Below are 106,244 nucleotides of genomic sequence, written 5' to 3' on the forward strand. Positions count from 1 at the left end.
AACCTGTGCTGTGACATTTTTGTACCTCTAATGAGCTTACCACCAAGCTGTGCTGCTTTTTGGTGTCAGCTGTGGCTCTGTGTGAGCTAAATATTCCTGTGATATTGTGAAAATGTGACAGTTTTCATCCTGCATTTGGAAGTATGTACAGTTTGCTTTAAATTTTCAAAATACATTCTCATATAAAATACAGCTGTATGCATTTTTCTTTTAGTGTTACGGGAGCTACACACCCACAATATATAGAATGTGCTTGCCATACATGCATGCCTAATATGCAGCTAAGGGGATAGACAGATATATACACACACAAACACCAGTTGTAGGCAATATAATTGAACCTATACACCAGTACAACCAATAAAGCAATAGGAGCTATACAATAATACAACCTTGACCAATAGAATCTGCATCACTGCATAGGTTTAGTGTTTCATCATGCAATACAGAAAAACAAATAGGATTTTTAGTTGTGCACTCAAAATATTTGCTACGGTTGAGTCCGCATTGAACAAGCCCAGCTCTTCACAACTTCCTTGACTTCCCCGATTTTCCCTTTGGTCTTGCTTTGGTGTCGATGGTGCTGGCACCTGTTACAGAAACAAAACCGGAAGCAAGTTTGCCAATCCCGAATATTGCTGTTGTTGCTCATATACGTTGTAAGGTTCTAACTTTGACTAGTTTTTTTTTTCTGAATCTTTAAATATTATCATGCTACCAGCACACAGGGCTGCACGCTAGTGCATGCAGTTCTTACCGCATTAATGCGAAATTAAGCCTCCTATGGTTCGAAGCAGTTCAAAAAGGGATGGCTAAATTCACATTAATATGGTAATTTCCAGGAGGCCCATGCGTCCGTGCACTGGGACACAAAACAAGTGGGATGCCTTCCACAGAATTCAACAAGACTCCTCGGGCCAGTCGGTTAATTCATTTCCAGTGCTGAGTTCGAAATACACAACAAAGAAGATGAAGAGTACAAGACAGCAAGCACACTGCGCTCATTCGTGTTGCACATAGTACCTTTCTTTTGCCCTCGTTTTCTCGTGCATTTCGAACTGAGCTCTCACTGAAAGACGCATTGGCAGTTGCCCAAACAAATGCTTCCGTTCATTAAATGCATCAGACAGCGTATTGCACTGGCCGATGCAGCTAGAAAGTGCACTTAAGTAATCAAGAAGTAATTGCCATCCCAAGAAAGACTGCACTTCCTGGATGTTCACAAGAACTATGCTGGCATTGAAATGGAATGAAAATTTGATGACATTCTATCAAATGCATCCACTCAATAATAGCACTTGCTATTCCATCATATTACCCAGAAATGGGCCAGCCGATGGGCTGGTGCAAGTAAGGGCTAGGATGTAAAGCGGGAGATGGGTTGCATGGGGTCGCCAGAGTTCGCACCCCTTATCATCGGCAGACACGAAAATCATGGGACTGCGCAGGGCTCCACCAACTTCAATGCACTGTGAGCCTTGTGTTTGCTCTTGAAATGGGTCGTTAACATTCACAATAAAAATATGCAATTCGACATGGACATGGCTACACTTTGTTGTTGTCCTCAAAATAATGGTGCGTATACCCACTGCGGGGGATGGGCCAAGACACAGGTGGCAAATGACAGGTGCTCAAAACGTTAAAAAGCAAAATAAAATAAAAAATTGCAAAGGCAATAATAAAAACAACAATAATATTAATAACAATGAGTAAATAAATAATTCAGATTTGTTGATTGAAATTAACTAATCAAACACTGCGATCGGTGACTGAAAGAGGGAATGGGGCTAAACTTGCCATATTTGGAATCTTTTGTTGCAGCTTAGTACTGCCTTTTGTCTTCTTCTTTTTTTTATTCTTGGTTTGGTTCTTGAACCACGGAAATTGTCGGCTTTTGGTCTTCCTGTTCCGTCGTGGTTGAAAGAATTGGGATAACCGGCTTCACGTCTACGTCCTCGTCTTGTTTTCCTTCTGCAGCTTGCAGGCGGCGCATTTCTACGCTGGTTTCTATGACTGTCAACATCCAAGACAGAATTCGGCTCTGTTCACGTATGGGCTCGATGCGTTCCTCAATTGCCATGGCAAACTCCGTAAAAAAATTTGCTTCCTCTTGTTCTGAAAGAGGAAAGAAAAGTTAAGTTTCCACGTTACCAACTATTCATCAAATGCAAACACAGATGCTTGCTCGCGCGCAGTCTGTGAGCCGTCAGCTGAGTTGCAGTGAACGACTACGGTCTACTGATTAGATGCTACACGGCAATAAACTGAAGTTTAATAGAACATTTATTTTGCGTGTTTCTTTTCTTTTTAACCTGTTGACATCTTTAGATTTCGTGAGTTCTTAAGCAATCTCAAATGACCAACCTGAGTGGTGTACCAGCGAGAACTGCATGATCTTAAGCCTAATCAAACAAATGAGGCTGAACAGGCCAACCACAAGCGACGTGCAGAAGGCAGCGTAGGACGACTGGCAGAAAAAGATGGCAGGACGAAAACCAACAGCTAGCCCTTCGTATGATCTGCGCGCGCGCGCGTACGCGCAATTTCTTTCGCCGGCGTGCTCGTTCAAAGGTCGCTGACTGGGCGATAGACCGACGTCCACGTGTTAGGCAGCATAGGCCTAGGCCCTTTGCGACGCAGTCACCTTATTGCTCGCTAAAAAGACCGCATTACGTCGGTTTCAAGCCAGACGCGCGAAATCGCCTGAACAGTCGATTCTTTTTTACATGCGCTATATCCATGTGTATGCGACGAAGTAGTGCTCCACATTTTCAAGAGCACTCAAGCGCTCAAGTTGCAAGCACTGGTTGCGGCCGGCGTTTGCGAGATTTTTGTCTGCCCCTGGGAACGAAATAGCTTTTCTAAGTCGGCATAAAGAGTTAACACAATGTGTAAGAAAGCGCATGATCAATAGGATACTGTGTCCGGCTCTGCGTCACACGCCAACAATGGCACACACGTCAACAATGGCACAATGCGTCGTGCACTGCAGCGGTACGCGCGTTCCTGACAAATACGTGGAAGACTGTACGAAGGAAGTGCCTTCGCAACAGAGAGCAAGTCAGCATGGCATAAAGCCAATAAAACGTGCACTTACCGGGATCACGCCGACTTTCAGCCATTCTCCTGTCTGCAACGAGAAAACGAGAAACGGCAGAGACACCGCTAACGTCATACAGTGGCAAAATTACCGCACGCCGTAGGAATAGTCAACAGCCACTCAGGGATCTTGTCATATCATTGGCTAAAAGGAGTCACATGGGCTTGAAACGATCTCATTTCGGGGACGGGGGGGGGGGGGACCTCCTGGGAGCTCTGTCGTTCCGAAGCATACAAACGGCACCTGGCACCCGCCGTGGTTTGGCGGCTACCCGCCGCGGTGGCTCAGTGGTAAGGCGCTCGTCTACCGAGCCGGAGTACCTGGGTTCGAACCCGACCGCGGCGGCCGCGTTTCGATGGAGGCGGAACGCAAGGTGGTGGTGGTAAAAACTTTTTAATAAACAAAAGGAGAGTTTGCAGACCAAAAATGGCCCTTTACATGGGTGGAGTCCTTAGTCCGGGACCCCGCTGGACGAGGGCGCTACTCGCGCCCGTTGGACTGGAGCCCTTTGAGACTCCAGCCCCGAGCAGTTGAGCAGGGCTGCCTCCCATGCCTCTCGGGAAGGGGAAGGATTGGGGGGAAGGGAAGGATCTTCTGACAGGCCCAAACGATGTGGAAGGTATCGGATACTTCCCCACAGTGAGGGCAGCGCCCATCAATTTTGGGGTCGAAATGTTTCGCTATTGCAGGGCACAACAGAGTGTTGGTCTGCAAGCACCTCAGAGTTCGCTCATCAGCTTTACTCAGGCCCTTAGCAGGGACCGGGAAAAGCCGATGGCGTTCGCAATAGTCGTCCAGAATTTCTCTGAACCGGAGAAGCGGTTGCACAATCTCTGAGCCGGAAGAGCCTGGATGAGGTGCCCGGGAGGTAAGCGCTCGGGCAGCCGCGTCCGCAGCCTCATTACCTCTAACGCCCTGATGGCCCGGAGTCCAAACTATGCGCCCGTATGCTGTGCGATGTCAGTGCGCGTTAAAGATCTTCAGGTGGTCGAAATTATTCCGGAGACCTCCACTACGGCACCTCTTTTTCTCTTTGTTCTTTCACTCTTACCTTCCTTCCTTCCTTCCTTCCCTTACGGCGCGGTTCAGGTGTGAGATATGTGAGACAGATACTGCGCCATTTCCTTTCCTGAAAAACCAATTATCATTATTATTATTGGTGGCTACAGCGTTCGGCTGCCGAAGCTGAAGGCGCGTCATTAAATCCCGGCCTCGGCGACCGCGTTTCGATGGAGACGAAACTCATAGGACGCCCGTGTGCTGTCCGATCTTTTTTTGGTCCTCTGTAATTGGTCGCAGTTTCCGCGGTTACGTAAGCCGTGAAAAACAAGGAAACGACATGAAAAAACCTGGAGGACGCTTTAGCTTCGCCTGTAAGAGTGGAACGCGGCAGCGTCTTGCAGCGCTGCCGCGGATTCAATGGAACGCAATCGCCCGTTCGGCGCGACACCTTGCCCGTTGTACAAATCTAAAATTTACTTTTTTTTTCAGGAAAGGAAATGACGCAGTAACAATCTCACTTGTCTTGGTGGACACCCGAACCGCGCATGAATTTTTTTCAGGCAACCCCGTATAGGTCGCTGGTTATCCCGATTATAGGTCACCGATTCGAATCCCTGCGTAAGCTAGGATCTAACTCACCGAGTAAGTTTATGCAGCACGAAACTCTGAATCGCATGACACCATCTGGAACATCCTGCGGCAAACGGTTGGCATAATACGATTTTTTCCGACGCGCGGTGCCGACAACTACGGCGCCGACGGCTTTTCGACCGAACGAGCTGTATACGCCATTACGCTGTCGCGTAAAACGAAACAAAACGTTACCTAGCACAGTCGCTACACAGTTTTCCATACCGATCGCAGCGCCGTAACAGGCAGCCTAGTGAGCGGAGGACAATTAAAGGGGCGCTGAAAGGGGCTCTAATAAGGTTGCTCTATGTCTGGGATGTTGAGGCAGGCTGCTCCACGAGTATTGTCCAGCAAAAATTTCTTTAATGCGCTTTGTAGAAGCTAAGTTATCTGTACTCAAAATAAGAATTTCAGCGTCTTCGCCCATTTTCCTCTCCTCTCGTCACTTTATGCACGCTGAAAGGTCGGCGCTCCTCCGCCGGCCCCACCGCCGCTGGCGGAGCATCGTGACTCGCCGGAGCTACGCGGCTTATTGGCCACGGCCATGGTAGCTGCCTGAAGTCCATGGGCGTCCGGAGGGGGGGGGGGGGGGGGCAAGGGGGGCAGTTGCCCCCCCCCCCCCCCCCCGGAATTACGGATATTATTTATGCACTAGTAGAAAACAACTACAAACCTACCGCCTCCCCCATCCCCGGAAATCGGGTGTCCCCCCCCCCCCCCCCCCCCCTGGAAAAAGTTCTGTGGACGCCCATGCTGAAGTCTGAATCTAACCAATAGCCATCTAGGGACGGAGGAGGGTGCGATCATCAAAAAGTCGCCGGAAATGGCTCGCAAACTGCGCGAGATTGTGGGTTCTCTGCTTCGTGTACAAGTATATTAATTGGACCGGGTGGTCATGACAACATTATGCAGTGGTTGAGCTTGTTGATGTGCTCTACTCGGAAGGTTTTTCAGAGCTCCTTTAAGGTTTGCAGAGCTACCACGATCGACATCGCTGCTCGAGCGTGTCTCGAGGTACGACACGCTTTATTAACTTTATTAGTCGAGTGGGAGGAGCGGAGCCGTTCATAACGCTGCAGGTCAACCCCGTAGCATGGCCAAGAGCTCAGTGCAATGGACGAGGCTCGGCTCCGAGCTGCGCAGCGCGGTCGCCCACTGCTCCTCGGTAGAGATAAGCGAATGGGTTGATAGGGCAGGCCCACATGATGTGGGATAGGGTAGCGTGCCCACCGCAGAATCTGAAGTTGGGAGAGTAGTCGGTGGGGTAGATAGGAGATAGAGCGGCGGGATTTGGGAAGGCGAGCGTCTGAAGCTGACGCCAGGAGATTTCGTGCGGGTTAGGGCCCTGTGCGCCGGTGGATAAAGGTGTCGGTCAAAACTGTACAGTGATTTCCTGATAAGTGGTAGACCGGTCCCTCGCTGACCTCACTCCGTGGTGGCACCGTGGGGGGGGGGGGGGGGGGGGGGTTGTTGTTATGCGCTGGGCACCGCCCGGGTAGTATATCGTCTCGGGTGTGTGAGTGGGCGGCCTCCTTCCCTGGGAGGGAGGAATGTGCGCGAATCCAAATGAGGTGGATGGTGTGGGTGGGAGGTTTAGATAGTAGGAGACGGAGGATGACGGGAGATATCCGCGGTCTTTACAGAAATTATTGATTGCGGCTTTGGAGTTGCTGATAATTTGGGGCTTGGGTTGGAGGAGATGATGGCTAGCGCGACGGCTGGCAATGTGAACTGAAGGGGGAGGGAGACTTTGGGGAAAAGAGGAACTCGTAGCGGATACCAACAGGGGCGCGATTACGAGTCGCTCAAAATCGTCTCAATCGGAAAGTGTCTCAAAAAGTGTCTCATTTGCCCGTTCCTATTGGTCGGCCGTGACCAGCGGCCATATTGGTTTTTTGCGTCACCGGCCGACGTCACAAACGTGCAGAAGTGTTGACGTTGCTTACCTAATTATGCGAGCCGGTTGAGACGGTTTTTCGGGATTGGAACGAGTGGTCTCAAACCGCTTGAGACAGAAAATGGCGGTTGTTTACATCGCCGGTGGCCGCGCGAGCAACGGTGCAAGAGGGTGCATGAAGACGGTTTTGACGTGCCGGACGAGTTGTTTTGACATAGGAAGGAGCATAATGGCTGTGCGACGAACTCGCCGTTGAACTTGGAGGTGTGCGGGTGAGTGCGCGGTCAGTGGAGCGGCAAGTGCCTGTGCGCGCCTTCGCCGCCGGTGGGTTTCAAGTCACCGTAGGAAATGAAGTAAACGTCGGCGTAGCCCAACCGACTGTGAACAAGTGTTTGCGGTGAGTTGCGGAGACCACTGTCAAAGTTAAGTCGCAGAAGGTGCGCGCTTTCCGGCGAGACCCCCAAGACAAGGCGGCGGCGAAGGAGGACTTCCTTCGCATAAACTTTCGCCACCGCAGTATCCCCGGCGGCGTCATCTGAGCATCATCCGAACGGAACGGCAAAAACACCAACACGAATATCAAGTGCTTAACCCGAAGCGGACGGCATGAGTTGGTTACGAGGCGGAAGAATGATTGTTGTCGCAGTGACCGGGCGTGCCGGCTCTTAATTCCCGCAGTGAGATTGCAAGCTCCCAGCAGCTGCACCGGTCTGCTTCCGTATGTCGGCCGTTGCTGCAGTGTGATTATTCATGGTCGCCGGGTATTTTCTGAACAAAAATAAATAGAATCACGAATCCCCTTGGAGCACATATTTGCCATCGATAGCAGGCTAGGTTGAGTTCACACTGGCGAGTCGCGGAGGTCGCGCGACAGGCTTAAATCGATTTGTTACGCTCCCTCCCCGCTTTACATGTGCTTCGCGAACCGTAACTAATTGACCGAAATCGGTCGCCTAGAATAGGCACCCTGCACCCGCCAGGCACCTCCACCGTAGAGGCTGCGTTCAGCTCCCCCACGCGGTCATTCTCTCGTCCCTGTCAGGAAGGCTCGCCCCGCGACTTCGAAGGGATGGCGTCTGCTAGCGGCTGCCGCTGTTCGTAGAGGCGGGATTTCGACCTATTCAATCATGAGGCTGAAAAATTCTTTCGAGGAGCGAACGTCAGGAAAGGCACGAAGCTTTTTGAAGCAGGCCATGTACACAATGTGAAAGAGGTGGTGTCGTGCGACGGGAGCGAAGTAGCAGCTCGGTGCATTGCGCAGACAAGCATCACTGCGCCACCGAAAACGATAAAATTAACGCTAAGAAATATTTATATCTAATGCCTGTCAGCGCTGCACTCTCACTCAGTTTTTTTTTATGTAGCTATCTTCCAGTAGACAGCTTGTTGCCGCGGGCTGCAGTTGCAAAGCAGGTATCGCAGGCAAATGTAAACACGCTGCTGCCGGTGCTGTGTTTTTGGAGCGGTGTGAAACGCTCTCAAAAACGAGCCGCCCGCAAACCTGGGGTGTTCCTGCATTTAAAAAGGCTTACCCTAAACTTTCAAAGACGGCCAGGCGGCATAACATTGGAGGTAACTAGAAAACTCCAGTTTTTGAGCGAACGACGCAAACCTGACTTCATTACATTCCCTTTTGCCGCACCTTCGGTGTGCGCACTGAAAGTCATGCGGAAAACATCAAACTGTTTGATTCGGATTCTGCAAAAAAGGAGTATCCCAGCTAATTCATGCAGGATTCTTGCCGAAAGCTTGTGCTCAAGAAGCGGAATTTCATTTCATGCTTTGTTTAATTTGTGCACATTTAGTACAAGTACCCTGAATCTTCGACATTTAGATATATGTTTATTGTAGCAAATTATCACCTAGTCCTTCAGATGTGGAGCAAAGATTTATCAGGAACATGTAGCCGCTGCTCCTTAAAACGTGCCTTTACGGTCGAAAAAGACGCTGGACGACAAGGCGCAGTGGAATTCAGCGAGCAAGGATTCCGCGCATAACTAGAACTAAGGTAAACGATTCTTTACTGCGCAAAATTTGGGCTTTTTCCTCGGGTGTGACCACGGGCGAGTTATGCGTGGCTTTTTAAGCCCACATATTGTTGACAGCCAAGTCAATGACCGGCAATCGTGGGTGCACGAAGAGGGAAGGGTTCCCAGAGAGCCATTGGCATTCCTCCGCGTCTGTTGAATGTGCCGTGGCTAAAAAACCTGTCTAGGAGGTAATGCATGAGTCAAGTAAGCGTCTTCCGCACGGGTATGACCATTGTTTGACCAGAAACCCCGCGCGCGCGTTGCCCGTAGCGAAGGGTAGGCCGTCAACCAATGTCGCCTTGGAAATCCATAAAACTTTGTCCGAGGCGAATTCATATATGTATTATTGCATCCTACAACACAGCAATGTGTCCCGCTGTTGTTATGCGCCATTTTATGCTCGGGAAGGACGCACACAGCTGCTTCGCAACGGCGCGCGCAACACAGCGGGAGCTGTCAGACTGCCCCCGCCTTCCTGACAGGGGCGCGCGCGTCGCACTGGAGTTTTACCCTCACACGCAGGCTGCTGGCGCGCCCCTACTCTCGACACCAGTCGCCATCTATCGGCGCGCGCGGCCCGATGGACTGCGGGTCGCGCCGGCGCCGCGCGTAGAATGCATGTTTACGTGTTCGCTTCTGTCGTTGTAGTGCTTCATCATAACGTATGAGGGTGTGTGCTGTGCGTCACTACTCACATTTTCCCTCTACCAGACAGTACTGCGGTTGGTTATCTTGCGCGATGTTAGTCGTTAACGTGACATCTCCGAGTTTTTTTCCGTCATTTGGATGTGAGTAAGTACGGCGAAGCAGTGCGCGTCTGTCTCGTTGTTTGTGCCCACCACGATGATATTGATATTGATGATTAGCGCTCGTGTCCTGTCTTCACCTTTTCAGTGTCTCGTTTTTCGCGCTACGCTTTTCAATGATGATATTCTGCTGGCTCAGGATTCTAAACGCTGGCACCGCAGCGGCGACGCTGCTCCACCGAGCCGCTGGTGCGGCGGCGCTGCTCAGGGAAATTCTGTAATAGTACTGCAAAGAGCAAGGATTTTTCCCGCGGAGCAGTCGGCCAGATAGCGTACGGACTGGAAACCGGTACTTCTAAGCAGAATTCTGCGCTGGCGTGTCGTTTGTTTCCGTCTTTTACGTGCGCTATCATCTATGATAATTTTAGGCACAGGAATGTGGATTTATTGATTTGATTCTGTGGTGTAGTAACTGGATAGGCGAGCTGCAGACTGAAGGTAGTCCCGACGAAGCGCGTGTTTTCGATCACCTCCTTGCGCTGAGCTTGCTCTAGTTTCCATTAAACATATTTCATGTACAGGATTGTAAGCACGACCGCTACCGATTTCAGTTGCTCTTTCCGCACTTATGTCATAGGGATCAATAGGGGGTAAAGGGTTTACCCTAGTGTCTTTCTGCTTTTGCTATCTACCTTAATCATAGGAAAATATGCGCGATTTTAATACATTCATTCACACTTAGCCAAACGCCTACGCAACGCTGTCACACGAGGCGAGAGCTACCGAATAAAATGAACGTGACTTCGGACCTCAGAATTCGTGAAAGCTGGATTCGCTGCTAATATCTATTCAAGCTTTGATAATTTGAGCAAAAGTACGTTTTTATGCACCAGGTTGCGTAAACCATGACAAATTTTGTTTTTTGTTGGCGCTGCGACTCAGTTAAGCTCACCGCGGTAATTTGTTGATAAACTGGCGCCCCACGCATGCGACAAGAAAGCCCTGTTTGTGGGTGGTACTTTATGGCCGAAGGATTAAGAGTGCATAGGAATTGGAACTGCATGCTAGCCGCACACATAATACTTGATATTGAACAAAAAAAGTTTTTTTTGTTTTTTGCAGTGGAGCACCAAGATGGTAGCGATATAAGCACGAGCGCGTTCTAAGCGTCAGCACAATTCACGTGAATGTCAAACTAAATGTCATTACAACGCATCAGTGGGCTCCCTTTGATAACGTGAATACTTCCTGCAATACAGCCACGCTGCGGAAGTATGCTCGGCAATGTTTTTTTAGCGCCCGACTTTTTCAGATGCGCGCGGCCATCTTTCGACAGCAGCGCCGTCTTGCGTCTGGCCGATTTCTCCGCCATGTTGGCTTGGGCGGCCGCCGCTGCGATACAGGCAGCGAGTACTCGCCGCGCTGTTCAGCCTTATCCGAGTGTTGATTTTTGCATGATTTTGGCCTGCAAAGTGTTGCACTGTATGCACTGAACAACTGTGAACAAAATGGCCCGTGTTTCGGCGAGCGGCGACGCGGATGTTTCCCTGCAAGTTGTGCCGAAAATCGGCATTGGAGGTGCGCTTCTACGCAAGTGTGCGCAATTTCTTTAACGGCTTTCTGGTATCTATAATGGAGACATTTATTAATGCGAGCACGGAGCTTGCTGAGCGCTTCTATGTGGTAGTTATAATTATAAAAGAAAAACCGCTCCCTTCCGAGCTAACAGCAGTGTTGCTGTCAAGTGCTCAAGCGGTCTGATCTGCGTTGCGCCGGTGACACGAACTGATTGAAATTGCGCTCGACCGCGTCTTTCACTACATTTTCCCTCCGCACTGTCCTAAAAAACGGTACTTTCTGTAGTGCTACATGGAGAAGGCAGCGCTGGAGTGCATAAGTGCACAGAATTCTGTTCCGGCTTTTGGCTTTGCATAAATTCCTTGATTACTTCGTACTAACGGTAAAATAACTGGTGAAGCGTGCACATGTAGGGTGGTCCACTCTTAGCGTGGACATGCGAGTGTGTGGCAGCGCTCTTCGGAGCACCAGTGCATCCGTCGGCGGCGTGCGTCGAAGCAAAGTGTCGCAGGAACAGAGGAAACTGGATTTGGAGCTTCGCGTCGTCTGACACTTCGCTAAACTCAGAAAAAGAAGTAGTAGAGAGTCGTGGCCTTTGAACGCGATGTAATTTATACACTTGAAACTGGTGCACCTGCTGTGACAGTTATTGAGGAGCATATCTGCATATCTGGTGCGGCCGCTGATTAATGCCGAAAGAGCGAGAAAGCGCGTGCGTGTGGTCGGGTGGGCACTGCGTGCCTGCTGATTGCACGTCCCTAATAGACATTTTTATTAAACAATCGGGACTTTGCATTATGGCGTCAGTTGAAAAAAGAATTTGGTCGAAGCATGAGGTGTCACGATGCAAGGTGGACACGCCAAAGCTGCGGCCTTCAGTTTTTTAAGTCCTGCTGGTTTATCGGGTATTTACTGCAAGCAAACAGCTGTGGCATTTGCGCAATGCATCATGGCTTTCAAGTACTGTCAAATAGCTATGTTTACAGTGCCGTTGACTTTATGTAATCAGTCGCCAGTATCGGCGGTTATAACAGAAATGTTTCACGTAACCCGCCGTGCTGCTGCATCATTTACCCAAGTTATTACTTATGTTTTGATTTTGCAAGGGTTACAGACAACACATATCTTAGCGACATCAGCAGTAGGTGCTCGCGTGTAAGGTATGTGTAGCTGAAAAAGCCCGCAACCGCACTGCCGCCGTGGCTCTCTGTGTTCTTCACACTGCTCCGCTTCAAGCCGCCTTCGCTTAATGTAGTTGTTTGAACAGCAGACGACTGCGCAGTGGTTTCCCGAAGACCTCGGTTCAGCTTTAATCGCACATACACCCAAATCGGGCTAGTACAGCTAAGCAACCGCATACAGTAAACACGGAGAACCGCAGAGAACGCACGGGACGCACGGACACCGCCTTTCCGAACCAGCCAGAGAGGAGGAAAGCAACATGGCGGTGTTCGGCGTGCTGGGAGCGAGGCTAAAACTGAAAAAGGTCTATATGCAGGCGCGACCGCGGAGCTGCCACAGCCCCGCAGTCCCCAAAGAAACTCCCGCACCGCGGCGCACCAGTCGGCGGAAAATGGCCGCGCCCAAGAGCGGCTCTGGATTCTGGTCTATACATGATTTTAGTTTCGATACCTGGACGCCGCCATGTTTGTTTTACTCGAGCGCCGCCTACCGCCGACGCCATCTTGGACTGATAATTTGCAGCCGGTGGGCTGCAGACGAAGCAGCCTGCGGTCTCTGAAAGTGTCATTCGCCCGTTTTATTCCTGCCAAGCCTAGAAATTTTGGATGGGCGTTCGCCTAGTGTCCATCCTCGTGTGTGCTATGCCATTAGCTCCTGCAATAACCAACTGGGAGCAAGCGACCATTCCTCGACGCAGCGAAGGATCAGCATCGGTGAGTGCCATGCTCGCAGTTCACGCGTGCTTTTTTGTCGCCGGTTGCCTCTAGGGCGAATGCGGCACGGTGTTGCATGTTAGAAAAACGAAAGCAAAATGTGTTGAAACACAATATCGCGGAGAGCAGTGAATATCCAGTTTTTCGTGGAGCGCAGTTTTTCATGAACGCTTTCGCTGCCTGCTTGGACATGGCGAGTGAGACAGTTTAGATGCTGAGCTTGCGACAGAGTACCCCGTTTACAAACTGAACATTTTGGAAACAGCGAGTACATGACCGAAACGAATCCACTTCAGATGATTAGAATGTTTGTTTGCGGAGATAAGCGCGATGAAATTGAAATTCGGCCCCTCCTGCCGCTTGCGTAGGGCTGTTCGTACTACGAGCGATACAAGCCAGTTGACTGAAAGCAATTCATATTCTCGCCTTCTCCGCTCCCGCCAGTACTCACTGGTGCACAAATACCAGAAAATGTGCAATTACACGATCTAATAGGTTGGTACGCTAATGGAACGCTATTACCACTTACTGACAGGCAGAATCGCCGCACCTGTGTTAAGAATTCCAATCTCAATCGGGTAGGGGCACTGCTCAAGTCGCTGCGTTTGTTGTATCTCTGGCACGGTTATGCATAGTGTGGACTTTTTTTTTACAGTGCATTCGATGCGATTTCAGTCGAATAATTTATTACAATGCGGGGAAGAGTTTACCGTCCTGCGCATGCCGTGTATTTTTCATCTTACGTTGCCATGGCTGCATTTTTCCTCACTTTGCAGTTTGGTAAAAGTTCATGTCGCCGCTTCTATTCATGCCATGCTGTGCAAATTAAATTAGTATTTTTGCACTAACGACATGTTTATTTTTTTCAGGTGGCGATCCCCACTCCCTCCCGATATTGACGATCATGTGGGGCGGCGAAACGAAGTTGTGGCCAAATTTGTGAAGTCCCCACATAGTGTACTGCTGAATTAAAAGAACTCTGCCAAGGCCGTCCAAATACTTGATCTTTTAAAATTCTGCACAGATTGTAGTTTGGTAACCCAGGCGCTGCGCTTCGTTCCGCGCCCGATATTAGGCACAGGCAGTGGGTTTGTTTCTGTCTGCATATCGTTCACAAAGTGCGCTAACGTTTAAGCTTTTTGTTGGCGCAAGTATTTTTTGTTCCACAACTACGCCCACTGCCAATGCAACTCGGGACCGGCGGAAAAGCGGTGAAGAAATGGACACTGCAGACGTGCTAAGACCTTCACATAACATGGTGCGCGTACATACTGGCGGCGTTTGTTTTTTTCTACTTTCGTCGACTATTTCCGCCACCGACAATAAAACAATGATACCTAGAAGACGTTGGTCTTTCGTACAACATTGCTGCTTTTGTTATACAGACGCAAACACGCGCGTGACCGGTAGCTAAGCAGCCGCGGACGTTGCTCCGCGCGCCGGATTATCAGCCCAGGGGAGGACGGCAACAGTGGGGTGTCCCGCAGCGCACGTGTTTGAGAGTATTTCTCCCTCTCCTGCCCACGTTTGCAACTCGCCAGTGTGAACTTGCCTTAAAGCTGCCTTCGCCGGTTTTCGAGCCAAGCGCTCCTTGCAAATTGATCTCGGCAGACCCGTAGCAATCACTGCCTTTAAATAGATTTTTCCGCGCACTTAAGACGTCAGCACAGTACCTTGATTCTATGCAGTGTGTAAAAAAAAAGGACAGCCGTCGAATCAGCTGCTTTTTTTTTCTGGCTGCCATGTTTACGATGGCTGAATATGTGCGTGGAGGGATAAGGCTGAATACATGGCTGAATCCTTTGAATCAGGCGGCAGCTCACGCCACCTAGCCGACGCTACCGACCATGGAGGAAGGAAAGAACCTACCGACGCTTTTCCAGCGTCAGCGCACCCTCGCGGCAGCAAAAGTGACTGAAGAGCAAACTTAATTACAAAATTGAGGACGCTTCTTTTGCTTTATGTCGTTGAGTTTGAAACATAGTTTGTTAGCGAAATAAAACATTCTTCAAATTATTAACGGCGTGTTTACAGCAAAACTTTAGCATACGGTCCCTTATTGCGCAACTAAATGCTTCCTGGGTGGAACCCTACTATTAGACACCACAACCTCGCTGCTAATTGGTTGATTCCGCGGTCAACGACTCGCGCTGTCGTCATTAATTCTTCGCCGTATCTTAATCTACAGAACACCAGACAAACCCGACACTCCCACCCCCTTTCTCTGACACTGTACTTTGCAAAGACTAACTTATTTCAGCACTCTTTCTTTCCACAAACCATCAGTGACTGGAACAGCTTACCAGCTTCGTGTGTAGGGTCTCTTGACCTGATAAGTGACCATTGTTAGTTTGTTTTTAGTTTGTTTTGTTAGTTTCTTTTTCTTTTCCATGTAATTTCGCGCTGCTCGTTTTCTGCTTGCACTTTGGTATTATTGCTCAATTTGTGTTCTGTTCTGTATCCACTCCTGCTTGGGCCTCACGGCCTGCAGTATGCCATAAATAAAATTTTGACGTCAGAGTCTCAAAGTTGAGACAAAAACTTGTAATACCGTCCCAGGACTCTTTTGCAGTACTTCGCGGTAAGCGAACGAAAGAGCTGGGAGGTATCTATCCCAATCAGTAGGTCTCTCCTGGCACATTTTCCTGATCATATTTTTGAGGGCGCGTTGAACCGCTCTGCAAGCCCATTACCCATGTGATGATTTGGCGTTTTTAGTAGTTGCCTACTGACAAAAGGCGGTTAACCTCCTTCATTAGTTACGACTTGAAGTTCGAGCCCCGGTCACTCAAAATTTTCCTCGGGAACCCATATAGCGAGAACATCTCCACAAGACCCCCTGCCACTTGGATACCTGTCAACAGTCTTCAATGGAATAGCGTCAGGATAAAGAGTGGCCACATCGACCAGCGTAAGCACATATATCTATTGCCTCTGGCAGATACTGGAGAGATTGGCCCCGCAATGTCAAAAGCCACTTTGAAACGATAGGTCGATGGCTGGCATCTTGCCCAGAGGTACGGGACCAACTCTTGCCTTTGGAACTGTGCGCTGGCACACGTCACACGAGCGAACAAAGCGTTTAACGTCACTTTGGACACCTGGCCAGAAGAACTCCTCGGTGACTGTAGACACCGTTCTGTGAACACCCTGGTGTCCGGCCATAATGGCGTCATGTCTCTCGCATATTTTTCGGCAACACCAGCTCTTGGAACCGCCTTCCCGAGCTGAACATCCATTCCCTTTTCGCCTTTTTCTGTTTTGACGCGGCCTGGCTAAGAGATACGATTCTTCGTTGATAGACGCAGGTTATTTGTTATTTATTTTAGGCAATAAGTCGGTTTTGTATCGATTTTCTTGTTTTCTTTTTTTTGCTGAGTAGAACTGTGGTGTGTGCTGTGAGCAAGCAACTACTGCCCGGAGAAATATAGGTTTATTGCTTGATCGTGCAACAGATGTACAGGGTCTTGAATATTTGGGGGCCGGGTTTTTAAAAATTCCTATGTAAAATCTACTACCCCGTTCGAGCTGAAATAACGTTCACAAAGTAGCAAAATATTATCTACGTTATCTGATAAGTGATTCAACATCGGTACTTGCCTAGATTTTCCGGAATGGCGGGAAAACTGCTCTCGGCGGCGTGCACAGTTTTCGCAAAAGCGAGTCGAGAAGCTGCGTTGACATGGCGCGCCATCTGTCGAGCGGCGAGGCAACCGCCATCTGCCCCTTCGAAGCAAGCGGAGATGGCGGTTGCCTCGCCGTTCGACAGATGGCGCACCATGTCAACGCAGCTTCTCGACTCGCTTTTGCGAAAATTGTGCACGCCGCCGAGAGCAGTTTTCCGGCCATTCCGGAAAATCTAGGCAAGTACCGATGTTGAATCACTTATCAGATAACGTAGACCATATTTTGCTGCTTTGTGAACGTTATTTCAGCTCGAACGGGGTAGTAGATTTTGCATAGGAATTTTTTAAATCCTGGCCCCCAAATATTCAAGACCCTGTACATGGGCAATGGTTGTGCCTGTAAAATGTGTCCCTTTGAAGCTAAATGAATCAGTTGGTAGTCTAGTCAGCGCCCGTCTTGTAAGTATTCCTTCACATCGCCCACGTCATCTTTGCGCTGGTTCTAAAAGATCAAGGAAAAAGCCGTTTTTTTATAATAACTGATTAGTTAGGCACGACGTGTTGCAAGAAGCATCCATAGATGGCGCCAGCTACACTAAGAACGAATACCGCGGAAAGCGCAACACATCAGATCGCCATTGCCACCTTCGTGCGCGGCTGAACTATAAATCGCAATCACATCATCACGGACACTTCGCCCCGGCAGCCTTATTTTTTGCAAAGAAGTAATTGATTACCGGTAATTCATTGCAAAAGAGCAATAACTTAATTACCCGCAACGTTACCGTCTGAAAAAAGTAATCAATTGGTTGGTTGGTTTGTGGGGTTTAACGTCCCAAAGCGACTAAGGCTATGAGAGACGCCGTAGTGGAGGGCTCCGGAAATTTCGACCACCTGGGGTTCTTTAACGTGCACTGACATCGCACAGCACACGGGCCCTAGAATTTCTCCTCCAAAGAAATTCCAGCCGTCGCGGCCGGGATCGAACCCGCGTCTTTCGGGACAGCAAGTAATCAATTGATTACAAACCACATAAAATGTAATTAAGTGCAAGTAATCGATTACAAGCAATCAGTTACGTAGAACTCTGGTCGCGAGCAGTAGGCAGACAACGATACATCCGCCCGCCTCCCCTAGCGGGCCCAATTTTGGACCATTCCGCGCGCGTGAAGCAGATGCCATGTGAACAACCCCCGCGCGTGCGTGTTTCGGTTGTCCGTTAACATGAAGAATGATGTCGTGACGATGAATTGAGGGTTACCTGGCAGCTGAACAGAAGACATGTTTTTCTGTTGTTGGAGGAGGAAAGGGGGGCACTGGCCGGGCGAGGTAAAATAGAAAAATCATGTTTGCAGGTTCCTGCAGCTTTCTGCACAATGTGAGGCAAATAACAAATGCTTGTGAAAAAAAGAGATGGGATCTTAGCATCGTCGTTGCTGTTTTGAACGCTTATTGTGTAATAGAGTACCGCTGAACAACTGCTTGGTAAACTGTCCGTAGTCTGTAGTCTAGGCCGACAGCTAGCCTTCAGACTGAGGAATCATGTTTCTGAGTCTTTTTGGGCTGAATCGGCATGTCACTCATGAGCCTAAAAACATTTTGCAAGCGCTTGAATTCTAGCCAAAGTCTGAGAGGTTTATTTCGTAATCATGTTCCTTCTTCTGATCCTAGCTACTTAATTACAGCTACTCTAATCGAGACCAGAGCTTAAGGCTATAGTCTCACAAGCGTAGCACTGTTTTGATCAGCTGTCCTTGGAGCCACATGGACAGAGGGCGCAGATGTTTCTTCAGAGAGAGAAAAGTCGCATATCACAGCAGAACATTACGAATATCAAATCATATATTGTATCCGGTCAAAGAAATTGGTACTTTTCTCCCTTCTGCAGTGTTCAGGGGGTGTTGCTTCTGCTGGAACAGGCTGAACCGGGAGGTGACTCCGCCACACCTTTCATCCACAGAAATTCAGGCATTGAGAGAATACCGCGCCCGCAGCAACCTTCGAAGACAGTGGCGACAAACTGCCCCAAAACTGATAGCGGTGGCCTTCCAGTTATCTGGGACCAACTGTCTCCTGGAACTAAGGCGCCCGCACAAGGGGTGGGAAAAGAAATACAGTCAAGAATTTTGTGTGATCTGCCTCATATCTGAAGGCCACTGGTGAGTTAAATCATTTTTCGCACTTAAGAAAGCAGAATATAACTCCGGTAATGTACCACCAAATGAAAAAGTGTAACCTTCCTGCAGTTGACAAAACCGCTAAAAAAAACCATTTCGCAATCGTAGCACGTCCCTTAGGCACTGCATACTTCCAGCCGCAGAGCGATTAGGTGACATTACCCTCACTGGTTTTCAGTAGGCGCGCCAGCATACAGCCTGTGACTGGGGTAGTCGGTGATGTAAAACATAACTTGAAAGCAGGGTGTGTCATGCCACCTCTTCTTATGACCCATGACTGCGCGTTTTTCTCTAATCAGATTTATCCTTCAGCCGGCAGCCAAAACGTCTTGACGCGGCTGGTGAGGACGTGGTTTTCTGCTGCCAATAAATGCAGCCTTCAATTCCCTATTGAGAATGAAAGATTACAGAGCGTCACTGATGGACCATTTTCACCGCTGATTCATATTTAGGTATTTTCTTCCCATTCTTAACGCAGCAACCCCCCCCCCCCCCCCTTCCTCGCTTTTTTTAAAACGAACTCATGAAGGCAGAAAAACGAAGGCAGCAAACGGTGCCCAATGGCGACCTGCGGAGTTAGCTACCAGTGGCGGGCGCCGTAGCAGACGACGCGGTGTTCTTCACCCTGCACGGCGAAGAGGGGGGGGGGGGCTATGCACGCGCATCGACCTTGCGCCTAGCGCCACCCTGCACCGGGTGTCCGAAGGGTGCACCCACCTCCATGTGTCTCATGCTAGTTCCCCCTTGTTCTTGCGCTGTCACGTTTGCTTATAGAATTCCACGCGAAGAGCGGCAGCTCCAGCCAGCTCTCACTCGTACCGCGGAAGTCAAGGGAGCCGCGCATCGTCTGATTAGAGATTTAGCATAGCGCGATCGGCTTCCACGGGGAGGCAGCATAGAGAAACACACTTACGTAAGTATGTTTCTCTATGTAGGCAGTGCGTACGCGCAGATCGCCTTGAGGGCGCCGGTCAGCTGTTTGCATGCCTGCCCTGTCGGGACCAATCAGTGTGTGCGTACTGGCGGCGCGTGGAAGCACGCAGCCGTGCCAGCTACAGGGCATGCGCACCGCTGGTAGCGCGGCCGCAGATACTTCAAAGGTAAAGATCTGGGCGCCGAGCTTCCGCTTGCTCGCGTCTGTTGCCGCGAACATGCGCATACGGGATCAAGCATACGCGCGGGAGCACAGGGACGTGGCGCGGAGTCGCGGCTTTGGTTGTGCGCGCGCCGCGGTGCCATCCCGGAGGAGTACGCTGTTCCGGAACAACACGCGGCAAGAGTTGCAGAAACTATATTCTCTCGAGACGTATACTTTGAGAGTTCGAATACCAAACTCTCGGATCGAATATCGAATGTTTTACTATACGTCAGATATTCGAAATTATCGAATATTCGCATAGCCCTAGATTTATCCGATCTCAATTCTTTAATCGGCTCCAAAATTTCAGTAAACTGGCAATTCTTTATTTCATGTTCACAAAAATGCGCCTACGCGGAGAAGCATGGGCTCTGCAGATAGAACTAGTCTCCGCGGATCGCGGAAACACACACTCACAAGCTGGCACGACGCTTACCCTACCCTTTCGGTTACGAGGCGATAGCGTTAGGGATCCCTCCCTTGCAGGTACTCCTTCTCTTTCATAGAAGCACAGATCACAGGGGGCACCACCGGAGCAGCAGCGGTGCAGCGATGTGCCACTGCACCGACAGGTGGCTGTTTCAAGCACAGCCATTGGTGGGGCTTGAGAGAGACAACTTGATTTTCCCGAGCTGCCGTCCGGCTCATTTTTCGCACAGATAGTTCTCTCGACCAACGAGCTGACGCGCTGTGCCACGGTGGGCAGTTGCAATTGCACTGAATTTATTTGAATTAATTTCACTGCTGCCTGCTATGGTGGGCAAGTTGCCACAACTCAGTGAGCAGGCTGCCACCTGCCGCCGTGGCAGGTGAGTCACCTGCTTCTTCCCGACACGGACGGATGGAAACCGAGTTTACTCGTGATATATGAATCACATTAAAATAAAATACGTTTTACGCGACTGTGAACACTTTCCAGAAAAACACACTTAATTTTGATCTCCATGCTTCAAGAAGGATGGACTTCACACCTACTCCAATTTTCATTCAGCGCGGGCTCTAGGCTGTTCTGTCATTGAGAGCGGTGATGCAGTTCACACAAGTGTCGTTCACGCACCCCGCATTGATACTCCTTCTCGCGGCAGTCAATATGGCAACAAAACACGATACCGGAAAGTTCTCGGCCATTGCCTTCTTAGCTATATCTTGCTGCTCCACGCTCCTTTTTGAACAGCACGGTATATTAGTGGCTGCTCTGCATTTTCGATAGACGTTTCTCGTGCTTCCAATCAGGCTGACGAAACAAATAATGCTGTCCAGTGCATGCAAGTCCGAAGGCTCTAGCAGCAGCCGCCGCTGACGTGAACCCCATTCACATGCGCGTCACACACTCACATCGTGTCCCGTTCGTGCCCGTGAACTCCGTAGCATCTGGCGGATTTAAGACCGCGAACATAGAATCATTCTGTCTGCCTGCCCTGTTCAGCTGTTCTTACCATCAGGCCTCTTCTTACCATTAAAGAAGGTAACTGTCTTTGCATGTTCGGCTCACGGCCACTGCCTTAGGCGCACAAACATGCTCTATCACGGACTTGGTGATTATCCACGAATCGCGGTGTTACCGCCCCTACAAAAGCTTTGGCCACAAGCTCAAGCATTGGCGGCCCTTCTGCCTCTGTTACTCCCGTGCAGAATTCACATGCCCATGCATGTTTGAAAACGGTACGCAGCTGAATAGGTGCTTGCGACTGTTTACCTCAGGCAGAAACCACTCCGATATGTACTCCTCGGGGCTTTCAAAGAGCTGGTGATTTCAATGCAGCCTGAAGACGTTGATCACGCAGAAGAAACCTTTCTGCAACTGGCGCCGCCTGAAAACAAATCGAAAATGGTTGCAGTGGACAGCTGTTCTAACCCTCCATGCAGTAGAAGCTTTACAATGACAGAAAACTTTGCCGGCCCCATTAATCTGAAAAGGTAGTGGTGGCGGTACTGACCTTGTTGAAAACGTTGGTTATCTTTCTTCTAGTGGGCTACGGTTTAGAGCTTGTATTCGCCTCAACGCAGACGCTACTTGCACCTACGAAAAACACAGTAAGCAGAGTGTGGCACATTGAACAATCACGGAGATGAAGCAGAGTATTCTGCCCAACAGGAAGGGACATTTGAGTCTTATGACGAAATTGGAAGAACAAAACTACGTACGCGGCAGGAATGCACAAGCTAGGATTTCCGGCAACGACATGAATACTCACAAATCTTGCTCAATCATTTTGCCACCCAGGCCATATAAATCTTTGATACGACAGTTTTCATGCTCCGCCCTCCCCCATCACAACTGTCACATCACAAAATTACCGTCAGAGGGACAGAGGAGTACAGCCGGCGTTGCCCTTGTGTAGAGTGGTCGAGCAATGCGCAACTGACCATAAAAGGAATTGTCCAAGAAACCACGGTTTTTGTGGAAAGTGCTCGTGCGCACTTGGCATGGGTCTCATGGTGAGCCCCAAGCTGGAGGCTCAAAGTCCGAGCCCGGCTCAGGCCTGAGTCTCTTAAGCAAAGGCAGTCCGGTGGTGGTTGAGTCTTGGATGCGCACGCTTGACTCTTTGCGATGGAGACTGAAGTCTTTTATACAGACATTTACAAGGCGTGTATACAGGTGTCGACAGATGCTACAAACCGCGGTCGGCCGCCTGAAGCTGCTGCCCGGGACGCCGCGTCCCAACTGCAAAGCCTGGTGCGCCATGCGCCAGCCCTCGGCAACAGAACAAGAACTTCCCTCGCTCGACCATTGCCGGGCGCGTTACAGTCAGAAGGGGAGCCCAGAGAGAGCTCCCCCGAAGGTGCGCAGCACCACTCTCTGGGAAGAGCAAAAAAAAAAAAACTGAAAACCCTTCACTTCCTGTGACCCTGCCTTAAATGGGCGTTGAGCCCCGCCGCGGTGGCTGAGTGGTTACGGCGCTCGACTGCTGGCCCGAAAGACGCGGGTTCGATCCCGGCCGCGGCGGTCGAATTTCGATGGAGGCGAAATTCTAGAGGCCCGTGTACTGTGCGATGTCAGTGCACGTTAAAGAACCCCAGGTGGTCGAAATTTCCGGAGACCTTCACTACGGCGTCCCTCATAGCCTAAGTTACTTTGGGACGTTAAACCCAAATAAACCAAACCTTAAATGGACGTTGAAGGGGGCTTAAATAAAGGAGGCTGAACAGAGGAGAGAGTGAGTATGAAAAGGTCACCGCCCTCAACTTTTGCGCGTGATTGTGGTTTCTCTATTGCGTGTTGAAGTGCATATCTGGATCAGGTGTTCATGACAACACAATGTAGTGATTGAGTGAGATTATGCACACCCTTCCAATTGACATGAACACGGGAGCGTCGACCGTCGAGTCGATAAGCACCGTATCGCGGAGCATAACGGCGAAATGTGCTATGATACGAGCGCGTGCGCGATCTACAGCCCGGTGGAACTGCCTTCTGCTAGGCTGTTCCGGATAAAGCACCCAAACCCATTTGCTTCTGAGCCAGTGATCGGCTTCTGTTCTGTTTTCTGCACGTCGCATAGAAGAGATTAGAAAAGACGACGTGGAACTGCCTTCCTTCCTATATAGCTAAGGAAAGTGTGAAGTATTAAGACAAATGCGATCAGGTGTCTTTCCTACCGCGCTACCATTTCGCCTGTTATTTGTAAGTTGATGACAATGTTCATCATAAATAGAAAGGGAAGACGATAACGTGCTCTAAAGAAACTAGGGTTGGGTCCGTATCCCGGAGACGCCTAGAAGAGGACACCCGCAACGGACTGTTCATTGCGGGCACTCGCCTGTTCTCGCACATTTCGCCGCTGTGCTGCGTGATACCACGCTTACCGACTTGGCGGTCGACGCTCGCGCATTCATGTTGAAAAACTGGAACGGTGTACTCTCCTCAGAAGTTGTTTCTAAAGCTTCTCAAACTTATGAAGTTCGAAGGGCTTTAGGCGTTTCAGCGCCCCTTTAACAGCTCCCAGTTTTTATCACAAAATGGGAGAAAAGGGATGGCGGGAAGGCGAGTGCGGGGTACCTGTCCCTTTTTGGTTGGTGCAACCCCTGGAAGTGACTAATGCCTCGCGTGTGCGAGCACGCAGGCGGATAGATTGCACCACGACAGGAACACGACACACTCGAACAAGTGCCGTGCTGCAGGGTGACGCTTTTCGATCTCCGCACTTGCAGTATGCGCGTGTTTCGACTGCTGGGGCGAGTTTATGGCGCCTACTCGTTCACTCTCACCGAGTGGTTGGGCCACAGTTGTCTGCTGTATCTGAGACGCAGGGCCATTGATGTAATACGTATTTTGACGTAATAAGCGAGCGTTCCTTATAACTGCGGTTCGTATAAGTAGCCACAGTTTATGGTCGAACCTACACACCCGATGTTTCAGCATACACATTCAAAAACTAATATAAATAGGAATTTTGAAATAGAAAAGCAATAAATATCAGAAACAAACGGTCAGTCGCGATGGACGTCATTTACAATAAAGGTTGTTTGTTGTTTTATGGCGCTTAACGTCCTAAAGCGACTCAGGCTATGAGGGACGCCATAGCGGAGGGCTCCGGAAATTGACCACCTGGGGTTCTTTAACGTGCACTGGCATCGCACAGTGCACGGGCCGCTAGCATTTCGCCTCTATCGAAATGCGACCGCTGCGGCCGGGATCGAACCCGCGTCTTTCGGGTCAGCAGCAGCACCATAACCACTGAGCTACCGCGGCGGCAGTTACAATAAAGGCATTCCTAATTAGGTAGCTAATTATCTAAAATTAACTGTCTAACTTTAATTGACCCAGCGTGGTGGTTAGTGCCAATAGTGAGTTCGAAGCCACGCACGAACAAGACGATGCCACATAGAAGTTTGTGGAACGAAAAAAAAAAGCGATTTCTTAAGCCCTTAACCTCGAACAAATCCAGTGCCTTTTTTTCCCCAGAACTAAAACAGCACCCAAGGAGCGCGGGGACCTCAGTGCAAGCGCAACCTCTGTTTATGACGTGTTGCACTGCGTATATGGCGCCGAAATCAAACGTCCTGCTCTGTAGCGAGTATGCACCGACGTGAAGTGACGGCTCTTTTGGGGTGCATGTAGCGCGAGGAAAGGCTGCAAAAATATCTAATCAGCTCATCGAAAGCTGCGCCGGTTTACAGGGCTGAAGCTCCATGCTGTACTATGAAATGGTTCCTGCGACGTCACATGAACATTCCGGATTATACCATGTCACGCTAATTTACACATGTCACGGAAAATGCTGGCCCCCGCCTACCATGTGGCGGTTGTTCTTTAGAGCGACGGACTACAAGAAAGTGCATCTAAGTGTACAAAGAAGTAGGCAGTTCGATTTGGGCGCCGTAGTCACTGCAAAACTCCACCAGTGGATTTTGGGAGACCGCAGTCGGCGAACAAGCTAATCAGCCTCCTTATCCACAACACATGCATAGTTCCCGTTTCGAAGGGGCTTTCTTGTCGTTGGCTCGACGGTTGTCACAATAGCCGGGTTAAAGAAATGCTGAAAGGTTTCCCAGAAAAATTTAATGAAGAGAAGCACTTCACGATTTTCCACTATCGGAATTCGAATTTCTCATCGAAATTAGGCAAAGGAAAGCGCAAATCTATTTTATTTTGGCGAAACGCGCAGCAGCAGCCTCGGGCCAGCTCGCGCGTCTCGTTGCCGCCTGTGATTGGTTGGGCGCCTCGTGACGTCAGAAATGATGTTTGCTCGGTCGGCCCGGCTCGGCCGCCGCCGCTGCACATGAAGCGCGGCGCACGGTGGCTCGAGGCTGTTGGTTTGCTTCTTATACGACGACGGAACACATCGAAGATTACCCGGAGGATCTTGGAGTCATCCCCTACATGTTCGAACCAATTGCAAAGAGCAAAAATCTTCAAGAAAGAAACTATGCTGGCGCAAGCGGTGCTTTTGACTCGGACGAAAGCCAAGTGTCAGCTGTTTGGAGGAGGAGCTCAATTCTGCAAATACAATTACATACCCCTGAAACGAAACTTGAAAAAAAATAATTAAGTATGCATTTGATTACCGAAATAATTGAAGCAATCTGACTGTCTCCTGATGTCTGCCGGAGCCACCAATATAGATAGCCCCAGGGTTAAAATAAATTTAAAGCAAGTTACCTTTCTCTTGAAATTTCGGACCTGCCAGAAAAACGCGGTACGCATATTCATATGCTCCGTATCTGTATTCAGTTATACACCAGTACAAGAATAGACTTATTGGCATAGCTAAAAAGCCCACCGCACCCCTCTGTGACATCTCTCTGGGAGGTTATGAAACGTTGAAGGGAGGCAGGCAAAGTAGACTATTCCCCATCTCGTGTTTATTAAGGTCTGCTGCACTGCGTTTTCTTGATTTCGATTTTTAATTGCGCCATGGATGCGACAAACTATGCTTTATTTGCGCGGATACCAGAAACATTCTCTGCAAAGAGTTTTCACGAAGTGCCGCGTACTGTTTCCTATGTTCTCGCCACTGAGGGCTACGCATGAATCCTAGAATATCTGAGCCCTAATATAATTAAGTAAAGAGTCTGCATATAACTTCTTTTCACGTGCTCGCTTACCAAACGAAGTTCTCTGCTGCAGTTTGCTGCCGTTCTCATTCCAGCGCCGTTCATCTCACTACTACACATAGAGTTAATATACTGACTCTAGAGGGAAAGCTGCACATTGAGCCCATACAAGCCAGCGGGAAACGCATGAACGCAACCATGATCCAACGGTTTGTGTGTGTTGCCAGCTGTTTAGACTCTTGCTAAATCTGGACAAAGAACGGAGTTGGAACCTGGCAACGTAGTCCGTGGTGAGATGGCGGTATTCAGAGTAGTGCACTGCAGGGGCTAGGGCCGGCCCGAAAGCCCGGGCCCGGCCCACGGGTCGGGCCGGGCCGGGACGTGATCTGTTTTGCCAAACCTGGGCCGGGCCCGGGCCTGAAGTTGCGGGCGCGGGCCGGGCTCGGGCTTAAAGCTGCGGACCCGAGCCGGGCTAGGGTCCGTACAGAAACGGCTGGTGTCCGACTATTCAGTCACTATTGCAGAGTGAAGAACACAACTGCGGCATTGGAGCAGCGACACGGATGAGCTATGGGTTATAGTACGCGCTGAGAAAAGATACTAAACTTTATTCGTTCACTTATTTATGTCCTTATTTCCATGCCGCGGTGGCTTAGTGGTCAAGACGCTTGATTACTGAGCCGGGGAACCAGGGTTTGCTCCTAGCCTCGGCGGCCGCATTTCTGTTTAGGCAGCAAGCATGACAGCCATGTCCAAGTCTTTGTCAAAATTAACCAGGCTCCATGGTTTGTTTCTCATTCGTATAACAGAGCCCTCAGGGCTTCCCTGAATATTGAAAAGTTATTTGAAGGTGAGTACAGAGGTTCTTCTTACCATACAGAGATTTAGAGCTTGAGGGCTGGCATAATAGCTGTAATATATGACTGAGAAGGAAAACGTGCAGCCTGGTTACTTTTGACAAAGACTGTACTTTGTAGTATCATTGCTCGTTGAAGAAACCCAGTTGGTCAAAATGATCCGGAGCCCTCTGCTTCAGTGTCTCTCACAGCCTGACTCCCCTTGGGCCTTTAAGCCCCAAAAACATAGCTTTTATTTTATAGTTACATTTTTCTCATGTGAGAAAATTCACTAACTAAAGCGCGTTTGGTTTTATTTTCGATACGCTGACCGGAACGCCTCGTAAATGTAATAGCCACAAACGCTCGCGAGAGCTTGTAAATCTCATCTCATAACCACATCTATTCCTCCTCGCTTCTTCAGCCTGGTTGTCATGACCAAGTGTTTTGCCCTGTAATATATGGTTCGCGCGTTATCTTGTGCTCCACCAGTAAGAGTAAAATTCAACCGGTCTTAATGGGCCATTGATCGTTCGTCATCCCAAAACATACCTATGCACTATTAGAAATGCATTCGGGAAGAACATATTAGTTTAGGACGCTTATAGTCTTCAAAACACTCACCGTGAAATACTCAAGCCCTTTAGCTTTTCGTTTCTACTGAAAGGCGACCAGTTCGGCTATGAGTTCAACCTGTGAGATCGCGTTCACTAAAAAAATGTCATCCTAGTGCTTTCTAGGCAGCTTTAATGTTTATACTTCGCGGGCGTCAAAACATAACTGATTAAAATCATGGGGGAATGCAAAGTAGCCTATTACGCACGTATGCGGCCCTTTTTATTTGCCTCTCAGAACTTCTGAGTTTGTCTTTGCGCACCTGCACGAGATCACTGTCCAAAAGGCGGGCCTGGCGAACACTACTCTTTATCACTTCCTTCTGGGTTCAAAAGAACCAACTTTCTGAAGCCAAACTGCGGTTTCAGAACCTTTATCGGCCAGTTCCTTATCGGTCTAGTAGCAGTCTACTTGCTCAGAGTGAGCAGTGTACCTCAAGCGTTACTGTGAAACGGGCCGAGCCAGGCCCGGGCTGTGCTTCACTCCGGGATTCACGGGCCGGGCCGGGCTCGCTAGAGCGATAATTTAGCGGGCCTGGGCCAGGCCCGGGCTTGAAGCCGCGAGCCTGGGCCGGGCTCGGGCTTCAGGTCTCGGGCCTTAGATTGAGGCCCGTGCAGTGCTCTAATGCAGAGTAGCTCTCGACTGCTGCAAACATGCTGTAAACAACGAGAAAATCGTCGCTTTTGGAGCATTTCTGATGGTATGCAGTGTCGCATACCGACTGCAACTTCATATGGGTGCTTTGTTTCTTCTGAATTGTTATTTGAAGGCAAGTACCGCGATTGTGAAGCGCTTGGAGTGTATTTCGTCCGTCGAGCGCGCGGGATTTTGCATGTCCTCTGTTGCAGAGTGCAAATACACGTCGGAAATTTGCTTTGACCCCGCAAGGACGACCACAATTCCGAAAGAAAACGAGTTCCCAACGTAAATGGAGCAACTGCTCTGCCTGGTTTATTTTGAATGTTCAGCGCTTTGTTATAGTAAATGTCGAAGGTTTGTTAAGCTACCGCCGGCCTCATGCATTTTTTTTCTTTCTCCTTCGCCGAGGAAGACGGTGCCGTGTCTTTCCTGGCGCGGGACGAGCTCATAATGGGATTTTTCGTACGCAGCAACGCTCAGAGCTTCAACACGAACGATTGAAACAAGGCGGACAAAGAAATGCACGAAACAGCATGCACCGCTCGAGATACCTTCGCTTTATGTCTAGCATTGTGCGCACTAAATTTTGGGTGCTTGGTTGTTTGTTGTGGCGGGTTTTTGTTCTTATTTGCATTTTATTTGGTTTTTAGGTCTCTGACTGCTTTTGCTTCTAATGTATGACACTGCTTTTGCAGGGGATTATAAGTGTGCCTCTTTTCCGTCTAATAAACACTTGGTAGAGTGCGCATGTGTTGTCCTTCTGGTGCCGTTGTCGTTGCGCGGCCGTTCAACTGTCACCTTTAATTATCGCATACATTAGTGCTGCAAAACGTAATAAACGCATTCAAGCAAGAACACCTACATCCTTTATAAGTAGCACCAATGCGTACTCTGTAAAGCAGATTGAGGCAATGGGTTTAAGAAATCCGAATGCCGTGAAAAAGTAAACGGCAGCAAGGTTTATTCGCTTGGTGTCATCCGCCTTTAAAGAGAGTTCCGAGAGCGGTACATTTTCGTTGACACGCTTTGCAGTACGCCGTTGTCGCGAAATGTGTAGATGCACCACTTCCCACGTTTACTCACAAATGATGTGACATGCTCGATCCTCTCGGAGTTTTTTCCACGCATACAACGCACGCAGGTGGCATCGCGGTGCACGAGAACGCGAGTGACCCCTTGTCGTATGTGGCTCCTTGCAATAAGTGCCTTGATCCCATAGCTTAAGCAACCTGAAATCAGGTTTGAATGCAGAAGTTTAAAACCGAAACTCCGAGAGCGTTTACTAATGGTGCTTCCGCTGACGGCACTCGTGGAGTTTTCTACGCACTCGTGCGGTGCCCCACATTCGGCTGGATGCCACTCGTGCAGTGCTGTACGTTCGGCTGGGACGAGCACGACATGCGTGCGCGCCACCGTGCCACCGTGGAGACCGACGTTGGAGCGCAGTGAAATCCCGTCGTGCAGCGCGCGCTAGGTTGACGCAGCATCAGCGAAGAGGAAAAACGGACGAAGCATTACGAGTGGGCATATTTTAAAGAAATGTTGAATATTGTAACGTACTTGCTGATGAAGGGGGGCTTTATTAGCAGGCACGAAAGGGAAGGCCAGGCAAGCTGGGGCAACAACAGCGACAGACTCCACACGGCGCGAGCCCTACTTCGTCGTCGTCGCCCTACTTCGTATGCGCCACCTGGCAATACTAGGTGGCATTATTCCCCCCTTATGAAAAAAAAAGAGCGCTGTCGCTGTCGACGTAAGGGTGAAACAAAAAATAAACAACAAAACAAGCAAACTGCCGCAACTGAAGCGCGCGAAAACATCGGCACGGTTGCGTCACCGTGTATAGTACGGCTTAAGCCGCACAACGTGCACAGTGTCAGAGTCGGGCTGTCGGCGTCGCGGTTGCGCAGCACCGTCCGGAACCACTTCATAGTTAACCTCACTCACACGCCGTACCACTCTGTAAGGGCCAAAATAGCGGGAGAGCAGTTTCTCACACAAGCCTTGGCGACGAACAGGAGTCCACACCCAGACTTGGTCACCGGGTTTGTAGTCAACCTGTCGGTGGCGAAGGTTGTAACGGCGCGCATCCGAGCTCTGCTGTTGCCCGATGTGCACGCGGGCCAGCTGACGGGCTTCTTCAGCACGTTGGGCAAACTGTTGGGCGTCTGGGGCGAGTTGGTCATCCTCTGGGCACGGGAGCATGGCATCAAGCATGCTCTGGACTTCGCGTCCGTACACAAGGCGAAACGGGGAGAAGCGCGTAGTTTCCTGCAGGGCGGTGTTGTAGGCAAAGGTGACATACGGCAGGACCTCATCCCAAGTTTTGTGTTGAACATCTACGTACATGAACAACATGTCCGCAAGGGTCCTGTTTAATCGTTCGGTCAAGCCATTGCTCTGCGGATGGTAGGCCGTGGTCTTGCGGTATGTTGTGCAGCTCAGCCGAAAGATGTGGTCGATTAGTTGCGCTGTAAACGCCGTCCCTCTGTCTGTAATCACGTGCGAAGGAGCGCCATGTCGCAGGACGATGTTGTGCATGAAAAACTCTGCGACTTCTGAAGCTGTGCCACGAGGGATCGCCTTGGTCTCGGCGTAGCGAGTCAAATAGTCGGTAGCAACTATGATCCACTTATTGCCGCCCTGCGACAAGGGGAAAGGGCCGAGGAGGTCCATGCCGATCTGGTCGAACGGAGCGCGAGGGGCAGTAACGGGCTTGAGAAAACCCGCCGGCTTAAGTGGTGGCGTTTTCCGGCGCTGGCATTCTCGGCAGCTTTTAACGTATCGTTTGACATCAGCAGAAAGTCCAGGCCAGTAATACATGTTCCGCACTCTGGCGAGCGTACGTGAAAAGCCCAAGTGGCCAGACGTGGGCTCATCGTGGCAGGCGAAAAGAACGTCAGATCGGAAGTCGGCTGGAATGACGAGAAGGTAAGGTCTATCGTTGCCTCTTGAGTTCTTCTTGTACAAGAGACCTTGCCGCAAACAGAAGGAGCCAAGACGTCGAGAGAAGTGGCGAGGTATAACCGTATCACTACCTTCAAGGGCGTCAATGAGAGGGCGAAGGTCCGAGTCCGCCCTCTGCCGAGTCAGTAGGTCGGAGGCGGTGAGAGTACCAAAGAAGCCGCTGTCGTCATCGGGCGCTGCGTCGGCAGGATCAACTGGTGCACGCGACAGTGTGTCGGCGTCTTCGTGTCTGCGGCCGGACTTGTAAACAATAGTAATGTAAAATTCCTGGAGCCGTAAGCTCCAGCGTGCCAGGCGTCCAGATGGGTCTCGCAAATTTGCCAGCCAGCATAGGCAGTGGTGATCGGTGACCACTTTGAATGGGCGGCCGTAAAGATAAGGGCGAAACTTCATGGTGGCCCACACGACCGCAAGACATTCTTTTTCAGACGTGGAGTAATTGCTCTCGGCGCGGGAGAGAGTACGGCTAGCATAGGCGATAACCCTCTCAAGGCCGTCTTGGTGTTGAACAAGGACCGCGCCAAGACCGATGTTACTGGCGTTGGCGTGGACCTCGGTATCGGCATCTTTGTCGAAGTGCGCAAGAACGGGAGGTGTTTGAAGGCGCTGGCGGAGCGTAGAGAAAGCGGTCTGTTGCTCAGTGGTCCAGACAAAGGAGGTGGTATTCCTGGCGAGGCGCGTCAACGGCTCAGCAATCGTGGAAAAGTCCGCAATAAAGCGCCGATAATACGCACAGAGACCCAGGAAGCGCTGGACAGCTTTCTTGTCGGTCGGAACGGGAAAACGTGCGACGGCGGCAGTCTTTTCGGGGTCCGGCCGCACTCCCTCAGCGCTCACAACGTGACCCAGAAATTTGAGCTCTTCGTAACCGAAATGACACTTATGGGGCTTCAGGGTAAGGTCTGCCGAGCGGAGGGCTTCGAGGACAGCCCGCAGGCGCTGAAGATGTTGGTCAAACGTTTCCGAAAAAACTACGACGTCGTCCAAGTAAACAAGACAGCTTTGCCACTTGAGGCCTGTGAGGACGGTGTCCATCATCCGTTGGAACGTAGCCGGGGCGGAGCACAAACCGAAAGGAAGCACTTTAAATTCATAGAGGCCATCTGGAGTCACAAAGGCGGTTTTTTCGCGGTCCCGTTCGTCTACTTCAATTTGCCAATAGCCGCTCTTTAAGTCAATGGATGAGAAGTACTTAGCTTGCCGTAATCTATCCAGCGAGTCGTCAATGCGCGGCAACGGGTAGACGTCCTTTTTGGTCACATGTTCAGTTTGCGATAGTCGACACAAAACCGGAGAGTGCCGTCCTTCTTCTTAACAAGGACTACAGGTGAAGACCACGGGCTTTGGGAAGGTTGAACAACGCCATCGTCAAGCATTTCCTGAACCTGAGTTTGGATAACCGCCCGTTCTTTAGCAGAAACACGATAAGGCTGCTGTCGTATAGGGCGAGCGTCGTCATAGGTGATGATGCGGTGCTGCGTGATGGGTGTTTGACGAACCTTCGAGGAGGAAGCGAAGCACGACTTGTATTCCTTCAGCAGCTGTTCCAAAGCCAGGCGTTGCTCCCGAGACAGGTGGCAGTTTATGTCGACGTTTTCAAGGGAAGGTTCGTCAGTGCCGGCTGCCGCGGACGCAAAACAAACGGGAATATCGGTAACAGGTTCGGCAGAAGCGATAGCCGTTCCTGCAAAAAGGTGCCGGTACTCATTAGAAAAATTAGTGACCAGGACCGCAGACCGGCCACCACGAAGCGTCAGTAGACTGCGAGCGGCGCAGATGCCTTGAGTAAGCAGGAGTGAACGGTTAGCCTCGGCGACTGCTTCTGCGTCATGCAAGTCGTTGCAAGTGACTTCAACCAAAACACTGCTCCGTGGCGGCAACGTGACACTGTCTGCAGAAACACGAAGGGCGGCACTGCGGTGGCAAGATTCGGCGAGGTGGGTCGCTTTACTGGTCGAAAAGGTGATGATTCGTCGGCGGAGGTCGATGACAGCACCATACTCCCGCAGAAAGTCAATGCCGATAATGAGATCGCGGGAGCAATTGCACAGAACTACACAACTGACGACGAACGTAGATCCCTGAATCTGAACGCGAGCCGTGCAAATACCCTTTGGAGTAACGAGATGACCACCGGCAGTACGGAGATGCACTACAGAACAAGGCGTAAGGACTTTTTTTAGAAGAGTCGCCAATTTATCACTCATAATTGAATAGTCGGCCCCGGTGTCCACTAATGCACTGACTCTGTGACCGTCGAGAAAAACAGGTATGTCCAAGGAAACGCAGCTGTCTTGGTCAGATGACGGTACTATCTGTTCACGGTCGGAGCGTAGCGGCGGCGGCGGGAGGTCTTCAGCGCAGCGACTCCCAGCGACCTCGCCCCCGAAGGTCGCTGGTCTCAGTTTTCCCGGCGAGGGCTCGGCGAGCGACCCTGTACTGCTCGCGGGGAGCTGTGCGGGTTCGGGGAAGAGCGCCGCGGAGAAGATGAGCGCGGCTGATGCGGCGCACGGGCTGAAAGTCGCTGTTCCGCGAGGAAGTCTTCAATGGCTGGAGGCCGGTGGCCAAACCGGGGTCTGGGCGAATCGGCTCGAAAGCCCTGCAGACAGAGGGGTCGATAAGAGCAATTGCGGTAGAGATGGCCTGGTTCTCCGCAGTGAAAGCAGAGTGGCCGGTTGTCAGGTGTGCGCCAGACATCGGCCTTCCGCAAGTGCACTCGGCGATCGTCGAAATACGGGACTGGTGGAACTGGGGACAGCGGTGCAGGAGGCGTTACTGGAATCGGCGGTGGCGAAGCTGCAGCCGGGCGTCTCGCAACTTCGGCATAGGTGGGGCGGCTGTAGTCTCCCGGCAGAGGTGGTGTTTCGACGGTAGGACCCCTGAACGCCTGTTGCACCTCCTCGCGAACAAGAGCGGAAATCGAACCAAGTGCAGACTGCAAAGGGCTGCAAAACTTGAGGACCTCTTCACGCACGATGGTGCGAATCAGTTCGCGCAAATCGTCAGGGTGGCTCCCGGCGGTGGCAAACGATTCGGTGACTGCAGCAGCATGCACGGGCCGGTTGTAAGTCGCAGAACGTTGTTGAAGAACCTTTTCCATCGTCGCGGCCTCGGCAAGGAATACAGCGACGGTCGATGGTGGGCTGCGCACGAGGCCTGCAAAGAGCTGTTCTTTGACGCCGCGCATGAGTTGGCGCACCTTTTTCTCTTCGGGCATGGCCGGGTCAGCTCGCCGGAAGAGCCGAGTCATATCCTCCACGTACATGGCTACAGACTCATTCGGCATTTGAATGCGAGACTGCAAAGCCCGTTCAGCCCGTTATCGGCGATCCGTGCTGGTGTAGGTCTCCAGCAGGCGTCGGCGGAACTCATGCCATGATGTTAGCGCATCTTCTCGGTTCTCGTACCACGTACGTGCCCCATCCTCCAGGCTAAAGAAAACGTTTCGAAGCTTGGCTGCATCGTCCCACTGGTTGAACAAGGCCACGCGTTCAAACTCGACCAGCCAGTCTTCGACGTCTTCGAGCTGGCTGCCATGGAATGGTTTGGGCAGTCGCGGATTCTGCAAGGTATAGTAGGCTGCAGCTGGCATAACAGGTCGATGGGTGGGTGCTCTTGCAGACTCCAAAAGCCCGTGTTCGGGAGGTAGGCCTTGGTTTCGCCGGCTAGCACGGTGCACAGGGGTGTCCACCAGCGAAGGACTGGAGCCCAGGGTATGCGGAGGAGTATTAGACATATACAGGGATCTTACCCCGCACCTCCACCAGACTGTAACGTACTTGCTGACGAAGGGGGGCTTTATTAGCAGGCACGAAAGGGAAGGCCAGGCAAGCTGGGGCAACAACAGCGACAGACTCCACACGGCGCGAGCCCTACTTCGTCGTCGTCGCCCTACTTCGTATGCGCCACCTGGCAATACTAGGTGGCAATATCATAGCAGCAGCAATGCATTTATTTGCTCTGTACTCACGCAGCCACCGGCCGGCAAGCCATGACTTCCCTTATGAGAAAATTAAAGGTTTGTAAATATTTTAGTTCTGTTAGCTCTGCCTTAGCTCATAGAGCGAACGGCATATGCTGTTCATTCGGCATGCCTGCACTTTATAACATCGTACTTTTTGCCAACGTGTGCACAGGTTAAAGAATATCATTAAAGCGACAATGTAGGGCGCTTAGTGGACTGAGAATCGCCTGCAGATATTTTCGGAAGTTACTCTAGCCGAAGCTCCAAAGGCGTATGCATCGAAACCGGCAAGCATAACGCCTTGGTACGGTGTCCGACAAACCTGCGCCACCATAATTAATGCAGTACCTCACGAGCAGGCTCGTGGGTCCCGTGCTTCCCGCCATTTCTATCAACGCCTTGTAATGTCTGAACTGTCTGCGAAGGCGCCGGTGCGTCTCATTGATGCCAAGTATACCGTGGAGCGCATTTAGGGGCGGATAGCAGCCATGGCCTGGCAACGAGCACGCGTCGACGAGGGTTGCCGTAGCGCGTGACCGTACACGTAGCTCAAGTTCGCATCGTTTCGAGTGTCCGGATGAGGCAGAAGCTGCACAAGGCTATCTGAGAACGGCGACCTCGCCCAGGTACGACGGCGTGGGCATGATGCAAGCAACGCGGGCTACGCGCGGGGGTCGGTTTACCGTAACCCGCCGGCGTGTTCGCCAAATGCAGCCGGTACAGCCAGCGATGAGAGCGCCGCCCACCGGCAGGTAGCAGCCACATTAAGGCTGGTTATAAATATTCATTCAGAACGACGGCTTGACATCGCCGCTATGGCGCAGTGGATTAGAGCCACGTGTTGCGTATGGAAGGTCGGCCGTTCGACTCCGCTCTCTGTACTGTAATTTTATTGTTTTTTTAATATCATTTTTTTCAAATTTTTTCCCTTTTAGGTCGCAAATCGTGATGCTTAGTGGCATATAACGCCGTTTAAGAGGATTTATTATCCCTTTTAGGTAAGCCGTTGTGACAATCTTCAGTCACCGTGATCAATTCACCGTGGTTTCAAGCCATGTGGCTGTACAGGCTGCAGTTGGCGAATACGCAACCCGCCGGTTGGAGAAATGTACACACCGCTGAGAATCAAGCCTACAGGACGAACGGACACACCGAGAACACGATCTTCCTAGTTCGCAGCGTGAGAAACAGCGGTTGCCTGCGGAAGGCTGGTGGTGTGTGTGCTCACGTGCTGTGGCTTACGTGCAGGAATTCGAGGGCGGGCCTTTATGGTGCCGTGTGAAAAGAAAGGCAATTTGTGCTCTACGATTGGTGCGTGCCCAAGGACAACAAATTCCCTGCCTAGGGACCTAGGGACATTATAAGGCTTAAAACCCGGTGTTTCCGCCTCGTAGGAGGAGAATTCCCTGAAATTTCTATCAGTAAAGATGTAAATAAATTCTAATTCGCCTACGAGAGCTCCTCGCCTCCGTAGTTCCTCGACGCCTCGCTGGTCTTCGCTACCCTCGACTCGGGCCCAACGTCCGGCGTCGCGACAACTGGTGGCAGCGTGGTGGGATCGAGCCTGGCTGACCGACGGAGGACAGCACACAGGGATCGCAGAGACTGGCAGTTGCAGAGTGGTGAGTGCTGGCATTGCTTTTGGTTGCCAGGCTGATAAAATAGAGGTGTTATCTTCTCCCTGGTGAGGCCAGCCGCAGAAGCGTGAATTAAAGTACTTCTGGGTGGAGGCGACGGCATTGTCGCACTGCTGTCAGTCATGGATTTGAAGAGTCTACTCAAGACTGAGCTCGTGAGTCTGAGTGAGGAGCTAGGCATTAAGGTCTGTCTGGAGATGACTAAGTCTGATATCATCGTGGCAATAGAAAGTTTTTATGCCGAGAGCGGGCAAGTAGAAGAAGCATGGAAAGAGATGCAGAGATGCCGAGCGGCAGAACAAAAGCAGTTAGAGCTGGAAGTAGAGAAACTTCGCCTAGAAGTTGATCTCAGAAAGACGATTAGTGTTCAAGGCGTTGAGGCAGTGGCCCGGACAGATCTATATGATCTATCGAAACTGTTGCAGCCCTTCAATACTGGGCAAGACATGGGCGTCTATCTCGTTAACTTCGAGAGAGCTTGCGAAAAAGCGCAGTTTGGTCGCAGCTCTTGGCCGCGATGGTTGTTGAGCTTGCTGCCTTGCGAAGCAGCGGATGTGATCGTAGACTCTCTGCTGAGGACTCGGACAGTTATGATAAAGTGAAAGAAAGCCTTCTGAAGAGATTTCGCTTATCGCCAGAGGCATTCAGGCATAGGCTTCGGAGCCTAACAAAGAAGCAGGGCGCTAGCTATGCAGAATTTGCCTATGAATTGAAGGCAAACCTAGTAGAATGGATGAAAGGCGCCAAAGCTAATGATGAGTTTAGTAACGCTCTAGAAATTATCGCCATCGAGCAGTTTCTTTCGAAAGTTCCAGAGTCGATGAAACTTTGGATTCAAGACAGGGCGACTGTCAGCTCGGTGCAGACAGCGGCTGAACTGGCGGGCGAGTATGTCTCCCGCCGAGGGGTACGAGAGGAGTTTTCTTCCTCCAGGCCGGCTGACAGGGGGAAGAGGAGGACAGAGCGCCAGTGGAGAGCAGCACCAAAGCCGAAGCATGAGACACCAGAGGCTACGATAAAGCCTACTAAAGTTGAGAACACACAAAGTGAGCGAGAGAAAAAGGGAGATGATGACCGCTGAAAGAAAAAAAATTTTGAGGCGCGCAGGCCGCTCACATGCTATAACTGTCAGGAAACTGGGCACATCGCAGCAGGATTTCGCAAACCAAAAGTAACGTTTGCTTACGCTTGCGATTCAGCCTCAAATGAGGAGTTGCTGAGCCCATACTTGTTTAATATTACTGTGAATGGAAAGACATGTCGGTTGCTCACAGACAGCGGAGCGACAGTTGACCTTGTACATACGGACTACGTTGAACAAACGCAATACAACGGCAAATGCGTCTGGATAAAACCTATACTGGAAGAAGCGAGCGTTTGCCTTCCAGTAGCAGAAGTGGTCATAAGCGGGCCGTTCGGTGAAGTTCATACTGAGGCGGCAGTTTCAAACAAACTACCCCCACAGTACCCGTACTTGTTTTCTAACCGAACTGACCGACTTCTGAAAGATGAAGCAATAACCTTGACAGAAGGAACTGTTCAGGCTCTGACAAGAGCTAAAGCGCGTGCTCTCGCTGCCAAGTTGAGACGACGGTGCCTAACTCGGATGAGAATGTGACAGAAACCCACGACACGTGTGCACAGCCTCTAACATTGCAGATGGGCGGCCACAAAGAGAGCGAAGGTGAGATGTCAGACACACAGAATGAAACTGAAGAGCAACCGTCCACACCGCCCTCGGATGAATCGGTGATGGAGGCGGAAGGAGACAATACGAACCGGCCAGGGCAATCAGAAAGCGCAGTACTGAATTGTGAGGGATTGTTTGTGCTTCCATTGTCAGATTCACTGGACCGAATTCTTGGAAGGGTGACCAGGGACAAGCTTATTAAAGAGCAGGCAGAAAATCCGACGCTCAAAGATATGAAGGAAACGGTTTAAAAAAGAATAGCTCGTAAGAATGTGCGCTTCCTAGTGAAAGATGGAATACTGTATCGACACTACAGCTGCGCCAAAGGCCGTATGTTGGACCAGCTGGTACTGCCGGCCAAGTATCGGGCCGACATTTTGTCCCTTTGTCACGGAGCAGGTTGGTCGGGACATTTAGGGGTCCGCAAGACGAAAAACCGTTTGCTGTCTGAATTTTATTGGCCAGGCTGCTTCAAGGACGTCGAAAATCATGTCAGGGCATGCGACACTTGCCAGAGAGTGGGGAAACCGCACGATAAGACGAAGGCTCCACTCAAACTCGTACCCCTGATTTCGGAGCCATTTCATCGGTTGGTAATAGATATCGTGGGACCGCTCCCAGTGACAAAATCAGGGCATCGATACTTGCTGACTGCTGTTTGTCCAGCCACAAAGTTTCCAGAGGCAATCCCCATTAAAGAACAGAGTTCCATGGAAGTAGTCAACGCACTACTGTCCATCTTCTCAAGAAATAAGATTACCTCAAGAGATTCAGTGCGAGCAGGGTACGATGCTCACGAGTGTCCTCACATCCGGTTTTCTGGAGAGGTGTGGGGTCAAACTAATTCATAGCTCTGTTTATCACCCGCAGTCGAACAGCGTTGAACGGTGCCACTCAGTAATGAAGCGCATACTGAGGGCACTTATCTTTTGAAAAGAAACGCCAGTGGGACGCATGTGTACCCGCTATGCTATTTGCTTTGCGGACAGTCACTCATGAGGCGACTGGATTCAGTCCGGCAGAGCTAGTGTACGGGCGGACCTTAGTTCACCGTTACGCCTACTAAGGGAATCTTGGGAGGCAAAAGACACAGACCCTACTGTGGTCGAATATATATTGGACTTGCTAGGTAGGCTTCACCTATGCCGAGAAATCGCAGAAGCAAACATGAAAGAGGCGCAGACTAGGGCGAAAAGTTATTACGACCGAAATGCGAAACTTCGGTCGTATCAAGAAGGAGACAGAGTGCTTATTCTGCGACCCTCGCGAATGAATAAGCTCGAGGTTCAATGGGAAGGACCGTTCAGAGTTGTGAAAAAGCTTTCCGATACGAACTACGCCATTGAACGGAAAGGAAGGCGCCGAGAGATCATGATTTATCATCACAACCTCATGAAACGATATGTCGCAGAGGTACAGAACGTCAACATGGCTCTTAACGTCAGTGAGGAATTAACCACGGAGATTCCTCAGCTGAAAGGCTCAAAGTATCGGGGCTGAGGAGGTTATGTGAGTAGCAGCGCCTGCTGAAGGCCTGACCGAAACGCAGTCGGCTGACTTGCACAGTTTAATCTCCGAGTACGACGGTCTCTTCTCCGAGAGACCAGGGCGGACAGCGCTCGTTGCTCACGATATCGAGCTTAAGTCTGATGTACCGATCAAGTTACGGCCTTACAGAATGGCTCCACGTCAGCAGAAAATACTGAAGGAGGAGGTGGAACGCATGCTTGAGCTAGGAGTTATTGAACCGTGCGAGAGTGCCTACGCGTCTCCTATGATACTTGTGGAAGTTCCGGGCAAAGACCCTCGTCCTTGCATAGATTATCGGAAGTTAAATGCAATAACCAAAGATCAGATCTACCCGATTCCCAACGTAGAAGAACGCGTAGAGAAAGTGAGTTTGGCAAACTACGTATAGACCCTGGATTTAGTCAGGGGCTACTGGCAGGTACCTATGACCGAACGAGCTAGCCAGTACGCTGCTTTTGTAACACCTACGGGCATCTTTAGACCTCTTGCCTTGAGTTTCGGTCTAAAGAATGCGCCATTTTACTTCTCGAGGCTCATGGACCGAGTATTGAAAGGCGCGGAGACTCACGCTCTCCCCTATTTGGATGACATAGCTATATTTTCGGCTACGTGGGAAGGGCACCTTTGTCACCTGCGAGACATATTCGGCCGTATGATGCACGCTGGTCTAACTGTGAGGCCCGCAAAGAGCCAAATGGCACGAGCAGAAGTTAGGTATTTGGGGCACGTCATGGGGCAAGGCAGAAGGAGACCAGATGATTTAAAAGTCGAGGCAGTGGTTGAATTTCCGCAACCACAAAACAAGTCCGGAATAAGAGCGTTTCTAGGGCTACGGGTTATTATCAAAGATACATACCCCGTTACTCTGAACTTGCCGCTCCATTGACAGACGCACTGAGGGATAAACTCGCCAGAGAGAGTAAGGTGGAGCAAAGAAATGGACAGTGCTTTTCAGGCGCTGAAAACAACCCTGTCCAGTTCTCCTGTACTGCGTGCACCGAGATATGATAGACCCTTTGTCGTTCAATGCGACGCAAGTAACCGTGGATCAGGGGTTATTCTCTGTCAAGAATACGAAAAGGGGAATGACATCCAGTGCTCTTCGCAAGCAGGAAGCTAAAAGCGAGAGAGGAGGCCTATAGTGCATGTGAGAAAGAGTGTGCATGATTAGTTTGGGCATCCCAAAAACTGGCACGCTACCTCTACAGAACCCCATTCGTCTTTGCGACCGATCACTGCCCGCTGAGATGGCTATCGCAAATGTCAGGCAAAAACCCCCGACTGTTGAGATGAAGCCTTGCGCTTCAATATTTGAGTTTTCTTGTGCGGTATAAAAGAGAAAAGGCGAACGCGAATGTCGATGACTTGAGCCGTGCCTATTGATCCTTTTAACCGCCTACAGGAACAAGGGAAATATTCATTGCTCTTTTAAAGGGCCACGGACCAGGGTCCGGACATTTTTGAAAAACAAGCCCACTGCATAGATGAGGCATCGAAGATAACCTCTGCAAAATATTAGAGCCATGCGCGCCCCGAAAAGCTGCGAAAATTCAAATCAAAGCCCGTTCGTTCTTTCCTTCCTTCAAAAACGGGCCCGGCCCACTACTCTGCACCCCGCTGACGTCAAGGGGGGCTACTTTCGCTAAAGGCACTCCATTGGTGCATCGTTCTGACTGACGGGAGAAGGTTGGGCGTAGCCTTGGCGTCGCGTCGCCTGCACAAGGCTTTCCGCAGCGCCTTCTGTTCTGGCTCATGCCTACAAACCCGCATGAAGGAACAAAAAAAAAAAACTGCGGAGGGAGCGTGCGGCGACAGCCTTGAACCCTAGCCATAAAAAGTAAAAAAATAGTAAAACTGAGGGAGTTGGTTCGCCCCCCCTCCCCCCCCCCCCTTCCGCCGTGATCACGTCACGAGACGCTCTGCGTGCGCGCTCCCTTCTCAGTTTCTTTTCTTCTATGCGAGCCCCCCAAAACAAGGTTTTAATTAGTAGTGCAGCAAAGCCTTTCCCTCGCTCGCCCACATGACCGCTCCGCACACACACCCGTTATATTTCGTGCATCTTGCGTACGCCTTGACTCCAATGAATGACATATGCTTTGGAGCGGAGAAAAGACACAAACACACAGAACACAAACACGCATGGAGAAAAGCAAACGGGCGGTTGCCGGGTCCGCGCTTCGCCGTGTGTTTCGAACACAACCGACTTCCACCCCTCCGCTCGTGAAACGGTGGGGAGGCCTAAAAGAAAATGAAAAGGTGGCTCGTTAACTGGGAATGACAAACAGATGTATGAAAGGATGCGCTCACTAACAAGTCTAGGTGGTCGAGCCGATCGCGCCTCTCGATCGTTCAGTGTGCGGAGAAAATGCAAAAACCAAGAAAAGAATTCTATTGAAGGCGGGGCCATGACGTCGCCCTGTGACGCACTCCACAGACACCACGCCTCCGGCTTACACCGGAGAACGAAGGGGTGATTTTGCCTAGCCGAGCCTACTCGACGAGGAGCGGGAGAGAAGAATTTCGAGGAGGGAATGGAAGGAGAGGAGGCTCGCTCAAAGAGAGGTAGAGAGTGTCTGCTGCGCTGGGGTGGGCACAGGCCCTTTAAGTGTTTATGCTAAGTATTGTTGCAGTGACTCTTTCTTTTAGCAGCTTATGTAACCTAGTGATTTTTTTCTTTCTTGTTCTGCTAAAGAAAAAGACCACAGTACAGTGTGACAATGACCGCGAAATACGATATTGGGCAGGACCTTTCTTATCCTGCAACAGCCTGGTTGCCAGGAAGCTTTTGCTGGCGCTTGCTTGCTCTGTGGCGCTAGTCTTTACACTTCAGGAGTGTCCATCAACCGGACGATGATGCAGATCTCTTACGTCGAGCAGCCGACACTCCTCGCCGTCCGAGATCATCCCGTCGGCGGAGGAGCTGTAATGTCTGAACTGTCTGCGAAGGCGCCAGTGCGTCTCATTGATGCCAAGCATACCGTGGAGCGATTTTAGGGGCGGATAGCAACCGTGGCCTGGCAACGAGCACGCGTCGACGAGGGTTGCTGTAGCGCGTGACCGTACACGGAGCTCAAGTTCGCATCGTTTCGAGTGTCCGGATGAGGCAGAAGCTACACAAGGCTACCCGAGAACGGCGACCTCGCCCAGGTGCGATGGCGTGGGCATGATGCAAGCAACGCTGGCTCCGCTCGGGGGTCGGTTTACCGTAACCCGCCGGTTGGAGAAACGTACACACCGCTGAGAATCAAGCGTACAGGACGAACGGACACGCCGAGAACACGATCTTCCTAGTTCGCAGCGTGAGAAACAGCGGTTGCCTGCGGAAGGCTGGTGGTGTGTGTGCTCACGTGCTGTGGCTTACGTGCAGGAATTCGATGGCGGGCCTTTATGGTGCCGTGTGAAAAGAAAGGCAATTTGTGCTCTTCGATTGGTGCGTGCCCAAGGACAACGAATTCCCTGCCTAGAGACCTAGGGACATTACAAGGCTTAAAACCCGGTGTTTCCGCCTCGTAGGAGGAGAATTATCTGAAATCGCTATCTGTAAAGATGTAGATAAGTTTTAATTCGCCTACGAGAGCTCCTCGCCTCCGTGGTTCCTGGACGCCTCGCTGGTCTTCGCTACCAGCCTGTTAAAACCGCGGTCCTGAGCGCTGTTCTCAAGAGGTTGTTGCTAATTGTACAAAATGCTGACTGCGCCCGTTGGCGTCGGCCGCTCGTAAGAATAGCCTCTGATATCATCGAGGGTCTCGGAGGCCTCGGTGAACACACGCCAGAAAGAGCCACGGCAGTCTGCGAGTGTTTCGAATGTTCGGCTGATGTGAAAGGGGACGCGCCACTGGTGTCATGGAGGAAGAAAAACTCAGGAGAGGTACTTGTTATTCCCAATGCACTGACAAAAGTGTGGCGGAAGTGACGTCAAAATTTAGGCTTAAAAAGTTGGGCCACTAGCAACGTTGTCGTTGTTGCTATGAAAACTCGGGCCACTAGCAACGGCATACGGCGTCGTTGTTGCTAGGGTCCCGAGTGTGTTTCTCGGTGGCGGTGAATGGGCTTTGGCATGGTGTGTTCGGCCTTACGAGTTGAAATCTACATGCCTCGCGTCGTGACGTTACGCACCCATCTAGGATTGCTTTTAAATGCGGCGAATAACCGCTCATTTCATATTTTGTTCGTCAAATTTGGTCCCGTTACGGGGAGCGATCGATGCATTAAAAGATGGCACATCCGAATCGCGCTTCGACACGCGAAGAAGCGTTGAATGTTTCGATAAGTGGACTTTTGCACCTCGCCAAACAGCACAGAAACATGAGGCCGCTCCCGGCGGCACTGAACCGCGTTTCGAAGGCCACGCGGTGTGCGTACGGTAGCCCCGAGGAGGACGGTGCGCTGCGCTAAGTGGCGCGCAATATCGTCTTTCTCGGCCTGGCGTCGGATAAGGATCACCGCACCGGTGCGCCGGTCTGTGTCTAGCAGTGTGTTTGCGGGGAGGGAGGTGAAGAGTACTGCGGCGGAGACGCTGTTTCGAGGTGTTTTCTTTTATGAATAGCTTGAACAACGTAGCGTCGGTCGGCGGGGTCCCTGACTTAGTGCACTGCATGGGCTTGGGCCAGCCCGAAAGCCTGGGCACGGCACGGCCCGGCCCGCGAGCCGGGCCGTTGGGCCGGGCCCGGGCCTGAAGTTGCGGGCCCGGGCCGGGCTCGGGCTTAAAGGCTTAAAGCTGCGGACCCGAGTCGGGCTTGGGTCCGTACAGAAACGGCTGGTGTCCGACTATTCATTCACTATTGCAGAGTGAAGTACACAACTGCGACATTGGAGCAGCGACACGGATGAGATATGGGTTATAGTACGCGCTGAGAAAAAAACTAAGCTTCATTCACTGACTAATTTATTTTCTTATTTCCACGCCGCGATGGCTTAGTGATAAAAGCGCTTGATTACTGAGCCGGGGAACCAGGGTTTGCTCCTAGCCTCGGCGGCCGCATTTCTATTTCGGCGACAAGCATGATAGCCATGTACAGAGGGCAAAACGCATGCCTAGAACAACGAAACTGTGCGTTCCGGAGCTCTCAAAGCCGCTGAGACCAAGAAAGCAAAAAATGATTATGAAATTCTATGAGTTTAACAGCAAATGTTTACATCCAGACCTTTTTTAACCAAATCTTATCGCTAGTTATCGCGTATTCCGTCCGAAACACGCTCAGAGCGTGTTCTAGACATGCGTTTTGCCCTCTGTACTTTGCAGTATAAATGTTCGTGGAAGAAACCCAGGTGGTCGAAATGATACGGAGCCCTCTGCTTCGGTGTCTCTCACAGCCTGACTCTCCTTGGGCCCTTAAGCCCCAAAAACGTAGCTTTTATTTTATACCTATATTTTTCTCATGTGAGAAAATTCAAACTAAAGCGCGTTCGGTTTTCTTTTTGATCAGCTGGCCGGAACGTCTCGTAAATCAAACAGCCACAAAAGCCCACGGGAGTTTTGTAAATCTCATCTCATAATCACATCTATCCCTCCTCGCTCTTCAGCCTGGTTATCATGACAAGTGTTTTCCCCTGTAAGTTATCACGTGGTTCGCGCGTTATCTTCTGCTCCACCAGTAAGAGTAAAATTCAACCGGTCTTAATTGGCCATTGATCGTTCGTCATCCCAAAACATACCTATACACTATTAGAAATGCATTCGGGAAGAACATATTAGTTTAGGACACACCGCGAAATACTCAAGCCTTTTAGCTTTTCGTTTCTGCTGAAAGCAGACCAGTTCGGCTATGAGTTCAACCTGTGAAATCGCGTTCATTAAAAAAAAAATGCCATCCCACTGCTTGCTAGGCAGCTTTAATGTTTATACTTCCGGGTGGCAAAATATAACTGATTAAAATCATGGGGGAATGCAAAGTAGTTTATTACGCGCGTATGCAGCCCTTTTTATTTGGCTCTCGGAACTTCCGAGTTTATCTTTGCGCACCTACACGAGATCACTGTCCAAAAGACGGGCCCGGCGAGCACTACTCTTAATCACTTCCTTCTGGGTTAAAAAGAACCAACTTTCTGCAAGCCAAACTGTGGTTCTAGAACCTTTGTCGGCCAGTTTCTTATCGGTCTAGTAGCAGTCTACTTGCTCAGAGTGAGCAGTATATCTCAAGCCTTACTGTGAAACAGGCCGGGCCGGGCCGGGCTTGCTAGAGCAATAATTTAGCGGGCCCGGGCTTGAAGGCGCTGGCCTGGGCCGGACTCGGGCTTCAGGTCTCGGGACCGGGCCGGGCTTGGGCCTCAGATTGAGGCCCATGCTCTAGTCCCTGTTCGTCGTGCGCTCTGTTTGCTCGCATCGGATCACAACGGCGCATTTCGTGCTAGTTGATCTTCCGCGGCCGATTTTAGCGCTGATATTTTACACTACTGACCTGTGTAACATCTGATTAAGAAAAAAAAGTCACAAATTGCTTCTTTTTCAATGCCGGTATGGTACGCGGAAGTTTTGGCTGACAAGGATAGATTTGCTCCCAATAGACGATATGCGAAATGCGCAGCGCCATCTCTCGGCGCTCCGAGAACTATGTCCTCCATGTTGGTACGGTACAGAAAACGAAACCGCTGCCCAGCGTTGGGTTAAAACGGCTGCGCTTCGTTTGAAAAGTAAAATGCCGATGCAGTGCTGCGCTACCCTCTCCACTGTGAAAAGACACTACGATGCGTGCCAGAACTAGGTGCGTTCCAGCTTTTCGCTTTTCTATTTTTTTTACTCCGTCCCAACGTTTTAGTAACACAAAACGCCATGCGAGGTATCATGTGTCAGCACGCGGATCAGTGCGCAGCTTTCGCTTTCTGCGCTGATTTTTGACAAATCTCTCGAGGTGATTTGCGTTTAAATTAAGATAAGGACCACAGCCTTTGTTGTCTCTGATCAAAATTAGAAGCCGATTTCGTGTACTTATCAACTCTCCGGTCGGGCGTGAATAATATACACGCATACTTGAACAACGTAATAGAGAAAGTAATTTTTTTGAGCGGGCCAATCGCTCGTGCCGTGGCGAAATAAGTTCACTCGAAGAACCATATGCCGATTACTGCTTAGTTTGCTACGTGTTCAGTTAAGTTTTTCCCGTGTTCGATTAGTTTTAGAAGGGCGAGCAAACTCTCTGGATCATACGCATATGTTATGCGCGTTATGCGCGTTTGTGAAGCAATACACCCTACGTATAAAAACTGAGGTGCGAATGCTTTATTTCTTGAGAATTCCTATACCTTCGATATCTGCGGCGACGAAAATCTAAAAAAAAAGAAGTGAATAATATAGCTACTTTATTGTGAAGGAGGGACGCATTTCTAAGCTAGAAAGTACGTGCAACAGTGTTCTGAAAACGCTTCAGGCCATCAGATTTTGTTATCGTTGTGGCAAGCTCCAACAGCTTGCTTCGCAACAAAGCCATTTGTTCAAGTTTGGGAGTAAGCTAATTAAGTTTCGGAAGCAACCGAACATGCTAATTTCGCCCCTGCACACACAGCTTGACCAGCGTATCGAGTCCGTGCATGCACCTACAGCTGTAGCATCTTTCTCTAATCAAGCCGCCGCGGTGGCTCAGTGCTTATCTGAAAAAGAAAAAGCTGCGTCTTTGCTTACAATATTTTGAATTATATGTGCATGCCTACTTTCCTCTTGTTAATGTCGACTGACTGCGTCTTAAGCAGGACGCGGTTTCAACGAATTGTGGCGAAAATCAACCGACGCCGGGCTCTGAAACGGTGACGTTGAAAACCGCGGATGCGCATTGCACATTACAGTAAAGGAATCGAATTACGCAGCTGGTCGAGGGTCTTGTGTGATTATACTGCAATGCACGAAGCTCCTGGCGTCGGCGCGAACGAAAGTTCGCACTGTCACAGAAGTTTGTCAACACACGTGCGCATTCACCGCAAAATAACCGCTCGGTACCCTACCAGATGAATTCGCGTCCACCTGGGAATAAAATAGCCATGATAATGCGTGATGCTTGAACTGGTGCTTTAATGCGAGCATTAAAACGACAACAGCACACGGTCACGGTTCGACTTTCCAACCCATTTTCGAGTGCCGATTAGTGCGATCATCAGCGCCAGACTTCAAGCGAAGCTGAGGACGCGGTAGGAGTAAGCTGGCGCTTATTGAAAGCACCTACATTTGGTCAAAGATCAGCTGTGAAAACAACGCAGCAGCTGAAGCTTGGCTGTTGAAATTCCACTCGCAAGAAGAAAGTACGCATGGCAAACGATGCACCAGCTCGACGAGCTCGACCGAGCCAAGATGGAAACCGGAAGTTGTGGGCGCGGTGTTGCCAGACCGCCAAGCAATTTCGCATATCGTCTATTGCAGATATGAAAACAATTAGTAAGCAACTCATGCACGTGCTAAACATATACGTTTCTAAATTGTGCGCTGAGTAGCACAGGTACACTGCAAAAGAATGTTTTTTTTCCTGTACCTAGGAACACCACCTGCTGCTCAGGACACCAACCCCTAAACCCCGTCCCATTTTGCGGAATAAAGTTTTATACTACCACCACTACTTTTTATTATGTGGGTCTTCTGCACCACACTTAAAAGAAGAGTGTCATGAAAACCCAACTTGAGGCCCTTCCACCCTTCCAACTCATCAAGTGCATTTGTTTGCATAAAAACTCTGAGCACGATGTGCACGTGCAACCTTTGCAGAACAAAGCATTACTCAAAGCCTTGTGTAACAAGTGACGTCTTGGGATAGCGCTGCTGCGCTCATATGGGCTATTTTGTTCATGCGTCTTCATCACATGCAGTGCACATCCAACGTAGATTATTTTCCCCCCTAGTTCCAAGCATGGTCACCTTTTTTCTGCTGGCTATAGTCTAACAAATGTGACGAACCTAATGTGGAAAGTCTTGGTCTTTGCAATGCATTGATTGTTTACTATCTTCAACGGTCAAAGTAATGCATTAACAGCACAAAAGCATTTTATTAAAAACATCTATTAAGGCTGCCTCAACCATCATAAACAGCCACTCAACACATATGGAGTGTATTGCTCCAATAGCAGTATGCCACTATAAGCACTGGTACTCCACACTGAAAGCAGAACAAATGTTTCGGGTAAAAAAAGTAAGCATTAATGTTACTTGTTGGCTGTCATCTGCAGATATTCTGGCCATGCAGCAAAGTGTGTCCGTAAGAGAGGCCTAAAGACATTTCATAATTTGAAGAATAAAAATTTCTACCACCTGCAAACACAGGGTGCCCTGCTGCTAACGCAGTTTAAAAATCTAGACCATGCATGTTTCATGCAGAGCGGACATAAATAAGCACTAAAGCTAAATATGCGGCGTACAATCATGCTATGAAACAAAATGATAGCGCAGAGTGAAAAATACGCGAAAAATAAAGTGCGTGGCCATGTACCTGCGGAGTGCCGTTGGATCTACCCTGGTCATGAATCGATGCGGAGTGGCGCACGAGAAGAGGGACCTCGACGTGGTGCTTCGTGTTATCTGTTAGAACGGACGGTGGTAGCCGCAGGGCATTACCCCCTTGCCTTGAGACCAGTGGGCGCCGAACGACGACCTCGGAGGGGATTATATGCCATTTCTGGGAAAGGGTCGGGACGGTCGCGGTGGGGACGGAGACGGGGTTTTCAGGCAGGCAATGTGTGTGTGTTGTGTCGTTGACTGGCCGTGGTCAGTGATGTAGTGGACCACCTTTTCTCCTCCATGGAATAAATGGTGGTTGTTGTGTTGCAGAAAAAAATTCAGGGGACACTTTGACTGTCTAAAGTGCGTAAAGGCGAAAGCGTTTACCGTACCACTTTGCCTATGTGACACTGGTGACGTCACACATAATTGATGACGAAGTAATGACAAATCACTAATTAATAACCAATTACTGATTAATCACTTAGCACTAATTGACTGCTAATTAATGGCGCTTAAGCTTCGCCTTTAGGAGTGGAACGCGACAGCGTGTTGTTGCTCTGCAAGGGAGTCTAGGGAATGCCTTGCCCTTTGAACGCAACGCTTTTTGAGAAAAGGAAATGGCGCAGTAATTCTCTGTCATATCGGTGGACACCCGAACCGCACCGTATAGGAAGGGAGGAAGTGGCAGTGAAAGAAGAAAGAGGGGTCGTAATGAAGAAACTGAAAATTGCATTTGAGGAAAGGAAATTACGCAGTAACTGTCACACATATCTCGGTGGACACCCGTCAAAACGCGGACACATCTGTCGACACGGCTGCCGACACGGCTGTCGACACGGACGCAGACACGGCTGTCGACACGGACGCAGACACGGCTGTCGACACGGACGCAGACACGGTTGCCGACACGGATTGCTAACTACAGGATGAGGCATTAAAGGCTTTCGGCTTAAAAGAATGTTTGTGGTGGCGAGTGGTTATAATAACGCCTAACGGATCACTCCGTAACTACATTATCTGCCTTTTGCATGGGTTTGCTACCGGCTTGGTTGCAGTGGTGCTCCGCGTGTGCGCAGCCATGCAGAGCCGTGTTCACGCTAAGTGTGATTGACCCTGTGCCGAAAAAAAAGGGCTTAGAAAGCGTGTACATAAATGCATTACTCTACATGAAAATAGGGGGGGGGGGGGAGGGGGGCACATCATCTACTTTGAAAGAATAAATCACTGCTGTCACCTGTAAACACAGGATTCCCTGCTGCTAATCCAAGAGACAGAAACCAAGCCCATGTATACACAGAAAGGGAACAAATTAGCACTGTGATGAAATATGTGCAAGTGTACAGACATAATCAAAGACATAAAGTGCACGTGTCTGGTTATTTTCACCTTAATTGCTCGATATGCTGCACAATTAGACTGCTAAAGAAAGCCAAATGCTTTTTTACTGCCTGTGATGGCGCAGAGGCTTGAGCATTCAGCTGCTTAGCATGAGTTGCAAGTGCTATCTCAGCTTTAGCATTCACATTTCATAGGCGACAAAAAGCAAAAATGACCATATGCTGAGTGACAGTGTTAAAGGCTCCGGATGGGTGACATCAATTGGTGACAGGTGTTCAGCGTGGCACCTCTTGTGTGAACGCCAGCTCTTCCACACGGGCGGAGATCCTTCGCCGGAGGGCGAGCAACCCGAACTTTGAGTCAGAGCAACCCGAGCCGCCCGCGTGAGGAGAGAGTGGTGTGAGGAGAGGATGAGGAGGACGAGCGCTAGCGCGGCGCGGGAAGACAACAGACTCAGGCAGGGTTGCCGTTGGTGGCTATTTTGCGCCAAAGTGGCTACTTTTCAACTTTGTCTGACGATGAAAATTTCAGGATGGCTCCGTGGCTACTTTCTGGCTACTTTGAACATTTATTTTGGCGCATTAACTACACATTTTTTTTTTCAAATCACGGCATCCCGCCGGCAGGGTCGGTGCGTATAGAGGCACCCCTACGCACAGCTAGGGTCCTAACGTGTGCGGCGCTACTCAAAAGAAGGTGACATTTCCTTGGAAAAGATTTATCTAGAGTGCGGAACCGTGCTAGAGCGCAGGTTCTGGTTGAGGAAATGGCGATACAACTGCAGCGGCTTCCAAATTCCTCGTGTGCACTTCGGAGGGTGCATGCCATCGATCCTGATGGCAAAGAAAGCGCGAAGAACCATGAAGCGGCTGCTCCATTTTCTTTTTTTTTGTGTTGTTCCAACGAGCTGGAATCAGAAATGCGTCAACGGCAAACAATCAACGTGAACACGATCGCACATCATGTTTGAGTTTATGGCACGCAGACGCTGGATCGCAAAATAACACTTGCAGCGAATGCCATTTTCCACCGTGACGCAATAAGGAATAAAATTTTGTCAGTTCGAGTTTTCTAACTAAAACAGCTTAAATGACGTCCCACTGGGTTGTTGGCCAAAACATGACAAATTTACTCTCGCAAGTCCACACTATCTATCCACACGGCCTGAACATTTAATAATTCATTGACTTATTTTCAACGTACCTGTGCCTTGAAAACCGAGAAGGGTTGAATTTTTTCGCTCCTTATTCTGTTTCTTGCGTCGATTCAAACTGATAACATTTATTGTTGTTTGAGAACAGTTCTATGTGGCTACAAGTACGGCACTAAGATTGAATGACATGGCTACTTTCAGCTCAAGCTTTGGCTCTTTTTATAATGTGCCCAGCGGCAACCCTGAACTCAGGTGTTGGACTCGAAAGAAGCAACACAGCCTCTTGTTAACCCAGCGCTCCTTTGTAACGGAAAGACGAATAAACGTCTCTGAATTATTGTTTTACTCCAACAATTCAGAAGTGGGATAGAGTCAACGTTCGGCCGGACTTATGAAGTTAACCGGCAAGCCCAACCATGCCTGTCACCCGCACCGGATATCTTCAACGGATACGGCAAACGAAGATGGCGGACGACCGAGCAGCGATGGCGGGAAAGACGACGCCGACGACTCAAGCCAAGGCGGATCCGACAACGCGCAGACAAGTGGAAACTTACCTCCGATAGCTCAGTCAACGATCAACGTGGCGGAAATCCTGTAGGCCAGCGTTCAGGCCGCAGTGAGAGAAGCCGTCAACGGAATTGCTTTGCTTCAGACGCAGCAAGCAGCGGCAGCATTCATCATCGGCGCGGGAGAGACAGCTCGGTTAGTGCCATCGTTTGATCCGGTCTCATCCAGCTCTCCAACAGTAGACGCGTGGATACGACGCGTGGACGACTTGGCACAAGTCTACCACTGGTCTCCATAAAATGATTGTAGCGCCGAAAGAGACAACACACAGAAAGCTAGACGGGACAGGCGCAACTTCCAACTGATTTATTCACCGCGAACTCGAATGACTATAAGACAAACAATCAAGAAGGATCGCAAGACCCACACATGCGCGGAAGGGTTGTACAACAATTGAAAAAAATGGAAAAAATTTTTGAAAAAGAAGATACCCGAGTCACACAGGTATCTCACACCCGTGTATCTAAAAAAGCAGTTTCATTCTTATATATTGCAAATGAGGGGGTACTAACACAGTCGCTACAGTTGCTTTTGATATAGAAAGCCTCTAACAGTTCACGGGCTGTCTGGTCCTGACTTCTGCTTAAAACCTTCGTTTCTTTCAGGCTTGCTGAACACTTAATCTTTCTTTATTCACTGCAGGCTTTACAGTGATGGGGCAGATGTGAGCCTGTGCCATTTTTTAAATCCCGATTGTGCTCTGCTAAGCGGTCGTTAATACAGCGGCCGGTTTGGCCGATGTACTTTTTTCCGCACGCCAGAGGAATCTGGTAGACGACTCCCACAGCACATTTAACAAACGGAGCTGCATGTCTTTTCTTACATTCGGTTTTCTTTGCCTTGTTGGGATCAGTTTTAACGCACAGGGCAGCCAGTTTCTTGGGGGTGGAAAAAAACCACAGGTACCTTGTATTTTGTTGCCACATGCTTCAAATTGTGCGCCACCTTATGGGTGTACGGGATGACAACCGGTCTACTTTTGGTTTTGGTGACCTCATGTTCATTACGTTCTTCACTACATTCTTTCTTAAGTTTTCTGAACAAAGTTTCTGCAACTGTGCTTACAATCGACGTTGGAAAGCCTGCTTGTTCCAACTTCCGAACCTGGGTTTGGAAGCTTTCGCTCGCTTTTTATGGCAACATGATTTCTTCAGCGATGCTTCCAGGCACATCTGGGCAATGGCGCGCTTTACAGTCTTTGAATGGGCAGAATCGTAGGGTATTAATTCCTTTCGTGCTCGAGGGCAATATATCCAGCAAAAGCTTTCGTCTTTAAGGGTGATGTTAATGTCTAAAAACTGCAACCTATTGCCTTGGGCAAGCCCATGGGTGAAGTCCGAACCTTTTCCAAGTAGTTTAAAAGCAGATAAAACTTCTTCCACTGTTTGGGAGTAAAATGAGGGAACCTGTTTTTAGCAAGAGTATCATTGCTAGATACTCTTGACGAAGAAAAAGTGCTGAAAACTTTTAGATACGTTGACGATTTTTTAATTATTTAAAAAAAAACAGGTTCCCACATTTTAGCAGAGTATCTTAGAATTTTAGCAGAGTATTTTAGCAGAGTATCTAGCAAGAGTATCATTGCTAGATACTCTTGACGAAGAAAAAGTGCTGAAAACTTTTAGATATGTTGACGATTTTTTAATTATTTAAAAAAAAAACAGGTTCCCTCATTTTATTTACAAAGAGTGGAAGAAGATTTATCTGCTTTTAAACTACTTGGAGAAGGTTTGGACTTCACCCATGAGCTTGCCCAAGGCAATAGGTTGCAGTTTTTAGACATTAACATCACCCTTAAAGACGAAAGCTTTTGCTGGATATATTGTCCTCGCGCACGAAAGGAATTAATACCCTACGATTCTGCCCATTCAAAGACTGTAAAGCGCGCCATTGCCCAGATGTGCCTGGAAGCATCGCTGAAGAAATCATGTTGCCATAAAGCGAGCAAAAGCTTCCAAATCCAGGTTCGGAAGTTGGAACAAGCAGGCTTTTCAACGTCGATTGTAAGCACAGTTGCAGAAACTTTGTTCAGAAAACTAAAGAAAGAATGTAGTAAAGAAGGCAATGAACATGAGGTCACCGAAACCAAAAGTATACCGGTTGTCATCCTGTACACCCATAAGGTGGCGCACAATTTGAAGCATGTGGGAACAAAATACAAGGTACCGTGGTTTCCCCCCCCCCCCCCCCCCCCCCCCCCAAGAAACTGGCTGCCCTGTGCGTTAAAACTGATCCCAACAAGGCAAAGAAAACCGAATGTAAGAAAAGACATGCAGCTCCGTTTGTTAAATGTGCAGTGGGAGTCGTCTACCAGATTCCTCTGACGTGCGGAAAAAAGTACATCGGCCAAACCGGCCGCTGTATTAACGACCGCCTAGCAGAGCCCAATCGGGATTTAAAAAATGGCACAGGCTCACATCTGCCCCTTCACTGTAAAGCCTGCAGTGAATAAAGAAAGATTAAGTGTTCAGCAAGCCTGAAAGAAACGAAGGTTTTAAGCAGAAGTCAGGACCAGACAGCCCGTGAACTGTTAGAGGCTTTCTATATCAAAAGCAACTGTAGCGACTGTGTTACTACCCCCTCAATTGCAATATATAAGAATGAAACTGCTTTTTAGATACACGGGGGTGAGACACCTGTGTGACTCGGCTATCTTCTTTTTCAAAACTTTTTCCAATTTTTTCAATTGTTGTACAACCCTCCCGCGCATGTGTGGTTCTTGCGATCCTTCTTGATTGTTTTGTCTTATATTCATTCGCGTTCGCGGTGAATAAATCAGTTGGAAGTTGCGCCTGTCCCGTCTAGCTTTCTGTGTGTTGTCTGTTTCGGCGCTACAATCATTTTCTGGAAACATGCAGTATTACTCAGCTACCATTGGTCCGATCGGCTGACATCTGGCAACGCACTCTCGAGGTTGGAAGGGCTTGCGAAGACGTGGTATGACTCTCTCTCGTCCGTCAACAAAACATGGCTGGAATGGAAAGAAGAAATTAAGCGCACCTTCCCCACGACAGCGGGATTCCAACGACTCCATAGAGAAATGGAGGAGCGGTTGACAAAAGCGCGGTGAGCCCATCGAGTGTTATTACTACGACAAGCTCTCGAAAGCTCACCGTTGCAACCCCATAGATGAAGCTTGCATTGAATACCTCATCACGGGGCTATACGACGACGAGGTAATTAGAGCAGTGAGCGTACGCACATACTAGTCGCCGGAAGACCTTCTTCACTGCCTCAAACGCCTTGAAGAGAGATTGGGAAACACTGTCGGCAAAATTTCCAAATCGAGTAGTCCCCCGATGTTCTCGTTTTCCCGCATATGCCAACACCCATGGCCAGTGGCGTAGCCAGAAATTTTGTTCGGGGGGGGGGGGGGGGGGGTCATGTTGCAGCGCGACCTCCTCATAGAATGTGTGGAAGAATCAAACGCAAGAATAATAACTGCATTGACACTGACAATGCGATTGTGTATTAGATAATGCTACGCACTGTCAAAACAAGTGAAATATGTACTTTTTAAAATAAAAGAATGTATTCGTATGTCTTAAAAATCGTGACAGACATAACAGATACCAATGCTTCTATGTTTTTGCGTATTTAATAAAAATCACATGAAGCCTAGAACTATGCTCGTATGAATCCGAAACCAGCAAAAAAGTGCAAGTCGCTGATATGAAAAACGTAAATGTCACGGAATGAGCAATTATAAGGCAAATATTTTAAGGAATCTTCGTCGTTTAAGAACCTTTACATTTTTGTACATATGCAACACCCAGGGAAAAACCTTAATGACGCTGTATTTCGTTCCAGTGTACTGCGCAGCAGCAGCTGTCACCGGCCATGCATTGCGAATAATTGCACCGAAATTTTAGTCGCAACATCGAGCACATGTATAAACGAGGAGTTCTGCGAAATGTACATTAGAAGTGCGAAGATAAAATAGAGCATTAGAAATTTATTTATTTATTCAAGTTACCCCTAAAGGCCCTCCAGAAGAGGGTATTACATAGAAATGCGAAGATACAACTTAATAAAGAACAAAACAGTGTCACTGGAAATAAAGTCACTGTATATATACACAAAACCTCGCAACAAGATATTTAAACACTCGTATGTCCCCTTTAAATCTACGTATCTAATCAAAAGTCACTCTATATAATGCGTCAGCAAGGCATATAAGCATCTTGCGCAAATCACACAGTAAACTTTACACACGGAAAGACAGATGATCCGGGCAAGGACAAAACTATGACAGCAGAAGTCGCGATATGTACTTGGGACATGCTGCGGTCGGTGACAGTTCGAAAAATTTTCAAAGGGGGGGGGGGGGGGGGGGGGGGGGCTGAAGCCCCATAAGCACCCCCCCCCCCCCCCCTGGCTACGCCCCTGCCCATGGCAACAAAAACGAACCAATGGCGTCGACCTTGAACACTACCGACCGCAAGAACCTTTCTCCGAAGGCGAGGAGGAAGCCGCCATGGAATGAAAAAGGAGAACCCCTCTGCTTCAACTGCAGCGAGTAGGGTCACGTGTCCCTCAATTGCCCGGCACCGCCACGAAAGGCGAGATGCAACGCTTGCGGACGAATGGGCCACGGATAAAAAGACTGCAGGGCAAAAACGGAGAGGAGCGCGCACCGCTCAAAACGTGGTGGGCTTTGACCTCCGAGCCGCTGAAGAGGCGAACGAAAAGTACTTTATGATGGCGAAAGCGAACGGCTGCGACATACGAGCATACGTCGATCTCGGTAGCCAATGCGTAACTCTGCGGAAGTAGGAAGCCAACCGAATCGGAATCGCTCACACGAAGTTGACCAAGCCGTTCTCTATCGGGGGATATGGGTACGGAAGTGTGACACCGTGTGGGGAAACGAGCATCACCCTCACGGTCGACCAAGCTACAGCGGACGTTTACGTGCTGGTCGTGCCAGACGCGTCACAGTCCATACTCCTACTTGTGGGCCAGCCTTTCACCGAGCAAGCACACGTCACGATTGTGAGGAGGAAGAACACAGTGCGGATTTTTGAGGAGCACAGGAACGAGGACAACAGAGACGACACGCTTCAGTCCATTGGAATTCCAGAGCTCCTAGAACGACCTGTGTGCCTTCGGGTGAAGGAAACAACGGTTGTGCCCGCAAAATACGTGGGTGTCATTAAGCTCTGCGCCACCGGTAGCGCACCACGCTCGGATGTCTTCGTGGACGTGCAGCTCAGGTGACAATAAGGTCGAGAGCATTGAATACCACGCTGTGTCCTCAGCGTTGACGGGACCGACGGAACAATCGTCCCTATAATGAACATTTCCAATCATGAACCAACCATCAAAGAGAACGAGCGGGTCGCACGAGCGGAAATTTGCTACCCAGACGACGCACCGCCACGAGAGGGTAAGTCGGACACCAGCATTGTCCAGCCCTTAATGATACCGATCGAAGAGATTCAAGCAGATCCTGGTGTTGCTCCTGAGGAAGCTGCAAAGCTCGAACAGCTTATTTTTGAGTATCGGGACTGCTTCGCAACCAACGTTTCAGAGATTGATGCACTAAGCCGCTCTGCATACGACCCCCCAGAAGAGACAGATATTGTTCCTGGCCTTCACGTCCTTGCGACTAGCATAGCGACAGCAGATGTGCTCACCGTTGCCCAGCTGAATGATCCGAAGGTTCAAGATTTGAAGGAAAGGCTTGAAAAAAAAAGGCCTACTCAAAACAGACGGACGCGTCAAAAACGAGTACCGGTTGCGTAACGGCATAGCATTCAAGAAGAACCAAGAAACCGACTCGAACGAAGGGCTGCTGAGGGTAGTTCCAAATCAGACTCGCTGGAGAATCGTCAGGACTTGTCATGATGACATTGGCCATTTTGGAGCGGAGAAAACCTTGAAGAAACTTAGGGAAAGGTATTGGTTTTCCAGCATGAAGCGTTACGTTAGAAGGTACATAGCTTCTTGCGTAGAATGCCTTTTCCACAAGACGCCACCTGGAAAGAGACCGGGCAAACTTCACAGCACTGACAAGGGCAACGAGCCATTTCAATCAATACACATCCATCACCTAGGCCCATTTGTAAGAAGCAAGTCCGGAAACGCCTACATAGTTGTAGTCGTCAACTCCTTCCCAAAGTCCGTATTGTTGCGTGCAGTCCGCAACACATCAGCTGCACCAGCGGCGCAGTTTCTACACGATGTGGCAGGAATCTTGGCCCACCGGCTATGGTGATCACGGACCGCGGAACTGCTCATAGAAGTGCCAAATTCAAAGCAGCGTGCGAAACTTACAACATCACGCACTTCAAAAACGCTACTGCCACACCGAGAGCTAACGGGCAAGTCGAAAGATATAATCGCATGATAACCCCGGCAGTGGCAAGCTTGACGAAAGATGCAAACAGCAAAGACTGGGATTCTGCGTTACCTCAGATGATGTGGGGCATAAACAATACGCTCCACAAAGCCACTAAAACTACTCCGTTTGGACTGCTCTTCAACTCCAGGCCACGGGGCATCAAAGGCGACACCGTGGAAGACGCCCTCGCCGAAGAATTTGACCATGAAGTTGAAACCGGGCGAGCCGCAGCGGCGGAGAATATCCGAGAAGACCAACGCAAGCAACAGGAGCGGTACAACAGGAAGGGGGTGGAAGCGGCGACATACAATCCCGGAGATGTTGTACTAGTTGAGCGAGAACCGGCAGCAAGTGGGGAGTCAAGGAAACTGAAAGAAATATACAAAGGACCGTACATCGTCCGAGAAAGGCTTCCCAACGACCGCTACCGCATCGAGAACGTGCCTCGGGCGCGGCAGAGTCGAAGAACATACAGCAGTATTGCACCGGTTTACAAGCATTGGGACCGGGAATTCAACGAGACAAGTTCTGAAGACTCGGTAAGCGAGGAAGATTCCGACCGGGACGGTCGGTGGCACAGGATGGCCGAATGTGAACGCCAGCTCTTCCCCACCGACGGAGATCCTTCCCCGGAGGGCGAGCAACCCGAACTTTGAGTCAGAGTATAGTCAGAGCAACCCGAGCCGCCCGCGTGAGGAGAGAGTGATGTGAGGAGAGGATGAGGACGACGAGCGCTCGCGCGGCGCGGGAAGACAACAGACTCAGGTGTTGGACACGAAAGAAGCAACACGGCCTCTTGTTAACCCAGCGCTTTGTAACAGAAAGACGAATAAAAGTCTCTGAATTATTGTTTTACCTTAACACTTTTAGCTACAACGCAGCTTTGGGACATGAACTCCACAAAAAAATACTAATCATTAATAATATAAGCTTACACATTTGCGTCATGCGTGATCACGATTAGTCGTGGTAGAGAGTGGGCAGGTAGATGGGCTTCTTGACAACACAAAGTGAACAAGAGAGGCTGTAGCCTCAGGGCTCTTGCCAATGCCAATGTTTACACAAGAGGACTTGTCTTCACGCACATGAACACAAGTCCTCTTGTCTAAACATTGGCATTGGCAAGAACCCTGAGGCTCTTTCCTCCTTTGTTCACTTTGTGATGATCACAATCATGCCATGCTAGCTCAAAATAATGTATGAGTGTTCTTCAAGCATTCTCCAGCACAACATGCGAAGCACACAAGCAAACATGCGAAGAAAACAGTATATCTGTAATGTAATAGCAATATGTGCAAATTACATAAGAGACCCTTCTTCATGTTTCAATGAAGAACATGAATAATTTGAAGACAGACTATGAAGAATTTATTTCAAAAACTTAGAACGGAGGCAGCCTGGAGATTTATGCAAAATACAAGGGTACAATTCCTTAACTGAAAAAGATTCATGAAAATTTTCGATAAACAATTGTTTTCTAGTTTTTACTATCGTGCAATGTACTCCTCTAGCGGCCACAATCGCTGCCTCTATTAATCATTGCTCAGTCAGTATCCAGAGCGAGGAAAGCAGGACATTATACGACGCATGATACACGTATGTGCATCGCGATGTTCCGTACTGCACTATCAGCACACAGATTTATTACTAATAGCCTTCTCAATGCTGCGCTTAATGACACACTCGGTGCATGCATTCTCCACTTCAAAACGGTGTCAAGCTTGTCTCTCACCAAAAGCGTAAGTATTGCACCAATCGTAAGTCGGACTAGATGCGACGACGCCAAGGGTGCACAGGGTCGGCCCACTTCTTTCGACAGAGCTTACTTTTTAAGAAAGCGCGCAAGTGAACGTTGCAATTCTCTTGGAGCAAGCAGATGAATCGGTGAAACTCACTTGAGAATCTGAAAAGTGGTCTACGCGACTTGCAGCGTGAAACACTAAAGCTGACTTCTGACACTCCACTGCCAAATCTCGGACGTTTCAAAACACGCTGACGACGCAGCGAACGCAACAACGCACCACACTCTTAGAAGTTTCTCTTTCGAGCAAGACGGGGTCACCCGAGCTGCGCTCGACCCGCGCCCCGAAGCTCGGCGGAGAAAAAAGAAAGCGAGGAGAGAGAGAAACGGAGGAGGAGAGACGAGCAAACTTCCGGTTACGAGGCGGCTTCACAAAAAAGTGATGTCAAGGCCTCTCCTTAGTTCTTTCCTTCCTCCATGCACACGTGTAGTATTTGACGTCAATTCTTGCGCACCGGCACAGAGGCGGTGCGTCTCAGCCGAAGACACCTTTGACGTCACTTCCTGCGCACCGGCACGGAGGCAGTGCGTCTAAGCCGAAGACACCATTATGGTGTCTTCATATGGTGTCTTCGGCTGAGACGCACTGCCTCCGTGCCGGAGCGCAGGAAGTGACATCAAATACTACACGAGTGGCAGTCCCCTTGCACATCGGCCGAACGTGCGAAACACTCGCAGAGTGCAAGGGCGTCCGCAGAACTTTTTCCAGGGGGGGCACCCGATGTCCGGGGATGGGGGCGGCGGTAGGTTAGTACCAAAAAGGAACTAGTGCATAAATAATATCCGTAATTCCAGGGGGGGGGGGCAATTGCCCCCCTTCCGGACGCCCATGGCAGAGAGCCGTTGCTCTTCCTGCCCTGTGTTCACCGAGGCCTCCGAGACACTCGATATCTTAGAGGCTTTTCTTACGAGCGGCCGACGCCAACGAGCGCAGTCAGCAATTTGTACAATTAGCGCCTTGAGAACAATTACAACTACAATTACAATTAGCCTCTTGAGAACAGCGCTCAGGACCGCGCTTGTAACAGGCGTTGATAGAAACGGCGGGAAACGCGGGCTCCACGAGCCTGCTCGTGAGATACTGCGATTAATTATGGGGGCGCAGGTTTCTCAGACACCACACCAAGGCGTTATGATTGCCGGTTTCGATGCATACGCCTTTAAAGCTTCAGCTAGAGTAACTTCCGAAAATATCTGCAGGTGATGCTCAGTCCACTAAGCGCCCTACATTGTCGCTTTATTGATATCCTTTAACCTATGCACACGTTCGCAAAAAGCATGATATTATAACATGCAGGCATGCCAGATGAACAGCATGTGCCGTTCGCTGCCTGCATGAGCTAAGGCAGAACTAGCAGCACTAAAAATAACGACAAACCTTTAATTTTCTCATAAGAGATATGGCTCGCCGGCCTGTGGCTGCTTGACTGCAGCGCGAATAAATGTATTGCTGCTATAATATTCAACATTTCTGTAAAATATGTCCACTTGTAATGCTTTTTCCTCTTCGTCGATGCTGCGTCAGCAAACGTTTGTAGCGTGAACAGCGTCGTCTGCTAGCGCATGCTGCACGACAGGATTGCACCGCGCTCCACCGTCGGTCTCCACGGTGGCGCGCACCTCGTCCCAGCCGAACATACGGCACTGCACGAGTAGCATCCAGCCAAACGTGGGGCACCGCACGAGTGCGCAGAAAACTCCACGAGTGCCGTCAGCCGAAGACACTATAAGATTTCATCCAAGATGGCGACTTACGTACGTCACACATGGACCGCTTTGCTGGCTCAGCTTTACCTCCCTGCCACTACCGAGAGCCTTGAATCCATGAAACGCGCCATTCTCTACACAGAACGCCGGTTCGCGCATGGTTCGCGCAGTCAAATTCTCATAGAGCTAATACACAGATTCTTACCTCAAGCTTCCTCCATTTCGCGAAAGCTGGCCTCGATGGCGGTGACGAGCTCCCACGGTGTGCGAGCTCCTGCGCGCAGAAAGACGGTATTCGCAAGTTCCGTATACGCTGCCGCCACCGCGCGGCCGACGAGCAAAACGGTCAAGTGGTGGTGGCTGCCGGCAGCGGGAGGCAGTGTACATTTTAACCATGCTGTTTGTGCTTCGCTTGGGATGGACAGAAAGTCTGGAAGCAAGCGAGTGTGCAGTGTGCCACAGTGCACAAATAGAGCTGTTAGTAATGAGATTAGTCTGCACTCATTTCCTATTGACGAACGATTGAAAAAGGACTGGGTTGTAAAACTCCGGATCGGAAAGGCTGTGACACGGGAAATGAAAGTCTGCAGCGTGCATTTCGTCGACGACGATTTCTTCTGGAGGCGTACAGGTGATATACTTTTTTGTTAATATCTTTCGTCCAATGCGAATATGTCTGTTTGCGAGATTAGATTTTTTTGCAAGTGGTGCACGTACGGTTTGTCACACACGAGGTGCCGGCAAGCGTGCAATGTTTATGCGCGGAAACGATCCAGCAGAGCTGTGTGTGCATGCTACTGACAACGCATAACTATTTCTGCTTATTCCTTGAAACAAATGGTACAGTTGGCAATTCTGGCGACAGCCGACTCACCAGGGTGATATTTTTCCTGCAGTTGCCTCCGATTAGCTCCGTATTACTTCAGGGAAATTTACCGATTTGGTTTTCTTTCATGGCTTGTAACTGCCCTACGTTTTATAGTACTCTAGAGGCAAGTTCAAAAGTGATGATTGTTCGAGTTCGGGTGCTGTGTAGAGCGTCTGGCTTTTATTTGTGACTTGCAGCTGAGCATCTGCTCAGTCTGCCATGAGAATAATTCCTGTATCACTTTCGTCACTTTTCTCGTCTATGAGGAAATTTGGAGTTCCGTCACGCATTTTGGCGCAACAGAAAGCGCAAGCAGTGCGCAGAGGGTCCGGAGCGGGCCGCGTGAAAGTCCAGTCTCCAACCGGAAAGCCGCGCTACTATCCTGCTTTCATACGAGGTTTCCTGGTATTAAGGGGATTCAGGAGAAGCGTAAGGAGTGAAAAACAAAACGGCTCATCACTTTACCAAAAGCAGCCAGTCTGAAGTGAATGCCGCAAGAATTACAGCCGACAGTTTAACGCCTGCCGGCAAAATGCACGCTGCCAGTAAAGCTCGCTATTTCTTTTTATGCTATTTTTGGTAGTCGACAGTTTTTGATACGTTTTGTGTAACGTAACAAAATCAATTATGTGAGACTGTTTGACAAGTTGCAGACTACTGACACATGTGGATAGTATCACATTTGAACAATGTATTCACCAAATGTGTAACTCGGATTTTGCAACACAGACCCAAAGGTATGGACATCCATTTTGTATTTCTCTGATTCCTTGTGTTGGCCAGAAGTGACAATGCTCTTTTGGGAGCTCGACATATGTAGAATAAAACTTTTCTTCATCTTCTGTGAGGTGACACCTTGCGAACCTGTAAATCTTGCACTTCGTGGCACCTTCGCAGGCTACATCAAAGAACTGCATCTCTGTGTACGGTTCCATTTTGCTCTCAATCACGTGCTTCACCAGAATACGGTCTTCTGAAGATGGAACACCATCTTGAATGCTGACGTGCCTGTTTTCATCTCTGCCACGATAATGAAGCGCCAGTGCACTCTGTGGAGGGGCAGCAATTAGGCGCTGCCTGATCTCACGCACAAATTTGCTCTTGGAGGCGTACCCTTGGCTGTGCCTGAATGTGACACAACTCACGTAGGGTTCTGCCTTCGTACACTGAGAATGCTTTGATTCGGCCCCATGCTTGCTTCATGTCTGGTGATGACAGGACTTCCAGGTTATCAATACCTGGACTGTTAATAAACCAAAAATTATTATTAAAATGGCACTTGTTTATTTTACACTCCCATAAATTTGTGTACGATCACATCTTACTAAAAAAGACTGAATAAAACTGACTTACCTGTTTACAAACAGCATCATTGCAATCATGTGTTTTAGCCTGCCTTGCATGAACAGTGGCCCTAAAAAGTATGAAGCAAACATCAGGTGCTGTTGCTTTTCACTGCAATGGTAAACGTAATAAATGCAAAATTGGAAATCTCGCTCCAAATGAATGCTGACACGAAAATTTTTACCTGGAATATTTGGTGTCTGATGCCACGAAAATGCAGCAAAGCCATAAAAAAGACTGCTGCTCAATGTTGAAGGATATGAACCTGCCCTTAAGAATGTCACCACTGCTGTTTCATCTTGTGCCGCGCGGAATGCGGTCGCCGCGAATGGACTGAACCTGGAACTGGTATTCTCTTCGAGACCTGCGGCATAAGTAAATACTTTTCATGTGCAAGCTAGAAGGCATGCGACTTCAGCCGTCGTAGCGCAAAAACTTGTTCTGGATGGCCGCGACAGCTCGAGCGGCCAGAACGAAAATGCTCAACAAGTTGGAAAATCTTCGCCGCGAGCGCGCCGTTTGTCGCATATATATAATTGGCACACTCGCTTCATTGAAATCTACAAATATTATTGAGAGAATGCGCGCACCGTAGGCGTGGACATCGCTGGAGTATATTCTTAAGTCTTGGTGGCGACACATGATAAACATGGCTGGCGCACACCACTGTACGCGAAGCGCACAACTGTGAAGTGCATACGCGTATATTGAAATGACTGCATAATAGAAAGAGCGATCTGCATTTTCTTCGAACATTTTGAGTTTTATCTGCAATACATAGTCCCTCGTAGAGTGCCTTCTATTTATTGTTGTTAAGGCAAATGGCAATTCGCACCTACGACGCTTATATCACGACGAAAACAAAGCTAAAAAACTGATGCACAAACGATGAGACGTTTCGTGGTGCCATTCTCGGAAAGACGCTTCGCAACGCACCGCAGCGGCGACTGTCTTATCCCTTGACCGTCTACCCGGCAGGAGCCTTTTGTTGCGGTTCCTGCCGGGGAGAGAGAAAATAGTCACCGGCTAGAGCCAGGGGGGGGGGGGGGGGGTTGTGTCCACCGTCCCAGGGTGGGGGGGGGGGGGCAGTTAGGCGCCTTTCCTTTTGCTTTCAAAGGTCAAGGTCATTTGAAGGTGACAACTAGGCGCCCTGCGATCGAAACACGAGATCGCGTAGGGAAGTTTTCGCTTCATATGACTGCAAGTGAAAGACGAATGTGCTGAATTTCAGGGCACAAACCATGCTACAACTGAAAAAATAATCCTCAATCATATATTGCAGCGCACAATGAACCATACCTGTATACCAAAGCAATGGGATATACGTGAAGCATTTCATTCATTTCATGAAAGCCCCGCCGCGGTGGCTCAGTGGCTACGGCGCTCGGCTGCTGACCCGAAAGACGCGGGTTCGATCCCGGCCGCGGCGGCTGAATTTCTTGAAGGCGAAATTTTTGAGCCCTTCACTACGGCGTCTCTCATAGCCTCAGTCGCTTTGGGACGTTAAACCCGAATAAACCAAACCAAACCAATCATTTCATGAAAGCAATGAATAATAAGGTTTGTTGAATAATAAAAAAGTGGCTTTGATCACAGCCAGCATGGTTCATTTGAAGTTATAGCTACAGATTACAATCACATGTGATGTATGACATGCATATGCTATGAAAACAAGATCATGTTTTTTTCTTCTTTTTTTATGAGAAATGCCGAGGCAGTTTCAAGTTGCTTCACTAATATAGTTTCTGACATATACACGCATGCCTTCAGCTGAAATGATTCGTGTGTTACACCAGAACCAACACTATAAGCTGGTAAAATATGTTCATTTCCAGTAATATTGTTGTGCAGCACCTGTGGAAGATTCAGTTTCGTTTCTCTTACTTTCACTTTCGCTTCTTCATAGTTTCAGTTTCACGTTGCTGACACGTGACGCAGGAAAAAAGAGGGGAGGCCGGAGGAAACAAGTCGTCAGCACAACATCGCTGCGGGTGCGTCACAACAACGTGGCAACGAGGTAAACTTTTACTGTGAGTTTCACAGGACTTACGTCGCCCTCGTTCATTCCTGGGAATCCCGGGCCAGCCACCAATACCGTGGAACCTGTTGAAGGCACTGTTTTCTACCTACTTACATGTAGAAGCATCTGGCGCCTCCGAGTTAGCTGCGTCCCGGCGCAAAGCTATATTTCTGCATTCGCTCGGCGTCGAACGTCAGCGTCGGTACCGCAGCGCGCCCGCTCCTGCCACGCCAGCGCAAGTTCAAAACGGAGGAGCAAGGACCTCAAGTGAAGTTACGGAAGGCGAAGATGCGTGAAACCGCTCTCAACACTTGCCCGTCTGTTCTTAGCCACGACGAACGTGCTCGTCGAACACCACCGATTCAAGAAACGTTACAAAGCTCCGGTGTGAGCCTGTCAGAAGTCTACATTGCTCATTCATGCAAACTTGCTAATAATTGCGATTTCGGAAATTCTGCGAACACTGCTGTTCGTGATCAGCTCGTTTCAGCCGTTGCGTCGGACAATTAAGGTCCTAGAACGCTTAACTGTTAATCGAAGGCGCAGGGCGGCAGGGCTGAATCAGGAAAAGGCGGCAGTTACTGCGTCATTTCTTTTCCTCAAAACCAATTTTAATTTTATTTTATTAAAGTCGCGTGCCACTACGAAGAGTCACTTAAAAGTTTGCATGAAATCGCCTCTTCTAACGGCTTGAAGCAAATACGTAAGGCAAGTTAGCGCCTCTCGGACATAGGACGTGCCCGCATGCATGCAGCTCTGAGTCACTCCGGACGCTGCTCACGTGCCCCATCTGCTCGGGCGCGTAATCAGTGAAGGTGGACGTTGCTGTTCCTGCTGCTACAGTCAACATTTGGCCAATTTCGCTAATTAAAAGGCCAGAAATAAGGTTTGTTCCAAATGCAAGGAAGTAGGTCATTTCCAAAAAGTATGCCAGCGTCTAGGAAGCACGAGAGGATGGAGATGAAGAAGAAAGAAGTGAGCGAAGTTCGTGGCTTTCCCATAAAAGAAGAGGAGGCAGAACACGCAGTAGAATTGCTCGTGCGCATGCATTCTGCTTATTATTATTATTATGTTTTGAGCATCTGTCAGTTGCCACCTGTGTCTTGGCCAATCCCCTGTAGTTTGCACGCGCCATTAGCTTGTTGAGGACAACAACAACTCTCTGGAGCTGAGCATGATGTCCGGCGCAAGGCATGCTTTTAGGCTCGAATCATCCCTGTTGGATTGTGGCTAAGTACCAGGCAGTGCTGCGTTTGCTATTCAATTTCTGCTTCGTTTCCTGCGTTCTTTTCCGGTTTTCCAGGGTGACTGAATGTGGGAACGTGGGCTGATATCCACAAGCTGTCCAGAGCATGGGAGCTCTCCTTGGTAAGTCTGTCTCTCCTGAGTTGCCGCTTTATTTCTTGTTCCGTGGCGTTGTAAGTAGCATCCCGGTTGCTTTCGTCCCCGCGGGTGGGGGCTCCATCAGACTTAATAACCCCAAGGCTATCCAGGCAGCTCTGAAATAAACAATCCTGCAAAACGTGTAGATCACTGATGTCCGGCAGTTTAGCCGTGGTGGAATCATTTGCAGATCGCCAGGCCAGGCATATGTGGCAGACCTACTCACATGCACTTCCTTCATCAATCACCCGGTGAGCGTGTTCATACCTCCCGATCTGGCGTGTTCTAAAGTGTTAGTCCACGGTGAAGACCCACGGCTGAGCGCGTCTGAGGCGCTAGAGAAACTAACTTCGGCTGGCATGATCGCCATTCACTGCTGCAGCCAAATAGTGGACGGGACGAAGGTACCAACCGAGATGTTTGCACGGCTGACTTGCCCCTCTGAAGTTAAGGTGTGGCCATTGATTTTTCGTATTTATCAGTTCACATCTAGGGCCCTACAGTGCCACAATTGCTGGAGGCTTAGCCATAGTGCCAAGGCCTGTAAAGCGAGTTTTCGTTGCTGTAAGTGCGGAGAAAGCCACGACCCCGCTGGGGTGTCCTTCTGAGCACGAGAAGTGCTGTTTGTGTGGTAGGGGCCACTCAGCAAGCCATTCTGAGTGTCCGGAGCGTGCTGAAGCAGTTCAAGTGCTGGAGTTAATTGACAAGCACAGGTGCACAAGCATTTGCAGCTTTAAAGGATAGGGCATCTGGCTATTCCAGTGTGGCAGCACGGCATACAACTGTTGTGGATTCCACCTAGTCGCAGGTGAAAGCGGTGGCGGGTGGAGAAAGCAATGGCGAGTGCCATGGATCGCATAGTAGAGAATCTATGTGCGTGCATTTCGAAGGTCATGGCAGCTCAGATGTCCTGTTAATCCCTTCAGCTTTGGGTGCTCTTTCCCAAACTTCCCGTGGCTACAAATCCACTATGTCAAACTCAGTCAGAGCTTTTGTCTATTCCTACAACCGGATATCCAAGTCACAGTGTGGCAGAAGTATCTGTATACAGTGCATTCACATGGAGGCTGAGATGCGAGCTCAAAAGCGCAATGGGTCTCTGCTAGGCGTTGCTGGTCCGTCTTGCCCTCTGACGAAGACGAAAAGGAATTGCCCCAACTCTGGACCCAAAGACAATATTTTGCAACAGGCGGTCGCCGCTGTGGCTCTTTCAGCAAAATAGGGTCGCTGAAAGTACTGCCGTGGATCTGTTAGTCAATTCTTTCCACTTCAACAGATTTAGTTTGTTTAACCAACAAATTAACTCCATATTCAATTGCTCTTCAGGAAACTTGGCACTAAAAACTTATTGCTCTTTCAGGATACATCAGCCGACAAGAGGTGGTGGCCTGCTGTTGTTCGTATGAAAATTTTGCCCCAGGGTGATTGTATCATTTCAATATATGGACAGTCAGTGTGAAATTCAGGCTGTTGAACTGAATCTTTCTGGATGCCAACCACTCACTCTAGCTGATGTATATTTTCCCACTGGTGTGCATGATATTCGGCCTCTAGACTCATATTTAGCTTGTTGCAGGACACAAGTTTTAATTGTTGGAGACTTCAACTCGCTTCATGTTTCGTGGGGGTCTAGAGCAGATCGCTGCGGTACACACTCGGCGTACTGAGCTTGTGAAAATAACCTCATCTATCTAAATTCGGGTCTCCCCACATTTGTCAGAGTCCAGTCTCGCTCAGCGTTAGACCTAACATTTCCTCCCCTGAAATTACTGTCTCCTCTTGGGCCAGTTGACTGCCTCTAATAATGATCACCTTCCGATCAGTTCCCAGGTTGCGTGCCAGTTGTCCGCTCCTACCAGCCGCCGGTGCACCTTCATCAGTTACAAAAGCTTTAAATATACCCTGAAAGCAGATCTTCAAGCATTATATATTTCTAACGGTGGGGACAGTGTCCTCCGCATTTGTTCAATTTTGGACGGAACTCGGAAAAAAACCTGTTGACTGCCTTTTCTTGCCACCCTTAGTGCTGTGTTAGTTTCTTGGTTTGGTTTGTGGAGCGTTAAACGTCCCAAAGCGACTCAGGCTATGAGGGACGCCGTTGTGAAGGGATCCGGAAATCCGAGTTTTTGGTTCAGGCGAATAAGGGAACATCGCCATGTTTTTGGTGGAACGTAGAGTGTGCTCGAGATTATAGGCGAAGTAAGGCTTCGTGGAAGAAACTTCTACATAATCAGCGCCCCAAAAACTGAATCGATTATAAGTTCATTGTGGCTACATTTAAGCGCTCCGGATCTCGTGCAAAAGATTTGTACGATACTCAACACTACGAATTTCTTTCTAAACCTGGTAATAGGCATGCTTTATTTAATTGCCTGAAGTCCAGGAAACTAATCCTCACTGCCATGAACACAGCTCTCCCTAGTTCAGACACCCGCGGAACTTGCTAAGTCTTTAGAAGAGATAGGCAGGGGCCTTTAGCATCGGTTTTTAGCTCTTGTTCCTTCTCCTCCAAGATTTGCCAGCGCATTGAACGATTTTGAGGAGGCGATCCTCAGTAAGCTCTCGCGAACGGTGTCCCACCTTACACCTGCCGCCTGTGGTCCTGCTAGTGTCACTTATGATTAAAATTTTGTTAGGGGAATGTCCCGACGACCTACTGGTGCTTTTAAATTACTCTCTTAAAGGGTCATGGATTCCAAATGAGTGGCATCTAGTGAAGGTTATCCCTGTATTTAAAAAACAAGGAGACTGTTACGTGTTAGACAATATAAAGCCAACCTCTCTAGCTTCGAATCTCAAAAAGTTAATTGAAAGTGTGTTGCATGGTCGAATAATGCCAGTCTCAGAAAATGGGCATTTTCCTTGCCAAATAGGTTTGCCCCAAGTAGGTTTCAGGCCAGGATGTTTTATATGGCGTGCTTATACTGACCTGAAGAACTGCATGCAATTAGCTCGTCGCCAAAAGCAATGTACGCCACGCGCCGTTTTTTACTCTAGATGTATCGAAGGCTTATGGCAATGTTGAGCACTGGACGCTGTTGCAAAGATTGCAGGCTGTATGACATCCAAGCTACTTTGTGGCATGGGTTTCTGAATTTCTGGCTGACAGGGAATTTTACTGCTTCCAGAACAGTGTTTCCTCTGGCAGATTTTGACAAGCAAAAGTAGTGCCCCAAGGTGCAGTCCTCTCCCCTGTTCTTTTCAGCATCTTACTTAGCACTAGTCCCTGCATTCGTAAGGTGTCAACCTATGTTTATACAGATGACATCGCCCTTATTGCTTCCGAGAATGACATATACTCTCTGTGCCAGTCCGTACAGTCTTGCCTCAGTGTCCTGGAGCAATGGTTAGGCAACATTAATTTGTGATTGTGCATTATTGGTTTTCCCGCTTTCTTATTCAGTTAATAGCTCTATTGTTTATCGACATCATGTAATTCCTCAAATGGAAACTATCAAATATCTCGGAGTAATTTATGATCTTTCATTTTCCCAGTGGGAGTCTAAGCGGTTGCCTTTCTGCGCAACCTCAGCAACATTCGTTCCAGCATGAGAAGAAGGCACTTGCTTCTGATGATTTATAGAATGTATGTCCATCCAGTATTAGAGTTTGGCTGTGTCTTGTTCTTCTTTCAGAGCGGGTGGCATGGCGTCTCTACCTGGGCCTTCCAAAATTTGTGGCTAATTTTGTTTTGCACCTGGAGGCGCGGATTCCATCACTGCTTCAAGATTTCGGCTCTTAACAGCCTGAACGTTTGTAAATATGTGCAATTCACCACATCATGCCTCAAATTTGATCTTTCTTCATCAGCCTAGGACATTTTTCAATGAAACCAGGTCTCGATTTCATACTCTACTATTTTTTTTTGTGCAGCCTCTCCTTCCCCTTGAAATGTCCACATTTCGGGCATCATTCCGGTGTGCGCCAATTCTGCATCTATTCATATTGTATTTGATGACATCTTTTGAAATCATGCATAATTTATGCCTTTCCATTTGTTTCTTTATTTATTTGCAGAACAGTTTATTGCAAGATTGCTTGATGTACTTTCACTCTTTTTCTTTCATTGCTACCGACACCTAACAGTGTGAAGAAAAGACTGGTGTGGGTATTTTCTCTCTTTCTCTCGATTGCTCATTCTCACTCTGCCTTTTCGACTTCACCCCTATTTATTTGGCTGGCCTTTTAGCAGTAGTCCTGGATTTGTGCAAGTTAAACAGCTCACTGCCTTCTGTCGTAATTATGATGGATTCACTATCCCTGTGTTGCTCTCTCACCGAGTCTACGGGATCACAGGCACTCCGCTTACTCAAGTGGTTCGTACCACCCCGCATGTTTATTACGGTTATGTTGCATGGAATTCATTTAAATGAGGTTGCTGATACCCTGGCAAAGGCACCTCTTCAAGGCCCAGTCATCTCTCTCCTTGCGCCCTGCGCATATATTACAGTGGCCAGGTTTCGCAGGTATCTGCTATTGAAAGAATTTGTAGTATCAGCACTTACTTTCTCTTCCTACTTCCATCACCTTCTCTCCCCGTGGTGCGGTAAAGGATGGTGATCGCGCAAGCTTGAGGTTTCTTTCACAAGTCTACGTTGTTGTGTGCCTCATTTAAACTTCTACCAACATAGGTCTGGTCTCGGTCTCCTCATTGTGCCTGCGCTGCATGGAACCCGAGACAATAGATGACTTCCTGTTGACCTGCCGCGGCTTTTCTTTACGGAGGCACCTGCTAGAGCACCCATTAAGTTACGACAGCTCTGTCTAATTCTGTCTGCTGGGGTTGTTCTGTCTCTTGGTGCTTCCACCCTTGGGTGCAACAACAGGAATGTGCTCTCTGCCATTCAAATTTTCCTTTCAGACATGAAACAGCTGCCATCCTAAAATCTTTCTGAATTCCATCTTCTGGCTACTCATGTTTAAAATTCACCTCAGGATTCACCAAAGCTGTCTCACGTACCTTGGTGGACATCTGAACTGCGCTGTAAGGAAAGGAAGGAAGGTGGGAGTGCCATGGTTAGCCCTGTTCTCATTTTCAGTTACCAACCTCACAGCGTTTGATTGTTAAATTGCAGTCATCAAATTTGCATTCTTATTTTTATTGTATTTTATTATTATTAATTTTAACGTTTTAAGCACCTGTCAGTCACAGCCTATGTCTTGGCCAATCCCGCGAAGTGGGTACTCGCCATTATCTTCTGGAGGATGACAACAACAGCAAGAGGGCTGGATTTTCAAAGTGCTGGTGTTGGAATTTTTTCTGTCTACCACTGTAGGAGGGAGGCTGGTGGCTCTCGGGTGCCCAGAGAATCAGTTATTGACCTTTGCGGGGTCCTCCTGTCCTTCAGAACTAAAAGTATGGCCGATAGTGTACCATGTGGATCCTATGCGGCCCCCGCCCTCTTCAGGGCAGCAAATGGTAGCGGATCGGTCACAGTGGCAGAGAGTATAAATCAGCAACCTGCTGCCATGTTTGTGGAGGAGGCGGCTGACAGCGGTGAGCGTCATTGTTGCCTCTGCAACTGCAACCGCTCAGCTGATGATGCTGACTGTTCAAAACCAGCTTATAAACGAAACCTGTTAGAAGTAGTCCAAGGAAAACGATGCTCAAGAGCAGATGCGTATGCCTTCCTTGACCGGAAGAATAATTCATACGCCAGCCGTGTGCGGTGATAATATTGTGTACAGTTTGACTGCTTCGACAGTGTGAACAGTAGAACAAGCTCTTTGTCTTTTGAGCATACTCTGCATAGTTGAATTTACCAAAGCTTTGTCTCAACTTACTGTGGGCCGATTTGTGCCTTCTCAGTAATCTGTTCTAGCAACGATGACTGCCTCTGTCCCAACTTGTGGAGTTAATACTAGCCATTCCATGTCAACTCCTGATGCATCCCTGGTGCCACCTGCCATCCGCACTCCTGGCTGTCTCTTGTGCTGATACCTGTACCACAGACATCTCAATTATGTGCCCTACCCAGAAGTGGCGAGCTTCCACTCCAACCTTAAAATTTGTTGTTCCGCAAGCTAAGGACCCCAAAGTGATCCCCCAGACTGATGTGCTTGAAAGAGGCTGTTGCTGCCTCTTTCATTTGCAAATGATTATGGCGAGCCTAAAATTTATTTAGTGCAGCTGCCGCTCCAAACTGTATTCCCTTTGAAATCTTGAACTTCTCCATAGGCATCATCCGGATATGGTGCTTTTGCAAGAAACGTGGCTATATATATACTCTTAAATCATTTTCTAATAAAAAAATTTGCATTTTCATAGGAGGTCACATTAATGACAGGGTTGGCACATTAGTAAATGATTTCTACACAAGTATGTTACCGGGCCTCTATCTCACAGAGGATTATACTTCCTGACTGTGAACTTTTGGTGGTTAATATTTCCCTTCCACACTGTGCCATAGTAATTATTGCAAAGGTTTACTTTCCTACAGGTGTGCAAAGGAGAGACTGTTTGGGCAGCTTACTGAGTGGCACAAACAGTGTAGTCCTCTCAGGGAACTTTTCACACCATGGTGTCTGGTGCAGCCGCTCAGACACCTGCAGCCAGCTCATCTGGTCATGGGTGCCTGTGAGTGCCATGCACTGCTGCAATGCCGGCGCCGTCACCTTTATGCATGGAGCTTCTCAATCAGTCATCCGATTTGATGTTAGCTGCTTGTCTGGTTGGGGTATCTGCATGGCAAACAGAGGACTCAGGCACATCTAGTGACCACTTTCCGATAACTTTTACGATCATTTCCTCTTTCCTCAGAAAAAGGGGCGCAAGCCGCAAATTTGTAAATCATATTTCTTAAAAAAATTGATCCCTGCCTTACTTGACGCTGCAGTTAGCTCAAGTTGAGCACATAGAGCTCAGTGGAGGATTTCTTTTCTGCAGGATACTACTGAGCGGTACCTATCACAGGTTGTCATCCTTGCAGATTAGATTGCCTCTCAGTTTTAGGCTCTGCAAACTTCAGGAGAAGTTCTTTTGAATTGTTTCCTTATTTTTTTGTCCCATGCACTTTGAGAGAGGTCCGATTTGTCTGGGTATCTGGTCCTACGGGTATCTATTTCAACGAGGTGGCGGATTTATTGGCTCGGTCGGCTCTCAGTGCCCCTGTAATATATCCCATCCCTCACTTCGTTCTGTTGCAGATTTCCCACTTCCAGCGGTTCCAACATGTCTCAGCCAGCTTCTATGGCCTGTTGTTCAACACTGCGAATTATTAGCACTTAAGTACTCATGGAATGTCCGGTCATGTAAATGGTGGCTGTGTGTGGTGTCAGTGACGCTTCTCCGATGCATAATTCCCCACCTAAATTGGTGTTTATGCAGATGCTGGTTCGCTATGACCAAACTTTGTGACACATGCGGGGAAGTTGAATCAACAGAACATTTGATTCTCTCTTGCCGGCAGTTCGCACTTGAGGGAAAGAGTTTTCTAGAGGTCCCTCTTTTGAGGTTAAGGCTTCCTTCGTCGCTCCCAGTTCTTCGTTCATTCGGTGTGAGCGCCAAGGGATTCACATTAAGTATGGTTTGCGGATACCTTCTCGACTACAGTATTGCTGCTCGTAGGTTACCATGTTACCAGTAATCAAAATTTTTCCTCTTCCTGGAACTTCAGAACGGTTTAATTTTTTCTCAAATTATGATTTTATTATTATTATTATTTTTTCTGTCTTCCTTCATTTCACTATTCTACTTCTCTGCCTGATGCCTTAGTTTTCCTAGCAGTTATCTATGCTATTCATCTTGGCATGCACCACCAAACGTTGCCCAATCCGCTCATCTGGGTATGTAAAATGTTTCCCACAATTATCAGCAGCAACAACGGCAATGATGAAGCGGTGATGCTAAGGTCACGTTGGCTCAGACGTTGCCATTTAAACTGTATTTTTTATATTCAAGGAACAATTTTCATGACTTCTGTTTTCCTTAGTAAGCTTTTGTTTGACTTATGCTTTCTGGCTTTTACATGTCACATCCCTTTTTGCCATACCACTTGTTCAACCTTCCTCTTTTATTAGCACACCACTTTATTTTGCAGCTTGCAATTCTGTTTCACCTTTGCTATTATTGACGTTACTATTTCTCTGTTAGACTTTTACTGCATCGCATAAATTCAGTTTCTTTGTACCTCTTATTTGTCCCATTTATTTCTGTTAACTGTGTGTTATATTTTAGTTATGTTTTTCTGCTCCAGCTATCCTCCCCCCCCCCCCCCCCCCCTCCTTGTAATATCCATTGCAATGAGGGCTTTGGGGGTACTTTGAATGAATAAATAATTAAATAAAAATGAGCAAAATGACCACTGTGTAAAGCTTCCTTTGTGTGCCATGGATTTTGCATTGTCAAAACTGGCAGAGCGCTTCCATGGCATAATTTTTAAATAAGAGTGGTTGATCAAATTGCAGTGCTAGATGCCAACAAACTAATCATGCCATGACATACAATGAAAACAGCAGAGCCACTGCACAACCTTCTTGCATAAAATGAAACACAGGCCAACTGAAAGCAAGTTGTATAATATATCGATATCATCTTGAACACTGAAAGTGTGCATCAGGAAAATCAGACATTATCAGGCAGAAAGCAGTGCCAGTAGCTGCTGAAACAGCATGCTCCAGTAAGCAGTATTGCGAGGGGGATAAGATTTTGATACACGCTTCTGTCTCACTGAAATGTTGGCTTTTTCTGGTGTACAGTAACCTGGCCTTTTAATTTTAAAGGAGTATAGACATGACATTCTTGGCTTCTGTTATGTCTTATTTCAGATAATGTGTTGAAGCAGTGATGTGTTGGACATTAGTATACATGAATCACCTAATAGTATTCCTCTTCGAACTCTGCATAATTTATTATTGATTTCTTCTTGATGCATTTTTGGTTTTGGTTTCAACTACTCGGTGATGGCCATGACATGTAAGGTGTGTTTAGGTTACGTCAGGAATGAAAAAAGTGCAGTATAGTCACAGACGTACAGTTTTACTGCGCTCCAGTGCTTCAGCCAGCCTGCATCAATAGCTGGAATTGCAACGAATGTACAAGCAATTACATTGCAGTTTTTTTTTCATGCTTTACGTGACCTAAACACGCCTTACATGCCGGAACCAAAACAGCGTCAAGAAGAATTTGTTACAAGTTATTTAGCGGTTGGAGGCAAATACCTTGCGATGACCAATCTATACTAATGTCTAATGAATCATTTCAAAGAAGATGCAAGCAAAACTGTTGTGTCTATGCTTCGTTAAGCTCGACTCTATGCGCATATAAGCAAATGAGCATTAAGGCTTTTTTATCCTTGTTGCCATTGTACAGTTTATTGTAATGCAAATAGTAAATATTTGTTTACTGCTGATGCAATACTAATTTTATAAAGAGAGGCAGCGACGGTTTCCTTGCAGGTCTTGAGGGTTTGCCTTGCAGCTGCTTTAATGACTGTCACTGTGAATGCAGGCTGAACCATCCTGCCTATCCACTCAGTGAAATGCTGTCTGGCTCTTTCTGCACATTCCACAAATAGTCATTCATCACTAATACTGCAGTAACATAGTGTTATGATCAGTGTTATGCATAATATTAGTCTGGTCCCTTTTTCTATTTTGTGTGCTCACATAGCCTTATCTAATTTCAGATCTTATCAGTTTAGTTGTCCCATCTGAGTGTATTTACTTTCATTTCTGTGGATGCTTTAGATCATGGGTAAGCAATATACAATGCATTGTCTTTATTCCAAAAAATAATTTACGATAGCTTGCGGTGACGTTAACTTGCATCTTCAATAAGTGCTGCAGCTTTGTTTATTTGTTCACTGGATGCCAGACAATGCTGGTGACCAATTCAAATCTCTGGAAGCACATAACTTGAAAAATATTGGACGACAACACAGTTCCATGAACAATATAAATGCAGCTTTATTTCAGTGATTTTCCTGGCAAACTGCAATATACTAGGACCTAAAGGAAATTTAAGGCACAGTATATGTTGCGATCTTCCAAGTATTTCAGTAACTGACACTAATGACATCTTGAGTGCAATCATGAAAGGCCACCAATGTTGTCTTCACATCCCTCTTTGGTGGTGTGTCCCCTGAAACACATCGCAACGGCACAAATGAGAACAGTCATCGCATTTAGCTCTGCACACACTTACCACTGAATTAACACTGCATAATAGTGCCATGTGTCACCCAGCAAAGTTGTTCAGAACATGTCTGCTCCAGGTTGCCTGAGGAAAAAGAAAACATGTGCAGGTGAGGAATGTGGTAAGGCAGTGAAGCACCCGTTGGTCCGCGGGTGCATGCACCACTCTTACCAAGCACCCTGTGCTTATACGACTCATTGTGCCTAAAGGTCCGATTATTGTGCCTTTTGCAAGCTGCACACCTCAGGTGCTTGGTTAGAGCCTCCCTATCCGCCACCTAGGAGACGCGCTGTCTAGCAGTCAGGTTCTGCCGAGAGAAAAAAATGGTCTGGCTCAGCCAGATACAGCAAAACCATTGTGCTGCAGTTGTTTCAGTATGCAAGACACTGAGCTGAAAGGAAAATATACTTACCGGCAACATATATGGCCAGTATGGAAGTGCCTCTCGCGCTCTAACGCACACACCATCCAACTGGTACCCCACAACTGCATACTTCATAGATGATGTCTATAAGTGCACAGATGAACTTGTAGACGGGATATGCTTACCAGAAGAGCGCCATAGGGTTCATTCCATCTTTCATAAGTAGTTATGTCCTGAAGATGTTATTATAACAGTAGCCTCAGCGCTGCTGTTAAGGATTTGCTTTTTTATGCTCTCCTTCTGAAGCTCGGTTGGCTTTTAAAAACCTGAACCTGTGCCGGACAGCCTAGACTTCTTCGTAGAATGAAACCTGACTGAATGAAACAGTTGTATTTTCTTGTTTGCTGGCTCCCTTGATGAGTGGGGAATTTCTTGCTTCTTAGTGCCTTCATAAATCTTCAGTACAAGGTCCAAAAGCTTGCTGGCCTTGTTGTGCACTTCTTGAGGAATTTCCTTCTCTGCGACATATTCTTTGAGCACTTCCATCTTGGCCAAGATCATTTCCGAGTTTTTCATGCTTGTGGAGGCTTCTGCTATTTGAACACTTTCCAAGATGTGGAAAGCCTTGCTTTTGCTTGTCTTTGAATTTGACGACACTTCTTCAGTAGTTTCCAGGATCTCCAGATCTCTTCCTTCAGGAGTGCTAGCGATGACCACACAGTGAATGTGTTTGCAGACTGTCAAGCACAGTCGGTGCTCTTCACAATCGCATGAGTAGCTATGCACACACTGCACTTCAGAGGGCAGCAGGCACTACCTTTCACTCTTGAGACCCTGTATGCGAGGCCTTTTGTGGACTGGGATTGCGCAGTCCATGATCCATCTTCATTCCTCTTGGCAGGCGCAGTAATTGCCATGGCAGATCTGTGGTTCTTCTCGATCCGGCTCATCTTGCTCGTTCTATTTCCTTTCACAGTGTGGTTTACCCTGTTCATGAGAGAAGTGTATGTCATGTCCACCAGTGTGGAGATGAGCCTGTCAACACGATGATTCTTCTTACCTTCCAGGAAACTGTGCTTTAAAGTCATGTGCATCCTTTCAAGATGCATGTTAGTGTTGATACCGAGCCCATTTCGAAAACTGTAGGTCCACATCTCCAGGCGGTGAGCATAGTTCCCTCAGAAGTAGTGAATAAACTCCTGAAGTCTGGGGTCTTCGCTGGCCAGAAATGACTCAAGAAGCTCAACCACCTCATTCTTTTTGGGGCACTCTAGCAGCGTACGAACAGCATGGTAAACATCTGCTGCGAGTTCTTTTTCTTTTATCTTCGCAGTAATTATTCGCTTCCAGTTTTTATCCACATGCCATGTGCAGAGCCGTCGATGTTGAGGTGTGCCCATGACTGTTGACCAGGCCTTGAAGTATTCGGATGCATCATCTGTCATGAAAGTTCTAGCTGACAGGGCTCCTGGGGAGGACTTCAGGGATTCAAAGAATGCTGTCAAGGTTCTCGCATTTATAGTGCTGCAGATGAAATAAGCCATAGGCAATCCTGCTCCGTATTCATCCAGCACCAGAAGAGTCATCGATTCAAATTGGTACCCTGCTGTTCCATACGTGGATCAACACACACTGTTCTTGCACCCAAAACCTTCAGCAGCCCTTCCTGTGGCTCAGTCATTAAGGCAAGAGCAAAGTCTTTGGTACTGAAGGTATTCGTTGGGTCAACAACTCCCTGCTCTTTGTACAAGCGAACAACGGGTCGCCCCTTATTTATCGTGCCTTGCACCCATATGCTTACACTCACAGCATCATTATCATGACATCTTTCAGGAACTGTGAGATTATATTGCCGCTTGATGTTGTGCAAGTCCATGCGATTTGTCAGATGCAGAGGAGTTAGCTTGCTTGTCACAGATTCCATTATTTTCTTCAATATTGTCTTCATGGGCACTCCTTTCAAAAGGTCATCCACAATGCTTGCCCTTTCCTGGGCAGTCATGCTCAGGTGTGCAATGTCTGCATCGTGCCCATAATGCGTCCTTTGGTACGAGACCTTGACAGTGCCCTCTTCTCTCGTGACGATCATAAAAGAAAGGCATGTCTTGCCACACTTGCAGCTTCCCTGACATTTCATTGCACGAGTCTTGTTCCCTCGACCTGGTCGTGCCTCTCCTGACCTGTTGCAAGCGTAGTAGGTTCTTGTATGTCCGTTGGCGAGCCTTTTTTCACCTGTAGATACTACGAACTTGCACACCTGGCTCGCTTCCTCCTGTTCTTTCCATTCATGGAACTCTGTAAATTGCATAAAAGTGTATTATAGGAAATATTTTTTGGAAAGGTGTTAAAATTGAAGGCACTCAGTATCAGCGACAAATGAGCAATGCTTCCTTGCTCATCAAGCATGTCTGTTTGAAAAACATTGTGGATTATGTGTACCATAATTCACTCTATGGAGTGCACGCTGTAGACGCCTAAAAGTTGAAACTTCACACCTTGCAGAATCTTAATGATTCACTGATAGCACTAAATGAACATTTCATCACTTGTGACAACTATGTCTGCAGTAATTACCTACATTCATTCTCTCTTCCCCCTCTAATTGCAAGTATGGTCAACTCGTTTGTACCGTCCCCCACCTCGCCTTTGAAGTAGGCAAAATAATTGATAAACTGAAAAATGATTCTGCCTCTGGATTGGACAACATTAAGGATTCTCCCATAAAACATGTAACAGACATTATTTCACCACTTTTAACTCATATTATTAATTGTACGCTTGAGAGAGGAATATCTCCTTAAAGGCCGAGTCACACTGCGGAAACAGTCGGCCAACCCGTCCGACAAAACAGTGTTTTCGTCCGGTTGGCGATCCTATCACACCGCGTCAACACAACAGTGGGTAAACGTGTCACTGTCTCCCACCAGCCTGTATTGGCCTCATGTGCGCCACTTGTTCAGAAACACTGTCACAACAGAAAAACCACTTCAATCGCGTTCCCCGGCGCTTCTCTGCTCTGGCTCGCGCGCCCTCCTCCGTGCGTGTGCACAACCGCGAAAACTGGAGCCACATTGCGCTGCCGTAGCTACTGGCGGTTTTGCAGAATATCGGAAGAACTATGACCGTACGCGGCGGCTGAGGTGCAGCCTTGCTCGATTCTGACTCGGACGGCGAGCCGCCACCGCAGAGAAACCGCGCTGGATGATCGACAGGCTGGGAAGGGCGCCTGAGCGTTTTCGAAAACTTAATGCGAGAGAATTAAACATGGGCTACACGCGTCTACTTTTTGTGCCCTGTGTCTACTTCTACGCATTTTGTATTTTGCGCTGCTGTTCCACAGTGCATTATCAACCCGGCCGGTCACTACAAATCACGCCACAATCTCGGCAGATTTATCGAGTTTGTTCCACGCTGTCAGAGTACTAAAAAAGGTATAATTATACGCATCATTCCTGCAATCAAATGGAAACTCACTGAAGTTATTCTGATTGCTATCTCAAAGAAAAAAAATGCAGCACTGCTTTCTTGTTCATCTCATGTTCAAAAAAAATTGGAGGCTTATCAAGGTTAAGTCCAGTGGATGCGAAGCATGTTAAGCAGCTGCCTCAGTGTGGATGGGGCTAAGTAACGGAGACGTGGTTTTAGGTTAATCGTCGTACTTTATTCTTTGCAGCCCGACAAACACACTCTTATGGTCCGTAAATGCATGACTCTTGGTTTGAACGTTTAACGTCCTTAGCGTTTGGAGGCATCTTGACCGCATACACGCCCGGCGCAAAGACGCTGGCGCGGTTGCGGGCATAGAGACTGACGCGACTAAAGCCCTAGACGCGACGGCGGGCGCGCGCCGCTTCATCCCTGGCGTGACGTCACATATCACGTGATGCAGCGATGGTGGCGCCGCCGCCGCGTCGCGCGCGACGGCGCGAACCGAAGCGTGGAGGCGCTCACCTGTGAAATACGGTCTCAACTAGCGATCTTTTGAAACACAGATTCCTTCAAATCACACCGTTGATATTTTGGGTCTATTATAATCCATGGAAAGCGCCTCTCTTCAATCATCGCGATCAGGTCACTTTCCTGGCAGCACGAGTACAACGGCGGCATGTTCACGCGAGCAACTGGCACGCTCGTATGCCGGCTCCTGCTCGGGTGGTTCTCGCGCACAAACCCGTCAAAAAAATGCTGGAGCTGGCGGCCGAGGCAGTCCCTGGAAGAAGACATTCCTTTTGGCTCCCTACAGAGCCGCGTTCGTCAGAAGCGTACGCTTGCTCACAAGAATGCGACGGGGATCGTACGCGGTTCTCCACGGCAGCCGCATCCGCCAGCCGACGGTGGCCACGGCAGCCTTCCCGTCTGTATGCGCCCGCCCGCAAGACCTCGTACCGCAGCAGAAAGCACTACCACGAAAGGAAACGCTCTTTTTTGCACTTTGCAAATGATGTATGAAAGGCACAAAAGCGGTGAATCACCGCAAAGTGCTTGGTTTGGTTGGTGCGGTGTCTTCAGGAAATTCGCCCGGCCGGCGAACAGCGGCAACCGGGTCCACGAACGCTGTTTGTTAATTGTTCCGGTTCCCAGAAGCTGTCATACCGAGGCAATACAGCAGTAACGTGTCTCGTTTCCCTGCCGTTCGTGCAGTGTGTGGGGATTGAGCCTCTTGGGCTACCCGAGTGTGCGCCCGCTTCTGCCGTTTCGTTCGTTAGAGAGACCCCCCGCCCGTGGGGTGTCCGCGAACGGAATGGGGGCAGCCGCGCTGCTTGTCCTCCCTTGCAAGGGAAGGTCTTTCGAGAACCGCAGTAAATCACCCTCCCTTCCGTTCTTCCCGCTTCGACCTCGCGTCCCCATTGGGTCACACCGAGTGACAGTTGGGCGGCGTTGTTTCGGCGAGAGGTCTCGAGCGGGAAATGAACGGGGAGATCGCCACCGACTCGGGCAGCAGAAAGGTGCGTAGAGTTTGGCTCCCGGGTGCCCCGGCCTTTGCCGGGGGCCCAAGAACGCGGGTGCTTTAACGTGCGCATCTAGTATGTATGCTTGAGTCCAGGTCCGAACCTCTGGAGTCGTGTAGCCCGCCTGTGCGGCGCCGACGCGCTCCGGATTCGGGAGGGCCTGATTTGGCGGGTTCTCCGTCATCGCCGGGCCATTGCCGGTGACGACGCGCGATGAGCCATCGATGTGCGACCTGCGTCGTCAAGATGTGCTCCGCGTAGACCCCATCCTCCCTCGTGTTGCGCTGCGCGCGATTTAACGGCATGCGATCGCCCTTAGCTGTGCTGTCCCGCGTGTATGTAGTCTTTGCTTTGCGCGCGCGGCTCCGCGGGCCCGCTTTCGGGTGCTGCGGCGGGGCTACGGGTTGCACCGAGGTCTTGGGATTAGTGCAGTGTTATGTAATGAAGCTTTCTGTGTAATAAACACTTGTGCTCTCAAATAACTGCGCCTTCCTTCCTTCGGAGCGAGAGCGCAGGCGCGCACCAAACACTGGCAGTGCCCTGAGCTTGCTCCGGCCCGAACCCGCGATATGTGGGCGAAGTGCTTCTTAATTAGCACACCGTCACTCTGGTGTTGACGAACCCACAAGTGTGACAAGAAGTTGTGGGACGAGTTGGTTAGGCGACTTGTTGACGGCTCGCTTACGAACGTGCTTGGTTCTTGTCGTTGTGTTTCCGTAGTGTGACACGGGCTTAAAATAGCTAGAGAGCGTCCTATTAATAACGGGGGAAATGATAATTCAGTAAATAACTACATACAGGCCTGGCCACATCTATGCTTCCATTTTTTCCAAAAGTGTTTGAAACTATCATAAATGTAAGATTAGTAAGCTTTATTCATAAATGTAGCATGATGAGCGATGCACAATATGGTTTCCAGAAGGAAAAATTGTGTGAACTTGCACTACTCAATATGAAGAAATAGTGAAAAACATTGAAAACCGTTTATACACAATACACTTAAATCTAGATTTGCATAAAGCATCGGACTGTGTTAATCACAACATTCTTTTATCTAAACTACATAGGTATGGAGTACGTGGGAATGTGCATAATCTCTTGAAGAGCTACCTAACAACGGCTCTAAGTATGTGTCTTTTAATAATCAGTCCTCGCCATGACCAATTAGTAAATGACGTTCTACAGGGTTCAATTTTGGGGCCATTGTTATTTAACCAGTATATAAACGATCTTTCCACAATACCCTCTTCACCCCAAATAGTCGTGTATGCAGATGACACAAACCTGTTCTTTTCAAATGCATCTCTACCTCATCTAGAGAAATCAGTTAATGATTACCTAAATAACCTTTCTTACTGGTTGCACATGAATACGTTAAAATTAAATGTCAGTAAAACAAAATATGTTATATTTAAACCCATAAACAGACCAATTAGTGCTAGTATTCTAATACTGTATTGAAGCACACGATTACATCTGGTCGCAGTTCAAAAATTCTTCAGGGTATTCCAAATTGATATGTCCTGGAACATGAATGTAAATAAAATAGCTGCAGAATTAGGAAAAACTGTGGGCTGTATATACAGGATAAGTAAACTCATTCTTCTATGGTTAAAAACAAACATTGTATTCGGGACTTTTCTTCTTCAAGTTATCATATTGTGGACGAGTGTGGGGAACTACTGTGCAAAACTACAAAAAATTACTCGTGTTGCAAAAAAAAAGATTTTAAGAATATTTGAAAACCATTAAAAGAAACTATGCAACCTTCCAACAGCTCTTTATTAAATGTGCGATGTTTCTTGCCACCTAAATATACTAGCTACTACAAGTTATTACAACATATTAATAAGAATAAATTGCACAACAGTACAACAGATCTTCTTAAATCAAAGTACATTATGCACAAACAAAGAAGAATACCCTTTACCAGAACAAACTATGGAAGACAGAGCCTCAACTTCCAAGTTCATGACTTTCTAAATGCCGTAGAGGGCGAGGTTCAATTTCGACAACCCACGTTTAAGAAATTTGTGAAAACTTATTTGCTAAGCAGACCCATTTCATTGTCATAATACCTGCTGTCCGTTATCTTTCCGGCAAGCCGAAATGTAAACACCTTATTATATTTTTCTTTATATTCTCTATGTATGTTTAGGTATGTCTGTATTGTATGTAGATGTGTAAAATTCATTGTAAATAGTTAGTAGTTTTGCATTTCTTGTATTCATTTGTAATATCATGCTTGTTAAGGCAGAGCCTACGGCGCCAATAGCTAATTTCCCCCTAGTGCGTCGCGCGCCTCGGACGCTGTGCAAGCCGCGGGAAACGGGGAGTAAGCGAACAGCCCTGTCGGGGCCGCAGGGGGCCGACGACCTTGTCCCATTGAAAAGAGGTGAGCTGTCAAGTGGGGGTGGGGGACAGTAAGGTCGGCGACTTCTGAAATAGCTAAGCAGTGGACTTACTGGCGCCTCTACAGTCGGGCTCTGGCGAGCACTGGGCTCCACCTACTTTATTATTAGTACCTCAAATGCCCCTTGGTGTGGGGTATTACATGAGGGATGGGTATAATGTTCAAGTGAAGAGCGGTTCGATGGCAGTCTTGAAGGAATGTGGGTCGGAGTGGTGCACAGCGTCGACAGGCAGTTTGTTCCAGTCCCGAGCGGTCTGAACAAAAAACGAACGAAGATGGGCTGTGGTCTGTGCTGGGGGCGGATAGACAGCTTTAGGATGGCTGGTGCGGCTTGACTGTCGATGAAGTGGTAAGATTGCTGAAACATTGAGTGGCGTATGGTAGAACTTGTGAAAAAGGCACAGCCTGAAGATGCAGCGTCGCTTTTCAAGATTTGTAAGATTAGCCCAGTGCCATTGCAGTTACAGTGCCATTGCAGCGGGATTGGTTGAAATTGGGCGAGAGCGGATTTAATAAAGCTCCGCCCAATTATTGAAGGGTTAAAACCCGCTGCGAACAAAGAGCAAGGACGAGCGCGCCGAGTCCCAGTCTCGGCCGCTTTCTTACGGCCCTTCTTTTTAAAGCCCTTTTTTAGCCCGCCTTTTTCTCCAAGTTATTGTATTCGGTCCCGTCTTCAATAAATCAGTTTTGTCTCAAGAAGTTTGGAGTTGCTGCCCCAACCGGCAACGTGTCGCCGGACGAGCGTACGAAGACGTGAAGTGCTTTCGATCAGACCAACCGGCCAACACCGACCTTTCGTTAACTGGTGCCGTGACTAGGATCGTCTGAGCGGCTTCCTGCTAAGCGGTTGGAGGCAGTACCTTCCGGAAGCCTGACGGGGCAACATCTTAGTGAGAAGCCCCGGAGACCAAGGTCCAATTGAGGCGAGATCTTTGTGAGTGGCCTTGGAGTGAAGACTCCACGACAGCGCCGAGGAGTGAGCGAAGCGCGACCGACGGAGCGAAGCGCCGCGACTTCGGCGGCACTGTGCAACTTCGTCTGCCGGGAGGAAGTGATGGGCGTGCTGCGAGCTCTGGATGCCGGCCACTCATCTGCGCCCAAGGACGCAACCTGCCGCTGCCCGACAACAGAGTGAGTTTCTCCATTTTCACTTCACTTACCTCGGGAGTGTTTGAGCCACAGGGTCAGAGTAAACCAAGGCACAATGTTGGCGGAGTGAATATGGCTATGAGCATCGTTATGGCCAGGAGCGAGCGCCAATGTCAGAGGCCGAGCGAGCCAGAGAAAAGCAGAGAAGCGACGCTGATGTCCGAGACCTCAAGCTCCAGTTAGCGATAGCCGAAGAAAAGCTACGGCAGGAGAGGAAAAGGATCGAAGAGGAGGAATGCTCAAGGAGAGCAGTGCGTATACTGCCGGAGACGGCACAGTCGAAGTCGTACCTTGATCGAACGCCGATCGAGGTAGCGAGCAAAGATGGTAGCAGCAGCGGAATTCAGTCCGTTCCTACTGAGAACAGACAAGAGCAATCGTAGGTTCCTGCAAACAGTGAAGCTATCATTAGCGTCGAGGAGCCGCACGTTGTGCAGTCAACCCCGATTGTTGACGCACACGAGCCGTCTTGTATTCCCAGTGTGGAGGTGAGCCCCACGGACGTGCCTGGGAAACATTCGACTAATGATGAGAAGGGGCAGGTCGAGCGCTGCGAGGCAGCCGAGCACGTTAGTAGCGAGGCTAAGGGCACTGATGAGCGCAACATGAACTGCTCGGCCGACCAGGTGTCCCAGTGCGACCTTTTGTTGCCATGTGAAGCGCCAGTATGCCAAACAGGGTTTGGTGAAAGCGCCAGGTGTGTTCAGACACCATGCGCAGCACTCACAGCGGTGTCGGAGAAGCCAGCAGCACAGCTGGGTAAGCGAGGCTGTTCTGATTCGGAAAAATCAGACACGTGTAACACCGCGGTAGCCTTCGGGGTAGATGAGTGGAACCTGAGTAGTGGCGACGGCGAATTCGCTCCAGGCCTTCAGAGGAGCGAAGTTACACTGCCGCTGATAGGGGCGTATCGCGATCCATGCTGCGATCTCATTGCGGGTCGGCGCAACAGGCGGATCGCAAGCTTAGACGCCGCTTATGACGGCGTGTTCGATCCTGGTGGATGGCGACGAGCGCCTAATTTCCACAGCCTTAAGGCCCATTCACACTTGCGAGTCGCAAAGGGCACGCGACCAGCAGTCGCTTGCGACCAAGCAGCAGCTCGACAACACCGTTGTTCACACTTGCAAGCGCGACCAGCGGGTCGCTTTCTCGTTAGATTCTCGTTTGAAGCGAAAACTCTCGGGAATGACGTTGTTCGCGTGCTTTCGAGAGTTTCGTCTGTTCCGCGAGCGGTGTCGTTGCCGGAAGCTTGGCTCGCTCGCTGATTGGTTCAGAGGTTTGCGACTCGCAGTCGCGAGGCTGAAAAATCAAGCAGCGAGCGACTGGCCCGCGACTGTCGCTTTTCGACCAGGGCGACCGTTTGCGACTGTCGCTTTTCGACCAAAACAGTCGCGCGACCTCTGCGACTCGCAAGTGTGAACGGGCCTTTAGCCCACTCTGCCACTGCCAGGTTGCGATACACGCAAAAATGCTCTGTGGCTCGAGCGCAATATGAGGCAGTGGGTGAGAGTGGGGAGACATGAACAGTGTACAGCTGAGGACATGAACAGTGTACAGCTGAGACTGAAAATGACTTGACAGGATCATGCGGGTGTGATAATTGTGTCCTTTGTGAGCTGTTCTTGTGCTGACATAATCCATGTCCGACGAAGAGTGCCATGTTAAAATGCCCTTTTTGTACGCGTTGGAATCGTGTTGACATGCCTTTGGCACTTCATGAGAACTCGGGAGTTAATGTTTACTTTCTTCATCTTGTATTTATTGGCATGTTGTTCATGTACGATTTTCTAATGTTTTTACTAGAGGGTTTCATTCGTGCGTGTCTGCCTCTCCTTGAAATGTGCAAGCTAAGGATTGTGCTTGTTCTGCATACCTGAAGGCAGCTTGCTGAGCATTTTTTTTTGCAATTGTTAGTAGGACGCAGAAGCGCTCCTCGTTCCTTTGTTGGTACAGCGCTCAGTTCAGATCCGGGTCCCTTGTGCTGTTGACGGCCAGGTCCTTTGTGCTTTTGTGCGTTTTGTATGTTGTGTGTACGGCGAGCGTCCACCCAACATTCTTGGTGGGGAGGTGTTAAGGCAGAAGCCTACGGCGCCAATAGCTAATTTCCCCCTACCGTGTCCGTCTGGAGGGGTTAGGAACGGCGACAGTGCGTCGCGCGCCTCGGACGCTGTGCAAGCCGCGGGAAACGGGGAGTAAGGGAACAGCCCTGTCGGGGCCACAGGGGGCCGACGACCTTGTCCCATTGAAAAGAGATGAGCTGTCAAGTGGGGATGGGGGACAGTAAGGTCGGCGAGTTCTGAAATAGCTAAGCAGTGGACTTACTGGCGCCTCTACAGTCGGGCTCTGGCGAGCACTGGGCACCACCTACTTGTACCTACAGTGCCATTGCAGCGGGATTGGTTGAAATTTGGCGAGAGCGGATTTAATAAAGCTCCGCCCAATTATTGAAGGGTTAAAACCCGCTGCGAACAAAGAGCAAGGACGAGCGCGCCGAGTCCCAGTCTCGGCCGCTTTCTTACGGCCCTTCTTTCTAAAAGCCCTTTTTTAGCCCGCCTTTTTCTCCAAGTTATTGTATTCGGTCCCGTCTTCAATAAATCAGTCTTGTCTCAAGAAGTTTGGAGTTGCTGCCCCAACCGGCAACGTGTCGCCGGACGAGCGTACGAAGACGTGAAGTGCTTTCGATCAGACCAACCGGCCAACACCGACCTTTCGTTATAACTATGCTGATTCTTGCTTCGACCACAAATATATGTCTATTTATGTGAGCATTGTACCCATTATTTTTGTGACCAGTGTACACTGAATGCCGAATTTTGCTATAATATATCTGGGGCAATAGCCTCTGTCAGGCCCTTTACTCCTGCTTCGTTTTCTCATTAGAGAAAAGAAAGTGAAATGTCTGCACACGTGTTTGCTAGGTGGCCCTAGTTCCTATCTAACACCCACTTTCGCGCAGAAGTGCGCTACTGGGTGTTGGAATCCTGCAATGTGATCCCTTGGCTTGCGGACGTATGCGCCCTATGTGCCTTCAGTATCTTTGTTGTAGAAAGTAACAACAAAGATACTGAAGGCAATGATGATTTAACATCGAAACAAGAGGTTTTTTTCTTTTACTTCTACAATCCAGATTATATATGATCGGCGCTTACACATAGGTTTTTTTTATGGGTGTAGCGTGCGCTAGGCGTTCACCGCGTAATCTTCGCGGAATATATGCGTGCAGACTATGTAAGAACTTATGGCAAGTAATGCGGCCAGAGCTGAGGTACATTTAGTGACGGAAGCGACAAGCCATATAAAAAATTTCAGGGTTTCGATTTTCAAAACCGGGACTCGCACCGCAGCGCGCCGGACAAGCAACAACGGACCATTTGCAGAAATCTAAGTCAGCTTCTGCGCAAGGCTTGTTTTCCAACCAAAAGGTTTCGTTCCCAGACTACAGTTTTGCATTCTTTGTGGAGACGAAAAAGAGAAAGAAGGAAATGGGCCTTTGTTCCTGTGCCCGCAGTAGCGAGCTACCTCATACTAAGCTTTCTAAAAATTTTCTGCTGAGCAGCAACGTCGCGCCGTACTGCCCCCCCCCCCCCCCACTCCCCCAAAACCATAAGGAACAAGCCACTACCCACACCGCTGTGTCAAAGGAGGACGGTCCTCCCTTCTTTTTCTGCCCAGATTCTGCTGCAGGCCGAGTGCGACCATCCGCAGTTTTCATTCGCTCGAGGAATGTGCATTTGTCGTCCGGGTTCGTGACCTTTGGGTTGGAAAACAAGTCTTGCAGAGAAGATGACTTACAGGTTTCGGCAAATGTTCCAACTCCCGATCGCGCTTTTGAGTTCATTCGGAACGGGATGTTCGCAGAAATATAACCACGTACACGTGCCTGCGCTCGGCGGCGCAACTATAAGCTTCGCGTGCAGCTGTCATGTATTATAAAAGCTTCTCGCAGTAAACAGCAATTATATAAGGAACCAAATTTTGCCAAAAAAATTCGCAAAAAAACGAAAATAGGACGACAGACGGCAGGATCGAGGCAGAAGCATCTATAAGAAGGTACATCACCGGCTTCAGTTATGCACCTGTATGCATTTAATATTCGCACTAAAACAGCTGCAGGTATTACGCTTGGAACGAGGCCGCGCGGCTTTCACTTGCGCGTGAGCACCTATATATACCCTCACTTTTACCACTAGCTGGGCTAGTGAATGTATCGTAAATAAATACACACTAAAATAATGCACCAATTAATGGGCTGTGGCGAATGATTGCACGCAGTACTTGTGCGCAAGTTAGTGAAGCGAACAGTCTTGTTTTATTTAAAGCACGACAGTCGAATCAGAAGCTTTTAAATTCATTCAAGCTCTTGAAGCAAATTTAAGCTATTAAATTACATGCCGTTAATTACTGCGAAAGGTACGACCATCCCAGCGAACAGGAGTTTATAGAGACATGCCATCCAAAACGTCTTGTAAACGAAAGCGGACCGCCAAATTTTGAAACTCTTGTGCGAAATTCCTGCACTAATTAACTAAAGCTAGGAGCTTAGTCGAGCATTCTCCGGAACTATCTGCATACATACAATGCAGATTACAAGAAAAAATTATAATGCAACGCCACGCGAAGGCGCCTGCCTGTCTTATCAGCGCTCCGTCGAGTGACTGCATTCACGATCGAGTGCCCTAGGAACATCCGTATGGGTTCATGCTTCAGCAGCGCAGAAAACAGGACAAAAGGGAGACGACACAGCGCTCGTGTGGTCTCCCAGCTCCCTTTTGTCCTGTTGTGCGTGCTGCTTATGCATATGAACCTCACGTGTATACCGGTGACTTAAATAATTCACCAGTAGTTCAAGAACAACACACAGCAAGGATAATCAACTTTAAAAAAAACATGAAATACGAGAATTAGCTCGCAGAAGCTGCTGTAAATTCACCCGCTGCGCATATATATATATATATATATATATATATATATATATATATATATATATATATATATATATATATATATATATATATGCATCCGCACAAGCTTGCTAAGAGCGTTAAAGCAGAAAAAAAAGACCACAGAGGCATTACAGACAAAATATTCACGTCGCGTTGCATAATATGAATCATTACCTTCACTGTTCCCAAAGGACAGTTGCAGATTTTCGGCTGGGAATCGGTGCACCATGCTGTAGTGACGAACCAGAATTTCCAGCGTTGGCAGTCGGCTGCTGCATTGATCGCAGTGAAGGGATGCTCCATCCGTCTCCAACTTGTGGACGTTCCTCATATGCTGTAGCATGTTCTTCCGCTGAGTGAAGACTTTGGCGCAGACGCTGCAACCTCGATCATGATCGTCGTGATGAAAATCACGGTCACCGTGCTCGGGTTGCTGTTCACCCTGGTTAGGAAACACTGGCGCCATTCCGGACATAAGCAGGCATGCAGTGTGAGCGCAGCGCGCCAGGTGCGCTTTTTAATCTCGCGAGCGCTCTAAAAAACATGGGGAATGCGGGGGAAAATCTAGGGAAAACACGTCTCTCTTTAACCGGACATGACGTCACTAACTATCACGTGACCTCTGACGTCACGCGCATGACGTCACATTTTTTTGACCAATCAGCGTTTCCAGCCTACCTACCCGCAAACTTAGCGCCTCCTCTCCGGCCTCCTCTCTTGCTTCCTCTCCGGTCTGGCTGGCGCTGTGGAGGAACTCGGAGATATTTTTTTCCGCCGGCGGAGACACATTGGAAATCAAAGCGAGCCGCTGCCGGCCTCGAGGAGAGTGCGCACGTGAACGGGCGAACAACCGACCGGAAAGAGCAGTAGTCGGGAAAGGGAACTTTTCGTCTGGGCTCCTCCTCCTCTAGCATGCGTGTGGTTTGACAAGCGCTTGCGGGTAGGTAGGCTGGAAACGCTGATTGGTCAAAAAATACGACGTCATATACGTGACGTTAAAGGTCACGTGATATTTAATGACGTCATGTCTGGTTGGGGACAGGCATGTTTTCTCTAGATTTTTCCCCGCCACCGCTCGTCAGTGAATAGGGCCGCGTGCGAGGAGCCGAGAGGCGAGGAGGCAGCGTGCACTGCAGCGTTCCTTCCTCGGCGTTTCCCCGTCATGTCTTTCGACCCGCCGCGGACGCGGGTTTGATCCCGGCTACGGTAGTCAAATTTCGATGGAGGCGAACTTCTAGGGGCCCGTGTACTGTGCGATGTCAGTGCACGTTGAAGAGCCCCAGGTCGTCGAAATTTCCGGAACCCTTCACTACGGCGTCCCTCATAGCCTCAGTCGCTTTGCGACGTTAAAACCCCAATAAACCACAAACCCATGTTCTTCAGAGCGCGCGCGAGATTAAAAAACGCACCTGTCTCGCTGCGCTGTCACACTGCATGCCTGCTTCTGTGCATTCCTTGCAGACTCCTTTCCGTCATACTTAGCTATACTTTTTGCCAAAAGGCTTCATAAACATTTATTTAAAGTTTTATTGCTATGTATAAAGAATATGTTTGTAGCAGGTGCTTGAGCCCGAACAAAAGAAAACTTTTTTATTCCCCTTCAGTATTCCTGCTTATCGAGACTTCAGCATTTATATGTTGCAGTACAACTTTTTCCAGGCATCATAACTGATGCTTCGATGTGTTTGGTAGATATTCATCTTCAGACATTTCATGTCTGTTGGGTAAAAAAATATATGAAATAATACTTGACTGCATCAATTGTGACTGAGGCAACTAGCATCACGTATAGCATGCTCTTGAAATTCCTCTAGCTGTTGTACAGGAGTCTGTAATTGGCTTCATTGTAGCTTCATACTTGCACCATTTAAACTCTGCACATAGCTCTTTTTTCACAAAAGTAAATGTGGTCAGGTTTCTGAATAGAGCTGTGCACGGGCCGCAATATCGAACCCGCGCCCGACCCGGGCCCTACCCTAACGGCAGGAAGCACGGCCCCACACTGAAGGACCCTGAGCACGCTCGGGCCCGGCCCGACCCGCAAAGCGGCGACGACACAAAAAGAGAATTTCGGGAAAATTAGTTTATTTCAATGAAATCCAAATTTTGACCTCGTATTCAAGATCACAGTTTGCGAATATACACCAGACACAACGCATAAAGGTATAGATTTATCACTCTAAGTTAATATGAAAGAACAAGTTGTTCATTGATGATGGCTTGATCGAAACAAGAGCGGCGCCACTTCATTACGAATCCGACGGCGCTGAAAATTTTCTTGCTGCTTGAACTGGCGGCCGTAACGGCTAATACTTTCATAGCAAGAAGAGAAACGCTTGAAGTACGAAGGGGAGTGACAGGCGTGGTGTCGTAAGCCGTGGGTGGCGTGCCACGACAGGAAAACTTCTTGATTTGTCAGAGGATAAGCGAGCAAATAAGCGACAGCACGGCGCTATCCTGCGAATGCCGATGTGGCCGCGACGTCCCTGCTTCTGCTATTCACGGGAAGGCACGGTGCTGTGTTCACTTCGCTGACAAGCGATTACGGCGAAACGCAGCAACCAAGGCTGCGCCAGAATAGTAAGAGCCGTAGTGGAGGCACCAGTGGCATTCCTCTAATGCCATTCATGAGGTGATGGCCCCCCTTCGCTCACGCCCGCGACTATTGTCTGTCTCCCCTGCCGGAACCGGAGATTGTAGCTCCTGCTGGGTAGACGGACAAGAGAGAAGGCTACCGGCTCTGCGATGCGCTGCGAAGCGTCTTTCTTAGAATGGCACCGCAAAGCGTCCCATCGTTACCTTCGCTGGATACCGACAGTGGCGAGTGGAAGAATTTAACCCTTTCCCGAGGTGCTGCTGCAAGAAAACATAGACATCTGGCGCGGGTAGTGACAAGTTCTCCTTGTCAGCCTCGGTCAACGACCAGTCTTCTAGCAATACCGTAATTCATTCGAAAAGCTTCCCTGGACACAGTGACCCCGCGACCTCGCGTGCGCCGTACGCAGCCCTGCCTCCGCTTCCAGAACCTTCCATTCTTCTTACCCTTCCAACTGCACGGCGCCCAAAACTGGTTGCTTTTTCCCAACGTTGGTACTTGCTGGAACCGAAAATGCGTTTCGAGCCCACCTAGCTTTTTTTTTTTAGCGTTTGTACTATCCTCCCGTCCTCGTACATTCCCTCCTGGATGGTCTAGACCGTTTAGACACAAATCACTTCCTGCTGTGCATGCGTACCATGGACATATTCGCATTTCCACATATGACACATGCTTTGCCCAGCTTAGAGCCCTGGGTGTTTGGTTGTGAGTAACACCGTATGGCGCGTATTGCATTCCCATCAGGCATATTCATCGCCAAATTCATCGCAACCTATTTCCTTGTATTCTCCAAGTAAATTACTTCTATACTAACTCTTCTGTTCTGAAGTGACCAAAAGATAAAACAATTCAGTGTGTAAAAATGGTGAATGCAAAAATACACTAATGTTGTGCAAAATACACAGGAAGTGCACTTAAATTGGCACAAGTGCATGGCCAATTAAGGAAAAAAGACATGGGCAAAGGAGGGAGACGCAGAACAGGAACACAGGACGACGCTGTGTTCTGTGTTCCCAGTTCTGTGTACCCGTCCTTTGCGCTGGTTTTCTTTCTACAATCGTGCACCAATTAACTCGCCCAGCTCTCCACTATACTGGACCAATTAAGGCATCAAGCTTCACAGTGAATTAGTGTTATATCTTACGCTACGTTTTCGAATCGTTCTTGCTTCAAAACAGGTGTAAGAGGTCAGCATACACGTCTTTCATTCACTTAGGAACAGAGCAGCGCAGTTAAGAAAGTTACTCCCTCCTGCCAGTGAAAATTTAAAAAATGCGGTGTTTTTTCAGCACCAGTATAAAATCCTTACATGCTGACGGCATGTTGAAATTTTTGTTAATGCACCATAATAACCATCTCATGAAGCCCCAGCTCTTGTGGCCCAAGACGAAGAGTATGATTTATGGCAATATTTGAAGTGCATTTATGAACCGAGTTCTTATTGCTCTAACGTTCTCCTAAGCAAATAAAACTGAAAATTATGATAATTTTGATAATGCCTTTATGGAGCTAACACCATCAGGACGTGGTAAATAAACAAAAAAGTAAAATCTTTGATAAAGGCCTGTACGCTGCACTTGTGCTGCTCATTTATTTCATGCTGTCCATTTTCTCAGTGCAGTGTCTTCTTTGATAGACATATTTCTGGCTCATTGCATTCTTTGCTTCGGTTCACAATTCTTCTTTTAGCTACATTTCATCCACTGTCCTGCCACGATCTCAATTCAAACGTAATTTGTGTTTTGACATTTTGCTTTGTCCGGGCTCCTGCAATGTCCTAGTATATATGAATGATGTCGAGACCTGTATCAAGTTGTTGTACTATATTTCAGTCTAACCTCCTCGATCACGATCACCTAAGCCTTGCCCTAGCTGTTGCCATACTTTTTTATGGAAACACTTAAAAACAAAGCACCATGATCTATTTCAGTATTGTTTTATTTGCCGATTTAATTTTTCGAACATAACATGGAATACCAACACCCCTTTAATGTGCCCGTTCTCGTCTCAAAGTCGCGAATTTTTAGATGTGCGCTCAGTTTTCTCGTTAGTGCATTTGTGCACACAAGCGACTATAACAGCCAACGGGGCGAATACGCTATATTTAATCCTGACAAATCGATCTGACATAGTCGCACCTATTACATACCTGCCAGGCATCAGCGACCACTTGTCAATGCACTTTGACATTAATCTAGCCACTCCGAACACTAACAAAAAGAAAAAAAATAATAACACGAGACTACAACAGAGAAAATTTTCAGGCGATAAATAATGAACTATGTTCTTTCATCGATGCTTTCCCATAGCTTCGATGTACGCAGCGTTCAAACCAACTGGAGCATGTTCACAGCTATAGTCACCCAACTCACAGAACAATACACTCCTCAACGCACTGTTACCACCCACTCAATAGCTCCCTGGTATAATAATCACATTAAACGTTTATCTAACAAAAAGAAAGCCTCGACCGCATCGCAAAGTTCTCGCCAACTAGTGAGCGATGGACTTAGTATTCAGCGGCTTCCAACATGTATGTTCAGGCGCTTAAAAGCGCTAAAAGCACTTCCACACACATGTAACCACCAATGCGAAAAATTCTGGCGTGTCATTAATCCTTCCTCCGACGATAGCTTCGCCTTATCTGACCCATTAGGCGACCTCATTCCTTCCAAAATTTGAGCCACGATTCTTAACGGCGCATCCACTGACAGCTTTACATATGCCTACAATTCACCTCTTTTTTTTTGTTTATTTCTCCTTCGGACAACATACAGGTATTGCCCACGAGGCAAGACAAAAGGAGGTGCTAAACCTCCTGACTGGGTCTTGTCCTCGCCTGGGTACAGCAGCAGGAGCGGTATTGCATTATACAACAACAAAAGGCTCTCTTTGCCATCACTTACACAACAGACGCATCATAAACAGTTCTTGTAAATATATACAGATTATAAAATAATAATACACACTAAATCATATGCAAAAATGGTACAGAAATGCAATACATTAGGGTTGTTCGAACCGACAGAGCATTCCCCGCTGAAAAAAAAGTTCTATGACGCAACAACCCCACAGACCACCCGCCACAGAACACCACACAATCTGCATGACACACCACACAATCTGCACGACACACCATACAATCTGCATGACACATCATACGAATTGTATGATATATCATACAGACCGCACGACATGCCACACAGACCGCACGACATCCTACGATGAACGATCTATGAGGCCACTGTATCATAGAACTCCCCCTCAGCAGGGTTACACCAAACGGAACCAGAGTAAGCATTTTGTCGTCTAAGACACAACGTTAGACGACAAGAAAGACGAACGGATGCGTTTAAAACCCCTGTGCGTGGAACTATTTTTAGCTGCATCTATTACAAACGGATGAGAATTACACATCAACATGATTTGGTGCTCAATTGATTGTGTTCCGTAGTTAGTACGAGGCCTATTTACCACAACAGAAGTCTGACGCAAGCTGTAACCAGTAGATCTATTTAGGTACGTGTTAAAAAAATTAATGTAATTCGTTTTTATTTCGTTATAAATAAACACACATATTTTGAGTTCATACATGGTTTTCACAGGGATCATTCGAGACTGTGTATTTGCCGAGCAACTATTTGTGTTGTTTCCTGCAGGTAAAAGTAACCGAGCTGCACGCGACTGCAGAGCTGATATTTTTTCTAAGTCAGTTTTGTTACAAGTACCCCAGATAAGAAGACAATAACTGATGGGAGAATGGATAAGAGAGAAATACAACTGTCTTTTCAGCGAGCAAGGTATAAGATCTCGAAGCCGGGAAAGCATACCAATAGCTCTCGCTATCTTGACACGAGTGTGGTCTATGTGGTCGCTCCAGCCTAGGTTGTGATGGAATTTAACTCCTAGAAAGGAATGGGCGCTGACGCGTTCAAGGTAGCAAGAGCCGTAGCGAAGCTTAAAATCGTAATCTACTGGCTTGTTTTTTGCACAAAAAAGCATAAATTTAGTTTTTTTCTCGTTGAGTTCAAGACTATTTAAGTTTAGCCATACACTAAGATTTAATAGCCACGTGTTAGCAGTGTTTTCAAGTTCATTAAGATTTGTTCCAGAGAAGAATACATTCGTATCGTCTGCATATAATACTATGTCATCAGTTTGAGGAATGTTAACTATATCGTTTATATAGATCAAGAAGAGCAAAGGGCCTAATATAGATCCTTGCGGTACACCATATTTTACAGTCCTTGGGTTTGATTTATAGCCATGTAGGCATACGAACTGAAAACGCGACTCAAGGTAACTGCGCATGAGTTGAAGTGCTATGCCCCTAATTCCACATATTTCCAGTTTTCTTAGCAAAATATGATGTTTGATGGAATCGAAGGCTTTGCGAAAATCTAGAAATATTTCAATGGTGCAGAGCTTATCCTCAATATTTTTTATTTTATTTTTTTATTTGTACGAGGGCCATTTCAGTTGATCTTCCTTTCTGGAACCCGTACTGCTTTGTTGATATGATGTTTTTTGCAACAAAAAAGTTGTCGAGGCGTTTGTGTACGGCACGTTCAATCACTTTCGAGAAAAGAGGCTAAACTGAAATCGGCCTATAGTTGTTCAGGTCACTGTATGTTCCTCCCCTGTGAATGACGACGACACGAGCTATCTTCATTTTCGCAGGAAAGATTCCCGAAGCGAGTATGCGGTTGCAGATGTAAGCGAGCGGTTTTGAGATTAAGTGGGCAGTTTCTTTTATAGGTGCGGCTTTAATGTCGTCGTGGCCAGCTGCCGATCGGTTATCGAATGAGTTTATGATAAGGTTTATCTCATCCTCAGAAGTGGGCGTTAAAAATGCACTTTCAAGCAGCGTCTGTCCTATATATCTCTCCAGACTGCTGTGAGGCAATGAAAGAGATGAAAAGTTTCCAGCACCTGCGTTAGCTAGATGATCATTGATAAGGTTAACTAAGTTTTGCTCCGAATAAGTGGCTCCATTTATAACTAATTCAAATGGTATACCAGAAACGTGCGTGGCGTTTAGTTCATTGAATTGTTTCCATGTTTTTTCAGGGGTTATCTGCGCACTTTTCGAACTTATGTTGACAGAATCTACACTTGGCTTTTTTTAAGTCAGAGCTAAGTTTGTTTCTGAACCGCTTGAATTCTTGCAGCTTTGCATTATCACGCGTCCGCAGAAACTGTTCGAACAGCTTATCCTTGTGTTTTATGCGCTTAAAAAGGTCATTCGTAATCCATTCTTTTCGTGCTTTCTTGTGCCGAACAATTGTTGTGAGTGGGAAAGCAGCATCGTAACAAATTTGTAATTCGGACATAAAAATATCGTAGGATACAGATGGATCGGGTTCCTTATATACGTTCGCCCAGTTCAAGTTTTCAACAAGTGGATGAAAGGTCTTTTTTCCGCCGTCATTGATGATACGGATAGTATTATTTGTGCATTGTGTACGTGTGGCGATCGGTAATGCTACAAAAATTGGTAGATGATCGCTCAGTCCAGAACAAAGTACACCGGAGCAACTAGCAGACTTAGAAAAATCTGTGAAACATAAGTCGATCAGCGTACTTGTATTCGATGTGACTCTCGTAGGCTGTTCAATGACGTTCTCACAACCATTTTGAAGCATAATTTCAAGAAGTTGAACTTTAGCAGGATTATTAGAGTTAAGATCGATATTAAAATCCCCTATGATCACTACATGCCTCTTCCGGGAATTGACAAAATCCATGAGTGATTCAATGTAGTTTAAAAAAATTGACAGCGTGCCCTGGGGCGGTCGGTAGATGCATACGATGGCAATGTTTTTGCACATGATGGCAACAGTTTCAAGGTCGTCACACATGCAGGTAAAGTCGTCTATGGTATCATAGTGCAAACAGTCGCGGATAAATAGGGACACACCTCCACCCCGTTTTTGCTCACGATAAACAGAAACGTGACTGTACCCGGAAAAATTCGTAACAGCAGTGACACTTGAGAACCATGTTTCTGAAAAAGCCAAGAAATCAAAGGAACACTGTAGTTGTGAGAGGTATGTACTAACGTCATCTTGTTTGTTCCTCAGACTCTGTGTATTTAAATGAAAAAAAGAAAGCCCCTTTTCACGAAAACACTTGTTACTTTTCACCAGATCATTGAACGAAGTTGTCGCGTGGTACGCCATCTTGATTTTTTGAAATCAAAATAGCTGTCGTCACTGACCTAAAGAATTTTGCTCAGGTCATTTTGGGTTGCAATCCTGATAGCACTTGCTTTTGCTTGTTTTCTTACAAACACTTTACCCTCAGAAGTCCACACGAATTTGTAGTCATTTTCCTTTGCCCTTATCTTCGCCAGCCATAGCAATCGCCTGTTCATTGCTGTCAAGTTTTCATAGAAGCTGATGTTGGTCAACTTTTCTTGGGCGCACTTGCGTGCTTCAAACCAATTGCGCCTGAGGGCTCGGTTGGAAAACCTTACAATCACCACAAGCCTTCTGTCCTTTTTTTTTTGGGGGGGGGGGGGGGGGGCAAACGATGCACATGTTCAACGTTGCTATCGGATAAATCAGGGAGCTCCAATTTTCGGGCAATCTTGTTAATTTCAGCCATGAGGTCTTCATTTTCACTCAGCTCAAGCCCGTGGATTTGAATGTTCTGGTGGCGGCTATACTGTTCGAGTTCATTTAATTCTTGTTTTAGTGTTTGGACAGTAATTTCACCGCTTCCACTCTCAACAGCGTCCACTCGACGCCGCAAGTCGCCTATTTCTTTGTCCTGTCGTTGTAGGTTCACTTTTATGTCATCATAAGTGTCAGACAGAAGCTGTACTGACTTCTCGATGCTCAACACAGTTTCCTGCATGCTCATTAGCTTGTCTAATTTGGTCTCCAGTACGAGCATGCCAGACAATTTTCTGTTTATTTCCGCTAGTTCTGCTTGGAAATTTTCCAAGACATTCGCTGAATCGGTCTGTCCAGCTGCTTGCTTGCAAGCTGGGCATTTCAGCGCTTTCCTAGTGGTTTCTTTCATCATCCTAAACGATCGTTCGGTCACGCCGCTGCATTTTCCAATGTGGAAATTACAAGTGCAGTCGACGCACGTCATGAACGTGTCACCATCGGCAAAATTTGCGTTGCAAGAGGAGCATGCGTCCTTCATGGTAAACAAGAGCAGAAACCAACATCCAATAGGCAATAACAGAAAACTGCAAAACAGCTAGATCAGCAGCAGGGGCGGTCGCGAAAAAAAGAAAAGTGCTTAATAAATTGTCTATTACCAACCTGCAAGAATTCGATGACAGGTTTAGGCAGAGAACATGGAACTGCGCCACCGCCACTGCTGCTGCATCGCTGAATGAAGACGGGGGTCGCTTGTCGCCGCTTTTATAGGAAGGTCCCGGCGCTTGGGTCCCCAACTGTGTTTTCATGCCACCTATAACTGTTGCTACTGCTGGTGTCAATAAGCTTATTGATGGACTCAGTGTTCATTCCGCCCCGGGTTATGACTGCGTTAACCCAAAGTTCTTAAAAAGCACTGCAGCTTATTCGCCCATTATATTAACCAAACTTCAGCAAGCACTTGACCTGTCAACGCTGCCTACTGAGTGGAAGATCGGAAAGGTGGTTAGTCTAAAAATCCGGCAGCAAAGCATCCCCTAGTAATTTTCGTCCCATATCCCTTACCAGTACTTGTCCCAAAATGCTCGAACATATAATATTCACCAAGTAAGCTTGTTAACTTCCTTTAATTGAACTCATTTTTTACGTCAGCGCAACAAGGTTGTCGAAAACCTTACTCTTGCGAAACAAAGTAAATATGGTTTACACATGCATTGCATTGTATTTGAACCTATCATCACTAGCTGACTGTATATTTCTGTATTATTGAAAGGCTTTCGACAATATATGTCACAAACGTTTGCCTCACAAACTAAAACAACTGAATATTAACTGTAACTTATTGAAATGGATTGAATGTCTACTTAATCGCTTACAATTTGTTTTTGCTAACGATTATAACACCAGTTTTACAGAGGTGTCTTCCAGAGTTCCACAATGTTCAGTTCTTGTACCCCTACTGTTTCTAATTACCATTAATGATCCCCCCTCTCTTGTGGACTCTCATATTCACCTATCCGCTGATGTTTGCGTCATTTTCAGAAAAATAGCCAACGCTAACAACATTATATTACTTCAGTCAGACCTCAACACAATATGGAAACTGGTGCAAAGAATCGTTAATGCAGCTAAATAATAACAAATGCAGAGTCATGCGTGTATCTAGAAAAACTTCCGTCCCACCTCACTACTATACATCGACAAAAATTTCGTTGCAATCAGTCTCGTCATATAAATGCCTCGGCGTCCACATTACTTCTTATCTTAACTGGCCTCTTCATACCGAGAACACAACTGAAAATGCTAATCGCATGCTTGGCTACTTACCTCGCAACTTTTTTAACGCTCTTTCTAATTTCAGTCTATTGCTTTTCAAACACTAATACGATCCAAACTCGAGTTTGCAACACTTGTATGACACCCTGCTCATGACAACTTAATGGTCTTGAGCTGGCGCAAAATAACTCAGTGTGTTTAATCCTTGTTAACTACAACCGCACAGCGAGTATAACTACTATGAAGTCTAATATCTGCCTCCCATCGCTGACATCGCGTAGAAAAGTTTCGTATCACCCAGTTACACAAGTTGTACCATCATCCCGCTCTTCGTGGTCACCTCATCCCCTAGCCAATTTCTGTATCCCGCCGCATTGATCATGATCAAAAAGTCGGAATTTTATCATCCAACACGAAATTCTTTTTGCAGTCATTCCTGCCGCGAAGCTCATGTGACCGGAACCACCTTCCCGCAGAAGTTGCTGTGGCATCGAAAATTTAGTTCCGCGTAGGATTAGCTAACGTTGTATATTCAGGCTCTGTTTAACATTTATTTAATAACCTGTATCTTTCTCTCAGTTTTTGTATATTTACCATTCCCCCTCTGTAATGCCACTGGCCCTGAAGGTAACGTAAATAAATAAACAAATACAGAATAATATGCAAGCTTCGCCCACAAAAATATTCATTCACTATTTTTTTCTTTCTGTGAATAACGCTTTGTAGACAGCCTAAAAGCTCATATGGCACTGACGTGAAGGTTCATTTTTGACAGCCACAAAGTTCCATACCGTAGAGCGCAGAATAGCTATTGTCCTGCGTCGTTCTTCCGCTGTGTTTGTCATTGTAGGCGCTGTTGTTTGCTTTCTCAAGTACTATGCACCATCTAGCCGAAACTGAAGTTCTTCTAAATCTTCTTTGATATTAGCAGTTCCAAATTCAAGCCTTTTGCAGGATTTGAAGGACCTACGCTAATATAATCACACAGCCTATTTAGTCCCAAGGAGCTGAGGACTCATTTTATGCATATATAGATGTAAACAGCTACTATATCTGTACTATTGTAACTTGCATTCTGTATTTTACTTTATGTGTTCTATATTTCGTGCCATAGTGCTGATTGTCTCAAGTTTTCCATGTATTAGTGTAAATTGATACTGTATATCATCTGTCAAAGTGTTGTTTCGTTTACTTTACTGTAATGTGTATCTCTTATGTTGTTTGGTGTACTTTCGATATGTTCTTTTCAAGAAGCAACTTGTTTTTCTTACGTTATCTACTGTCATGTAACGGTCCCATGGGCCTTGTCAGGCTGTGTGCACAGCTTTAAACCCAAGGTGGTCAGCCACATTTTTCTGGTAAATAAAGTGCATTGACTGATTTATTAATTCATTGATATGCAACTTACAAATGATTGGGAATGACGGGAACACTGAGGTGGCCCCGAGAACGGCCTTTAGTAAGGACGACATCCGTTTTGTGCCTCTTCACTAAGCAGCAACGACATGGCGTGTGCAGTTCTCGTGGTTTTGCCCGAGCTGTCGAAGCGATCCTTGGACGCGACCACGACCTTCAACATCTGATGTTTTTATTTTAAAAAACACAGGGGAGCAAAGTAGCGCTGTATGCAATGCGATCGACTCGTGGTTCCATTCACGGCGAACAATCATCCGGCAAGCCCGGCTCTTTAGACGGATTCAGGAAACGACTGAAAAGAACAAAAGTAAGGAGAGAACAAAGGTGCACTGTATACAGGTTAGAACGCAGAGAAGGAAGCTAGGCGTTGCACTCCGTTAACCCTTTCAACGAGGTGTAGCGTGAGCTTTAAAGCCGATTTACACAAAGCGCGAGAAGCCGCTAAAGAAACAAAGGTACACTGCACTGGGTGAATGCTGTAGCTAGGCCAAGCGCAAGTCATAACTTCTCTAAAGCCACACTACACTCTGTTAACCCTGCAACGAGGCCTATAGCGCGGGTTCTGATGTCTGGATTCTGGCGACGATTTCGACAAAGAGAGGGAACACTGCCGCGAGACGGGCACCCCGCAACCACCCAGGAAGCAATGAGGTGGTACTGAAAAGGGCCGTTTGGAGGAGCACTTCAACGTCAACCTACAGCAGCGTGGCAGCGCGGTGAGGAGTAGGCCCAGCAGTGGTCCGTCTTTTGCCCTTTTGCCAGGAAACGATGCTGCAAAAACAAAAAGCAATTTGGTGAGTCTGCAATGCATGAGAAAACCTGCGACAATGTAGTTCAGCCCTTACCTAGGGGTTGAGAATGCGCATGCCCGACAAGCGCGTCAGCGTTGCTGTCAGACGGCGGTCCTCAAAGCGCGCCTGATGCGGATCCTTGCAGTGCCGCGGCAAATTTTTAAATACGAGCACGGCACTATTCACGTGCTCCTGCAGCAGCAGAACGAGGTACTGTAAAGCCGCAAGCGAGAACTGCACAGAAATTTCAGCTGGCTGTCGCCGACGAGCGCACCACGGACGAACGGCTGATCACGTCTCGAAACGGCTGCGCCGAGGTTCACGAAACGAATGCCCGCTTACCACGCATGAGGGGCGCGGCGGGCGCACCTAGCGATTCCCCAGGTGCTCTAGGGACCGGCCGAGAAAGGCGCGTTGACGCCACGTCCGGTTGAGAACGAGGGCGAAGCCAAAAAACGTCACGGAGGAGCGCGTCCCATCGACCAATCAGCGTTTCCATCCTACCTACCCGCAAACGCTTCGGTTTTTTGCTTGCTCGACGCTAGGGGTAGCGACGATCTCTCTCCAACAGAAAACCGGTTCATGTAAACGCGGTAGGGTCGGAATGGTCAGCCCGAGATCTGGCGCGCCCCGACCCAACCCACAACGTCGGGCTCCATGTAAACAAGGCTTCAGAGAGCGGAGGGTTCACGTGGTGTTTAACGGGGTTGGTGCATCGAGTCGAGCTACTGCTCTAAAACTGCTGACATTTACCGTAGTAGTACCTCCGGGATCCCTGTGGGTATCGGCATTAGTGTTTTCGCAGGCCGTTTCCGCCCTCTGGCGGATCACTTCGCGAAGAGTAATGTACCTTCCCGTCGTCTCTACCTTCTTTTATGAAGTGATCGGAGAATCTTACCCACTTGAAGGAAATGTATGGCTGAAGAAGCCGAGGAATAGCTAATTTTCATGTTTA

The 106,244-nt window shown here is 48.3% G+C and overlaps 1 long non-coding RNA gene and 1 pseudogene across 6 annotated transcripts; both read right to left on the reverse strand.

Moving 5' to 3' along the window:
* Nucleotides 1–316: 316 nt before the first annotated feature.
* LOC149354297 (uncharacterized) lies at nucleotides 317–62,813 on the reverse strand. 5 transcript variants are annotated; one of them, XR_016291302.1, is made up of 7 exons: nucleotides 60,910–61,118; nucleotides 49,597–49,685; nucleotides 21,757–21,839; nucleotides 21,516–21,630; nucleotides 3,098–3,130; nucleotides 1,798–2,115; nucleotides 317–590 (listed from the first exon to the last, which is right to left on the reverse strand). It is a non-coding gene; the product is annotated as an uncharacterized LOC149354297 (long non-coding RNA). The 5 variants fall into 5 exon arrangements; XR_016291300.1 differs by lacking the exons at nucleotides 49,597–49,685; nucleotides 60,910–61,118 and adding an exon at nucleotides 62,728–62,813; XR_016291301.1 differs by lacking the exon at nucleotides 49,597–49,685 and having other exon boundaries at nucleotides 60,910–61,116.
* A 15,234-nt stretch (nucleotides 62,814–78,047) lies between these two features.
* On the reverse strand, nucleotides 78,048–92,559 carry LOC149354298 (uncharacterized; annotated as a pseudogene). The gene is made up of 3 exons (XR_016289650.1): nucleotides 92,268–92,559; nucleotides 78,282–80,931; nucleotides 78,048–78,218 (listed from the first exon to the last, which is right to left on the reverse strand). The product of XR_016289650.1 is annotated as an uncharacterized LOC149354298 (transcript).
* Between the last annotated feature and the right edge of the window lie 13,685 nt (nucleotides 92,560–106,244).

The sequence above is a fragment of the Amblyomma mixtum genome, chromosome 3 (assembly GCF_055824585.1).
Source record: "Amblyomma mixtum isolate Tamu chromosome 3, ASM5582458v1, whole genome shotgun sequence".
NCBI classification, from domain to species: domain Eukaryota; kingdom Metazoa; phylum Arthropoda; class Arachnida; order Ixodida; family Ixodidae; genus Amblyomma; species Amblyomma mixtum.